We start from the raw sequence: 134,202 nt of genomic DNA on the forward strand, positions 1-134,202 counted from the left end.
CCCATTATTTAAAATGAAAACCTCTATATCTCTATTTATCCCCTCTATTTTACTTTATTCTCTCCATTTAACACACAAAATAAAATTGCATAAAATCTCGTGCCGCCCAAGAAATGGGTCATCTTCCTTGGGACGGAGGGAGTACTATACAGTCTATACTCTATACTACTACTATTAATTTTTAGAAGTTATTCTCATCTAGTAATTTCAATTACGGTTAAATATATACTCCCTTCATTCACAAAAAATAGAGAACATTTACCATTTTTGACCGTCCACAAAAAATAGTGCACATTCATTTATGGAAAATTTTCAACAAATAATAACCTTACACATCATTCCACTAACACTACTTCTTACTTACTTTTTCTCATTCTCTCTTACTTTTTTTCCTTTTCTCTTACTTTACCAATTCTACATTAAAACCCAGGCCATACACCAATTGCTCTATTTTTTTTAGACGGAGGAAGTAATATTTTTACATATGAATAAAACTACCTTATTTAAATAAACAGATACTTCCTCTATACCATAATAGTTGAGTCACTTCATTTTTTACACTCGTTTTGAAAAAATCGTAATAAATAGTTAGAATGGATAAATAGTAAAATAAAATTTAGAATAACGTAGATAGGAGTCTTCTCTACATTATTTTCAAATTTACTTTATCATTTATCCACTTTAACTATTTATTACGATTTTTTGAAAATGAGTGCACATAATGAAATGACTCAACTTTTATAGGACAGAGGGAGTACTACTCTAATAAATACAGCATAAAGTAAGTACAGAGTATTTCCTAAATTCTTATAGTTTTAATTTTATAATTTAAATTTTCAACCTTATTATACATATTCAAATAATTATCAAATTTTCAAAATTTGGGATGTTACGTTATAGACCGCCCTCCTTCTCCATTGGTACCAGTGGTGCGACACTAGCCTAAGCTGCCTCCGTCAATTATCCAGATCTATCAAATACTCCATTCGTTCCATAATAGATGTCACACTTTTCTTTTTAATTTGTTTCTATTTTTGAAAAAGCTATCTCTCACATCCATACAATATATAAAAAGGGAGTTTTGGGGGTATTTAGGGAAATAAGGGGAATTTCGAGAGTATTTAAGTAAATAATTTATAATTCAATTGTAATATTTTTAAATAATTCATCATAAAGCATTATTCAAGACGAAAGTAATGAACATGTAATCTAAAATAAGATATATTAATAGTTCAACCAATATTTATAAATTACTATGAATATATTAATCTGAAAGACTTTTGAAGATAACAAGTAAAGTATTTTTATTAGACTAAGCGGAATTCATCGGCTTATTACTTACATCAGTGAAAACACAAAAATATAATTTACGTAAATTAATTTACGCAACTTCTATTTTAGTGGGAGTAGTGTCTTTTAATTAGTGGGAGTAGTGGCTCTTAATTAGTTGGCGTCCCACATTTATTTAGTTTTATTCAATCCAAAGTCATTTTTTTCAAAACTCAATTGAAAGTTTGCTACCATCTGCACAGTCGAAGACAGGCTTTGGCTATGACGAACTAGCAATGTCGATATTGTTGTGATCCGGGAGAATACAGAGGGAGAGTATGCTGGCCTCGAGCACGAGGTTGTTCCTGGGGTCGCTGAGAGCTTGAAGGTGTTTTTTTATTGAATTTTTTGCTATGTTCATTTCTTTTGTTGATGCAATTTACTGAATTTAGGAAATAGCTTTGAAATGTTTAATTTTACTTGGTAGAAGACGGATCGGATTGGATTTTATGAAAATATGAATAATTTGGTAATATATGTTCCCTTAAGTGAATGTAGAAATTGAAATTTTCCTGAGTTCTGCAATTGCTCACATAGTGTTAGAATCAATCTTGTGCTACTTTGTACTTGCACAAGTAACACTTATTTTCTAGATAAAAAGATTTTAAGTAATTAAACTAAAATTATTTCTCTTTCATTTCATCATTGCACACCTATAAATGTAGCGTGTTCATTATGCTTAAACTATGAAAGCTTACACATATCCTTTTTCTATATAGTGTATCACATTTATCGTATTGTTCAATACTATCACTGTTTGAATGAGTAATTGTCATGAGACATTGTTTGACCATATATACATTTTTAGATGAAGATCTTGGGGATAAATATTTCACATGCTTTATTTTAAAAAAAAAAACTCAAGAATTTATGTTACCTATTAAGAATCACATTATTTTTTCTACGTATGGCAATGCTGATGTAGAATTTGAACTAGACATTTGTGATAGATTTAGAGTACTATGATTATTAAATTAATATTGAACGATAACAAATGGAATACCTTTTTTCATTAGAAACTAAATTTTTTAAAACTTTGATAGCTATGATTATTGTTTAAGTATTTTATCTAATTTATTGATTTTATATATTGCAAATTAATTTTGTTACTTTTTAAAGTTATAGTATGACATATTTATTTTATTATAGTTTTAGGTGAGACGAATGACTTTAAACAAGATAAATGAGTTATTTTACTTTTGAGTTTTGTTTGGAGAGTGACAAGTTGTGTAGAAAAGTGAAGGTTTTTAGTTTATAATGATGATGTTAATGTTTTTTTTTTAATTTTAAAATTAATATAGTGTATAAATAATTTTTTTTTAATAATTATGAGTAATCACAAAAATTTGTTACTCATTTTTGTTCATTGTTAGTAGTACATTTTTGTTTACAACTTTAATATAATAGATTAATATTAATTGTAATTTTATTTAATTAAATTATAGTAATGGGAAATTAATGTGTTGAAATATTATAGTCTGTGCATAGCACATGTGTGATACTAGTAAATATAAAAATCAAATTTTTCCTTTTGATTTAATACAAAAAATAAAACCTTCTAAAATCTTGTGTCGTCCTATAAGTGTGACATCTTTTATGGAACAAAGGGAATAATAGTATATAATTTTTACTATTGCAAAGACCTAAAAGATGCAAATCTTATTTTTCTGAGATTAATTATTGAGTTTACTATTGATTTATTCTTATTTCTTATGTTTCAAAAAAATATCATGCTTGTAGACTTGTAGTTGTGGATTGACATTAGATTTTTGGAAGTTTTGTTGACGCAAAACTAGTGACGCAGTCATTTGCGTTGCAAAATTTTAAAAATAAACAAAATTAAGGACGCTAAATAAAAGCGTAGTTAAGTTAGAGACGATTAAACTATTGCGTCTTTAAATTAGGGATACTTTCGTAAATGCGTCGTTAAATGCATTCACATTTTTATCCCTACTTTCATCTTTAGCATCACTGTATTGTTCTCCGGCGAAAGTTCGCCGCCTCAACCGCGGTTTTTCCTCCTTCCCTAACATCTAATTCTCACCCTTAACTTCTAATTCTCACCCTTAACTTCTAATTCAATAGCTTAGTCATTAACTCAACCCTCCCCCAATTCTACTCTCATTTTTCCTTCATTCATCTTCCTCCAAACCGATCAATTCCTCCTGAAATTCGGCGAATCCACAACTGGAATCCACAATCTCTCGCTTGAAATCTCTCTCCGATTCTACAGCGGAGTGTCTTCCCCACTTTCATCACATTCGGCCGAACGCCAGCGAAATTGCAGTGTCTTCCTCCACCGCCTGCATCTTAGGTTTATTCCTTTTTTCTTCCTAATCGGACGAGGTATAAACTTTTCCTTGATGATTTTGATTTCCTTTATTAATTTATTTGGTGGTATATATAAGTGATTGATTTTCCTTTTTTCCTTCTCATTTTTTCGTTGCCTAGAGAAATTGGAGAGTAGATCGATGATGAGTTCGTTCTCCAAATCAAAAGGTTCAGGAATTTAAATATAAGCTTCAGAAGGTGAGTCCAAATTTTTATGATTATTTTCTCAAAAATTGAAGAAACTTTGAGCTTAATTCTCATATAATTCTTCTTATGAGTCAGCTTTTTTTCCTTGTGAGTGAGTATGATAAAAGAAAAATTGAGTAGAACAATTTTAAGTTTATGAGTATGAGTATGAGTTTGATCATTGGTCAAGCTGGAATGTATTAAATCGTATAGAATTTAGGTATTTTGTGTATCTATACTCTGTTCATACATGTCCTCATCTTCGGCTTGTGAATGTAGCAATTCTTAAAACTGTTTTGTGAAATAAAAAATGACTTTACAAATATGTCATCCTTCTTTGCTGGGTATATTGGTTTTGTAATTTGATTATTTATCACATTTGCATATAGTTTCTGCAATGTGATAGTTTTATAATTGATTAATTGATTTTATAATATTGAGCATAATGAATAATTGAATTTATAATATTGAGCATAATTAAATTGCAGTTTTAAGGCTGCTTTCACCAATAGTTACTAAACGTACGAAGAATGTTATGATGAGACCATTATTTAAAACATTTATCTTGTTTTAGGTGGATTTTTGATATGGTATTGTTTAAACAACACACTTATGAGATAAAACAGATTGAATGGACTTATGTCTTGTTATATCCATCACCAGAGCTTTTATGCAAGAGCATTACTCTCGCTTTCACTAACGCCTATCTGTTATGCCGGTTGACCTCTTGCCAGAAAACAAATGTTTTGGTTCGAGAGTAAGTATGACTTTTTCGCTTCTCCTCTATGAGCTTCTTTGTTCTTGTTTTATTTGCACTTTAGCAATCTTAATAGCCTTCTTTTTATTAGGAGAATCTTTGAAGCCCTCTCCAGTGATAACTTCTTTGGTGGTCTTGACATCGACCTTGATGGATCAAGTCCAAGAGATGATAGTTGTCTCCCTTTCTATCAGATGTAAACTTTTTATCATTATCGAATTTTCTTTGTATAGTTGGTCAGCTCTCAGCCGTGCTCTTCTTAATTCTATGTTGTTGGTTGGCTCCAGCCGGTGGATTTTTAGTCTTCTACATTTTCTTTACTGACAATGTTTTTTTTCTTTCTCACCATTACCAAGGAGCAGCACAAGGAATTTTGGGATCAGATCGCTGATCAGAGTTTCGACCGTCCACTTAAAACTTACTTTGACATGTAATTACTCTTATAACTATGGATTTATCTTTAATTCTCATTTCCAATCACATATACACATATTAAATGAATTCTTGAATGCAAGGTTGATATGTAGATGGAAGAATTACAGAAGATGAAGTCAGTGAGGTACTCTTTTTTGGTTAATGTTATAGTGTTGATAAAGATGCAAATAGAACAATCACATATATTGTTATAGTGTTTTAACAGGCTCGGTCATGTTTTTTATTCTTGGTTAATTCATTGACCTCATTGGTCGTTGTATTGGATATGAGCCCTGCATTACTTCTAGGAAATGATTGAGAAACAATAGAGTGATTTCTACTCCAGGAGAAGAAAAGTCAAGATTCAGCTCCAATGAGGTATATTGCTGCTGGTTAACTGAATTCAGTGCACTGTAAGTGAACTCTATTAAGCAGTCAGTATATCAACTGTGATCTAGACTAAATAAACTTAAAATCACTTGAAAACTATTCTCGTATCAACCTTTTATCTGCTCATTCAAGCTAGTAGGTCTTAAGATTTAACAACTTGTAGTACATGACATGAGCCCTCACTTTGGATAAGATAAATGCTGCAACTGGTGACATGGTAGACTATGCCGAAGTAAATGGACAAACTATAAAAAAAATTATTGTCTTTAGCTGTTTTTTTGATGATATAATACTCCTAGTAATTACTTTGCTTACTGTTATGTATTATTTGAACATCGATATTTCAATAGTATTGTCTAAGTGTTGGTATTTATAAACCTCAAGATCCTGCCTTTTCTTTGTAGTTCTTATGTTTTACTCATCATAGTCTTATGTTTCAGGTGAATTCTTATCATCATACATGGGTTAAATGAACACAGGTACAACAGTACTTGGCCTCATCCTTTTTTTTTTTTTGCATGTGCCTTAGGCAAAAGAGAACTATTGATGCTAGCTATGATTATTAGATACCAACCATAATAGAAGTAATATTCTCCTTGTAGTGGTTGCTACAAACAACTAGTCTCCTGCTTTGGTGTATATGCAGTGGACTCGATAGCTAAGTGCTAGAGTATTTTCTACCACCTCCTAGATCTAGAATTATATATGCATGTGGTGTTGGTGAATAACAAATGTATGTCTGAACTTAGATTTTTTTGTTTTCTCTTGAATTCCTTGCTGGTAATAATTTGTCTACTTGAATATGATATCTGACTCTGTTTATTTGTCAACTATTGCTTCAACGAAGGTTTTAGCCAACTAATAGAAGTTACACAAGTCGTGCTATATGAGCTAGGTAGTTTCTCCTATTTGAGTAATAGTAACAGTACTAAATTGAAAATTGTGGAGTATTGTGGCTTCATAAAGATAGAGCTTCAACAAATCAATCATATAGTATGTCTTACATTCAAGTTAAGTGATAAATAAATCTATAAATAATGATTGTTGTCATGTAACTTAGTAGGAGTTGTTTTGATGTTTGTATATTTAATTTTCAGATCATTAAGCTTTAGCAAATCAATCATATTTGTCTTACATTCAATCTATGTGATAAATTGATGTTTAGATAAAGGTTGTTGTAGTTAACAAAGTAGGAGTTGTTTTGATATTTGGATATCTGATTTTTCAGATCTATGCACAAGCTTTGCTTAATGATAATTGGAAGCATTGAAGAGAGAATGTAGAGAGTTATCAATCAAAGAAGCAGCTTAGTGTCCTTCAAATCTCAAATCTCGATTACTGTTTATGAAGCTGTAATATACTTATTGTGGAGGTGGAGTGTTTCACTTAATCAAATATTGTCTCAATAAATGTTTTCTTAATCTTTGATCAATAAATTTACAAATTTGAAAATAAAATTTGAGGTTTCTTTTTTTTTTAAACTGGATTGATATTAGTGACGGATTTTTTCCGTCAGGAACAATGAGTTAAGTAACAAGCTTTTTACAACGACGCTAATCCGTCAGGAATAATTTACTGACGGATATATGGAAATTATTCCTGACGGATATATGGAATTTACTGACGGATATTTCCGTCACTAATGGTCGCTTTTTTTTTTGTGTGTGCACTATTTAAAAGCGTCACAGGAGATGCTTTTAAAAGCGTCCCAAAAATTAATTCACCGATGCTAGTTAAAAGCGTCCTTAATTAGATTTGGCACGCTTACAATAAGGACACTTTTTAAAGCGTCGGTGATTTATTTAGAAACACAAAAAAATGTCCTTAATTAACCAAAAAAGCGTCCTTAGACTTCTTTTTTGTTGTAGTGGTGTTAAGTGATATTAATGTGAGAGATAATTTACTTGGTCCATACTATATTAGGCAGAGTATCAAACAATAATATTATTCCACGTATTAGCGCTGTCGTAATTCCGTCTATGTTTGATAAGTGTAGTAGAAAAATAAGAGCAAAACATGTGTAGCGTTGACGAGTAGGTCGTCGGCAGTAGTCAACTTTAATTTGGGAATTGGGATAGCTTTTGGCATGTATAAAATGAATTAATTAATGATTGAGATCACAAACATAAACTCAATTTCAATGCCGATTGGTGTATTTGCAAATGGTTTATTGGTCGGTTGGTGCCTCTCTTTGGCTCTGTTTATGCTTTTGCGATGGTTTAGGCCGCATTCCATCATCACCCACTTGTTCAAAATCAACACTAAACCCATCCCCCAATTGCTTCCTCTACAAGATCCTATGGTAATACTCCATTTAATTGTCTGGATTCATTGCTTTTGTGCTGAAACTATGTATCTCCATATACAGATCTCAAGGCTGGAGAAGCTGACAACTAGAATGAGTCTCCTCGAAGTGAGACAAGCAACCGGAAACTTGAGCCAAAGCAATGTGATCGCAACGGCAGAGATGGGAATCACCTACAAAGCGGCTCTCACAAACGGCTGGCCCCTCGCGGTGAAGAGGTTCGGAAGCACCCTTGAAGCCGAGCACGAATTCCTGACCGAAATCACCACCATAGGCAGGCTTAGGCACCACAACTTAGTCCCACTCATGGGCTTCTGCCAGGAATCCAAAGACAGATTCCTCATCTACAACCTAATGCCTAACGGGAGGCTCCACGACCGCCTCTTCTCCACGTCCAAGGCCAGGGAGGAATGGTCCGTGGCTAAGGTCGCAGTTGGAATAGCAAGGGGCATAGCGTGGCTCCACGCTCATGGGGTCGTGCATCGTGGGATCACCTCTAAATGCATCATGTTGGATGAAGATTTCAATCCAAGGATCTCGGACTTTGGCAAGGCTACACTTCTCAACCCGACTAGTAGTAGTTGGGAGGTTTCTATATCCAGTTGTAGAGATCGTTCCGTTGGGTTGGGTTGTTATCAGGAGGACGTTCATGGCTTCGGGAAGGTGCTTCTCGAGTTGATGACGCGGAGGAGGTATGACGAGATTGTTAAGTTGTTTGACATGGATGGTGATATGTTAGACCAAATATCGGTACTAATCAATGGAGATGGAGTGATAAGTGATGAGATGTGTTGTTTGATGAGAGTTGCAGCCAAATGTTTGGAATGTGATCCATCTAGCTGGCCATCCATGGAAGAAGTCTGCACCATGCTAACTACCAAATTACACACTCAGATTGCAATAGAATCTTATTAGTTTCAAAAATATCACTACAAAGATTTTTTATTGCATTAGGGTCAGTCAATTTTTGTTGTTAAATGTATCACCAATGATTCTTGGTGTGCCAGATTAAAATTAGGATGCAAAGAAGAAGTATCGGTGAATAATCTTCTTATTGGTCAATGCTACAAAACCTTATGATCGAAGATGATGCTTTATTCTATTGTATTTCATTATAGTATTCATCCTGTTATAGGAATCAGGAGGTGAATATACTAATACAAGGAAAGAATAAATTTCTATCTATTTACACGCTCATTGATTTATTCTATACCTAATTACACGATCATACTCATGATTTATTGTTGATTTTCGTGTGTAATTTATTCGCTAACACTTTGTTGGTTGTTGACGTAACACAGCTTAGATTATTAGAAAATGGATAATTCTGAAAGTTATTGAGTGAAATCACGTTTCATTTTATAAATATCGGATGATCAATTTGACTTGCTAGTTAATCTGTAAATCTATTTTCAACTATACAATATGTATATTCCTAAATTGAGGTAGAATTGGATCAATTGAAGTAATCAACTGAATCAGGAACAAGTGACCACCGATCCTAGCTGAAAGTTTAACTGGAGAAGTTGTGATTAATTACTTTCTTTAAAGAATTTGCCGTCATTGCTTCGATCATCATTTGTGTTTCGCCACAAGATTTAAAAGAAAACTAAAGAAATAATGTGGTAAAAAAAAATAGAATTATGACTTAATCAGTTCTACATAGGGTAGTCATTTTTATAATCGTGTCTTCCACATAATATATGATTGTCAAAATGAATGCATTGCAGTAAACACCTAATTATAATCTTTTATCCATATTCCTCCAGAAAGGATTTTAGTGAACACTTAACTAATTATAGTAGTACCACTACATTCTTGGTTTAGTGTAGTACAGCCTCATAAAAGTCAACACATGTACTGCTCAAAAAATACAGAACACACTATAAATTAATTGAACATAAACCGAAATATCCGACAGCGGTAATTTAATTCCAACTAAATTGAATGGCCAGTTTGAAGTCAACATTGTTGATCACGCTACTCTTTCTCCTCCTCCAATTCTCCGAGATCAGAGGCCATGGCGGCGCTGACCACGACGAGGAGGAGGAATCGGAGAAGGGGAATCTGCACGGAAAAGGGCTGATCCTGGTGAAGGTATGGTGCCTCATAATCATGTTCGTGAGCACCTTCGCCGGCGGCGTGTCGCCGTATTTCTACCGATGGAACGAGAGCTTTCTTCTGCTGGGGACTCAGTTCGCCGGCGGCGTGTTCCTGGGAACTGCCCTGATGCATTTCTTGAGCGACTCCACCTCCACTTTTGTGGAGCTTACGACCAAGGAGTATCCGTTTTCGTTCATGCTGGCCTCGGCTGGCTATCTTGTCACTATGCTGGCTGACTGTGCCATCTCGCACCTCGTCAACAGCAGCCCCAAGGAGACTCAAGTCGACGTCGAAGCCAAGGAGGAAGGGGAGCTTCACCTTCACCCGGTTTTGGTCAAGACTAGTTCTGTTGGTGATACTCTTCTTCTCATACTTGCATTGTGTTTTCACTCTATTTTTGAGGGCATTGCTGTTGGTGTTGCAGGTATTCTTCTTATCTTATATTCTTCTTACTATTAGTTTCTCTGTTTAGTAGAGTAAAAGAGTAAGTATCCGATCTCAATAGCTATTTGGTACCACAATATGGTTACTAATCATTACTATTACCAATTTATATGTATTAGGAATTCATGTTATTATCTAATTATACGCTGTGGAAATTGCGGACATGAATATAGATCTAGATTCATAATTAGTACTTACGTGTTGCATAGTTTGTTTTCTACGATTGATTGAATCCTGCCATTGCTTTGAAATATCCGAATATACATGCATATTATATTTGTCCGACGTTACGAACCACCATAAATCCTAGTCCATATATATCTTTCAACATAATCAATTATTTATGGTGCTGCTCAGATACGAAAGCAGACGCATGGAGAAATCTGTGGACGATTTCACTCCACAAGATCTTTGCTGCAGTTGCAATGGGGATTGCACTACTGAGGATGATCCCAAAGAGGCCATTCCTAGCAACTGTGGCATACTCCTTTGCCTTCGCCATCTCAAGCCCCGTGGGGGTTGGAATAGGCATCGCCCTTGATGCCACCAGCCAAGGCCGCGGTGCTGACTGGACCTACGCCATCTCAATGGGTATCGCCTGTGGAGTTTTCGTTTATGTAGCCATCAACCACTTGATAGCCAAGGGCTTCAAACCTCAGAATAAGTGCTACTTTGATACTCCCTTCTTCAAGTTTTTTGCTGTGCTACTTGGAGTCGCTGTAATATCAGTTGTAATGATATGGGACTAGTCGTTTCTTCATGTGTATTCAAATCTCTGTATTTCTTTTTAATTGTCAATATATAATGTCTCAAGATAGTTACTCCAAAAATGTGTAATATGACTGGATAGCGAGGAGAACATGTTTGTATATAGCTTCACTTGTTACAGGTGACAACAAACAAATCTAAGCAGAGCTTGGAAATTCTGACAATTGGAAATAATTATGAATAACACACTAGTAAAATAGAATGAAAATGAAATGGCTCAGTCCATTATGCTATACTTGGTATGATGAAATGGAATAAGGAGGGAATGGAGTATAGATGAGAATTGAATGAAGATTGGAATAAAATTACGATTTCATTCAATTTTTGTGCTTGGTAAGTGCAAGGAATACAAAGGGAGTGAGATTGTTATTCCTTCATTGATTTTATTCATTTGCTTAGTAACTATAAATAATATAGGAACGAAATGAGAAAATTGTGTTTACACATAATTACACACGTTGCACACAATAACTAAATACACACATTGCGCGCGTGCACATAACACACACTCACTTAATATACACACAAACACACACATACATACATAACTAATTATGCACACATACACTGCAACATGCACAAGACACTGTGTAACGTATGCATTGCCAGTGTGTGTGCAGTGTGGGCAATGTGTGTATCGTGAGTGGAATGTGAGGTCTATTATCAAAAATAGTAAAAAACACAAATGAAGCATTTATTGGAGGACAGACAAAAAATGACAAAATAAAATAATTATCAATAGACGGAGGAGTACATAATAATGATAAATTTTATACTGGTTAAAACAAAATTAAATCCAAGTATCTTATTCTGATAAATTTTTATTATATCTACAACTGTGATCAATACCAAACCACTCTTAAACCTTAAACGCCGAACAACACCCGGAGTTCATTATAATGAACTATAACAAACTTATACTGAAACATACGTGGCATATACATACAACTAGGGATGTCAATGTAGCCCGCAACCCGTGGGCTGACCCAAATAGCCCGCCAAATTTATAGGGTTAGGGTTGAACTTTTATAACCCGAAAGAAATCACAACCCGACTAGCCCGCACCTGATTAACCAGCAATCTGTTAGGGCTAGACCCGAAAACCCGATGGGCTGGCCCTAAAACCCGATAAAATTTTTATAATTCCAATTTTTACTCCTAATTCGACACTTCATTGATTGATTTTATAATTACAGATAACTAAAAAAAGTAACTTTCAATTTTATATTAAATATATAAATTATATATTGAAGTTTTATTAATATAATAATTGATATATAAACTAAAAACTTAAATTCACTAAAAATTATTTAAATTTCTAAAATATACATTAAAATTTTACGAAATATCTCAAATATTAGTATTTGATTATGTTTATGATTGAGGTTAAGCATATATCTCAAATTTATCATTATTAAATATTTTACATTTTTAATGAATATAACTAATTTTCATCATTATTTATGGGATTGATCGCATGTTAATCCTATCGGTAGCAACCCGATTAACCCGCTGGGCTAGCCCGAAACTCGAGCTTTTAGGGTTAGGGTTGACCTTTTGTAACCCGAAAGAAATCACAACCCGACTAGCCCGCACCCGATTAACCCGCAACCCGATAGGATTGGCCCAAAACCCGATGAGCCGACCGGATTGACATCCCTACATGCAACCATAGTTTACGTTATTTGATTTTATGAAACAGACAGTAGTAATATTGTTTTAGAAACGGCGGTAGTAGAATATGAGCATATTATTCAAAATTTGTAGTAGTAACAATAGAACAGAGCATTATTGAATTTGATTGCAGAAATGTCAACAGCCAAACATCATGTTCTGATGCTCCTCTCCGGAATGGTGAAAGTTCCGCCGCAGAAAGCTCTTTCCCTCCTCACTTCCTCACCTCACCACACTCACCAATCCATTTCAATAATCATCCATCACCTTTTCTCTCTCAACAAGCTGTCGCAGGCCGAATCCTTCATCGTTCGACTCCTATCCGCTAAAATGCCACCCCCCTTCTTCACAATCGCTTCCCTTGTACCTTATTTGACCGCTCCCCGCGTTTATGAGACAATCATCAGCGCTCACATCAAAGCGCAGCAGCCGGTGGAGCGCGCTCTCCCGTTGCTTGATGAAATGATCGATAGAGGGTTTGCGCCGTCGCCGATTCTTTTCAATTCTGTGCTGAAATATTTCCTGAAAGAGTGCAATTTCGAGAAGGCTTGGTTGGTTTTTGAGAAATATAAGGGGAGAGTTGGATTGGATGTTTATACCTTTGGGATTTTGGTGAAAGGCTGCTGCGAGAGTGATAATTTGGAGAGGGGTTTTGAGGTTTTGGGGGAAATGTGTGATTTGGGTTTTAGCCCTAATGTTGTTGTGTACACTACGTTGATCCATGGGTGTTGTAAGAAGGGCGAGGTCGAGAAGGCGAAGAGATTGTTTTTCGAGATGGAGGCCATCGGATTGGTCGCCAATCAATACACTTACACGGTGTTGATAAATGGGGTGTTCAAGAGAGGTTTGAGGAAAGATGGGTTTGAGCTTTTTGAGAGGATGAAGCGTGAAGGTGCATTGCCTGATTTGCATACCTACAACTCCGTGCTGAATGCGTATTGCAGCAATGGTGAAATGCGGAAAGCATTCCAACTGTTTGATGAAATGCGCCACAGAGGGGTGACATGCAATGTCGTGACTTACAATATATTGATTGAGGGGCTGTGTAAGCAGGGGAATATGGGTGAGGCGATGAGATTGTTTGGTCAGATGCCGAGCGGTGGTTTGAGCCCAAGTGTAATCACTTACAACATGTTAATGGATGGGTATTGCCGCGTTGGGATGCTTGAGAAAGCTCTGTATTTGCACAAGGAGCTCAAGTCTTCCGGTTTATCTCCAACCGTGATCACCTACAATGTCCTGATTGCAGGATGTGCAAGAAGTGAGGACTCTTCTCGGGTTTTGAACTTCGTAGGTGAGATGGAAGAGAGGGGGATTTCTCCATCGAAGGTTACATACACTATCTTGATTGATTTCTTTGCGCGGTCTAACAACATGGAGAAAGCACTCGAACTCCTTGCCTACATGAAGAGGACTAGTTTGGATGCAGATGTTTACACTTACAGCGTCTTGATAAAAGGGTGGTGCCATGAAGGAAACATGAGGGAAGCATCAAAATTGTTGCAGACAATGCTTGAGATGGAAGTCGAACCTAATGATGTAATATACAATACGATGATCCATGGATATTGCATACAAGGTAGCTCCTATAAAGCATTGAAGCTGCTCAAAGAAATGTGTGAAAAGGGGATGGTGCCAAATGTAGCCAGTTACAACATGACAATGCAAGTCCTCGAAGGAGATGGGAAACAAGACTCAGCTCAAAATCTTCTCGCTGGCATGTTGAAATCCGGCCTAAAGCCGTCTTTTAACTTGAAACATCAAACGGAGAAGATGGAATCAGATCACTTCTGAGACTTTGGTACTATACTCTTTGGTAAGCTTACATGATCTTCATCTTAGTAATTTGGAAAGTACTTATATGGTGGCAATGATTGGAAAAGCGCTCTTCTTGAAGTGATTTATTATTTGTTAATTCAAAATAGAGACTTATATAATTATGAAGGTGCATTTTAGGGGTAGTTTGTAGAAATAGTACCATACCAATTTGGTGTAAATTCTGCAAAATGGCAATAAACTACCACTCCAACCACAGCAGCAAAGCTGCAGTAAAATGCCAGAAGAATACTGTTCAAAGCAGCACATCACTTGTCATGGCTGAAAAACACTATCCACACGAGCCAAATTTATTCCTTTTACTATTTTATGTATGTTCTTTTCAGACAGTCTTTTGTATAGCTTTATATTATGATATAATTTCCTAGACTATAGTTTTCATTGTTGCAATGTGACTGATTAAATCACTATGAAATAAAGGAATATCATTTCACTTGTGTGATACAAACAATGATGATTACTAAAATACATCAATGAAACATTATGCTATGAAATTAGCACAGAATGCTTTCAAGAACAAAGCTATAGAAGCTAGACGTGCTAACGGGGAGTTAAATACCATTTTTCATGGCTGAATAGTGATTGCGTTCAGAATTTGGAGGAAATTTACACCATGTAGACAATTGGAATTGGCCTCAAGAAATTATGTTATAGAAGCGATATGATAAACTTGATGACTGTTGAAAGCTAGGTTAGAGATTTGAATTAAAATTTTTAAACTATAGTAGTGAATAAAAGAGGTGGTTGTGACATGACATTGTACTTTATAAAAGTGGGTGCAGTATGGAGAGGACGGGACTATTTTACACTTATTGGATTCCAACATTTTCTGGTAAGCTTATATCTTGTTCCGAGGGTGCACATGGTTTAATATTGATCAACAAATTAGAGGACAGAAAGATGAAAATAAAATACTATTTTTGCAAATACATGATGTGATCAATCTGCTAAAATTGATACCAGATACAAAATGAGTGATTGTAATTTCAACAAAGGGATGGCCTCTCCGGATATTTTAACACATGCTAAATTTTCAGTACTGTTGAAAGGTTGATATCTCTATTGCTATTGGTAAACCTTTTGCAGACAGTTAAAGAGGTGATTGTGATAATATTATACTACTATGCAAATGAACTTGAGTAAGTGGTTGATAATTTCATGTTCCCATTTGCACAGTTATGGGTGAAGATAGAACTTCAAAACTAAGATGCTATATTTGTGGAGGATCAGAAGAGACCTGACAGAGCTTCGAGGTAAGTAGATTTGTTTTATCTATTGAAGATTTTCTGCATTTTCCGTTAGGTAGAATTCTCTGTAGAAGACATCCATGACTATTACGGGAGAAACAGACGAAATGATAACAATATATTATATTATATGATTTACTGAAGATGGAAGTTGTCATATACATGATGAACTCACCTTTATGTTTAGTGACACGAGGTAAAAAATTTGATACCTGGACAGTAACTTTTTAGAAAACCTGTGTTAGAAGCAGGTACAGTTTTTTTTCTATTAATAATACAACATCGTTTTTGGTACTTGTGAAGATTCCCATTGTTTTTGTGAGAGTTAGCAGTATTGTATATAGCACTTGAATTCTATTGCTGCTAGGAATCTTTCTATCATCAAACTAGATGCTTTGAGAAAACAAGAAATAGAGTACTAGCAGAAGACTAGCTGGGATAAAGAGATAGGGCTATTTATTCTACTGTATACAGATCTATTATAACAATTTGATGCACATAAATGTAGAAAGGAAAGAAGATTTAAGATTTGTGTCTGCAATGAATTTTAAAAATTATCTTACATCTCACAACATGGCACTCTAGTAGTTACATTGAGGATCTGAGAATTTTTTTGGCTTCTCTCTCTCTCTCTCTTTCTCGGATGGCAGGAAAACTTGTCCGGGTCCAGAAACGAGCCCAAGATCCATCTCGTGCATAGAGAGATGCGTGGATCAAAACAAGAATCACATTTTTATTTCTGAATCCAGCAATTGTGATCAGGAATCCCCATTCTTTTTCCAGCTGACGAGCATGGAGATGCAGCGCTTGACAATGTAGAATTTGGCCTTCTGCTCCTTTGCCATGTTGGTGCACTTGCGCGTGAAGCCGGAACACCTCTGGGACGAGCTCCTGGGGAGGGAGGATTTAGAGGATGTAGTCCTGGAGAGGGCAGAGGGGTTCTTGGTGGAGAAGCTTTTCTGGAGAGAGGACTTGCATGGTTTGGATGAGGAATGTGGCCTATCTTCTTTGGATAACTTCCATTTCTCATCCATGTAATAGTCCATAGATCCACCCCTTGCTTAGAAAGGCACCTAGTATTAGAGAGAGAGAAAGAGAGAGTTGTGAGATGAAGTGGTGGTGGGACAATATATACTAGTGTGAAGACAATGGTGGGTGGTATTGAGGACTGTTGTGTAGCAGCATCACATGTGGATGCTTGAGTAAAATCGTCAGGCTTTGCACCTTACTTTTTAATTTGCAGCCAAATTCTATGCTGGATCTCGTTTATTATAGGCCCCAACCCCTTCTGTTCCTGTTTCTCTGCCCTTCCATTATTTCTCCTAATTCCTTTCCTAATAATTTTCATTTTTTATTTTTAAATTGTACCCAGGAATTACCGTTTCAATTCTAGTGATCAAATAGTTAGATCAGTCTCACAAATGTGACTTTGTATTTACGTGGACTTAACACCATTTATAGTATAAATGAAATATTGGAGGGAGTATTTTATATGGAGATGTGAGCGTTCTTCTTTTAGATTTGAACCATTTCTTGATTTGTGCGTGTCATCCTTTCGTAGGGCCGGCATGAGAGAGGAGTGGGGTCATTATATTTGGGGAGATGTGAGAGTGAAAACTGAATAAGATTGAAACTTTTTTGTGAAATTCAGTTTGATTTGGGCAAAAGGTCGGTGCTAACTGCTCATTAATCTATTGTACAATCACTTGTCTTGCTTTCATCTAATTTGTTGAAATTCAATGTAATTTTTTTGTTGCTTTCGTATCAACTTCCTCATTATTTCTGCTTTAGATGATGCCTGTTGATGTTACATCTTTCAGCATCAAGTTAGGTCAAATTTACTTTGTGCGGCCTTCCTTAGTCCTCATACATACAATGAGTGATATCAAAGAACAAGCATTGGCTTCTTTTTGGGAATTCAAAGTTTCAAACTATAATAACTACGACATAAAATTCATAATTTATTTTGGATATCCATAATTGCATAATTTATTTTTTTGAGTTAGAGTTTGGATAATAATTTCACCCTTTATGGAAGATGTGCACACTTGGAGGGGTAATTACAATCTACCTACAAAATGTTTCACCAATATTTCAATTGAGTACAAAATGTTTTAAGTTAACAAATATCACACTAAAAGTTTGATTAGTGTTATGAATTAGTACATTCCATCTAAAAATCACTAACACTATTATTTTTTCTTATTTTTCTCTAAAATTCTGCCCTAAAAAACATGATATTATTTCTCTAAATAATACCTTATGCCATTGCCATATGAGCATTTTATTAAACAATGAATTTACATTTAACTTTCGGCTAATATTTGTAGCTAATTTTAGAGTCGAAAGGATGAAAAATAAGAAAAAGTAAGATGTTAGTGATTTTTAGACGGAATGTACTAATTTGCGATACTAATCAAACTTTTTATATGATAGTTGTTAACATAAAACATTTTGTAGTTAAATAAAAGATTGGTGAAACATTTTGTATGTAAAGTGTAATTGACGTCCTGGATAGAACTATCACCCTTAACTCCATAACTCCACGGAGGACTTTCGCCACACCATAACTCCCTGCCACGTAATCATTCTGCCTTTTTTTTTCTGCATCAAGTCACACAACTCCCACAATGGATTCCCTCTCTCCACGTCTCACATAAATTTGTACTATATATTATTTAAGTTGTAATGTTAAAATATGAGTAATGACCGCAATTTCAATTTAGAAGTGTATAGTTGAGTAAGATTTATTGGATCTAAGAGTGTTATACTTGTTTCAGTGTTTGTCTTTGGTTGTAGGAGTTCAAGCGTTCTAAAGAAATTTCTTGTCTCAATGATCACGTTTGATTTACTTGTTTATGCAAATTGGTGTACAATGGAGACTTGCATAAACAAATAAATCATACATAAGATCTATTTGACTGATTATGAGACTAATAAATTCACGTGTTAAATAAATAATTGAATGCTAGAACACAAATAATTCATGTTTAAAAAATATAAATCCTAAAATATGAATTTTATGGTGTAGGTTACCGAATTGATTCTTCAGAGAATCAACGATTGCTTGCACTTTCTCTGCGTGATGATTTTCAAAACTCGACCACGAATCTTCTGATTGTATCCCATAATTGTGATCTTAGGGTGTACTAATCTTTTCAAAATTGTCTAGGTCTTGAATAGAGAAGAATAAAATTCCTACAAAAGTAGGAGAGAAAAGAAAATCGTCTCTCTCAGAGAGAGAGAGAAGGAACGAAAAAATGTAGAGAATTAATTCTCCATCTCTCATCTATTCACATATTTACTAGTTTTGGAAAATTCAAACAACATACTACCCCCTACACATCATTTTATTTACAACTTATACCATTATCGTTAACAACTTATATCATTACAATAGTGTGGACCCCACACTCCATTAACATTATTTCCACTACCCTTTCTCTCACTCTCTCTTACTTTTCCTCTTATTTCTTAAAACTCGTGCCAAACCCATTGTTCATACTCTTTGGGGACGGAGGAAGTACCTTTTTTCTCTACTTACTTCACCTAACAACTCTTCCAAAAATCTCGTGCCACTCAAGAATGTGGACATTTTGAGTGGGACGGAAGAAGTATTATAATCAGCCACTATAGTAATACATTATTCACTATCTTTCCAATCCCAAATTATGAGTATTCTGGATTTTTCTCTTTAATACTTCCTTCATCCCAGATAAGATGACACACTCTCCGTGTTTGCTAACATGAGATATTGTGTTATAAGTGCATTTAGTGAATAAGTTTGTAAAGCATCAAACCCTTTGTAAATGTACTCAAACGTTAATAAGATAAATGTTTTATTCGAAATTTCTATCTATAGATATATTAAAAAAGAGTATCACAAAAAATAATAAAAATATTATTTTAAATTATATAAAGTCATGTACTCCTCTCGTTCCATATTAATAGAGTCGTATTTCTTTTTGAGACGTTCTAACCTAATAGAGTCATTCTATATGGTAAAAAGCAATTGATAAGGATCTTCTCCTTTTCGGCTTCCAATGATCGAGGACTCCCTCATTCATCTCGTGATCTGCCCGTCGAACAAGAAGAAAGAATGGTGATTAAGGAATGTTTCTGTAACTAACGAAGAACAAAGGAAATAAGGATTCTTATTATGACTTCATGAATTAAGATAACAAGATTCCTATTTATATTAACTAAGGCTCTAGGGTTGGTTCGACTCTCTTTTGCATATCGAGAAAGAATCAGTAAAGAAAACTCGACATGGAGCTTATATAAACACTCGACTCTATATTCCTATTACGTCAAATAAGTGAACGAAACAAAACAACAATTACGAAGGACTCACGTAGTCCTATAAACGAGTTGGGGTTCTTCTTATGCGACGAGGTTTGGTTGTGTCTCGAACATTCTGATTCTCTATGTCTTGCACTCGTGGGCTGGTGTTGCATGGTCCATATCAGCAATACACACCCTTTTTTATTAATCTCTGTGCTGAAAAGATATATCTCTATTAACATCAAACGTAAAGAAAATGAGCCACTATTACAATTTTATTTGAAAGACTCAATATGACAATATGTAGTTACTGTTATGATTGTGTATTTGTTCATATGTATATGAAAGAAATGGAATTTATATCATTATTATTATGAATTAAATTCATATTACTCTTAATTTTTGTTCTTTTGGAATATTACATTTAAATCTTTACCACTTTATGCATTGTTATGATAATTATGTTATTCGTCTTTTTTGTTTGTGTTCTTAGAGCATCCACTATAGGAGAGCGCGGCTCGTGGCTCGTGGCTCCCTATAGTGACTTGGATGGGCGGACGTGGCAGGGGGCGGCCACGAGAGTGCCACTCGCGTGGCCAAACCGTGGCGGTCCTATTGCAGCGGCCACGGGCCGCGACTGAGCCGTGGCTCCCCTAATTTCTGAAATGTTTTTTTTTCGAAAATATTTCTATATATACCTAAAATTCAACTCTTATTTTTACTTTACTCTCACACACAATTTACCCTATTCCCTTCAATTTTAATTTTTGTGAAATGCAAGGCGGAGACGATCCCGGCTATCACACCTCAACCCTTATGACGTATGCACTTACTATAAATAAATTCAAAATTTCAAATAAATAATCCACGTGTCAACTACATAAAATCCACATATTATATCAGGTACATATTTCAAAACATTCTGAAAAGCAGTGGGACCATCTCACCGCTCTATATACTATACATTTATCTACATGCAAAAATGATGAGGAAGAGAAGTTGCCAAAATGCGTCAGCCACCGACCCTTATAATAACTGTAACTCACATCAACATATGCATCATTGATATCTTATTCCTGAAAAATATTAGTGGTTTATATGAGCCACACCTCAGTATATATAAACCTTAACTTTAATTCCACAGCTCAAAAATCAAACACATTCTTTCACCAACATATATCACCAGAAATAATAAATATCATAAACAATTTAATATTCATATGCATATGCCTCTCCGTTATTTTTATTGTTCTGTGACAAATCAAGCCTGGTATCTGCCCGGGATTTCCATTGTATACGACCTGTAGGTCCTTTATATTTATTTGACCTTTCCACGAAGGCCCCTCTTTGTATTGACCTTTCCACGAAGGCCCCTCTTTGCATTTTAACCTTTCCATGAAGGCCCCTCTTTGTATTGACCTTCCATGAAGGCCCCTCTTTTAGGTCTATTATCATTGTATATGACCCGTAGGTCTATTTTCATTACCATTGATATCAGACCCAGGGCAAGATTGTCCCATATCCTCTTTAATTCCATGATTCAAGTAATTCTAATGCCTTATATATAAACATATCAAAAGCACCACTCACATATCTCTTGCAACAATCACATATCCATATTATATTCCACCATCAATATCAAATAACACATTACCATTTTAATCTCACATCATATAATTCAAATATTCACTTCAATTTAACACATAGTAATCAATCACACAAAATATATAAAATTAAAAGTGTGATTTATACACAGATCATTGTAAGTATTATAACCGAACCCTTTACTCCTCTTCCTATTCGACCTTGATCCTATATGATATACTAAAATTAAAAATACTAAATATCATAATATCTTCTATACTATAACATGCCTATAAAGAGATCATTTAAGAAAAATAACTATTCCTACTATCTTTCTTCCTTCGGACTTTTTTTTTCTTCCTCTCGACTCCAACTTCTCGTTTCTTATTATTTTTTTAATAAACAAAACACTCAAGGCCTATATATAGAGATTTATAGTCGGTTACAAAATAATATTTACACCTATTCATTTTCTTTAGCTTATGCTAACTCCAAAATTCCTACACGTATCAACTAAAACATTATAATATAAGCTAGTATTAAAGTAAATATAATATAAAATTGCAATTTAGTTGATTGAAACTACACGTCTTTACGTATACATAAATAGACATGTGCATGTGACTTGAATAAATATTATGTGTATAGCTTAGTAATTAGAAAAGCACTCCTAGTCTAACACGTACATGTACATATACGCATAATACATAATTCAATTATTTATAGTTTTAAACTCAATTACATGTAATTATGTGATAAATAATTGCTAATATCATGAATGAAAGCATATTTCTAATCACCATATTATATAGCAACCCACTCAATCTCTATAATTCTAACCCACTCAATCTTTATAATTCTAATAGAAATGTATATCATGTAAATTATAATAAAATCTGTAATGATGCAATATGATATATGATTTGGGTCACGGATGTTACACCGGCTATGGAGATTCGGGACAGGGGAGCTTTCCACCTCCCCAACACTGGAGATCGAGTCCCACCCCTCCTCCATCCCAGATGTGGAGTCCGCCATCGTCGGCGCCGTGGCAACAAACACCCCAAAACCGGGGTCAGTCCCCGGCTTATCAGCAGAGATATGCTGGTCGTACCCAACCGGGGACGGGCGACTACCGACCCAACATGGACGCGATAAACTTCCCGTCCCAATTCCAATCCTCCCCATTCCAGAGCAGTCAATCTCCGCTTGATGAATCTGATAGATTCACATGGGAACAATTGAAGGGGTCGCCTGAGACCCCGATGCCCGGTCGTTTAGAGACGGGGAGAAGAGGCGGTGGAAGAAGCGGCGGCGGCGGAGAGGCGAAGGATCCGCGCGAGGTGGCGGCGGCGGCGGCGGAGGACAGCAAGGCCGCCGCGGTGGTCGCGGAGAAGGCGATGGCGGCGGTGGTCGACGAGGGTTTCTGTACACAGACAATGAGTTCGTTGCTATTGCTAGGTCATGGGACGCAGTGACGACAGATGCCGTAGTTATGCTTCTGACCGACTTATGCTTCTGGCGGAAAGTCCTTGTGGTGTACAATCAATTCAAACCGCCGGGGAGCGTCGACCGTACACCCGATCAGATCCGAAAGAAGTTCGGCAGGATCACTACAGCTCTCCGGAAGTTCATTGGTATATACGAGAACCAATTGCGCACTGCTGAGAGTGGCTGCAGCGAAGCCGACGTAAAACCTGTGTCGATGCAGTTGTTCAATGTGCAAGAGGGCAAGAAGTTTACCTACTGGGCAGAATTCCTCGTCCTGCGGGACTCCCCAAAATTCTGAGCCATCTGCGAGAACGCATCTGATTCTGGGCCAAGGCGTACAAGACGAGGCAGGGCCGGTAACAACAGTAGTAGTAACGGCGGTTGAATGACCTTCGACCTCAACGACGAGGTTATGGAGGAGCCCCCCTCGTCACTATCCCGGCGTCCACGGCCCTTGGGTCAATAGTCCGCAATCCGAGCCGCTAGATCCGCCTCCGCCACTGCCTCCCAACACTCTGTTGCGGGCCCGTCTGCATCCGCCCCCGGATCGGCCCGAGCGGCTTTGAACAACACCCTGGAGGTGCAGATGATGAAGGAACTCAAGGACACTATGGCCTTGTATGAGAAGTCGACCGACTCGCCTACCAAGATGATGTACTACGACCTTATAGTGAGGCTGAGGACGTTGTTGGGGTGGGGGGACACGGCGGCGGCGGCGAGGGGACCTCGGAGCGGTGGCGGTGGTGGTGACGGTGATGGCGTTGGCTGTGACGATGCAACGGGTAAAGAAGAAGCGGCGGATTCTGATGATGACACCAAGCAGTCGGCGATGGCGGTGATTTTTTTAGTTTTTGTTTGAGTGTTTTAAAACAATTTTCGTTGTATAATTTTACCCCGTTCTATAACACAACGAAGATTTGATTTTCTATTTAGTTTTCATTAAATTATGCATTTTATTTAATTATTATAGTCTAACAATTTTTATTGTAGTAAAATTAAAATATAAACAAAATGGAAAAAATAAATGATTGTATGGCTTGGGCATGTCCACTATAGTGGAAAACATAGGCATTGATGGCCCGACCACGATTTTGTGGCCAGGCCTGGCCACAGTTTGTGGCTTGGCTCGGCCAACTATAGTGGAAACTCTTAGAGCATCCACTATAGGTGGACAAGTTTTGGTGGACAACTTTTTTTTTTTTGTCCATAGCCCCATTTTATTTGTCCACAGCCCCAAAAAAAAGTGTCCGCAGCAATAGTGGACACTTTTTGGTGGACAACTTTCACTTTATTTTTCTTGTTGTATTTTTTAATTCAATTTTACAATTAAAATTATCGGACTAAAAATAATTAAAGAACAAGACAATAAATAATAAAATTAAAAAGTGCGATGAGACCAAATATTCGTTGTATTCATGGATACCGGAAAATTACACAACGAATATTTAAAAAAAAAACATACAAAAACAAATAAAAACACCGCCACCATCTACTCGGTGGCGGAGTCGGAAACATCGGCCTCATCTTCGTCGCCCACTCCCCCCGGCGCCGCCGCCCCTGCCCCCGTCGCCCCCGGTGTCGCCCCTGGACCAGTCAGCCCCAGCTCCTCTCTGATCCTACACATCAGCTCATAGTATATCGACTTGGTGATCGGGTCGGTGGCCGACTCGTAGAAACGGCAGTTATCTTGCAGTTGTTTCATCAACTGCACATTCAGGTTCCTGTTCAAGACCACATGGGCCCCATGGTCCACGGACTGAGCTCCAGAAGGCGTCTGCGCACCCCGCGATCCAGACGCGGCCGCCGAGTAGCGGGAGGAACCTGCAGACATCCGGGCGCTGCGGATACTGGCCTTCTGCCCCGGAGGGCGTGAGCGCCTGGTGTGTGTATCAGAGGGCTCCTCCGCTTGGGCGTCGTAGAGGTCGATTGAGTGTCCGCCGCTGCTGCTGCTGTAGTTCCCGGCTCTGTTGCATCTGTTGCGCTTCGCCGCGTGACCCTCGGTCTCCTCTGCACAGATGGCCTTGAATTTCGGGCAGTTCTCGAGAACGCGGAACTCCTCCCACTGGGTGAACTTAGGCTTGTATAGCGCGTTGTATTGGGACACGGAGAGAGCCTTCACGTCGGCTTCGTTGCGGCCACTCTCAGCGTTGATAAGGTTGTTGCCGTAGATGCCCGCGAACTTCCTGGTGGGTGTCAGAATCCTCCCAAACTTTTTCCGGATCTGTTCCGCGTCACGCGGTTTGGCGCCTCTCGGCTTGAACTCATTGTAGGTCAACAAAACGTGCTTTCAAAAGCCAATCTCGGTCTGATCGGTGCCAACACAGGGGTCGGATGTGACGGCATCCCCTGCCCTCGCTACAGCAATCGACTCGTCTTTGGTGTAGTGCACGGCCCGACTTGTTACCGGCGAATCGCTACCGCCGCTGCCATCCCCATCGCCGTCGCCGCCGGCCCGCCCCCCACCGCCGTCGCCACCGCCCCTCCCCCCACCGCCGTCGCCGCCGCCGTCTCTCCCCCCACCGCCGTTGCCGCCGCCCCTCCCACCACCACCGTTGTCGCCGCCCCTCCCACCACCACCGTTGCCGCCGCCTCTCCCACCACCGCCGTCGCCGCCAGATCTCGTCGGCGGGGTCTCCGGAAGGCCCGGACTCATCATCCCCATCATCTGCTCTAGTGTGAACCTATCGAAATCAGACAAAGGAGTCTGGGTGCGCTGGAAAGAGTGAGAAGGGGTATCCGGCCACGGATGGTTGGGCGAGTCCATAGTGGGTCGATAATCCCCAAACGCCGAACGACCCAAATTCCTCTGATGAGAAGATTGAGCCCGATATTGGCTTTGTTGCCATGGCGGGGATGTCGGTGACCACGCCTGGAATGGAGGGGGACTGGGACTCGATCCCCGGGGGGTGGGACTCGATCCCCACAGCTGAGATGGCTGGGAAGAAGGATAGTATCCATATCCCGATTCTTCCGTGCCGGGTGAATCTTCGTCTCTCCCGTGCATCTCGGTAAAATCTAGGGTTTAGGGTTGTGAAATTGGGGGTGGAGTGAAAATGGGTGTGGAGTGGAAGACAAATTGGTGGGTATTTAATTTAAATGGGTGTGGAGTGGAATAAATTAAATAAAAAATCGAAATTTAAAAAAAAAAAAAAAAAAGGCGGAACCGGCGGTCCGCCGCGGCAGTGTCGCCGCGCAATAGGTAGGCGCGGCGACCGCCGCTTTTCTCTCTCCAGCGGCTCGTCCTCGCCGCAAAGCCGGCGCTACCCCTTCCGCCCCAACAAATTCGTCCGCCCCCGGGGCGGACGCGTCCGCCACTATACGCCGCCGCGGTGTAGCCGGGAAGGGGGCGGCCGGCGCGCCGCCCCTATAGTGGATGCCGTTACCACCACAGAAGAAGGTTGACACTATGGAACCGTTTATCTTGCTTAATGATCTGCAGCCTTTGATAATTTCAGCAATTGTCAAAGTTTGTTGTGTTTGTCCGTTTGAATTTACTATTTATGGTACTTTTTATTTTTATTTTTTATGGTACTTGGAAGCAAAACAAATGGTATTAGCTTGTAACGTATTTTCCATGACTGTTTTCCATGAATATATGAAATATGAATCTTATAAGATTTTTAAATTTATTTACTAGAAAGTATTGTTATGGTTGATTATTGGCTTTGTGAATTGTGATAGCGTATATTATTCCTCCGTCCATCAATACACTTTCCATTTCGTCATTTTTGTCTTCCATTAATAAATTTTTCATTTGTTTTTACTATTTTTGGTAACAATTCACATTCCACTAACTTAATCTCACTCGCATTTTATTATAAAACTAATACTCGTTCCGTCTTATTTAAAATGTCCACCTTTCCTTTTTAGTTTGTTTCCTTCAAGATGTCCACTATCTATTTTTAGAAATAAATCCCTTCCTCCCCTCTCCCCATTAAAATATTCAATCACTTTTTTTACTTATCTCAAACAACTACTCCATCTAAAACTCCGTATCACTAAAAAATGCAGACATCTTGAATGGGACGAAGAGAGTATATAAAAATAGGACCTACTTTTCTCTAATTTTTTTAATCAATTTTCTACTACATTTCCTAAAACTTATACCGTATCTAAACTTCTATTATATTAGCGGACCGTGAGAGTAATATTTAAGCTAATTTTAGTGATGCTTTCGCGAATGTATTATACTCCATATTAGCATGTACGATATTTCTTGATCAACTAGAGTGCAAAAGTTACTAGAGTACATAGGTGTGGGGACTAAAACGATGTGGATGAGAGAAATTTAAAACTTCAAATGGGGAATCACAAATTGGGCCAATATTCATGAATTTTGATTATCTAAAATAAGATAAATACATAATACCATACTCATGATAATTATAGTGTTGAAGATTTATAATTATAATAAATTTATTATATTTATAAACTCTTTATGAAAGATTTATAATTATAATAGATTTACTGTATTTGTAGAATATTTTAAATTTAAGTAAAAGTTTATATTTATATGCAAATATATTTATTATATTTATTGATTATAATTTTATGTCTTTTACATGTAATTGAATTTAATATACCAAGTTTAATGTGCATATTTTTAGGTTAAAAATTTGTTATTAATGTTTTATTATTAATTTGCATGTGTATGATGTCATATTGGTAATAATCTAATGTAAAAATTATAAAATATATATAATATTAAATTAATAATATCAGTGTGCTAACAAATAATTAGTGAAATAATAAATCAAACTATATATATTATTTTTCATTCTTTCATTAAATATAAATTATTATATTGATAAATTCTCTTCGTGAATATTGTTTATAGTACTGAATAATTTATTTTTAATTTTTTTGCAATTGATATATACTTTAATTTAATTTTCAATTTATTGTCACCAAAAATATTAGTGTACTATTATTTGTGAATTTATTAACTTTGTGTAAGGCTGAATTATACATATTTATTTAATTTATATTTATGCTGTATATATATTGCTTAATTTTTTAAAATTACAGACTAATACTATAAAAATAAATTAATGGTCCATACATCACAAGGATAATACAGTAAAATAAGATTAAGGAGGAGAAATGTGATTAATAATAATAATTATTATAATAATAATAATAATAATAATAATAATAAAACAACAACTAAGATTTTCATAACATATCTAAGAAACATCGCAATCTTTTCATTTCTCTAGAAGGTAATTTAATATATTCTGATATGAGTATATTTTTAATTGTTTTGCTTCGTACTTTCGAGATCTTATAAATCGTTTAATTAAATATTAAACAGTTTTATGAGTTTACTATCAATTTCAGTACTATTATCTAACATGATTAAGATGAATCCTCGAATATTATCGAATCTAAACCATACGCTTAATTTTAATTTTGTGGCTAAATAACCTGTGAACATAGACTACATGCAGTGATTAATTGTTAATTAATTAGTAATTATAAATTAAGACTAAATCTTAGCTATTAAATTAGAAGAATTAGAAGATTTAGCAGTAGAAATAATATCATATGAATTATATTTTGAATTAAAATTAATAAATAAAATTAGAGGGTATTAATGTCAATTCCCTCTCATTAAAATCATCTTAAAACTTTAAATTTATGTAACTCTCTCGATTTAAATTATTTTTTCACAAAAAATATATCAAATTAAAAATAATTTTATAAAGATTCCAACGAGATCTCAATTGCATATGTTCCGACGACGTTCGGATGATGAAATTTAATATTTTTTATTTTAGTTTTCGTGAATGTTGATAACTAGATTTTTATCAACAAATACATCAAAAAATCTCAATAAAACCATGTAAAAATCTCAATAAATATGTGTTGATATTTTCTTGTACTAGTGTTGATATTCTTATGTTATATTGTTGATATTTGTAATACACTATATTGATATAAAAAAATATTCACGAAAATTATCATATGATAACATAATGACGATATTACCCTTTTGTTGATATTTTGTCTACTATTTATTGAGATTCGTAAGATTTAATCTCATCCACTCATTTTAAAATTTAAGGATGAAAATTTGATCTTGACTTTTGATTAGGGTGCTATAAATATTAGAATATGACACTACTAGTATTTAATATGAGTAGTGATTTAGAGACATAATGTCTCCAAGCCATAAGGGTATTATGTCACTTTTCCATAATCCAAATTATAATATAGACTAATATACCCTTATTTTGAATTAAATAATAATTGAATAAATGAATATATATCAATTAATCATAAAAGGAAAGATAATTCATATCAAATTAATATCTTTTATCATATCAAATTAATATCAAAAGTCAAACTCATATCAAAAGTCAAACTCATATCAAATTACAATCTTTTACCTTAAATGTATGCAATCAAAAATAAAGATATTAACACGGCAGAAATATCTTCATTCCTCCCTCCGTCGACCAGCCTCCACCGTCCGGCCCTCCGCGTCGCAGGTTGCGGCATCTTCAGCCTTGTTCATCCAAATCATTGCTGCCATAATATAAAAAAACATCAAAGATACCACTCTTTTCTCTTATTTATATGTGTTTTAGGCCTCCTATACATGTTCAATTAAATATATATGGGGGGTTTGTGAGATTTTTGGGATGTTGTACATTTTTCACATATAACTAGATTATCACATCGCAAGATTTTTGCATTTTGGGACTACATAGATATTAAGCAAATTATATTGCAAGTGGAGAAGAATGCCCATTTTGTTAGGTATAGTGTGTTGAAAGTGTCATGCATAATAAATTTGTAAATATCTGAAAACTTTTTTATTAGCTATGGTGTGTGGAAACTTAAAAATGGTGGACGATGATGATGACGAGAGGTTAATAAAGTGACGATGACGAGAGGTTAATGTGGAGGAGGGAGAAATCACTATCCATATAGTATTTGCTTAAATCAAGCCTTCCATAAATATACATACAATTTTCCTAAGTAATTAATTCTTAAATACAAATAAATGTTTTATATGCATAAGGGTAGTATGGTACATGTATAAAACATAAATTTTAAAAAATATATAAAACAATCTAAAATGATTATTTTAACCTCATTATGGCATTATGGCTTGAAGACATCATGTCTCTAAAACATTTTCCATTTATATATAATGATTTATTTTCTGAGTGGCGACATCCATATGGAATGCGAATCGATAATGTTTTTGTTTATAGGATGCTAAAGTAACTAATTTGGTAGTTTGATTGAGAATCATTTGACTGTTGATATTATTTGAAAATTCAAAATTTGACCAGTCAACTGTTGGATGAAATTTTAATATGAATATAAACAGACCAGAATCGCTGCTAATGATTGTACTATCATCAAATAAAACTCATGTGACCATTGTCTATTGGTCACTCATTTTCAAACTTTGTTTTGTTTTCACATTACCGCTACTATCATATCTTCCATTGTGTGGTGAAGGTTATTTCACATTTTTATTAAGACTAAAGTCTAAAATTTGTTATTTACAATTATCTTTTAAAAAAAATGGTCCCTTATATTAACTTTATTACTTTTTGATTTCAATAATATATTTTAGTCCAAAGTTAACACCTCAGTTAACAGTCAAATATGATTTGACCATAATTATAAATTTAATTATAGACCAAAACATATCGTCTACAATTAATCACTGAACCCCTATATATAATTACTCACTCTATACTATTTCATTTTACTAGTTTACACAAGCTAGCTAGTATAAAACAATCACCACTCGCATGATATTTTCATTGTAATTCAAGATATATGATGGGAAAAATTCGAGTTGAAAATGAGAATGAGGAAAATAAATAAGTGTTCAATTTTGCATATTTCATAACTAAAAAAAGTTCAAGAGGAGTGAGAAAACTACCAACATATTAGATTGACAAGTCATGTAATCATAAATGTCATTGCTTTTACGTGTTGAGATTTACTAGGTGACTCGAATTTTCAATTTACTGATTCCAAGAAAATGTGCCTACGTCGTAATTTTCATCGTTTATTTCAGAAAAAATGAGTGAATAAAAGATACTCCCTCCGTCCCCTATTAGGAGTCACTCTTTGACCGGGCACGGGTTTTAAGAAATGTAAAGAAAAGTTGGTTGAAAAAGTTAGTGGAATGTGGGGCCCATTTTTTTATATTGGTTTTATAATAAAATGTGAGTGAATTGAGTTAGTGGAATGTGGGACCTACTTACTATTTATGGTAAAAATGAAGTGTGACTCTTAATTGGGAACGGATCGAAATGGAAAAGTGTGACTATTAATGGGGACGGAGGGAGTAGTAACCATTAATTACGTATTTATACTAAATAATGCAACTCCATATCCTATAAAAGAGTAATTATGCTTCAAATCCCACAATTTTCTTACCTCTAAGGTAAAAACAATAAAAATCCATTTTCTGGAAATCAAGTGTGACTGATGCGTGTTAAGAAATCACTTAGAATTTAATGTAAGATACTCGATAGATTAGGAGTGGGCAGTTACAGTACACTGCATACCGACTATACCAAAAATTGCAAAATGATAAAATGTCATAATTATATCTTACCGAATTTTTTGATATATCGCAATTCGGTATACCAAAAATTCGGTGTGATAATATTTTTATACCTCGATATAGTTTCCGTTAGGTACATTACTTCGGTGTGATATATCACACCGAATTACCTCGATAATATTTTTGATATATCGAGATTACCATCTTTAAGAATTACCATACTGTTATTGCAGTATACCGTTATACTCCCTCCGTCCCAGATTTGTAGTAACATTTTGCCATAAAAGTTCGTCCCACATTTGGAGTAACATTTAGAATTTACCATATTTGCACATAAAATTTTACCCCATTATTCACTAAAATTACACTCAAATGTCATTATCTACATTAAAAAAAATCAAAACAAAAATAACAAACCAAAAAGTCAAAAAGGGACTCACAACTCACTTAATTTATTACACACTGCATCATCTCACTTCATTTATTACACACTTCATCATCTCACCCCACCAACTCACTTCATTTATTACACATTCCACCTCTCACTTCATTAATTATACACTCCAATTCCTTAAAACCCGTGCCATAACTAAATGTTATTATAAATGTGGGACGGATGGAGTAATGTACACGTAGTTCAGCTCGCAAATTCACACTGTGAAACTACACTTACGACAGAGATAAACTAATTGAAATAATAAAAGAGTTCATGTACTCGCACATGTATCAATCATATTATTACAAGAAGTATTTGAGATGTTACACAAAATTTTCCAACATTTGATTTCTCTCTCAAATTATATTCTAATCCTTCCCGGGGAACAGAACAGCTAACAATTGAAGAGAGAATTTACACACGTGAAGATGAACCTTGTGGTGGCGCGGCGGGGCTGAGGCCGGCGGAGTCACGGGGTTGGGGCGGCGAGACTTATTTGTGAAAGTAAGGTTAGGGGTTTTAACTTTTTAATTCTATTTTGTACTCCATATAATATATTAAATACAAGTGTATATATATGTTATACGTATATTTTTAATATTTCGGTATATACATGTTTTCGCCATATACCGTATATGCGGTATACCACGATATAGTATATACCGTATTTGCGGTATACCGTGTTTGGAAAATGGTGTCATACCGTACGTACCGAAAATTGTGGTATATTGAAAATTTGGTATTTTCATTACAGTAAGTGCAGTATTTTAGATATTTTTTCCACCTACATTTTAGTTTTCTTTACTGTAGTTGATCCTCTCGATCGACATTCCTGACTTCAACAATCATAAACATCTTCTGGCAATCCCTACCTCATAAGTTAAGGAATATTATTGTGACCTTAATAGCACATCTTTGTATATGGTTTAGATTTACCTGTCTATAGATATATATACTAATATTAAACAAATTTTTTTAATCAAATCCTTTTTTTTTTAGCCAAACAATACACAAAATTCTGATATTTTAGAATTTAATTAATGCAAATTTATTAGTCTTATTTGGTAGACAGTAAATTTATTAAGTGAAATTTTGTATATGTGTTAATAAACTATGTGCCAATAGAAATGAAAACGAAGGTGATATTCTTCTTATATCATTGCTAGAATTGGATCGGTACAATATATCTTATCAAAACTTTCATATTATATATTTACTAAAAATATCGGTATGAGTAGATATCATACTCTTCTATTAAAATTATTTTTCGGTAAGTGTGGCTCATTTCAATATCAATACTGTACAAGTGATTTGGTATGTCATAGTTACTATATCGAAATTTTCAAGTATTGTATCTTTACGAAACTTTCTAGTATGATATATACCATACCATACAGAAAATAATTGTATTCCAAAATTTTAACATTCATATTATTTTTGGTATAATAAAGTGGTATATTGATATTTTGGTATATTTTTCCACCTCTTCATTTCGGTTGCAAATGTTCTTCCTTTATTTTTAAAATTCAATATAGAAATTACCTTTTTCTTACTTTGCATGTTACCATTCTTGTTCCAAATGACATGAAAATTTCTAGCTCATAACAAAACGACCGTAATAAATTTTGGTAATATATTAACATAATTGATTTCGACTGAACTTTTAATTCACATTAAATTTTAAAAAATTGAAAGTTTGTGTATATTTACCAGAAAAATAGTAGTTCTGATTAAAAACTAAAATTTGTAGGTAATTAAACCTTATATCAATTGATGTAAGGTTCTGAGTAAGTTGAATTTTTTTTTTTTTTTTTGAGAGGGGAATCACAAGGGAAATTCTATGTCTTGTGATCATACATGTAGAGCGAGAACTAGACTCAACTAAATTATGCGCGACTCAACTCGATAACTCTATTAGTCGAATGGTACACTTAAAAATAAATAGATAAAATAAAATAAAAACAGGTGGGTATATATTAGAAATTCCGGTCGACATCGGTTGTGACCTTTTGTTGATTGGCTCGCGTTTATTTTAGGTTACTCATGAGCTATATTAGTAACATTATTCACATAATCTAGTGAATCAGTATATAAATGATATGTTTGATGCGATCCACACCATATGACCTACTTAGCAATGGAACAATCTTATGACTAGAATCTTGAGATATAACATTCTGGATTTAACTAACACTTTTTAATCAAATATTTGGCATTGCATCCATAAACAATGGCATCAACTATCCCCAAAGTAATATATAAAATTTAAAGTTTGTTCGGTATAATAGAGATCCGATTTGAGACAGGACACTCATTAGGTATTATCTTTCCTATAAGGTATACTTATATTTCTATGAGGCAAAATCTGAATAGTCAAAATTAATAGTTAATCAACTTAGTTTTTATAAAATATAACCAGTATTTGTTTTTTTTAAAGAAACGCTCAGCGCTTGATATGAAAAGAGATTCTTTAATTGATAATGCAAGAATAATTTATGACAAATGTTCTGTTTGCCATGGAAAAGTCATTTCTCAACTTCATGAAGTTGTCTGTCTAGATCATGAGAAGTTGAATGACTATCTACTTCATGGTCTTGCACCAAGTCACCTTGAATACAAACTTAGTCTAAGTTAAGCAGCCTTGTTCTTGTAAGGATGGATTAGTGATTTTTGTGAGTGAAACTTGCCTTAATGACGAAGCTTTAATTGGAACCAACAAAGGTTTTAGCTATCATTAGATCACGTTACTGTAAAGGCCACACGATTGTGCATACCGACACAAGGGGCACGACCTTTGCTCCGAACTCTGCTAACAGTTGCTTTGTCGAGAGTCAAATATGATATATTTAGGTAATTATAATATGTGTAGGGCTGAGGAAAAATACCGAAAAAATGATAAATCGCTAGTATCGTATTGAAAAATATCGAAAAATTATCGAATTTTTGATACGATACGATATCGTATCGTAAGTTTTCGATACAATAACGAAATGAATTTCCTTATATTGCGATATATCATTTTATATCGAAAATACGATATATATCGAAAATTTTCGATATATCGATATTTTCGATATATCGATATTTTCGATATATATCGATATATATCGATATTTAACGATATATCGAATTTCGGTACGATATATCGAAATATCGATACGATAACGATATGAAATTTTTTTATATCGAAAATTCGATATATTGAAACTTTCGATACGATAACGATATGAAATTCTTTCATATCGATATTTTCGATACGATACACGATACAACGTTTTCGATACGATATATCGTATCGACCCACCCCTAATTTATGTGGATTAACCCATTTTCGTGTTAATACATAGATTTATTGAAAAACACATCTATTTCATACAAAAGCAAATTAACTGTGGTACAATTCTCCAAAGAATCGATATGGCTTGCACCTTCTCCACGTGTCGTGCCTGTACTGGACATTGAATCTTCTAACTTATTCTCAAATTTCATTCTAATATATCGTGTGGGCGAATTTGATTACTCCCTCCGTCCCAAGGTATTAGACCAACTTTCCTTTTTGAGATGTCCCAACATATTAGACTCATTTCCTTTTTTAGCAAAAAGCATCTATCTTATTTTATTCTCCACCTACTTTTTTCTCTCTTCTCTCCCTTATTTTTTCCCTCTCTCATACTTTACTCTCTCCATTTTAACTATTTAAATATCAATTCCTTAAATCATGTGCCCAAAAGAAGTGAGTCTAATATTCCGGGATGGAGGAAGTATAATTTATAGAGGATCTGACAGATCTGAAGACATAAATCTTAGAGAAAACGAAGACAAAGGAAAAATTCGTCTCTCATATGAATTAGGAGATAATCGATTCTCTTTCTCCACCACAAAGAGGCGCCGCCTATTCTTCTCTTTACTTTTTAGGGTTGGGGTTTTCGGTCTTGTCATTTTCCCCTATTTATAGAGTTTATAGTTGGGTTAAATTAGGAATCCATTGAGGTATACGTTGAACTTGGGCAAACCCATTGGACAAGTGCTTATTAAATTAACAACTCATAATTTAATATCAACCCAATAGAGTATTTATCTTGTGTCACTATTTAAAACAATATTGATTGTTTGTCCAATCTCAAAATTACGAGTGATTTGTATTGCCATTTTGATTTATAACATTTCATATGATTAAGATGCTAATATCCGTTAATTAAATTGTAGTCTACCATGAAACTTGTGAATTAAATTAATATCTTTTCCAAAGAATTTTCTAGCTCGAAACCTTATTTTTTATTCATGGCATAAATTCCAACTTGTCAGTTTCAGTGAATAATATATTCTTTTTACAGAGACCTCATAGGGAAATTATCAAATCACGCAAGCACATTACTTAGTGTAATAACAAAACTAGCATCTTATAGTAAAAAAAATAAGAAAACTCGCTTCTCATTAATAAGTCAAAGTAGTTTATGATTAATTGACATATGCCCAATGTCATATACATAAATTAAACTTGTGAGATAATATCTTTCAATAGATAGCAACAATGATTCATCTCAATTTGTGCCATACCAGTTATGTTAGTTATCTTAGGTAAGAAAAACTTTCAGACTAACATTGCAACCTTTTACAACACGTGATCAAAACCTATCTAGGCGATGCACTATTTTGTAGCACTACAACTACTTGCAAGTGTACAAGATAGATACAGTATAGCTAAGGGTAAGCACATGATATCGAACACATGGAACATTATCACAGACTGACTATCTAAGACTATGCTTCTTTCACTATTTGGAGACACGGTTTTGGGTTGTTTGAATGCTGAAAAATAGTAAATTAAGCATTTAAATAGAAAGCAATAAGCAATTGCAGATAAAACAAAGAGATAAAACAGATGAGACAAGGGAATTACAGGGATGTGTTTTCCAGTTATGGTTTATATAAGTTCCAACTACAATACCCCAGCACAGTTCATGTTTTACTAGAACGAGTCACATATATTTTGTCCATGCGACACAAAGTATACACACTAAGGTCGTCAATCTCAGATTAGCAACTCCAAAAACACTATAAGACTCTCAAGTTGTTCTCATTCTTAATTTAAAGCACCGTTTTAAGGGAAATTAATTGCATTGTTAGCTTAGTTCTTCTAACGTTCTATCGATTACTTTGTAAGTCAAGAAATCATCATAGAACGTGTCACTCAAACATGAAGCATTATCTACTACTTAGGATAAAGCAAGCAATAAACAAAACAGATATAAATAAATAGGAATATAAACCAAAGGTTACTAACACATCCCTAGAATTCTATAAATTTAGCTACTCATAAATAAATAAACCAAACTCATACTCCCTCCGTCCCAAGATAAGTGACTTGTATTCCTTTTTGGGGTGTCCCATTATAAGTGACCTATTTCCTATTTTAGCAAAAAGTCATCTCTCTTACTTTATTCTCCATTTACTTTATTCTCTCTTCTCTCCTCTACTTTTCCCTCTCTCATACTTTACTCTCTCCACTTTAACTTATTTAAATACCATTCCTTAAATCTCGTGTCCAAAAGAAGTAAGTCACTTATCTTAGGACGGAGGGAGTAGTTTTTAGGGAAAACATAAGAACTAAGATAACAAAACCCAAATGGTGAATCTCTCAGTCTTGATCTTCTCATTATTCCAAGCTTCAAACACCAAGTGTGGTAGAAAGATGATGAACAATGGAAGGAACTCTCAAATATAATTCTCTATTCTCTGGTGTAATATGCAGCAAAAAGTTTATTTGATAAAGCTTGAAGGGGTATTTATAGCCTCTAAGTCTTGTATGATGAAATGGTAAATCTTCTCTCCTAGTTAGGTAAGTCTTGGAGAAAAATTCTCTCCTAGTTATGGTAAAAATTAGATAAAATTCGATAAAATAATGTCCAGTGGTCGCTAGGAATTCTTAGAGAACTCTCTAGACTACTTTGAGCGGTCGATGTGCACAGTTCAGCGGTAGCTGGATGTGTTCCTCTTTTAGGCACGATTTCTGAGATGGACCACTGCAGAACAGTGGTCGATGGGCGCCAGCGGCACGCTGAGTAAGGTCCTGCGGACGGCTAGCTGACTCAAATGCTACAGACTTCAAACTTCGACTTTTAGCTATCTTTATAGACTCTATTTTGCACATTTCTCACAAAACACGTCAAAATACCAAAATAGATAAAATATGAAAATAATGGACATGTAATGCAACTTAGACGCTCAAAACAAACCACATAATGGCCTTAAAACAATGCAAAATTCGAGCGTACCACTAAGTTGTTAAAACGTTTTTCTTCTGCAAGGGGCTAATCGAGTCACCTACTATGATAACATGTTCCACTACTCGTCCTACAATGAAGAAGGCTTAGACTCAGAGGCGAACTGTAACATCCCACTTTTTCGAACCCTAATTTTGAGGCGTGAAATTTTTTGCATTAAATGCTTTTAATGCTATGAAATATGTGAATGAAATTATGAGTAATTTATTGCGTGATTTCTTGTGACCTAATTGCGATTTGGAGTTGAGATGGAGTTGAATAGTCAAACTTGTTGAATATATGACGTGGCTATTGAATTGTGAATATTGTGGAAAATATGACGTGGCCGTGGAATGGTCAAAGTCGTTGAAAATGTGACGTGGCGGTGAAAGTTGAATGGTGGATTTTGTGATGCGAATATGTGAATATTTTGATGCGGGGTGAAATAATATTGTGGTGAATTATTTCCCTAAGGGATGAGTGGGAATTTAATAGGAGCATTATTTATTTAATTGGAATTTTCGACCCTCCTAATTGTTGGAAAGAAATTCTATTTTTCTTGGATTTAATTATTGCTTGGGATAATTATCCAAATTAAATCCAAATTCCGATCATTCCTTATTTTATCCATGAAAATTTCGATCCCTATGTGTATCTAAGGAGATTTTCGAAAATCTCTTATTATGGGAGAATGGATTATTTTATTATATTATTTTATCCCTTGTTTATTCTGTTCCATAAATAAATTCAAATATCCTAGCATATCTTGCCATATCTAAGGAGATCTTGCCATATCATATTTTAATTAATATTTGAAATTGATTCCTTGTAGAGAATCAATAAAAACGCCTATTCCTAATTATTTGGGGAGGTTTATTATTTTTATTCTGCTCCGTGATATTTTATTCTACTCCGTCAAATAGCACTCATGCGCGCGTGTGTGTGCGCGCGTGTGTTGTTTGAAAAACACTCATGCATGACACGATTTGATGATAAATCTGGAGTTGTTGTGCGAATAAAAGCGATATGATAATCGTACTTTGATTTTGAATGGTGATATTAAAACTAATCGATGGGAAAAAGGGAAACGTGGGAACATGCATGATTTTGATCAATGATTGAGACTTACTTATAATACATAAATTGGTGATAACTCGCGCTCACAGATTAATAGCAAGAAGAAGAACATACTTGTGATCTAGGAATCGAGGTGGGCTTTATTCTTAAACTCTCTTATGTCGCAAATCTATGAAAGTGAAGAAATAAGGGTGGATTAAACTCTTATGCCATGCCTGTGATTGTTTTGGATATTGTGTGTGCCTGATGCCTAGTTTGCGAGTGCGCTCCATTAGGCTATAGGGCTATATAAACGAATTCGGGTCTGAGTAGGGCCGCAAGCCCTATCAGGCTAGTGTACACGGGAGATCGGGAGCCATCCTTGCTAGTCGGCCGGTCTCGTGGGCGAATAGTGTGGCCACACTTTCGTCGCACCATGAAATTGTTGATTGATGAGAAAATGGGAGGTATTGGTTGACTGGCCAGTCCATGAAATTATTTTGTGATGCTCGATGATATTCTTTAAATAAATGTAAAAACTCGAGTTCACTATGGTAAGGGTGGCATAACTATTAAAACGTTTTGGCATGAGTCCACTGAGTATGTTTAAAATACTCAGCCCTGCATGTGTTTTCCTATGTGCAGGTTGAGCAGTGACGAGCGGGTGGCGGTGTTGAGCTAATAAATTGAATAATGATATGATCGTTTGAAACATCAAGTGGAGTTGTGTCTTCATACATGTTCTTCACTTTTCTCTTGGTTGCTTCCGCTAAACATGAAACTTAGTATCATCGTTTTTGAACTATTTCATTATTGCTTAGAATATCGAGACATAATGCGTTTTTGTTGGATTTACATTAAAACCCTTGACCTTTGAGCATAGTTATGATATCCATTCATCTTTTGATTTTCTTGCTTAAGCCGTTGTCTTATTTCTTAAATAGTTCGTTGATTACTCTGGTCAATACATTTAAATGAAACCCTAGCCTACGCTCTTGTTGCATTTAAGTCCGCCTAAGTAGCAGTCACCGTATTTATTATACCCTAAAATGTCGGGGTGTTACACGAACCTACCTATATGGAGGTGTGGGGGTTCCTTGGAAACCCCACCCATTTAACTATTTACTATAGTATGTATAATTATACATCATTTCCCAAGCACTCAATTAGCTTAGTTGGTTTGTGAGCTGGTCAATTAACCAGATTGTGGTGGCTTCGACTGTAATTGCTTTTATTTTTTGATACATAATTTCGGTCCTTTTTATTGTGAGCAATGCTTACAAAAGATAATATCATATTATTTCTTTTTACCTTCTTTTTCACTCGGATATCAAAACATTTAATATGGGCTGGAACAAAAGAAGTAAAAGCATAATAGAAATTAAACAAAATATTAAATACTCCCTCCGTCCCAATAAAGTTGAGTCGTATTCCTTTTTAGTTCGTTCCAACAAAGTTGAGTCATTTCTTTTTTTAATAAAAGACAAAACATCTAATCACTCTTACTTTATTCCATCATTTACTTTACTCTTTCTTATCTTTCCTACTTTTTCATCTCCTCTATTTATTTAATATAAATTCTTAATCTCCGTGCCCAAAAGTTTTGTAGTATCAACTTTCTTGGGACGGAGGGAGTACAAATGTATTAGAGAAGAAAAAATGTACTCTGTACATATTATAACTTACTAGGGCACCCATGATAATTGATAGATACGAACAAGCACATAAGAGGAGAAAAATGCAACTCAAATTACTTGTATCTCTCGTTCATCTTTCTCGCAGCTCCGTAATGTGTTGGGTTGTTTCTAGAATCGTCGACACTTCGTAATGGTAATTTGGAAACCCCCCCCCCCCCCCAGTATAAAAATTATGCATTTGCCACTGCTTAGACTTGTTTGTTACACTCCTTCCGTCCCACTACAAGTGATGGATTTCTTTTGGACACGGAAATTAAGAAAATGATATATATTGAGTTAAAGTGGAGAGAGTAAAGTATGAGAAAAGAAAAAGTAAGAGAGATGAAGAGATAATAAAGTAAGAAAGAAGGAATAAAGTAAGAGATGGTTGAAGTTTTATTTTTAGCTAAAAAAGGAAATTGATCACTTGTGGTCGGACAACTCAAAATGGAATGTTGATCACTTGTGGTGGGACGGATGGAGTATATATGTTCTCACATATTGCAATTATAAAACAAACCATCATGATAATGTCATTTTATCTCCTTTGGATGAGAAGTGGATCTGGGGTACCCGTATACACTCATTTGAGTACCTGTGCAAGCACCATGCACACTCGAAATATTCTTTAGTATACTATCCCCACCAACTCACACATAGCTTGTGCCCCTAGACCTATCGACCGCATGCGCAGCCATGAAAGTTCAACAGTTTCCCTTTGTTCAAAGAAGAGGAACAATCCGTGCGCCTTAACCTTCCGAGCGCATGACATGTGCGCCATGGAGGATTTCGCATTTATGGGTTAGAAATTTTGATTTTTAAAGCTAAGTTTTCTCAATTACCTCCCCACTATATATATGTCCATGGAGCTCTAAGTTAGGTCATTAATTATTATCATCAATAATTATATTTCATCTTCCCTTTTTTCGGCTAAGATTGACACATTTTTTAGTCGGCGTAAGATTTTAGAACTTGTTGGTTAATGTGTTTAACTAGAGAAGGCGTAAGTATTAAATGAAAAAAAAAATTGAGTTGAATATTTTAATTAGGGAGAAAAAAGTGGTTGATGTATTAATTTGAGAGTTACTTATTTTATTATTTTTAAAAAGATATGTCATCTTATTTTAAGACATACTAAAAAAAGGATATTATGTCAATCTTAGCTGGAGACGTCCGCACCGTGCGGACATCCAATGGAATTTTTATGTTAAATTATTGCATGTACAAATATTAATCACCTATTGAATTCATGAAGATTTAGTCAATAAGTCTTTATACTGCATATCAGGTGTAATACTGACGAGAGTGTACTATTTAGTCAGTGAGTTGTATGTATCCATGTCTTTTATTGTTCATACTTGAGACATTAGTGGAAAATTTATGAATCAATTTGTATGTTGTGCACGACCGTCACTTTCGATGTCTCTTCCTTTCTCGAAACTAGAGTGTTGTATACTTTTCAATCACCATTATTAACAATTTATAGGCATTAAAGTTGAAATTGAATATATATGTCTCTATTATGAGAATTAATAACTTTTTTATTTTGTTTAGTATAAATTTGACGGCTATCTACTGAAAACAAAAAAAATAAGTATTAGTAATTTTTGAAAACGAGAATTTGTGTATATGTATCGTTGAAAGATTCCTGTCACACAACAACATGAAGCCCAACCTACATACGATATTGTAATGGGCCTCCTACAAAAGCAATAATAATAATATAAAGCCCAACTTACATCTCATAAATGGGCAACTAAATGGGCTACAAGAATCTTACTCCCTCCGTCACAGAAAACTTGGCACTTATTTTTTCTGTCATCCGCCTATAAAAATTTATCACATTCACTTTTACCATTTTTGGCAGTGGACTTTATATTCCACTAACTCATTCTAACTCACATTTTATTTTAAAACTAATATTTAAAAAGTAATACTTTTTCAACCCATTTTTATTTTTAGTTACAATTTTTTAAAACATGTCAAATGGTATCAAATCAGGGAGAGATGGTAGTAGGAGGTAAAGCCGAAGGTGAGTAGGGAATATTTTTGGGAAAAAAGACAGTGTTTCAACTTTTTTTATTTTTAAAAAAATTTGTTAATGAAAATGGGCCAAAATATGTGGACCTATTATTAAAGTTAATGGGCTTCTTGACTTAAATTGGTTTATATAGTTAAATATATAAGGTTAGTAGTAGAGTAGTAGATTATTAAAAGATAATTATATTTATAATTTCGATTTCATTAACGTTGAATTCTATTCTATTTAATTTATTAATTTTTAAAATATCATGGATAAATTATGAAATTATTATTTATAAAAGTATTTAAATATTACATTTTAAAAAAAAAATCTATTTAAATCAGAAGATAAAGTTACTCAAATAATACTACCTAGCTCTGTCCGACAATATTAGGGGTCTCTTTTGCCATTGCATTTGTTGTCAATAGGAGTTTCGGCTTACCTTTTCTGTAAGTGGTAAATAAATATCACATTTTATTATTTTTCATTCTATTCACATTCCACTAATAAGCTAGAATACAAAACTTTTACATGTGTTTTACCAATTCAGAAATTTTCACATTTCTTAAAAGTCATAATGAAAAATCGGGTAATATTCGACGGCGAATGGAGTAATATTTTTTCAGAAAATATTTAAAAAAAATTTTTACTAAATATTCAATGCCATAAATTTTAATTTCTGGATTCATTATTTGACTGTCGGTGTTAATCAAATCAAGATATAGTAATAGCAACATACTATAATAAAAACAGAAACCAACCAACCTCCAAAACCAGATCATCCAGGCCCGACCCAAAGTCATCTGGGCTCTGATACCACTTGTTAGGATCGTCGACTGCGATATTAGTTTGATATTGTCCGCTTTGGGTTAAGTTCGCACGGATTTATTTTTGGGTCACTACCAAAAGGCCTCAAACTAATTGGGATTGGAAAGGAATTATACGCTCGGATTTTGCACTTTTTTAAGGCATTTATTTGGTCAATTTTGAGTGTCAAAGTTGCATTACATGTCCATTATTTGCATATTTTATCAATTTGACATTTTTGACGTGTTTTGTGAGAATTGTGCAAAATAGAGCTGAAAAATGGCATAAAAAGGTACAAATCTGGAAGATGGAGCAAAAGCGCAACCCAGTGGGCCGCTGGCACACGCCAACGGTCGCTGAAAACCAGTCCAGAGAGCTAAGAAGCTGTCCAGTTGCGCGCTGGGCTTGTTCGCGCGCAACAATCCCAGTTCAAACCCATTTTGCCGGCGATTCTGAAGTCCGATCAGAGCGTTCTACATACCATTCTCTTTGTCTTCGAAAGAGTTCGCGATGGTACTTAGAAAATCTCAATCGGGGTTCTTTGGATAAAGTTCTGGACATTCTACGAACGTCGCGCAATGCTGTCAAGTGCTAAATTTAGGCGTAAATTCAAGGAAGGAAATAAACTATTACCTTGTGAAGCCAAATCTTTTCCTTAACCTATGGAGCACGAAATTTCCATCACTCTTACTACTTGGAGGACACTTGTTACCAAGTTTAAACCTTTTTCAAGCCTATATACCCTATAACCTAATTCATAATATACAAACATTCATAGCCCCCAAAATTGGTGAGCCCTCAAGGCTCCTCCTCCACTCTTCAACCCTAATTCCTCCATCCAGCATTCCATCCACCGTTCTTGAAGATTGGAGCAAGGCAAGAGAAGACTAAAGATTGCACAACAATTCATCCTTAGATTTTGTTTGCTTTTTTTTTTTTTTTTTTTTTTATGTTTTGTACTTTAATTTGTAGTTTTTGCTATTTGTCTAAGAGTAGCTAAACTATAAGAATTCTTGGGATGTGTTAGTAACTTTTATTGGTTATATAATTCCAGTTTTTTAGTATTCATTTTGTTCATTGCATGCTTCTATTCTAAGTGTTATATAATTGTTTTATGTTTGAATGACACATTTTATGATGATTTATTGACTTGCAACATAATTGACATAGGAGGTTTGCGAGTTAGAAGAGCTTAGTTGACACTACAATTAATTCCCCTTAAAACGGTTGTGTTAATTGAGAGTGATGATATCTAGAGGGTCTAATTGAGCTTTTGGGAGTTGTTAATCTAAGATTGACGACCTTAGTGTGTAACCTACTTTGTGTCGCATGAGCAATACTTACGTGACTCGTTCTAATATTGCATGAGCTGTGTTGGGGTACCATAATTGTGTTTTGTGTAAATCATAATTGTGAAAGGTCTATCATTGGAATTCCACTCCTTGTCTGATTACTTTGGTTATTTGAATGTTTTATTTTATTTTCTTTATTTATTTCTTCTAGTTAATACTCCCGTACATATAAATTTGCGGAAACAATTGTTTTATTAGTGAAATTAATACTTCACTTACATATTAATTAGTTAAATAAATACCAGACGTACATTAATATTATTCAAACTAAATATGCATCAAATATAACAAATACTTCCTCCGTTATTAGGAGTGTCATTTAGTTATGGCACGGGTTTTAAAAATTGGTGGAGTATATAATTTATGAAGTGAGATGATGGAGTGTGTAATAAATGAAGTGAAATAGTGGAGTGAGATGGTGGAGTGTGTAATAATTGAAGTGAGATGATGGAGTGTGTAATAAATGAAGTGAGTTGGTTGAAGATGAGTCCATTTTTGACTTTTTGGTTTTTTTATTTTTGTTTTGGTTTATTTTAATGTAGATAATGACATTTTGATGTAATTTTGATTAAAAATGGGGTAAAATTGTATGACTAAATATGGAAAATTCTAAATGTGACTTTTAAACTATGACGGACTTTTATGGCAAAATGTGACTCTTAAACTGGGACGGGGGAGTAATAGTTAAAAATTACTACCTCCGTCTACAAAAATTTGTCCCATTTTTCCATTTCCGTCCGTCCCCCAAAATTTGTCCCATTTCAATTTTACCATTTTTGGTAGTGGATCTCATATTCCACTAACTCATTCTTACTCACATTTTATTATAAAACTAATATATAAAAATAGGACCCACAATCCACTAACTTTTTCAACTCACTTTCCATTACATTTCTTAAAACTCGTGCCGGGTCAAAGTGAGACAAATTTTGATGGACGGAGGTAGTAATAATTAAAACGATACATAATATAGAAATTCTAAAATACGGAAGCGTACGCCAAATACATAAAATAAAAATAAAAGACTAATAATTAAAATTAAAACAACTAACAAAAATTTAATCTAATAATAATCCGGTAAATCAAGAATCAAATCCTCTAATTATCCTTTAAGTTGTAGTTGATTATGATTTTTGGATATGACATGTATATTTTGGATTATCCGACAGCAACAACGATATCAATGTGTTAGAATCATCCCATCTTTTCTATAATCTCACTCAAGGTATCGCTCCTACAACTCATTATGTTATTCAAGGAAAAGAATACAATATAGGTTATTATTTAGCTGACAGTATATACCCAAAATCGTCTACTATTGCGCAAACAATTCAAGAGCCTCGTACTCCGAAGACAAAATATTTTGCAATGAAACAAAGAGGCACGTAGAAAAAGATGTAGAACATGCATTTGGTGTTCTTCAAGCATGTTTCGCAATCGTAGCATTATCAGTGCGTTTTTGGCAGAAAAAAGTGTTGCGTGACCTAATTATTACACGCATAATTTTACATTACATGATTATTGAAGATGAGCGTGGCCTTAGTTCTCCAATTGAAGTTGCTAGAGAGGTGCCACAACCAGAAGTTGAGATGACAACAAATGAAGATGTTCGAATTAAAGTATTTAACTCGATATGACGCAATAAGAAATAAAAGTGCTCATCTTGAACTACGAAATGCAATAATTGACTATTTGTGGAAACAATATGCAAATTTTGAATATTGAGTTTTAGTTATTTTATGTGTAAGTAGTAATATTTTTTATAGTATTTAAATTTTCTAAATTATGTAATTTATTATTTAATAAATAATAGATTTCATATTTAGTTATATTAATTAGTAAATTTTATTATATTAATTATTTAATTTAATTTAAGTTATTGACTAAGTATTACATGGTTAGTGTGTAATTTAGATAAAATATATAGGTATGATTAAAAAGTATAAAAAGTAAGTGGATGAAAAATATTTTTTTTGGGTTTGAGTTCAAGATAAATGGTTTGAATAAAATTAATATTTAGGAGGACGATTACACTAAAAAGTAAATTTTTGTGTTTGAATTTAGTGTAACCGTGGGAGATGGTCTTAGTGAAGATATTATTTGGAAGTGAAATTTTAGTTAACTTTAAGCAATATATGGATTTGGGATATTAAGGTATTTATTGGTATTGGGTGAAATCAAAATCGGTGAGCATAATTTGGTTTTCTAATTTGGTAAACCCTTGTAAATTGTGAACTCGCACACTGACGGAGGCGGGAGATTAATCGGAGAAACTACCATGGCGAAGCGAGAGCTATCCAATACTCTGAAGAACTAAAAGGTTTTGTGATATGGAATCTTATACTATCCGTGTTTAATTTTGATTAGTCTGTTTGAATGATACTGATTCTTTATCTTATTAATTAGTGTTGTTCAGTTCATGCACAGAAAGAGGAGAAAACCAAGAAAGAAGAAGCCTGCACCGCTGTTAAAAGATGGTATCTTTCTTATATATTTTCTTCAACTTAATCATTTTCTATACTTTTTTTGTTGTACTTTGCTTGTAGAATTTGTTTTTCCTGAGTATATTAGTTGCTACCCTAAATTAGGGAGAAAGAGAGGAAGATGTTAGTCTCAATTATTTAGTGAATAGTTTCCTGGAACACAAACTTTATTCCCATCTCTTTCAGAATGTTGTGTCGTCAATTGTTTAAGTAACGCATCTTTATTTAACCTGCTTCAATCTCTGTTTGCTCTCTCCTCAATGCTTAGTATGCAACACAAAAGAAAAGTGATAGCAAAAAACAGCATGAGTATTAAGTTCACTCTGCATTTTTTTGGATATTTTTGCTACTTGAATTCAGTATAAATCTGTTTTCGCAGGAACCTGCAGTATGTGCATTTGTTGGTTATTATTTTTACAATTTACATTGTGCGAATGCATTTAGAATACTTATTTGATGAATGCTATATTATACTTTGGTATATGTTTATAGTGGATGTAGATGAGTGGGAAATAATGAGCTAATCTCTTGAGGGGTGTTTACTTTGGGCAATAGCTTGATTATTTAAGGCATGTTTGGTCTAAGAATCTCAGTTGCTATATCATAAGACTTTTCACATGTCTGGCAATGCTCATAGTATGTCACAAGATGTTTTCGGATGGAATGATTTATTGAATTGACAAATTTTAATTATTTCATTCCATATCTAGAAAACAATTGAAAAGGAGAGCTAACGAACTTATGCAACAGTTGCTATAATAAGACTTTTCACATGTCTGGCAATGCTCATAGTATGTCACAAGATGTTTTCGGATGGAATGGTTTATCGAATTGACAAATTTTAAATTATTTCATTCCATATCTAGAAAACAATTGAAAAGGAGAGCTAACGAACTTATGCAAACAAGTTATAGCATTGATCGATTTTTATTACAGATTTGAAACCCTTAACAATGGTAACATGAATAGTTGACCTTTTGATTTAGTAGAATGCCCAGGTTGCCTCATAAGTCAGTATGTCCAAAATGTACTGTAATGTACATCATTCTTATATGAGTGATGTAATATCTATTTAGCGTTTCTCTAGAAACGATATGTGAACATTATGATGGATTTCTGTCAATATAATAGAGACTCTATCTATATATTATTCCATTAATGTGCAGTGTCGTTATAGTAGAAGGTGATCTGCATCCAGGGGCAACACGTGGACGCATGTCATTTCTATGTTTCAATCCTTCTATTGATGTGAGTTGTGGAGATGTAAACTGTTGTAGTTTCTACATTTATTATATTATTATTTTATTATTTTTAAATCTTACATCAAGGTCTTTGTTTCTGTAGAAACTCAATGAAGAAACATCGACCCCTAGTGAAACCGAATCAGCTGCTACAAGTTCTGGTAGGCAAAATGAATCTTTGAGGTCAGTGCCTTTCTAACATTGAATTTCTCTTGGGGTCTGTTGGATAGCTATGTTTCGCTAGGATAAAGGGATTATTACTAGTTGTTTGGTATGCGAGTTCATTTTCCGTTGGCCTGTGTTAATCCTCTGGCGTGGCCTGATCTGATTTCCATGTTTTAATTGGTTAAATCAACCCATCAAACTGGCGGGTTTATTTAACTGCCTAGAAATATAACCCAGTTAATGAGGCATAATTACGCTTGTACCCTTTTACTTTTCTTCACTTGTAGCAACTCCCATCACCCGAATTTCATGCTACTTCTCCAGTTTGCAGTTCTTCTCTCTCCCACCACCATTATTTGGTCATTTATTTTATTCCCATCTTTTTTTTTTTGACTAAATCCTGAGATCGATATTGCATTTATTTAATCGCACTGAGAAATAATTTTTGATATCAAGTCGAAAACTTAAATGGCATTCTGCTGTGCTGTTTTGATATCAAGTTCCCTGTAATGTTGTTTGCTGCATTTAAATACTATGTGAATGAATGTTTTAAGTAGGATGTTATAGTAAATCTCTTGTATTGTTTGGAGTAAGGATGCAAAATCATCTTTCTTCATCCAAGAGGATTCTCTTTGTTCCTCATTTTTATTATGATTCCCCATTCCAGTTCCTCACTTTTTGTTCTGGTTATTGAATTTATGCTGTGGCATTAGGTAAAAATGATGACAACTTTGGCCAAAGGGAATTTTTAGGTCAAAAAATCATTTCTTGATATGAAATACTACTATCTTGGTAATTACTCCCTCTGTTCCGTAGAAGTGGAGGCGTTTCTTTTCGGCACGCGATTTAAGAAAAATTGTGTTAAGTGAGTTAAGTAAAGGAATAATAAAGTAGTAAATGAAAAAGGTAGACAAAATGACTCCATTACTATGGAACGGAGGGAGTACAATTTAGACCAAAATCCAATCTAATATAAAAGTTAAATATCGACTTTATTTAAATAGCATACCAAGCCCTAACATATGCCAGCTTATCTGCACAAAACTGAATAACTTACCTTGTTTATTAACTAACAGTCTAACATGACAAATCTCAACCCGGCTACCAAACGTGTCTTACCAACTTACAAGTTAATATATGCTATAGAGTTTGGATTGGAAATGGCGGGAGGTGTATGGTCATATTCTTGGTAAAATATTCTTGACACTGCTTTGTTTTGATGTGAAAAAATTTAAAAATAAGCTATTTAGTGCAAGGCTTTGTAAATCATCAACTTCAGTCACCAGAATTACCATGACCCTATTTGTGTTTAATGCTCGTTCATTCTAATTGATTGTCAAGTTGAGGTGATTGCAAGGGTTGGGCGAAATCACTATTACCTAATATTGTGATGTATACGTTGAAGACTGAATTTTCTTTCTTTGTAGAGAAAATGGGTCTCCTCAAGGTAGATCAGAGGACTTGGGATTAGAATCGCGAAGCAGTGATTCCAATGGCAATCATAAGAGGAAGCAACACGATGCTGGCGCAGAAGCTAAGACTCCAAATAAGTCGAGGAAGAGCAATCAAGATAACCAAGATTCAAACTCAGCTAGAAGCCGCAGCTCTCAGAAGCTAAATAAGCGTGAAAAGCTGGATTGGAATGTTCTCCGGTCTCCAAATCATCACAGCAAGAAGAGTAAGTGCTGCGAGAGATATCTGGAGTTGCGTCGGTGATTATTTGTTCTTAGATTATTTTTTGGCACATAATTATTTGTTCTTAGATTATTTTTTGGCACATAAGTTGTCTTCTCAGTCGACTATGTTGTATCGCATTGTTCATTGGTACGTAAAGTTTGTCCTACAGTGGAGGTAAGATTAAGGTTCTATTTTGTTCTCTTCATTTGCAAAAAACAGATGGCAATGGCCTATTTTTCTCATTCAAATTTTGGTACAAAATCATCAAAAAAAAGAAAAATGTGGGTGAAAAAATATGTAAAAGAATCAGTTTTGGGCAGGTTTCCAGCAAGAAAAAGCGTGAAGAACTCGGCCTTTCCATCCCTGCAACATCCATTTCCCATCTTCATCAACCGAGAAGTCTTTATGATACTCTGCCTTGACCTTGTTCTTCACGATACTCACGATCTGCTGATCCAGCGGGAGCTGCCTGAAGCCGGCCCTGACGATCCTGGCCTGCCACTGCTTGTATGTCTCTGGCCTATCAAGCCGCTCCGTCCCCTCGCAGGCTATTATGTTGATGGCGTCCTTTCCGAACACCTCCTCCTCGAACAGAAGCCTGTTGGGGTCCTCCCGCGGCACAGTGGCCTCGTACATGTCAAACAGCGACGAGTACTGGAACAGCACCTCCCTGAACCGGGTGACGAAGAAGGGCGTGTTGTAGGTGCCGTTCACCACCCCTTGGATAAACATGTCCGGGTCGATCCTCTTGATGAGCTTCAGCACTTGATCCCTCGGGCTGTCGACCACCACCGTCTCGTCTGGCACGTTCGGAAGCCGGTGCAGGCAATTCACCACCAGCAGCTCACCCCTCTCGATCTCGAGCTCCTCCAGTTTGATGCTCTCCCATTTCTGCGCGATCGCCTTGTATTCGAACGGGACTCCGAACCGCTGGCAGTACCTGGCGAGACGGTCGCCCGTGTCGGACACGCGCTCGGCTGGGCGGAACCCCGACTGGGGGAAGTCGATCCCGGTGATGCGGAGCTTGGGGGGACCACCAGGCCTCTCGGAGAGCGACTGGATGAGGCAGGGCCACTGGAAACCGTAAAGGATGCCGAAGTCGATTATATGAAGGGCTGCTGCGGAATCGGCGAGTTTCCGGATGGTTTTGTTGGCTAAAACATTGGACATCTTTCTGAAAGGGCAAGCCTTGATGAATGTGTGGTAGCCTCTGACGAAGACGGCGGCCGATATCCGGTTGGAGAAGGCGGTATAGGCGGCCGAGGCCGTGCCCGCGACGCGCGCCTCGAGGGCGTTGGCGAAGTAGTGGGCGAGGCGCTGCGTGCCGTCGCCGTGCGGGGAGGAATGGCGGCGTATTTTAGCAAGCAGATCGGTTACAGTCGCGGTGTCGAAGGTGGCAACGGCCTGCGCGCATTGCATTAACAGAGTATGCAGATCCACCACCACAAGTTGTTTCTTGGCTCCTCCTCCTCCTCTCCTGCCTCCTGGCTTCTTCGTGTTGGCCTTGGGCATTGTGCAATCGGAGTGGGAACAGAGGAGCACCTTGTCGAACATTTCCAAGGCCTCGTCTTCGCCACCGAGGTTGCTGGCCAACTGCTTATTGCTGCGATAATCGTCTTCCCTGTATCTGTTCTTCTTCTGCTTCTGCTTATCCGTAATATTGTCAGATGAGCTATCGAGGTCGTTGTCGCTGTTGTTGTTGAGAAGATCGTAGAGAGATTTCTCGGTAGCTTGGAGAGCCAAGCAGTCGTGCAGCATACACGGTTTGTTTTCCAAATCATCATCATCCTCCTCCATGAGCATGATGCCTATCAACTTGAGAATCGCATCTGAGTGATCGTGATCCATTGCTTTGCTTTATGATAAACAGGATGAGATTACAATTTTGTTGATCAATTCGATTGGACTAAAGTGTTCATCATCGCCTGTAAACAACAAAATAGGATGTATTGATTTGTTGAGTAGCTGAAAGAAGAAGAAGAAGTTAGACTGAATCTGGAAGCGGTTTCAAATGCAGAAAATTGGGGTTTGAATTTATAAGAATGTAAAGGGAGAAAGGAAGATGAGAGGAAAGAGACATGCGTGCTCGCCACTGAATTTGTATTATTATCAATTCCTAGGGTTATTTTGTCGTCACCCAACCTCATTTAATATTTGCCCTTTGTGACCAGATTCCATAATATATTTAGGGCAAAATTGATGAGCAGACGATCAATTTTACTTTTCTAACTTTTAAAATAAGTAAAGATTTAAATACTAAAGTGAGTTCGAGTCAACCATATTGTGACTTTTAAATTTATACGCCTATACACGATTTATTTTTGGCACGGGAGGTAAGAAAATTGTTTTAAGTGTGTTAAGTGAAGAAGGATAAAATAGAAAGGAATAAAAATAGACACATAAGAAAAAATAAAGTAAGAGAAAAATTGTATTGTTTTTTGTTAAAAAAGAATGATTTAGTTATGGTAGGACAACCTATTAAGAAATATGACTCAGGTTCAGAAGGACGGATGAAGTATAAATTATGGATTTTAACATTTTTCTACGATGAAATTTTTTTGATTTTTGATTTTTAATATTAAATCCGATCCTTAAAAGGGGAAATTATTTCTATTTGGTCTATCCCTTAAAAATACAACCTTTCTATTTTAGGAAGTCGACTCCACGGTCCACAAACAATACTTCTACTATTATTTTTTTTTCCTTCTCTCTTACTCTATCCATTTATTTCTTCCTCTATTTTACTCTACCAATTTTTATCTATTACTTTACCAATGGTGCATTAAAACTTGTGTCATTTCAAAAGTTTCTATTTTATAAAGACGGAGGTAGTATGTTAATAATTTGACCCACACATATTTCAAATTGATAATATTGTTGAGTTATTTACTAAGTGTGTTGAGAAAAATAGTAAAACAATTCTGGTAGATACTAAAGTTTTATCAAAATTAGATTACATGTACAAACTGAGTGAAATGTTAAAGTTCATAATTTTTATAATTAATTTTTAAAACTGCGTTCTAGATTTTAACCACGATATATGATTTTTATAAAAATTTGCCCATCGGGATATATTTATAAGTTAATTTAAACTCATATTTTTAATTATACGACAAATTAATGCTAAATTTGTAGTAAACTATATCATTCAATTTCTTATCCTATATCATTACTTTACTCTCGGCTCCGTTTCCGAAAAAAATCATTCAACGTGTCAAGAACAGACAAGAATATATTTTGAAATAAATTCATGTCATTGAATAAAATCACATCATAATAGTAGAGGAAGATCTCATCTTCTAAAGATTCCGATATGGATTTAACTAGACAAAAAGGAAGGCGGTGGGGCCATCCATGGGCAATTAATATAGTCCCACAACTTTGACTCTGTGGATCCATACATCAGTCTAAAAAAATAATTAGTATTCCTCCATATGAAGATATCAGAGTCCTTTCTTTTGGGCACAGAAATTTATGAGATATTGTTTAGTAACGTAAGTGGAGTTAATAGTAAAGTAAATATTTATACTCAAATATATGGGACATCTCTAAACGGAATAAGAGTCTAATATCTTGAGACGGAGAGAGTAATATTAGTTTTAATATAAAATTAATAAGATAAGTAAGAAATAAAGATTAAAAGAATATTGAAATGTTATTAGTAAATTATTACAGACAAACTTAGAATGATATAGACTAATTTTGATGAACACTCCCAAATAAAATTAAATAAAATTCTTTTTGTTTGACCAATGAGGTACTTTATTTTTTATGGTCTTTGACTTTTTCAATGATATATATGAATTTGGTTCAGATTAGGTAATGTATCTGACCCAAATGCGCTGATTTCTTCATCTTCGCTTAAATGGGGTGTCAATGTGTTATTCTCTCTCTAGACTTTGTAAAAGTAGTTAATCATTCCATTCATGTTTATTTTCAATGATGTTGCATTGATGCCACAATCCACACATAAATTAAAAATAATAATACTTTCTCGCCTAAGATCCAAAACTTTTACATGAGTCACGACATTAATCATGATATAAGAAAGATTTGTGAGTTTTATATTCTATGCTTATGTTATAAAAGTAGAGAGGAAAAAAATCTAAAAATTAAAACAAATGGAAAAATGACAAAAGAAAAAGGGGGAAATAATATAAGACGATCTTCTATAAATATGGAAAGATTCTCATAGATTACAAATGTTCTAAACGTTGGAACATCAGCTAACTTTTAACCTTTTAGTTGGTCGTAACCGCCGCCATCATCTATTAAAATGTACTTGTTGCGAACAAGTATCAAGGTTGGGAAGAAGAAATGTTTGAGAGAAAAATCTGGAGTGTTTATTGATTCTATCTCAAGTTTGAAATTGGAAATTCTTTTTTACACCGAGTCCTATTTCAGCTATAAGAGGGAACTCAACTCATCAACACAAATGTTGATCCCACGGCTAACATTCAATCTATCAACTAAAGAATCAACGGCTAAGATTTAAACATTCATTTAAAGTCATAAGCCATGTATCACTAAAAGGCTTAAGCTATTTGAGCATATATCTACAAATCTCCACCTTGCTCAAGTAGTTCCATCAATTTGCTGCAGTAGAGTCAGCCTTCTACACAGCTCGAGTTTTTCCCTTGGAAGAGCCTTCGTCAACATGTCAGCTAGATTGACTGCAGTAGCTATCTTGAACACCTCCACTTCACCTTCTTCTATCTTTTCTCTGATGAAATGTAGACGCACATCAATGTGCTTGCTTCGCTCATGGAAGACTTGATGCTTAGCAAGATACAAAGCACTGCTTCTATCACACCCAATTGACACTGATTTCTGCACCAATCCAAACTCTGCAGCTAATCCCTTCAACCAGACGCTCTCTTTGACTGCCTCTGTTAAAGCAAGATACTCAGCCTCTGTCGTTGACAATGCTACAACATGTTGAAGACCTGATTTCCAGCTCACTGCAGAACCAAACATTGTGCACATAACTGGATTGTGACCTCCTGTTGTCTATGTTACCAGCAAAGTCAGAGTCACAAAATCCCATCAATGCATCACCTAACCAGGAACTTCCTCCACCATACCAGATACCCAATGCTGCAGCTCCCTTCAGATACTTAGTAGCCACTTTAAAGCTAGCCAATGTTCCCTGTCATGATCTGACATAAATCTGCTTGTCAAGCTAACAGCCTGAGCAATATCTGGTCTTTTGCATATCATGACATACATCACACTTCCTATGATGTTAGCATATGGTATGCATTTCATTTCTTGTCTTTCCTTTCACTCTTTGGCCTCTGCTCCATTGACAGCTTGAAGTGTTGTGCCATTGGAGTACCAACATCCTTCAAACTGTCAATTCTGAACTTCCTCAAGAATCTCTGAATGTAATCAGATTGTCCAAGTCATATGCTTCCATTCTTCCTATCTCTGATTATATTCATGCCAATGATCTTTCTTGCAGGCCCAAGATCCTTCATGTCAAATTTTGATCTGAGATCCTCCTTAACCTGTTGAACCTCCTTCATAATAGAAACAACAATTAGCATGTCATCTACATACAACAACAAGTATGCTATAGCTGCTCCACCTCTCTTCTTAAGATACACACATGAGTCATACTTAGATCTGATGAAGCCACAACTCATCATGTGGTTTTTGAACTTCTTGTGTCATTGCCTACTAGCCTGCTTCAGCCCATAGAGACTTATATTGAGCTTGCATACTTTCATTTCTTGTCCTGGGCTAACAAATCCCTCAGGTTGTACCATGTATATGGCTTCCTCTAAGTCACCATTCAAGAAATCAGTTTTTACATCCAGCTGCTCTAACTCCCAGTTCTCCTTTGTCACAATGGACATCAGCATTCTAATAGAGTTGTGCTTCACTACTGGGGAAAAGACTCCATTATAGTGTATTCCATATTCCTGGCTAAAACCCCTTGCAACCAGCCTGGCCTTATATCTTATTGAGCCATCAGCCTCTAATTTCTTCTTAAAGATCCATTTACAAGTAACCAGCTTCCTGCCCTCCACCTTATCCACCAAAACCCACGTTTTTTTTTCCAGCAAGGACTCCATCTCCTCATTCATAGCTTGCAGCCACTTATCCTTTTCATTACTCTGCACAGCTTCTGTGTAAGTCAATGGTTCCTCAAGCTCCACCTCCTCTGCTGCCATAAGTGCATAGAAGACCATCTCATAATCAGAAAATTTGGAGGAAGGCTTTGGTACTCTTCTGACCCTGTCTCTGGCCAACTTATAATTTTGCAGATCCTCAAGCTCAGTGTGTGGCTGATTAGTCCCATCATGAGACCCGCTGGAGCTGTCATTTACTGCCTCAGCATCATTATTTATCTCATGTGTGTGTTGAGCTCGGCCTTGATCTCTCACCTCACCTGGCTCCACCTCAAAGTCATTATCACCATCAGAAACAACTCTGACTCCATCAGAACCAGCAACCTTATTCAAATAAGGCATATCATGCTCCAGAAATATCACATCCCTGCTGATCAGAACCATTTGTTGCCCAGGTTCTATACACCACAACCTATACCCTTTGACTCCCTTTTGATACCCAAACATCACACACATTAATGCCATGGGGTCTAGTTTCCCTTGTTTCACATGTGCAAACACTTTGCAACCAAAAGGTTTCAAATATTCATAGCTTGAATGTTTTCCATACCATCTAAAGTCTGGAGTGTCCCCATCTATGCTTGATGATGGACACTTATTCAGCAAATACATTGTTGTGGAAACAGCCTCTCCCTGAACCGTTTTTCCATTCCAGAGGAGAACAACATACATCTAACCCTCTCAACAATGGTCCTATTGGCTCTCTCTGCCACACCATTCTGTTGAGGGTTCATGAGGACTGTCCTGTGCCTTTTAATTCTCCTTTCCTTACAAAAATTATCAAACTCTCTAGACACATATTCAAGTCCATTGTCTGTCCTAAGACACTTCACCTTGCATCCCTTTTCTAACTCCACCTCAGTACACCAATTCTTAAAAGTGTTAAAAGCTTCTGACTTCTCTTTTAGAATATAAATCCAAATTTTCTTAGAATAATCATCAATTAATGACATGTAATATCTGCCACCTCCAATAGTACTAACAAATGCAGGGCCCCATAGGTCTCTATGAATGTAATCTAAAGGAGAAGCAGATGTGCGTTTACCAGTGGGATACGACTGCTTTTTAGCTTTTTCTATGACGCAGTCTTGACAAGGATCAGGCTCTTGTGTGTCATCTGCTGAAATAATATTCTTTCTTAGAAGTTCCTTGATGCTCCCAATGGCTGGGTGTCCCAACCTATTGTGCCACAGCTTCAGGCTTGTAGGCTTAATGGAATTCACTTCATTCCTTTGAACTTTAACAACTGAAGCATAGAGGTAATACAGTCCAGGGGCGGAGCCAGGAATTCAACTCAGAAGGGGCAAAAATATTATAAATAAATTTTAAGAATTTGTGGTGGGACATTTATAGAGAAAATTGAAAAAATTGGAAAAATTATAAAACAAAATGATAAAAAAAAGTATGTTGAGGAGGGGCAAATGCCCCTTATCCCCTTAATGTAGCTACGCCCCTGATACAGGCTGCCTCTTCTATCTGCTGTCATAACCACATTCTTTCCCTTCTTTACCAGCATCTTGCCACCAGAGGAGAAGAAAGAACACCCATTTGCCTCCAGTGACCCCAGAGATACCAAGTTTCTTTTTACTTTTGGAATGTACCCCACATCTATGAGAAGTCTAACTGACTGATCCTGCATCCTGAGCCTAATTGACCCAATGCCCTTCACATTACAGACTTGGTTATTACCTAATGTCACAGTACCAAATGCCTCACTTAACTACTCATACCAGCTCAAGTTTGGGCATATATGGAAGCTACAACCACTATTCATTATCCAAGAAGCCCCATCAATGGTTTCCATGACATTCAGTGCCTCATCTTCTTGATTAATTTCCATACAATCAGAAGAACCAGAACCTTGATTCCAGAACCCGCTTGTTTCTTTTTCCACCCAAAACAGTCCTTCTTTAGGTGACCGGGTTTCTTGCACCAGAAACATACCTGCTTTCTTTCTGATCAGGCACAGGAGGTGGTTTAGGGGCATCAAACTTCTTCTTGAAACTTTTATTTCCCTTGAATCCCCTGATATTCAGACTTTCTAAAGAGACATCCACAATTTTGGCAATTGCAGATTGTAATTCCTTGGCCCTTAAAGCCGATTGAACTTCCAAGAGGGTGATCGTACCTTCCTTTCCATACATGATTGCATCGTGGAGTTGATCGTACGCCTTCGATAGAGCATTGAGGAAGAGTATTGCTTTATCTTCATCTACGATGGTGACATCAATATTCTCAAGATCGTCGATGGCCTTATCGAAATCCTCCAATTGCTCCATCACGCCTTTATCTTCCATAAACTTGTACAAATAGAGCCGCTGCTTCATAAGCAGTCGGTTGGCAAGCGATTTTGTCATGTACAGATTCTCAAGCGTCGCAAGAATCCCAACTACTGTAGTTTCTTTGGCAACTTCCCTCAGCGCTTTATCGCCGAGACACAGAACCATGACGCTATGAGCCTTCGCCATGATTTCAGCTCGTTTTGCAACGGCCTTCTCATCAGAATCAACCGGAGCCTTTTCCTTTTCCTTCTCCTTCTCTCCTTCAAGCGCCGCCGATAGCCCTTGTTGAATGAGCATCGCGCGCATCTTCATCTCCCATAGACCGAAGTCATTCTTTCCGGTGAACTTTTCCGCCTCGAATCTTGAAGCCATCTCCTTCCGTGGATCCGTTTCCGATCAAGAACATAACCTTCAATTGCGTGCAGCGATTCCCGCAGACGGCGCCAATTTGTTGTGAACAAGTATCATTGGGAAGAAGAAATGTTTGAGAGCGAAATCTAGAGGGTTTATTGATTCTAGCTCAAGTTTGAAATTGAGAATTCTTTTTTACACCGAGCCCTATTTCAGCTATAAGAGGGAACTCAACTCATCAACACAAATGTTGATCCCACGGCTAACATTCAATCTATCAACTAAAGAATCAATGGCTAATATTTAAACATTATTTAAAGTCATAAGCCATGTATCACAAAAAGGCTTAAGCTATTTGAGCATATATCTACAGTACTACTATGATGGAAAGGTCTTCCCAAGCCCCCACTTAAGTCTATACATATGTATGAGGTTGAGAGTTGGAGATATCTGATGTGAACATCAAGGTTCGACATCTCACACACATCTATAAGAGAGGATTCTGTGGATGTATTGGAGGTCGAAGACGAGCAAGGATAATGAAAAGAAAGAAATAAGGACATCGACCGTGTGCAGTCTTGCCACGACAAGGTATTGGGCCATGCCATGGAGAACATAGCCTTGTACACGGCGTATATGCTATAATGCTAAGAACACGACACATGTGGACTGTAAGAGAAGGGAATAGAACCTTGCACACGGGTTATGTTGATTGTGCGAGATGAGAACAATACATCATCCCACAGAGACCATTTGGTTACTCAACCTTACCATATGGGTCGTGTGGCTTTGCAAGTGTCCTCGATGATTCTTTGATGAATGTTATCTTTTTTTGTACTCCCTTCGTCCCATTAAATATGCAACATTTGGGATTTGACACAGGTTTTTATGTAGTTTGTTTTGTGAGTTAATGAAGAGAGAGTAAAGTAAGAGAGATGAAAAAGTAGAGATAGAGATGTTTCTATTTTAAGAAATGTTTCATTTTTAATGGGACAGACTAAAAAGGAAAACGTTTCATTTCTAATGGGACAAATGGAGTATTATTTTCCTTGCATTTTGTGATAAAAATCTTACAATGTTAGCAGTAGCGTTACAGGAAATATTAGTGGAATTGTTAGCACCGGTGTGAAACCGACAAAAACTATTCAAAAAGGTAATTCACTCATATTAGTAGAACTCTAGAGCACTGGTGTGAAACCAACAAAAACTATTCAAAAGGTAATTCGCTCGTATTAGTAGAACACTAGAGCACTGGTGTGAAACCAACTATATATTTCCTCTTAGTACTATTGACCTATTTCAAAAGTAATGGGCCGTTTATTCCTCCACCATACATTTAAAAACATGCATAATGGTGCTTTATTTCAGAGTATGATACTCACTTCTTTCTTACACGAGTTTTAAAAAAAATTAGTTGTATAAAGTCAGTGGTACATAGATTTCACTCGTAATACTCCATCAGTCCCAAGGCATTCATTTTTAGTTTATCCCAAGGTAGTTGAGTCATTTCCGTTTATGGTAAAAACTTTATTTCCTCTCTTACTTTACTATGTTTTCCATCTCTCTTACTTTATTCCCTCAATTACTTACTCTCTCCACTTTAACATTTTTAACAAATCAATTTCTTAAATCTCGTGCTAAAAAGAAATGCTCCAACAACCTTGGGACGGTGAGAGTATTAGTCTTAAAGAAGATGTGAGCGAAATGAGTGAGTGAAATGTATGGGCTATTACTATTCATAGTAAAATGAACCATGACTTCTATTGGCGGCGGACCGAAATGAAAAAATAGAACTCATATCGGCGGACAGGGGAATAAAATGTCTAGTCATGGTGTTGGTATGGTATTGTTTAATTGTGATTGGTTTGATTATATCCGTATGCAAGTAAATTAAAAAGATTTTATACATCGCCTTCCAAATTTAATTAACACTTAAAAGCGGAAAATGGTTGACTGTTACTATAAATTTATTTATCGGTAGTAGCCTTGACTGTCAACTGAATCGGAGCCGCCTTAACTCAGTAAACAAAGTATCAGTTGCTTCACTTTATCTACTAGGTGGTTAAGACTTAAGAGTGAATGTATCTTATAAAACTATCATTATATTAAAAACTAAGTCCCATTGGGTTAAATCGAATGCAGATTTTCAGTGGAAACAAACAACAGTTACTAGTTACTACAGTTACAAATAAAACTAACAAAAATCTAATTTACAACTGATAATTCACACCAAAAGCAATTTTCTGCTGCGTCAAACTCCATCCTCCCGAGCACATATCGCAACTCTGTCTCCAGATTTTGCATAGGCGGAGTGAAAGAGCAATCTTCAGAGGATGTGTTGGCTGCCCTTTTAGGCGATACTGCGGAAAGATGGCAATACAGCGACGAGCGATCTCCATAACCAATAGCTTCTGAAAACAAGTTCAGATATTACCATATTAGTCTACCAGCAGTCCAGCACTAAGCAGTTATTATATCAAATGACCAGGATAGCAAGTTGGTGAAGGGGACAACTATTGTCTACATCTTATAAAATACACTACCGCAATCCAATATCTACTGCGAATTTACTAATTACAAACAACATGGACTGAGTATCGCATCATATAAACATTTTACAATAGAAAAAAAACTAAAAAGAGATCCAATATCAAGTCCAGTCCAAACTTGCCCTGAAGACAATAAAATTGAGCCAATAGCAGTCATGTAGGAAGTCACTGATGTATGTACTCATGATTTGCTATTCTACAACATGATGAGCTAAATCTGAGGTGTAATTCAACCAGAGAGAGATCCAAGTACCTTGTAGTATGACAAGTTCCCTTTTGACTGATACAATGCTACTTCAAGTGCTGATATCATCTCAAGAGGCAAATGCAGAAATTGGTGTTTTCAGTATTGGGGCACCAAACTCACTCTTCAAATTCATGATGTATATAAAATGCAGAGGGTGGAGAGCCGAATAGGGGGTATATGATGCTTGTCTTACACACTTGCCTTAGAGGTCTAGAGTTAAGATGATGAAAGAAAATCAACTCAGATTTTTCCCTGAACACCCGATTGAACATATATCAGACATTAAGCTGGGACCCAACACGAGCTTGCATAAAGAATCCTGCCTTTCCAGCCCTGCAACATCCAACAGCCATCTTCATCAAAAAGAAAATCTTTGTGATATCCAGAACGCTTGTGTCTTATTTTTTTCAAGATCCCTTGATCCAAGGGCAGTGGTTTGAACCCAGCCCGTACATGGCGAACATGCCACTGCTTGTATGTCTCGGGTCTCTCAACCCTCTCTGCTCCCTCACATGCAACAACATTGATTACCTCACGGCCATAGAAATCTTGTTCAAAATCAATCCTCTGTGGATTATCACGAGGCAAGGTAGCATCAAACATATCAAACAAAGCAGAATAATGATACAGGGCCTCCCTGAAGCGAGTGACGAAGAAGGGAGCATTAAAAGATCCATTTGCTACAGCATTTACAAAGATATGTGGCTTTATTTTCCTGATTAGGTTCAGAACAGCATCCCTTGGGCTGTCGACCATAACTGTCTCATCCAGCAATCTGCCAAACCGGAAAAGAGTGTTCACAGCAATCACCTCACCACTTGTAATCTTAAGGTCCTCAATCTTAATTGCCTCCCAGTTTTGTGTTGCGATGGCTTGGTATTCGAACGGTACTCCAAAACGTTCACAATATTTTGCTAAGCGGATGCCTGTCTCCTCTAGACGTTCGGCTGGTCTAAAACCTGGTTGAGGATGCTCAATACCAGTAATGCGCAGTTTGAAATTCCCACTGGCTCTGTCAGCAAGATGCTGAATGAGGATAGGCCACTGGAAGCCGTAAAGGATACCGAAATCAATAATATGGAGTGTAGTTGCTTGTGAAGCCAACGAACAAATCATCTTATTTGCATAAGCCAACGACATCTTCTTGAATGGAGAGGCTGAAAGATACACCTGGTAGGCTTTTAACTTCTCTGCAGCCGTTATTTTTCTGCGAGTAAGGGATGCATAAAGCTCAGTTCCAGTACCACCCAGCCGTGCCTGAAGACCACTAGCAAACACATGGGCCAACCTCTGATACACATCACCAGTTGGAGAAGAATGCTGCATGATCTGCCTTAATTGTTCGTATGCTGTTCTACGATCATCAGCAGAAACGGATTGAGCACAACTTATCAAAAGGGATCTAAGGTCCATGGAATCCTCCTGCTTCTCATTTTTCTTTGTGCGAGCTTTTCTGCCATTAGACCCATTAGGAAGCACTGCTGGCAGCAGAGCCGGGCTTTCCAGTTCAGCATCATCATTCCCACACTCCTTCTTGACATCAGTGCATAGAAGAACTCTATCAAACATTTCAGATAATTCAACCTCTTCAATGTTTGTTGCAAATTGCTTGCTGCTTCTTTCCACGTCTTCCGAATTCCCATCATCTGGATATTGATGCTTCCTTCCCTTGAGGCTACTATTAGAAGAATCACGAGGCTCTTCTTTTTCTGTTTTGATTGCAACAGCTGTACTTATATCTTCTGATTTTTGAGGCAGTTCATATTTGTCCAGATCAATAATCAATGGATTACTGGTAGGAAGGAATTTACTAGCTTCTTCCATCCCTCTCTTGAACTGCAAGACAGATTCACTATCACCAAAAAAACTCTGAAGGAGGCTTGCATCGCCAAAGGAGTCCATCTGTGCATTCCCATTACCATAGGTGTTGTTTACAGCATGTGGTAATGGTTGTGAATTGATCGGCATGACTGATTCCAACAAAAGATCCTGCTGATGACCATGTTCACCCGGATCAATAGAAGTACTACCGGCATTACTGCTGCTCGTGTACTCACTGGAGTTCCCAAAAAAGCTATCGGGACTGTCCAACTTGTTATCGCCAGAAGTTGCTGGATAGGACGGGGAAGGCGGGTATGTCTGTCCAATGACTTCATACAAGGATTTCTCAGCAGCGCGTAGGGCAAGGGGGTCGTGAAACATGCTAGGCTTCTCTTCCATATCCTCTTCAACCAGAATCTGATTGAGAAACTTTAGCACTGGATCAGAGTCTACATCGTCAGGAGAGTCGGTTTCGTAGCTCAGATTTAAAGATGGAGCAAAATTATCAGGGCCTGGGCTAAGAGGAAGGAAAGGGATATCCAGGACATCAAGGTTTTGAGACTGATCATAAATGGGGAGAAAGCCTCCATCATCAAAACTAAATTCATTAGCTGTATCGGAATCACTGAACCAAGGATCCATGAGAAAGGATGACTCCAATAAAAACCCTAATCAAACAGAATGTTAATTGTCAATAATTACTCCGATTTACTAAAAAAGGAGCCAAGAATCAAACTGATTAAGAAATTAAAACCCACAAGGCTATATATAACAATCCAATCCAAACAAATCAACAGTGATAAATATTGTTTCTAAATTCAGCGAACAAGAAATTGGTAACAACAGTAACACGAGTCCTTACTACTTAGATAACCATGTTCATCATACGCTGAAAAAGCAACATAAATTATGGAAAAGATTGCATCTGAAATCCACAAAAAAAAAAAAAAAAAAAAAAAAAAAAAACTGAACAGAAAACTGCTTAGATTAACAGAAAATAAAATAGTGAAGCAAGTATTGGAGATTGAAAGGTGAAGTGAGTAGAAAAGGAGAATCTGCGTGTGTACCTCAAAAATTCGTAAAGTGAAAAAAGCGGAGGAGTAAAGATTGTGGATTGAGTTAACTGGGATCGAGTATATCGTTAATTATGGATAGGCATTAGCATTATTCTGTCTCTATTGTTTATTACAACAATTTTTACTAAATAACCCTTCATTTCTGCTTCGCTATAACCAATTTCATAGTTATATGCCACGTGGCATTACTATAGTAGTACTACTTCTATTTTCTTTAAATGGTTAGAGCACTCCCAATGGAGGTGGCGAATTCTCGGCGATAAATCGCCGATTATCGCCGAATTATCGCCGGCCATTGTGGCGAAGTCGGCGATAATTCGGCGATAATGTTACCGTTGCTTCGCCGAGTGGCGATTTATCGCCGGATTATCGCCGAGCGATCGCCGGCCACTGTGGGCGACGCTCGGCGATAATCGGCGATTTTTAAAATTTTTTTTTTTTTTTTTGGCCGAACGGCTATTTTATCCCACCCCTATAAATATTTCATCCTCTTCCTCCATTCATCACCCACAAACTTCATTCACACAAATTTTCAATCTTTTTTCTCTCCATCTTTATTAAATGAGTTCTGATTCATCGTCTCGTGCTCAGTCCGACCATCATTCTTGAAGCCGTTGCCGACCAACGGCTTTGGATTTGGCATGCTTATTTTGGTATAGCCGGGTCGAACAACGACCTAAATGTTCTCAATTCCTCGCCCCTTTTCAACGAGCGGATCAACGGATTAGGCCCCTCCATCGAATTCACGGCCAATGGCAATGTGCATAACATGGGGTACTACCTGGCTGACGGCATCTATCCGCAATGGCCCGTGTTTCTGAAGACGATCAGATGCCCACTCGGAGATAGAAGAAGGTATTTTGCCCGAGCGCAAGAGTCTGCGCGCAAGGATGTGGAGAGGGCATTTGGGGTGCTCCAATCGCGATTTGCACTGGTAAAGGGTCCGACGCGCTTTTTCTACCAGGGGGATATTGCCGATATCATGTATGCGTGCATCATCATGCATAACATGATCATCGAAGATGAACACGAAGGCGTCCTCGACGTCACCAACGACCCAAGTGTTGCATCATCGAGTCACGGTGTCTCAACCGAGTCCGCCCGCCAGGGTGTACCGCACAACGAACATGAACGGTTCCAGGCGTTCATGGACATACACCAGAAGGAGGCCCATCAAGCACTACAACACGATATCATCGAAGAATTGTGGGCAAATAGAAACCGCGCCCACCGCCCTTGAATTTTTTTTTCTTTGAATTTTTTTTTTGATTTTTTATTTCCATTCGTGTACTTTTTTTTTTTTTAATTTTCTTCGTTGTAATGTGTACCCGTGTTTAATACAACGAACTTTATTACTATTTATTTGATTTATCTTTATAAATTAAATAAGCTAGCTTTATTATATATAAAAATAAAACAATTAAATTAGTGATGATGTAAAAATGAAATGTTGAGTTAGGGAGAAATAAGGGAGAAATAAGGGAGAAACCATTGTAGGGGTTGGCTAAAAACTGGGGATAAAATGTGATGCTGATGTGGCGCTGATGTGGCAGGAGTTAGGGAGAAATAAGGGAGAAATAAGGGAACTCCATTGGGAGTGCTCTTACAGAGTCATGTTAGTAGTATTGTAGTAGTATATGTTTGATTACGATAATATGTAGTAGTATATGTTTGATTACGATAATATGTAGTAGTATATGTTTGATTACGATAATATGTAGTAGTATTATTAAAGTTCCCAACTAATTTTGCTTATCAAAAATATTTTGAATTATAAAAAAAAATTAATTAAATTTCAAACTGTAAATTTTGTACAACTTACGTATTAAAAAAATAGAAACATTTGAAACGACACGAGTTTTAATGCACAATTGATAAAGTAAGTAAGAAGAATTGGTAAAGTAAGAAAAATGAGTAAACAAGGGAGAGGAAGAGAAAAAGTAGTGAAAACAGAGTTAGTGGATTATGAGGTCCATGTCCTAAAATTGAAAGATTATAAGTTTCTAATTTTAAGGAACAGTTCAAAATGGAAATAGTTGCTATTTTTTAAAAAAGAAGGGAGTATAAAAAATATAGTACTCCCTCCGTCCCCGAAAGTTTGTCCAATTAATCTATTTCCGTCCGTCCCACAAAATTTGTCTCATTTCACTTTATACCATTCTTGGTAGTGGATCCATATTCCACTAACTCATTCCTAATCACATTTTATTATAAAACTAATATATAAAAGTAGGACTTACATTCAACTAACTTTTTCAACTCACTTTTTATTAAATTTCTTAAAACTCGTGTCTGGTCAAAGTGTGACAATATTTAGGGAACGGAGGGACTACTAGAATTTATATTTTAGTTATTGAAACATACATTAAATGTCTCATATTTACTTATTTGGATGGTTCCTAATAAATATCTCATTTCATTTCATTAAATGTCTAAATTTCACTAACTAATTCTCACTCTCATTGTATTATAAAACTAAATATATAAAAATAAGACTCACATTCCACTAACTTTTTAAATATAATTTTACTAACAAAGTCAAATAATTTCTTAAAATCCGCACTGATCTAATATGAGACATTTACTGTGGACCAGAGGAAGTATTGTTCACCACATGGATTGTTACCGATTCTCCTCCCCATTTAAAGAGGATTTATAGAGTTTGGCTAGGGATCTAACGAATTTTGAATTGAACTCATCCATTAATCACAAATCAATCCCCATTTAATTGAAGTCTTCAAGAAATACTTTTTCCTTTGCACCGCAGCTGATCAGCTTTTCATTTTGGATGCCCTATCGCAAGTGGTTGATTTCTTTTTTCGGCAAAAACTACTATATTTTCTTTTATACTTCATTCTCTCATTATCTCTCATACTTTATTTACTGTTATGCACTATTCTCCCTACTTAACTCAATAAATATTATTTTCTTAAATCTCATATCGAAAAGAGTTAATCGCTTGCGACGGGACAAATGAAGTGTTAATAAGTTTTACTATCGTGGTTAATATCGAAGCACCGAATCCGAATTACATAATCTGGTCTCCTTTTTAATTGAATTCATTTTCCACGTGTCAAGATATTTTATATCCATTCATTATTTGAGCTTGCTATCTAGCATAAGTTAGAGTTTCATGCAGTAGATCATCTTGCAATCATGCGTATTGATACACAATTTATTAGCATCACTAGATCATCTTGCAATCATGCGTATTAATTGATGCGCAATTTATTAGCATCATTATTACAATTTACAATTACTAGCAAGTATACAATTTATTAGCATCACTGAGCATCACTACAATTTCAAAATTCGGGTTCGGGTCTATTTGACTCGAACAGTTGTGGGTCTACTCCACCCAATCTAATTACACAAGTTGATTGGATATTTAAAAATCTGATGGGCTAAGAGATTTACTCAATAAAGTTTCTAATATGTCCAAGTCCAGAGAAACATTGACCGAAGCTAGTTTCAAAATTAAGCAGTCAAAGCTTGAATCATTCTTTATTAATCTATTTGGCCTACATTTTGGTCTTGTTCCTGCAATGATTAGTGCTAGTTTTTCATCAATTAGCATTTTAAGTAACACTTTTGACTAGATGATAAAACCTATAACAATTTCGTTTTTGCTACTTAAGACGATAAAATATTAAAGTTGAATGAAATTATGTTGTTACTTTCTGAGACAACATGTATTATTAAGTAGGTACTATTATCCATGCATAACTAGAAGTATTTAGGTGAAGCATATTTGTCATAAACTTATTTGGCTTTGGTGAGCCCAAACAAAACAATCCATTTTATTAGCTCAGTTTAGTTGATTAAATATTTCTTTCTCCGTATATTGACCGAGAACTGAGTCACCTAAAAATTTAGTGGATGTATGTGAATAATAAAGAAATATGTTCTCATTTAAAAATGGACAAATTAACCCACTTATCAATTAAATACTTGGAAGCTGGAACCTTTGTGTGCAAGTTTTTGCTTTGACTAGACAAATAATTAATCATATTTTGACTGAGCTTCATTTAGTTATTTGTTGGTTTGAAGAGGAGAAATATAACTTGGAGGCTTCTGACAGATATTAGAATTATCCCAGGGTAGCATAAAAGTCTTTGTGTAATTTTCTAAAGTAACTCCTAGTGTTTTGTATTTTGACACATTAATAATTTATTTTTTGACACATTAATAATTTATTTTTTACAAAATAAAATCGAAACTATAAAACACCTAAATAAAATAATATTGAAAGCAGAAAATATACTAGCTACATGGTGTAAATAAATCACCCATTTAAAAAAGAATATACACTTAAGATGAAAAAATTGTGTAAATTAATAATACTCCCTAGATCCGTTATTTATAGTCTCATTTTGATTCGACATATGTTTTATTAGACTTGTGATGGACTCCATTTTTATATATTAATTTTATAATAGAACGTGAGTGAAATGAGTTAGGTGAATGGTGAATTCCATTTACTTAGAATGAAAAATGTACTGAAACATTAAATCGCGTATATTCAAAAAATGGCAAAATATGATATCATTTAACGGATTGAGGGAGTATTATTATTTAATGTTCTTCTTTAATAAACTAGTGTGCAGATGCGACCTTGTCTTCAAAATCCCGACATATGATGTAAAACGTTAAGGCCAATATAATAACCAAAAATTAATTCAAGACTTGAAGAAGAAATGTATACAAGTTCTCTTTTTCTTTCTCTTTACAACTTGTTTTGCTTCTAGAAGTCTCTCCATTTCCAATAATGGTCTACTTAGTTAAAACAGTCAAAGTGTATAACATTATATCTTCAAAAAGTGGATAGAAAGATTTTAAGAGTGAAAGTTAAAATTATTCACTTTTCTTACAATTCACCCATAAATTCGTTTCAAGATATTGCAATTGAAGGCATGGATGATATACAATGGGAAAATCTCATACAAATGTTTATAACAAAAACCCTCTTGTTAAAATACTCCCTCCGTCCCAACTCAGTTGAGTCGTATTTTTTTTTGGAACGTCCGAGCAAAGTTAAGTTATTTTCTTTTTTGACACAAAACAAAACATCAAATGATTCTTACTTTATTTCATCATCTACTTTACTCTCTTTATCTCTCCTGCTTTTTTCTCTTTCCTATTTTATTTTACTTTCATTTAATATATTTAACACAGTTTTTTAATCTCCATACCTAAAAATTTTGTATCAACTTAGTTGGGACAGAAGTAATGCCTTTATACTGGGCAAAATCAATGGTTCTACATCAACAAGACGCGATTATATTACAATTGAGAGAAACTTCACACTAAAAAAGATTGCAAGTTTCCCAGTATAGCATAATGAATTCTGCCTCTTATTCCTTAACCAATTTACAACTGCTACAACCCAAATATTAGTACATAAATAGACTAATTTTCTCCTTTTATTTTGACACACTTGTTATACATACTACTATTAGTATTGAATTAATCACAGGAAAACAAAATGAAGATATCACACACCTAAACTGACGTGTCGTGTCATGTCGTGTCCTGTCTCGTCGACAAAAGGAGCCCAACTTCTATAGAAACAGGCAAGTGTCTGGCTGTGCTGTTTTGGTTGATGCCGTGACCAGTAAGCATGAGCCGTCAAGACCCTGTCCAGGAGTTCCTGTGGCCCGGGCTCACCCCGCCTTTGTGAGGTGTGGACCAAAACGGACAACTAACTAGTACTTCATTATACGCCATTTTACCAACGCAAAACATCTTATACGTTGTAGACATAACGGTTACTCATTTTACCTTCAAATCGACATAAGTCCTATGTTTTGCATTATCAAAAGCTCTCAGTTTGACACTGCGCCATCTGCACGAATAATTAGCCTATGACTTAAACACGCAGCTTTAAGCGAATCCGAAACCATCATAATCACATGCTTAGAAGGTTTCAACAATACCTTCCAGTTCCGAGTTTCCCAACAACCTGAACTAGAGCTTCCACTTCAACAACGGTGAAGGGTCGCTTAGATTTCCTCACTGACACCACAGCTAACACGTCTTGTTTCGCTGGGACCAGTGCCTTGGACTCTGAAGTGGTTCTCTGCGACGACATACCAGGAGGAGAAGGAGCTGAATCGTGATCGCTTTCTATGAAATTGTTCCCCAGCTGGCAGCCACTTTGAGTCGTACATACAAATAAATTACTCCCTTCGTCCCCAAACAATAGTCTGCTTTTGCGAATCGAAGAATACCTGGCAGGGCTCGCCTCAAGAGTGAATCCCAGGGTATCCATCTTGTTATCATGAGAAATTCCGGTCTGCAACAAAGTCTTGTTATCATCTCTCGAATCTTCTTACCCTCAAGTACTACCCCGACACATAAACCACCACCAAGCACTATATTTACTGCTTCCATAACCATATGCTGTATAACAGTATATATTAACCATTAACCAATAATGTGAAATGTTTCTAAACCAATGCAGCAACGGTTGATCTTCGATACCTTGAGAGAACCAACGGTTGCAGTAACTCTGGAACCTTAAAAGACTTGATCCTAAGCTTGACTGAGCCAAACAGAAAATATTTCAATATGAGAACCTCTTTGAGTGACTTGAGCCTATCAGAGTTAGAGGCGGAACTACATTCAAATAGCTTCCTCTTTCTGAACTCTGGCGCTTATTAGAAGAGTTAGAGGCGGAACTCTCGCGCCCCTCTCTGGGAACTTTAAAACCATTCTTCCTGTTGAGATAATTGCAAACGGATGAAACTAATTTTAGACTACAAAACCACCGTATATAGTTGACAGCCAAAGCAAGCATAAATTAAAATTCCAGAGAAAGAATTAGAATTACTCTATTAGTGTAAAAGTCCAGAGAAAGCACACTAGTAGATCCTTGGCTACAAATCATAATTAACAGAAAGGAAACTCAATCGGAGATTGCTTATATCAAAATCCAAGCGCAAAAGGTTGAGCTTTTGATGAAAGAATCCAAAACAAAATTATTGCGGTTGCATTAAAAATGATATACTACCTTTTTATGATGGAATAGTTTATAAGTGATGGAATTCATTTTAAAAACAAACACAGAAATTAAGAGGCTGGACGAAAAGAGAGGAGAAGAGCAGAAACCATTAAGTAAAAGGAATTTCAGCAGTATTTTATGATATTATATCATGAATAATAGTAACAAGATACAAATTTTGAAAATTCTTTGCATGGTAAAATCAAACTTCCAAATGATAAGGAAAATAATTACGTAAGCTCTTAGATTTTCCCCTTTGAAGAAAAATCTGAAGTATTAGCAAAACCACAAACAGAAATGTGATCATCAGAATCTCTTCCAAGCCACCATGAATTATCTTCAACCATGCCAACAAACAACGCAAGATCAAAACTTTTTCCAACCCTTCTTGAATCTTGAACAACCAGATCATCTAATCCATTTTAAACGATAAAAAGAACTAATCTTTTAAATTTTATGCTATGCTTTTTATCTAAATTGTTGTTTTCTTTGAAAAGATAAGCAAAAACCCTGTGAAAACCACCCCTTCCATACCATACCATTGAAGACCTGTTCTCTTGTGGGCCATGGATGATGCCTCGTGGAAGTGGGATGTGAATCCAGTGGCTCCTACTACGCTACCCATCTATAAAACGTTAGGTTTACCAGGGAGGGAATTTTCTTTAAATATTTTTGTACCCCTGAAATTATTTTTGATTTTTTAATTTACCAATAATAATAATAATAATAATAGTACTTTCTTTAAAAAAATTGATGTTTAAAACTTAGATGAAGAGAATAGATTAGAAAACCGAGTAAAGTATAAAAGTAAATACAGTTTTTTTATAAGAAAAAATGATTCAATAAGTAGTGATTGAGAGGAGTGAGCTGGAGTTAATCAGTATTCTCTCTCGTTCACTTGCCTCCTCATCCCACTTTATATTGGTGCAGATGCAATCAAATTTCATTAGTTATAGTATCATCTGGTTCTGTCCATTGTCCAACCACAATGAGCCTAATGCTTCTTCACACCAACAGCACCTCCTGCAACATCTTGCCCGGTTCTTATAAACTCAACCAGGAGCCCTATCATCGACCCCGAATTCAACTGCCAAATCCCAGCTTCAATGGACCGGAGTTTCTGACAAGGATGAGGGGAAAGACCCTCATGTTTGTGGGGAGGAACAAGTGGCAATCGCTGATTTGCATTTGCATGATTGCCAAGACATTCTTGTGACAATTTAGATTACATATGTTTATAAACTTCAAAACTATTCAACTGGTTCAAAGATACAGTTGGCAAATATGGATAATCCGCTCCGGTAAAGCAAAGGATAGTTCCATTTGGCCAGAATATACTGAATAGTTATCAAAATACAATGGCTCGAGGTCCATTTTGATTCAAAGTTATATCACAATGGATGACAAAGAAACCAAAAGTCTGGCATTAAAGACAACAAAAGGTTAGCCTTACCTTCTGGTTAAGAACAACATCAATTAGAATTACCGACAACTTTTGGCGTCAAGTAGAAGCATTATCCGATATGCATAGGATAGACACAAAACCAAGAACTTCAATTTTCCTGCAACAGCAATATACAAAGGACTAAATTAAGAAACAGAACATGTAAGGAAATCAATAATCCTGCTATAAGTTGCAGCTGACAAACCTTTAATTCCTTCGGCGTTTTGGTTTGTGGAGCTTCCATTGTTTCATTAACTGTGCAATTCCCTCTTTGAGCATAGCCCTCCTCTGTTCACTGGTATTCCACAACTCTGGTACTGGATACCTACCGCTTGGATTGTACTCGTTCAATTCATTCAGAGCCTTCGTCACTACATCGTAAACTTCTTCCCCAAGTTCATTTTTTAGCTCTTTCAGCTTGTCGTCATTTTCATCAAGTACCTCCTAACAATCGAGCAAAAATTGAGTCATAGAATGATATGGAAAAGACAGCTTTCTTGAAGAACAAAAAAATATAAACAATTTGTACGTTGAGATCGTTATATTGGATACATAATTTTACTTTAGTTGAGCATTGGGGTAGTATCACACCTCAGTTGGAGTTCACAATAATGTTCTATTCTAACAATTCCGAAGAGAGAACAGAATATTAAAATACTGCTAAGATGTGTGTGTGCGCATATAGTGAGATTTGTTTCATAATCAATCAAATCAATTACATATGATACTATACTAAAAAAGATTTTGAGATCTGTACAATATACGTTTAGTTCAAACTTCTCTACGACCCAGATGTAAAGCTTGTCCACTTAAGTTCAGGCTTGATATCATGAGAGATCTCATCAAGCAGTAAAAAAAGGAGAGCACAAATTAGTGATGCAACATTGCTTAAAAAAGCATACCTTGGGCTTTCCTCCTTCCACTTTTACTTTATATGGATGCCAATATGAATCTCTAAGGTGATCTTCCCATAAGGAAACAAGTTCCAGTGCTTTTTCTGCATCTGCATTGCCATATTTCACCTTCACGAGATTTATAAATGGTTTCTCATCCAGATCCCCCATCCTCTTCACACATATGTTGGCACGGCCACCTTTTATACCCTATACATGATTAAGTTAAACATCAAATGCCAGTTAGATTCAAGATATATACTTCACCCCAACCACTATAATTGAAGCAACAAAAGCTTGTTTATTTTGCATTTGTCATGATGCTGCAACAATTTAACATCAATGTTTACTGATTCAAGTATAAGAAATTTTTTGCAACCTTGGAGTTAGACATGTGCATGGTCCACAAGAAATATCATTACAAGAGAATATCTATTGACTTTTTCCCATGGTAATAATTCTTCCCCCATGTTCCAAAACATTTTTATGTACTTGAAAGTAAGAAAAAGGAAGAACTATCAAGAAAGGACTGCCCAAATGGCCAGGAACTATATCGCTAAGAGACTCAATACTCAATCACCAAAGTGTTTTACTGATAATCCAAATTTGAACTTTAAATCTAGCTCCTTAATTGATAGTATCCAATTACAGCGGCCAAAAGAATGAAGTCTGGTATTAGGAATACGTTGTCTTACACAACAACAAAAAGAATGCTACCTCCTTCCATAAAAAATAATCTTGGTAGTGGACGACATGGGTTTTAATGCAAATTTGGTAAAGTAAAAGAGATCAAAAGAAAAAGTGGTTGAAGAATTGTTAGTGGAAAATGAGACTCACATCATTAGAAAAAGAAACTTGTCATAGATAGAGAATAATTTTGGTGGACATACCAAAATGGAAAAATGTGACTATTTTTCGCATATGGAGGTAGTACAATTTTCATAGCAAATTAAAAGTGCATGCTAGAAGAGAAAAAGGAAAGGAATCTGAGTTGCCTAATTCTTTTATGACTACATTTCATACTCTGGGTAATATTTAATATACGCACGTTTGATAACTCTGACAATACAATAATAAATTTGCTGATTATTAGTGAACACTAAAGCCAAGTTTAGTCACTTAGAAGGATACTGCTATCCATTTGAAGTCTATATTACAGAATCTATGTGACAGGATAAAATATCCTGATACGATGCACTGCGGAGAGCAATTAGTGGTTAATCAGCTTAACGAAAATTACACGCAGAGAGTGGGTAACTGGTACTATAATCAAACAGAACCAAAAACTTACAGCAATCAGCTCCTTGCGAGCTTCTTGAACCTCTTCATTAGTCCTTCTCTCCTTGATTATAAGATTTGAATTTAGAGATTCCACACCATCAAGTTCTTCTTCTTTATCCCTAAGCTCCTCTTCAATTGACTCCAGCTTCTTCTTAGCTTCCATATCTCCTTCTTCAGCCATAAGTTTCATAACCCCAATAGCTCCCTTTATGTGCTCAATCTGCAACTCTAATGCTTGCTTCTGATCAAGTTTTGCCTCAAGTTCTAAGATCTTTTTGTGAAGGAGTTCTTTCTCTCTCTGGTAATAAGTGATCAAAATTTACAAACTGCATTAAACGTCAGAAGAGATTGCATGTGTTACGGAAGAATAGAACAAGTAACGGACCTTCTGTTCTTCAGCAAGTTTCAGTATATTCTCGTCAGCCTTCTGGTGTTGCAAGATAGCCATATCATTCTGCAGAAAATCACCTGTCATTTTTAATTCCAAATACTCCCTCGTCCCAAGGAAGATGACCCCTTCCTTGGACGGCACGGGATTTTATGCAACTTTATATTGTGTGTTAAGTGGAGAGAGGAAAGTAAGAGAGACGGAATAAAGTAGAGATAAAATGTGTTTCCATTTTTAGTAATGAGTCATCTTGATTGGGACAAACCAAAAAGGAAAGTGGGTCATCTTTAATGGGACGGAGTACTTCATTTTTTCATTCTTTTTTGGGGGAGCGGGGATCAAGATCAGGAACATAAATAACTGATTCCCAAACATGACGTGATATAGTTCTTTTTTGGGGGATCAAGATCAGGAACATAAATAACTGATTCCCAATCATATATAAAATAATGTAGCACCTCTTTATTTTGGTCATCCAGCTTTCTCTTCTCACTCTCATTCATAGCCTGACGTTGATATAGTTCTTTCTCCCTTAGCTTGAGCTCTTTTTTCCGATCGTCCAGTTCTTCTTTACTTCTCTTCTGCTCCTTATAAATTTTCCTGAGTTCATGCGATGCAGCATCCTGCATTTTCTTCATTTCTTGAAAACAATGATAGAAATAAATTGTTAGAATATGTACATATATTGATTGTAGATGTGGGAATCTTTCGCAGCTAGAAGAATATGAAATGAAGCGCTTGACTGAAGAGAGAACTCAGTAACATATACTACCTTCGTTGTAGTTATGGGCCATATTTTCCTTTTGCACCACAATATTATTCATAAGTAAATCAGTCTTGCTAATAATCTTCTTTATCTCTTCACATTTCTTACTCTTTGACTTCAATTGATTAGTCAATGTACACATCAAGGAAGCGTCTTTCCTATGATGTTCTTTTTGGATATCGGATATGGTCTTGAGATCTGCATGATTCTGAAGATGTTTACCAATAAGTCCCCCTCCCAGATACTCCCTTTCACGGGCAAGCCAGCCGTACAACTTATCTCCCTTCTGTCTTTTGGAATACCAATCTCTCTTTCCATGGCTATCCACTTCAAATGCCTTCTCAAAAGCCATAGCATTTTTGAACCCTTCCCAATCTTTGCTGAACTCAACAATCGCAAATCCCGAGTGGCCCTGGAAACCCCACAAAGGGTGAACCTTCACAGGATTGTATCCTTGGATAACCCACTCATCCTTGAGCTTTCTGCCACTTTCACCCACATATCTTCCATCTTTTTTCTCAATTGGAAGGTTTGCAACAACAGCCATCCAAGGCCAAACGATAGGCTCGTCATCACCTCTGTCAGCAGACTGCCTTATAGCAGTACGAGATCGGGACAGCAAGTTCTCTTCAGATTTTAATGATCTATATTTGGCAATGCCGCCTACATCTGCTGATTCAGTATTTCTTTCTCCAGCCTCAGTGACTAGTTCATCTACTTCACCAACTAAATTTCCTCTCGGTGCTACTATTTCTCCCACTTCTGTCACCATTTCCCCAGGGTCAATATTGCCAGTGGCAGTATGAGTTAACATGTCACTATCAGCAGGTTTATCTACATTCGGAATAGTTCTCTCTACAGAGCATAAACTGTCATTTGGGGCTCCCTGTGGTAACCTAGATTTTCCAGTATATTTCCCATATTTTCTGTTATCATCATGACGACTCTTTGAAATATGAGGACTTCTCTTCATAGATTGTGATTTACTTCCTACCTCATCTCCATAACGATCCAAGTACTTAAGCAATCCTAAGTGTCGAGCTTTGTCCCCGAAGGTCGCACTTTTTGATTCTTTTGCAATTCTAGATGCATGTTGTTCAAGCTCTAACAGATTATACTCACTTCTCCTATAATTCTCACAAAAAGGGCATCGAAGATACTTCCCAGAGCCAGCGATTTTGAGTTTTCCATCCCTCAAATCTTTATAGTACTTATACTTTAAATCTTCCAGCTCTGAGCACCTACTTTCACTCTTTTTTCTTCTGTCAGACATCGTCAACCTGCAATCCTTGATGAACAAGATAAGGAAAGAAAAAGAATGATGAAGCTGATACTTAAATATGAAAAATATTTTATCTAATATTTTCTAGGCATAGATGTAAGTATTGGATAATAAAGTGCAAAAGCTCTTGCTTTAAGTAAGTAAAAAGTCCTTATACTAATTAAGCCAAGTGCTTACAAACAAAAAACAAGTTATGCATCCTAATTCACTACAACTAACCAAAGCACACTTGGTAGAATAATGTCATGATTACCATTGTTTTTATTTTTCAGGGATATTTTAATAAATGCTGCCTGTGCGATTGACAATTCACAGATGCTAGCACATCAGACACAACTTATTCAGGAAAGACTGGCTACAACCTCGATGGCGATTTACCCTTTTGAAAATAGAAGCAGTCAAAGTAATACGAGCTAAACCACAGGTGCAACAGAAAAGAGTAGAAGACATTACACAAATAATAGATTAATTATTATATCAATTCATATAATGGCAACATAACATCTCATTTACTACCCAGAATTCCAGAAATCGCCATAAGAATATGAGCATATACATCAAAACTTTATAAGATAAGAGGATATAAACTAATTTTTCATGCTCGGTTAATAGGAAAATTTGTTTGAAAAACATAGCACTAAATGTGTTTCTCCTCACATAAAGGTTGATGAAAACAGATGAATAGCTAGTTAAGTTTGGACCAATTTTCATTTCCCGTCAACTTCCGCAGTTTAGCTCTGTTTGCGTTGCTAATGCGCACAAAATAAACAACGCAGAGTTGCAGATGGTTACAAACATAAATAAATTAATGAAACAACAAACAGTAGAATAAATAAATCACTGCAATAAACAAACCATGCATTGATTCAACACATATCCATCTTAATCTTAATCACGCGGAACCTTGAACAAGTATAAAGAGGAGAGATCAGTGATCTAGGGTTTAAATGTCGAGAAGATGACGAAAAGTAGTCTAGGGTTTTTAACAAAACAAAATCGGAAGAGTTGCTTAAATCAATATATGCGTGATATTAGCGGGAGCATACGACACAATATTATGCAAAAACTTCTCCACAGCTGATTGATACCTTTGGAAAAGAGTAAATGCTTATGGAAAAGTGCAAGTCTGCAAGCTATGAATATCGGTGGAATGATTTTGCAGAAAATGAAACTGCGAAGTTGGATGAAAATAAAGCACAAGTTTTGTTTTTCGTACTAGTTCTGGAAGCGTGAGGCAGTAATTTTGCAGAAGGGTAATTACTATTTGCATTTTGCACCCCTTCAACTATACCTAATTTCTACATCCTACCCCTTAAAATTTGGCACCATTTGATTCAGCACGGGTTTTAAAAAATATAATACTCCCTCCGTCCCGGCTAAGATGACACATTGCTTAGCCGGCACGAGGTTTCAGGAGTTATTGGTTAAAGTGTTGAATTGGAGAGGGAAAATGTGAGTGTAAGTATTAAAGTAGAGAGATAAAGAAAGATGGATATTTTAATAAGAGAGAAAAAGTGGTTGAATGTATTAATTGGAGAGAGAAAGTTTCCAAAAAAGGAAATGTGTCATCTTAGTTAGGACAAACTAAAAAGAAAAATGTGTCATCTTAAATGAGACGGAGGGAGTATAAAGTGGGTTGAAAAAGTTAGTGTCATATGGATCCTACTTTTATATATTAGTTTTAAAATAAAATGTGAGTGAGAATGAGTTAGTGGAATGTGGGGTCTATTATCAAAAATGATAAAAGTGAAAGGTGACAAATTTTTAGGGACGGATAAAAAAAGAAATAAGTGATAAATTTTCAGAGACGGATAGAGTATTTTGTTCTGGTGGACTAAAATTTATTCATATTTACACCCAAAGGCGGTAGACGGGAATTAAGTTTTAATATGCATTTTTATTTGGACATGAGTTTTAAATTATAATTAGTAAATAAAGAGAGATTTAGAAAGAAAAAGTAATTAAAGTATTGTTAATGGAGAAATGATCCCACTTCATTATAGAGAAAATAGTTTCTACAATTAGAAAAGTACATATTATTATGGGATGGACTAAATAGGAAATAGTGCATATTCTTATGAAATGGAGAGAGTACTATTTCTTGTTACTCTCCCTTCAAATCTTTTTAATTTATGTATTGATTACAAGTAAAACCATTGCCCATGCGAATGAGGGTGCACTAAGATCTTGGGGATACGGACGAACTCTGTTAATTGCAATGTCACTTCAGAACCTATGACAACGCCTCCACATAAGAGAAATCCACAAATGAAGAATGGTCAAAAGAAGTAAAAGAGAGGAGAAGAGAATCAAAATGAAGAAGGAACTTGATCAAAGGAGAGCTTGAAGGATTCTGGAAAATAGAGAGTCGGAGTCTTGAAGACGAAGGCGCGACTCAAAAATTTTCATAGTACTATTAATTTCAAATAATATACCCTCCATTCCAAGAAAATATTCACTAGTCCTTCCATACCACATGGCACTATGAGTTGGTGTGTCCAACTAATCATTTCTTGACAAATGGAAAATCACCTCCAATTAGACAAGCACTTTTTATGGAAAATTGCATAATAGTAGTAGTGTAACATCCCACTTTTTCGAACCCTAATTTTTGAGACGTGAAAATTTTTGCATTACATGCTTTTAATGCTATGAAATATGTGGATTTAATTATGAGTAATTTATTGCATGATTTCTTGTGACCTAGTTGCGATATGGAGTTGAGTTTGAGTTGAATAGTCAAACTTGTTGAATATATGACGTGACTATTGAATAGTCAATATTGTGGAAATATGACGTGGCCGTAGAATGGTCAAAGTCGTTGAAAATGTGACGTGGCGGTGAAATTTGAATGGTGGATTTTGTGATGCGAATATATGAATACTTTGATACGGGGTGAAATAATATTGTGGTGAATTATTTTCCTAAGGGATGAGTGAGAATTAAATAGGAGCGTTATTTATTCACATGGAATTTTCGACCCTCCTATTTATTGGAAAGAAATCCTATTTTTCTTGGATTTAATTATTGCTTGGGATAATTATTTAAATTAAATCCAAAGTCCGATTATTCCTTATTTATTCCATGAAATTTTCGGCCCCTATGATTATTTCAAGGAGATTTTCGAAAATCTCCTATTTATGGGAGAATGGATTATTTTATTATATTATTTGATCCCTTGTTTATTCTCTTCCATAAATAAATTCAAATATCCTAGCATATCCTACCATATCTAAGGAGATCTTGCCATATCTTATTTTAAATAATATTTGAAATTGATTCTTTGTGGATGAATCAATAAATCACGCCACATTCATATTATTTGGAGAGGATTATTATTTTTATTCTGCTCCGTGATATTTTATTATACTCCGTGAAATATCTAAATTAAATCATAGGCTAATTAAATAGCCTAAAATTCGAAACCCCCTTATTTCTCACCCATATTAACGCCAATCTCTCTCATATCTCTTCCAAATCTTTTATTTATTTAATTATGGGATTATAACTTGCACTCTATAAATAAGAGGCAAAACCTAACCCTAGATCACAAAAAAATCGCCCCCCACTCTCCAAAATCACGCCACTCCTCTCTCCCCACTCTCTCAAAGTTTTCTTATACTTTTCTCCATTATTTCTTCATCTTTTGGAGAAGAATTGAAGTTGAAATTCAAGAATATTTGAAGAATCAAGGCTATTACTTTGTTTCTACCGTTCGTTCTATCGAAAAAGGTATTTTCTATATTAACCTTTCTTCATCTACCGATTAATCGGTGTTCTTGTGTCCTCATGCATTTAGAATGAGTGAAAGGGGAAACAATTGATGAATTGGGATGCATATGTGTGTGTGTGTGTGTGTGTGTGAAACCGTGTGTGTGTAGGCATGCCTCGGTGTGCGTGCACGTGTGTTGTGTATGTGCATGTGACGTGTGTTGTGAAACACTCATGTGTGACACGATTTGATGATAGATCTGGAGTTGTTGTGACGCGAATAGAAAGTGATATGGTAATCATACTTTGATTGTTGAGTGATAATATGAAACTAATCGATGGAAAAAAGGAAACAATAGGAACATGCATGAATTTGAGCAAATAGTTGAGGCTTACTTGTGATACATATAAATTAAAGGTGTTAACTCGCGCTCACGGAGTGATAGCAAGAAGAAGAACATACTTGTGATCTAAGGAATCGAGGTGGGCTTTATTCTTAAACTCTTTTATGTTGCAAATTTATGAAAGTGGAGAAATAAGGGTGGATTAAACTGTTATGCCATGCCTGTGATTGTTTTGGATATTGTGTGTGCCTGATGCCTAGTTTGCGAGTGCGCTCCATTAGGCTATAGGGCTATATAAACGAATTCGGGTTTGAGTAGGGCCGCAAACCTATCAGGCTAGTGTACACGGGAGATCGGGAGCCGTCCTTGCTAGTCGGCCGGTCTCGTGGGCGAAGTGTGGCCACACTTTCGTCGCACCATGAAATTGTTGATTGATGAGAAAATGGGAGGTATTGTTTGACTGGCCAGTCCATGAAATTATTTTGTGATACTCGATGATATTCTTTAAATAAATGCAAAAACTCGAGTTCACTATGGTAAGGGTGACATAACTATTAAAACGTTTTGGCATGAGTTCACTGAGTATGTTTAAAATACTCAGCCCTGCATGTGTTTTCCCTATGTGCAGGTTGAGCGGTGACGGGCGGTTGGTGGTGTTGAGAAAATTTAATTGGATAAAATGGATGTGTTGAAACTTCGAGTGTAGTTGTGTCTTCATACATGGCTTCACTTTCTCTTGGTTGCTTCCACTGGATTATGGAACTTATTATCTTTTGGTTGATTTGAACTTATTCCTTTGGTTTAGGATTTTGAGACATTGTGTTTTGTTGGATTTATGTCAAACCCTTGACTTTTGATTATAATTTATGATATCTATTCTTCATTGATTTTCTTGATTAAACCGTTGACTTATTGATTTGATAGTTCGTTTAATACCTTGGTCAAATCTCTTTAAATGAAACCCTAGCCTATGTCCTTATTGCTTTTAAGTCCACCTTAGTAGCAGTCGTCGTATTTATTATACGCTAGAAATCCGGGCTGTTACAGTTGGTATCAGAGCCAGGTTCTTTCCACTCTGGACCCAAGAGTCTTGTTGTATTAAAATTTGAAATTGTGTAAATTGATTAAGTAATAATCGTCGAAGGCTCAACACCACGACTCGTCTCCGCTAAACCACGAAGAATGAGGTAACCCGTATCTTTGAATATTGATTTGAATTATGAAATGTTGGAAATTGAAGCGAATGGAAGTTGTTGTGTCATTTTGAGGTTGTGTTGGAGTATGAAATGACGATTATGCATGCATGTGAAATTGCTAATTGCGACTATGCACAAAAAATGATGAATGTTGTTATGCAAGTGATTTTGCGACTAAGATCTCTACGAATCGAATAAATGAAATTCTATATGATTTGTGATTGCTTGATTGAATGATGAACGACATTTACGAGATTGAACATGAGCATGCTATATTTAGTTGTAAATCGTGATGTGAATGAAAATTTTATGACGATATCGAACTTGGAGGCATAAAACGCCAAATGTGAGGCGAGCGACTTACGAGAACGAAATTGTGAATTATTGAAATGCGAAAACATACGAACCATTTGCCTCGGAAATGAAATTCCGTTCATTCTTGACATGATACTACCTTCACACCTCCATCATTCGACACATACATACCCATCGTACTCTCAGCATCATTTGAAACCCTCATACACTATTGACTTTTTTTTCGAACCTTGTGCTGATGCTGAGATTTCTTTTTGTAGATGCTTAACCGGTATTACGCACCGATGCGAGACCGTTACGCGAAGAACAAGGTTTTCCCCGTAGAAACCTACCAAGATTTTGAATGGGATGGAAAGTCTTTTCTCCTGACCTACATCACCGAATTCTACGATCCCTGGATGGATGCATACGCGTATGGAGGAGCTACCCATCACGTGGGGATCTCGAGATTGATCCACAGCCTGCCGAGTCCTTGGAGCGAATGGACTGCCCAAGCTGCGTTACCATATACGTGGTTCAGTCCGCCCGAGTATACGCCTCGAGGTGATATGATCGGCTTGATAGGAGTGCTACTCCCAGCCATGGCAGCTGCAAGGGATGGACCGTGAAAGGTTGTGGTGCTGCGTGTGTTCAAAAAGGAAATAACAGGTTCCCTAGATCCAGCAAATCCACTAGATCACGCGGTCTAGGAATTTGTTAGTTGCAAGGAATCCCGGTCGTCCGACTCACAGAGCACTTTTTCAAAAAAAACCCTCAACCACTTTACTAAACCTAGTATAGGGAAGTAGGGATCGATCCCACAGAGAAGGATGCGTAATACTCATGTTCAAGGATTTGGGAGTGTTTTTGGTGTTGGCTGCTGCCACGCATTTTCTTGGGTTGAGGAAAACAAATTTAACTTGACTTTGGAAACTTTAAAACTCTTAAGCTAACAGCTAGACCTAGGCGAAAATCATGAAAGAGCGTAGTAAAGAAAATTAACTGTTCAACACTTGATCTAAGAAAAACTACTTCACTACTAGACCTAGGAAATAAACCTACTGTGGGGACCATGACCGAAAAAAAAAGCAAAGCACGAACGAAAAGTTGGCAGAATAACTAACTCTCGTACTAACTGACAGCGACATCGTCTTCTACAACCAAATTGCGTAAAAACTCATAAGAAATTCAACACGAACGAAAGCAAACAGAGCAAACTAATTTTAAATCAATTAATGCATAAACCACGAAGAACTAAACAGATCTGCAGACACTAGACGAAGCAAAACAGAAAACAAGAAGAAAACAGAATCCATCTGACAACTATCTTTCCATACGTCAAATCCAACTTCAAATGCTAAATCTACTCCGGATCCAAGCGTCCAACACGAACTCCAACCAACAGAAACTCTTCATCACTTCAGATTCGAACAAAAAAAACTCCAAACAGTCATTAAACCACGGATCTATCACCAAATTCCCATATCAACCACCTCAACATCAAAATAAAAAACAGAGATCGACATAATATTTGTAGAAATAAACTAAAAGCAGAGAGATCTATGCAAATCGACTTGAAATTTAACTGCTAAACGCAGATCAACAAACAGAAAGACAATAAGTATCGTCAACAACCAGGTCGACTCCCAAGAGTGAAGTTCGACAGTAAAAACGAGCAAACAACTGAAATTAAAGGGAATTGTTTCTTCGTCCACACTCGGACGGTGTTGCCAACCATGAAATTTCTAAAGAACGTAACCTTCCGAACCCGACTACCCCAGATTTCTCATTTCCAAGTGTGTGCAATGTGTGTGAGCTAAGAAGAGTGGAAAAAAAGGTATATCCATTGCGTTGCATGCTCTTCTATATATAGGCGTTGGAGTGTGGCCAGCGAGGTATAGATAAGACTTTGTTGCCCTCAGCTTTTGACTCCTCTGTCACGCCATCTTTTCTTTTAAATCTTGCTCACTTCGTTCCTTTCCTTCGCTAGACCTTCTCCTTCTGTACTTCCTCGATCTAGCGATTATCTTCACACACCTGGCTTAGGAAACGTGTTAGTCCCAGTAAATTATAACATTTTTCGCACATTACCGATGCATGAAATTAGCCTTATCAAACTGCTCACACTTAAACCATACTTGTCCTTAAGTATAAAGACAAGAAAAGAAAGAGAATAAGGCGAATTTCAAGCACGGTTATCTCTTGACCGACTCCTAGACCTAGACACAAAAAAACTAAGAAAATATATAAGAAAATCATACAAACACGTAAACACATATACATGAGCTAGTTTCAATTTTTAGGCATCTGTCCCCACAAGATTAAGGTCAATTCAATAGTTTGCACTCCTCCAAATAGGCCTCTTTCCCTTCCTTTACCTAGCCAATCTGTCAGCTTGTCAAGATAGCTTTCTACTTACCCGATTGTTGGATACACTCGATCACTCATTCCTCACCAGGGATGTTAGGATCGATTCTCTCTTAAGTTAATGCTACACCACTGAAGCGTCGGGTTATTAGAGTTCCTCCATCCTGGGTCAGGCTATTATCATTCCTGCTTCCTAAACCATTTCCCCCTGGACTTCGTCCAGCTTATTCCTCCTCTTTTATATTTATTTTTTTCTCTTTTTTTTCTTCTCTTTTTTTTCTTCTTCTCCTTTTTTTTCCTTCTTCTTCTTCTTCTTTTTTTTTTCTTTCCTGGACTTCGTCCAGCTTATTCCTCCATTTCTCTTTCCTTCTGGACTTCGTCCAGCTTATACCTTCATAACCCAACTCCCAATTTTTCTCCTTCACAGCTCTTCTCCCTAAGCATTCAGTGGTGGCCCTTAAATATGTGTTAGCTCGAAGTTATTTAAGGCTTATAACTCACTATATAGTAGGGTTTCACAACTAAGTAAGTAGAGGCATCCTCCATCGTTCTCGCTTCACTCAGATTAACTAGGCTTATTTAAGGAAAAAAGCTTCTAAGTTGAAATTCCTCCTATCTTCAATTACTTTCACTAAGGGAATCATGTCGTATTATATCCACTGGCTCATGCGACAACACTTAAGACTTACAGACTCTTATCATGCAAACAATGTAATGCATTGACTCCTCAAGCTTGTCCCCAAGCCATCGTCGTGAAGGGGGGAACAGAGAGATCAATGCGAAATAACAAAACAGATTATATAAACACAAACTTCTCACACTTAGACCAAGCAATGGGCTAAGTGGGAGAAGAAACACAATAAACAGAAAACATAAAAAAAAACACAACAAAACAGAAAATACAAACTTCTCACACTTAGACCACGCAGTGGGCTAAGTGGGAGAAGACACAACAAACAGAAAACATAAAAAAACACAACAAAACAGAAAATACAAACTACTCACACTTAGACCACGCAGTGGGAGAAGACACAACAATCAGAAAACATAAAAAAACACAACAAAACAGAAAATACAAACTTCTCACACTTAGACCACGCAGTGGGCTAAGTGGGAGAAGACACAACAATTATAAACATGTATATAACAGAAAGAAAAAATAAAATAATAAAAAAACTAAAAGACCGAAAAAAAAATAAAAGTTACTTGGTCAAGAGATGATTGGTCACTTCTGGGACTGGCTCCCTCGAGAGCCAGACTGGGGAGGGATTCCGGGTCGGGTCACTTTGATTTTCTTCTTTGCTGGCTGCTCCAGCTCTTCTTCCTCCTGTGTTGCTTGTTCAGGTACTGGCTTTCTCACGATAGACTTTGGTTTTGGTGGGGCTGGAACTTGCATGGGAACGGTCGGGGAGATCAACTGCTTGAGCGATTGCTGCGACTGCCTGACGGAGGGACTGCTCTGAGTGGGCTGCCTGACTTCACTGCTGGACCAGGAGTTGTCCTCGACTGGGTCAAGAGGAGCGTCTGCTGCAACCACTTTAACATCTTCAATGAAATCTCCACCGCTTCCGTCATTCGCTCATTCTGTTTGGCACACTTCACCGCCAAATCAGCAATATTGCCCCTCAGGGTCTGTACTTCCTCCCGATTCCCCATCAATTCCTTCCTTATCCCACCGAGCTCCTTGATCATTTCTCTCCTCTTCAACTGCATTTCTCTCTTCACCGTAGCTCTTCAAACTCTTCACTCGGCATGGCTTACTCGGCTTCCTCCGGCTCTGCCTTCACCTTGTCTCCCAACGAATAGAAGAGAGTCTTGGTGCCTTGAGTCTGCAGCAACCCCTTGTTGAAGAAATAATCAACACTAAACACTTCTGGGGGTTCGCACATGACTACCAGCGGAGCGGTCTTGGCAATTCTCATTTCTATGTTTCTCTGGAGGTAAGCGCCGATGAGGTGGTAAGTGTACATATGACGCCCCGGGTTGCTCGTCATTTGGTGGCACGCCTGCGCCAGCCAATATCTGAGGTGCACCTTAACACCTTTTGCCATGCACCATGTGAAGTAGAGGTCGGTAGTGGTGAGAGGTGAATTCGCACTGCCCATCAAATTATAGCTGACAAACGTTTGAGCGAAGCGGAGAACCCGGTCTTCGATGTGGGAGGCTTTGGAGTAGCTGGACTTAAACGCCCCTGACTTAGGGTGCGTGACCAGTTCCCATGCTGTCTGTACTTTGAAACCAGGCGTGTTCTTTGGCATCCCAACCATCCTGTCATTCCACGCCCCATCTTCATCTTCTGCCTGGGTAAACAACCCCATCCGCAGAGACCACTCCCTAATGCTCAACTCATATTCCTGATTGAAAAGCCTGAACGTGATAGAATCCGCGTCGAGATCAGTGGTATTTTTTAAATGAAAAGTGGAGAAAAACTCCCTTGCTAAATCCACTGGTACCCTCTCTTGGCTGTGCTGCAACAGCCACTCAAACCCTATCGCTCGGATACAGGCGCGGAATTCTTTGTCACATGCGATCATCTTGAGCTCCCTTGAGCTGTACTGTTTTCCTGACTTGGCCATCTTCCCAGCGCTACACCTCTCCTTGTACACCGTGATCCTCTTTTGATCGTCGAACTGCCTCATCTCCTCTAGCAATCCTTTAGTTAGCCAGATTACCGGTCGTCCTGGAATCGGCTCTTCTTCAGCTTCCTCAGAGTTATAGCTGGGTTCAGGGATGGGCTCGTCTTGTTCCTCGACAGAGGGTTCCTCGGTTACAGGGGAAAGGGTCTCCTCGACCTCCTGGACGGAGGGAGCTTTCCTGAACCGGGTGGATGAGGTCGCCGCCGCCTTTCCTTTTCTTGCCTTTTCCTTGGCCAAGCGGCGCTCCTCTGCCTCTGTTGCGTCAGGCACTAAGTCATCGACTTCATCGAGGAGGCTCCTCCTAGTGCGCCTCCTTTCTGCCCTCTCATCAACCTTGGGCACACTTTCTTCCTGGTCATCAACCAGGTCCACGATCAGTTTCAACCCTTCCTCGGGCTCCGGTACTTCAATTGTATGTAGATCTGACTCCTCCAAAAGCTTTTATGGGGTTTCCCCCTCACCAACCAACATTGGGGTTGCCCCCTCGATATAAATGGGGTTCTCCCCCCTGACATCTCCTGGGGTTGCCCCCTCTTCCACGAACTCAGGGGTCCCACCCCTGAAATCAACCGGGGTCCCATCCCCCGTCTCCATAGGGGTTTCCCCCTCTGCATCTTTCTCCAAAATAGGGGTTTCCCCCTCAGCAACCTTTTCAAACACAGGGGTTTCCCCCTCAGCCACATTATCCACAATAGGGGTTACCCCCTCCACAACTTCATCTAACACAGGGGTTTCCCCCTTACGAACTTCATCAGAAATAGGGGTTTCCCCCTCACACACTTCTCTACCCTCAAGATTAGGGTTCTCAGTTTCTTGCCCTTCTGTCTCCACCATGGTCCCGTCATGAGTCGGTTCACCACCTTCCGACCGTTCGTGTGGTGCCCCTTCTTCCTCCGCTTTTTGTGAAGCGGTTTCTGCATGCAGAGATGTAGAATCTCGCGGTCCTTCTTCAGGAAGATTCGCCGGTTTCGCTGCCGAATCTGCCGGAATCGTCAGTAGTGGTGCGACCGGCGCAGACGGCATTAGACTGGCGGCGAATAGGGCATACACCTCCTTTGCTTTCTCTACACTCCCTACCCTCTGCGTCAACTCTGCCAACAAGGTTGGGTCATACACAGTGCTTTGGGTAGAATCCATCGGTGTAGATCTGAAAAATGAAAGGAAATTGGGCGAATTTGGTTAGGGTTTAGTTTTTTTTAGAGAGAGAAAATGAAACTAGAGAGAAGGGAGAGCGAATCAATTTTTCGTCAAATTAGGGATAACTGGAGAGAGAAGGACGACGGTTGCTTTTCTGGTGAAAAGATTGTGCGGTTGCAGGCGTGATGTAAGCAACCGTACATCTCCCATAATTATCGGCCAGAATTTGAAATTCAAAATATCTTTTTCCCTCCTCGACTCCTTCCTCCAGACTTTCCTTGATTCCTTCCCTCAGGTTCTCCTCTAGCTAATTCCCTCGACCATGTCCTACAAAACAAAGAAAATGAAGGTTCCAGACTCCTAGGTTAAGGTTAGAGCATAAAATATTGGTTCCCCTTGGAGTCTGGTGCTTCGAAAATGTTTTTTGGATTTTCTAAAAAAAAACAATTAAACTATTTACATCTTTATTGTATTTCCGAGATTCCATGGTTCAGTTTGAATTTTCAAAATTGTTAACTTACTCCTTGACCCAGGAATTCATCGGAAATTTCCCCCGTCCGTTTAGGCGATAATAGGGAGTGTATGTAGTGGAACTTCGTCCACAACACACAACTTGGAATTATCCCTATAGACTTTCACTCTATGACCGTTTACAAGGAAATGAATAGAGTTTGGAGCACTTCCCTGGATCTCCACTGCTCCATTTGCTCGGATGCCAACGATGGTGTATGGGCCGATCCACTTAGACTTCAGTTTCCCTGGCATTTGCTTGAGCCGAGACTGAAAAAGGAGCACCTTCTGTCCCACATGAAGTTCCTTGACCCGGAGATTTTTATCATGCCATAACTTCGTTCTTTCTTTGTACCACATGGCAGACTCAAACGACTCCAGCCGAAGTTCCTCCAACTCTTGTAATTGTAACTTCCTCTCTTCTTCGCAAGCTATCGGCTTCATGTTCATTTCTTTCACTGCCCAATACGCCTTGTGCTCAATACCAACAGATAAGTGACACATCTTGCCAAACACAAGTCTGTAAGGCGACATTCCAATAGGCGTTTTAAAAGCAGTTCTGTAAGCCCACAATGCGTCCCCGAGTCTCTTGCTCCAGTCCTTCCTTGACGGATTAACTGTTTTCTCCAATATCGCCTTGATCTCGCGATTAGAGATCTCTGCCTGGCCATTAGACTAAAGATGGTAAGGAGTCGACACTCTATGGTGAACCCCATATTTCTTCATCAAAGCCTCGATGGTGCGATTGCAGAAATGAGTTCCTTGATCCGAGACAATGGCCTGAGGAACTCCATATCGGTTGAAAATATTGGCCTTCAAAAATTTCGCCACCTCCTTCGATTCACATGTTATGGTGGCCTTAGCTTCTATCCACTTAGACACATATTCCCACAAGACAATGGGAACGGTCCCATAAAGTCCAATCCCCACACATCAAAAATTTTGCACACTATCACTGGGACCTGAGGCATCTCGTCTCTTCTTGAAATCCCCCCCTGTCTGCTGGCATCTCTCGCAACATTGGCAAAATTCAAAAACATCCCTCTTTAGCGTCGGCCAATAAAAACCGCTGTCTAAGACTTTTCTCGCTGTCTTCCTTGGTCCAAAGTGGCCTCCACATACCAACGTGTGACAATGGATTGACACATCTCTTTGCTCCCATTCGGTAATGCAGCGTCTAATCACTTGATCTGAGCACATCTTCCATAAGTAAGGATCGTCACAAAAGTAATATTTAGCTTCACTTCTAATCCTCATCCTCTGGGCTCGGGAAATCTCGTCTGAACTTGGCATCTCTCCCGTGACCAAGTAGTTGGCTAAGTCAGCAAACCATGGTTCTGCATTCAGTGTGCGCTTCCCCTTATCCGATTCCCCTAGACCGGTCAAAGCCAAAACTGCTTCCCAGTTAAGTGGTCTAGGAAATTTCTCCAGAAGGTATAAGTGCTCCTCGGGGAAGGCATCGGGTATGGCCTCTTCTGTTTCCCCTTGATGTATTCTGCTCAAGTGATCAGCCACTCTGTTTTCCGTTCCCTTCTTGTCTCTCACTTCCCAATCAAACTCCTGCAAGAGTAACACCCAACGGATTAACCTCGGCTTAGACTCTTTCTTAGCCAGCAAGTACTTAATCGCCGCGTGATCCGTGAAGACTATAACCCTCGACCCAAGGAGATAGGGTCGGAATTTTTCAAACGCGTATACGACAGCCAACATTTCCTTCTCTGTGGTGTCATAATTTTTCTGAGCTTGATTCATCGTCTTGGAAGCATAGAAGATCACATAACTTTTTCCATCAATCTTCTGTCCTAGGACAGCTCCCACAGCGAAATCGCTCGCATCACACATTATCTCGAAAGGATGGCTCCAGTCTGGTGCTCTGATAATTGGTGCTGATATTAACCTATCCTTAAGCAACTGGAACGCCCTTTCGCACCCTTCATCAAAGACAAACTCCACATCATTATGTAACAACCGAGTGAGTGGTTGCGCGATTTTTGCAAAATCCTTGATGAACCTCCTATAGAACCCTGCATGGCCTACAAAACCTCTCACCTCTTTTTGATTCGTAGGATATGGTAACTTTGATATCACATCCACCTTTGCTTTGTCTACCTGAATACCCCTCTCAGAAACCACGTGACCCAGGACAATGCCTTCAGTCACCATGAAATGGCACTTCTCGAAGTTCAACACTAAATGCTTCTCCTGGCATCTCTGCAACACTAGATCAAGGCTGACTAAACAAGTATCAAATGAGTTCCCATATACAGTGAAATCGTCCATGAATATCTCAATGCATACTTCCAACATATCCGAGAAAATGCTCATCATACACCGTTGGAAAGTCCCCGGTGCATTACATAATCCAAATTGCATTCTTCGGTATGCATATGTACCAAAAGGGCACGTGAATGTGGTTTTTCCTTGATCCTCTGGATTAACGTAGATTTGGAAGTAACCGCTGTATCCATCAAGGAAACAAAAATACTGTTTGCCTGCCAATCTCTCCAGCATCTGATCAATGAAAGGTAAAGGAAAATGATCCTTCTTTGTGGCTTCGTTCAACTTCCTGTAGTCGATGCACATCCTCCATCCTGTCACTAATCTGGTGGGTACCAATTCATTCTTTTCATTCTTAACAACCTGTATCCCAGACTTCTTCGGCACCATATGGACAGGGCTGACCCAATCGCTGTCAGGAATGGAGTAAATGATCCCTAGAGCAAGCAATTTCAATACCTCCTTAAGGACCTCCTCTCGCATGTTCAGGTTCAGCTTCCGTTGTGCATCTCGATGAGCCTTCGCACTTTCTTCTAAACGAATGTGGTGCATACAAAGATCCGGACTTATTCCCACTAAATCTGAGAGAGTCCATCCTATTGCTTTCTTGTTTCTTTTGATGACTTCCAACAACTCCTTCTCTTGCTCCTTGGTCAAGTTGTTGTTGACTATTATCGGAAACGTCTCCCCCTCCTCCAAATAAGCGTACTTGAGGCCCGGTGGAAGTGTCTTCAGCTCTTTTTTTGTTCCATTCGTCTCCTGGGGCAAGGGATTTTTGTCTGCAATTTCTGGTAAAGTCTCTTTCCCAGACCCAAGAGATTTTTTCAGACTAGCCACATAAGCTGATCCCTTAGATCTAGCTGATTCAGGGCTTATGCAGAATTCCACAATGGCCTCTGTGAGCTCTTCATCTGTTAATTCTGCTGTGTTCATTGCTGCACACCATCGCACAACTTCTTTGTCAATCGAATGGCTCAATTCCGAGTTGTCGATTTGTTCCTGTATCAATTCTGTCTCAAGATATTCTTGGACCAAGAGGTTAATAACATCAATAGCATAGAGATTCTCAACATCAAAAGGCCTTTTCATCCCCTCATCTATGCTAAAGGTATACTTTTCCCCGTTATAGTCCAAGCAAATTGTTCCATCAAAAACATCGATAATGGTCTTAGCAGTACGCAAAAATGGTCTCCCTAAAAGTACCCCACTGGACTCAGCAGACTCATTATCATTCATCTTGATCACATAGAAATCAGCAGGATATAGAAAATCATGCACTTTGACTATAACATTTTCCAACACTCCTTAAGGGCAGATGCAAGTTCTATCTGCTAGCTGGATCAATACCTTGGTAGCAACCATTCTTACCCCAGTTAACTTCTTATAGATCGAAAGTGGTAAAACATTTATTGACGCCCCTAGATCACACATAGCATGCTCAACCTTGATATCCCCTAGGGAGATGGGTAATGTGAACATACCTGGGTCGGTGCATTTTGAGGGCATCCTTCTTTTTTGTATCACAGCAGACACAGTCTTTCCGATCACAATCTTCCCATCTGGCTTGGTCTTTCCTGCAATAAACTCCTTGATGAACTTATTGAAGGCGGGCATTTTCAAGGCTTGCAAGAATGGCAGGTTGATTTCCAACTTGCTGAAAATCTCCATGAGATCCTCTGTATCATCCTTTTTCTTCTTCGTCTCCCCACGATATGGAAATGGTTTTGCCCGCTTTTCTGCATTTGTGGAAGTCCCAGCCTGGGTTTCATCAGCTCCCTTGTTTCCTTCCTTACTCGCTTCCTCAGGTTCGGGGTCTAGGAAGAACGGGTCCCTCGATCGAGGTAGGGATCCCTCTAAATCTCCCTTCTGGAGGTCTCCCTGAATAAGGACCTCCCTTGGTCTAGTGCCTTCCTCTTGCTGTTTCTGACTCTGTTTCCCTTCTTTAGCTTGCATAGGCACTTCCTCATTAGTTTCCAACGTCGGCCCTTCGTAACCCCGCCCAGACCTCAAGGTGATTTGACTAATGTTTTCTCGGTCCGGCGGTTTGACGGTAGCAGGAAGTTTGCCTTCATTCCCTCGCATCTCATTCAAGGAAACTGCGATCTGGGAAAGTTGTTTTGCCATCATGTCCATGGCGGATTTATGTTCAGACTGAGCATCTTGTAACCTGTGCACCATATCATTGTTGGAGTGTAGGTTACCTTGCATGAACTGCTGTGAATTCACCAGATCATGGACCATGTCATCCAAACTCCGCTGTGGTCTGGAGTTGGATTGACCAGAATTTTGTCCTTGACCTTGGTTCTGTCGATAGTTTCCTTGATGATTGTTGTATTGGTTATTCGACCCTTGATTTCCCTGATGGTTATTGTACTGGCTACCAGACCCTTGATTCCCTTGATGATTCGGTTGAGAATTCTGGTAGTTTCCTTGATTGTTTCTCTGATGAGGTGGCACATAGGAGCTTCCTGGTTCTGATTTTTTTTTCCCCAATTAGCTTGGTCCTGATTCCTATACCCCAGCTGCAATTGTCCCTCTTGACCTTTCCCTGACCAGTTGGACTGCCTCTCCGGAGGGTGTGCATAATTCGTGAGCTGAAATGGAGGTGGTTGGCCTTGATCATGGTCCGTCCATCTAAAGTTTGGGTGAGTCCTCCATGGAGCGTCCCTCTGTCTTCCTTGATTCCAACTTCCATCGGGATTCCAACTTCCAATCGAATTTGCTTGAGCTTGACACTCCCCTTCGCAGGGCTGACTGTAGTATGGTTGAAGTTGGCTTTCTTCTTGACCAGGGGATTTCTCAATTTCCATTGGAGCATGCGGATTGTATTTCTCAATTGCATTTAGCAAGGCCTTTTCCAGTTTATCGATCCTATCTTCCACCTTCTTGTCTTCTTGATCCATCACTGCATTAGCTGATCCTCTCCTCAATATGCTTCGTGGGTTATCATAGGCCTTCTTTGCCTCGATCAGCCTCCCCAAGGTTTCCCGAGCTTCACTTGCCTTATTCTTGGTAAAATTTCCCCCGCTCGAGGAGTTCATCAAGTCCTTTGATTCAGGGTTTGCACCTTCATAGAACAGATAGTACGTCTCCGCTTCTATCATCCTGTGGTTTGGACAAGCATCCAGCAGTCCCTTGAAACGGGACCAATAAGAACTCAGAGACTCATCGTATTCTTGTTTGTACTCCTGAATCTCCTTCTTCAAGGCATTCGTCTTGTTGGATGGAAAAAAGTAGTCCAGAAATTCCAGTTTAAAATCCTTCCACGTGTTGATCGAGTCCGGTGGAAGCCTTAGCAGCCAAGTGTTCGCCTCCCCTTTGAGAGCAAACGGAATTGCTCGAAGACGGTAGTCCTCCTCTGTTGCCTCATTGGGTCGCTTTTGAATGCTGCATAGTTTACTGAACTCGTTCAAAAATTCATAGGGGCATTCATTCCCACGCCCAGAGAAAGTAGGTAGAACTCCAAGTACATTTGTCTTGATATCGATCGACCTCCGCCGTTGGTTCGAGACTATGGCATGAGCGGGTTCACCGTCAAGATGTGCGGTGAGCGACCCTATTTCCAGATCAGGATCTAGTAGATGAGCCATATCTGGGTCCTTCTCCTCCTCGGTCTCGGAATGCTCTGGTTCGGTTGATGTCCCTGGATTCTCCTCTGCCGACGAATTCCACTCCTTTTCACTTTCTGACTCGAAGGGGAATGGATCCTCCGTCCTCAATCCTGATCTGGTGGTGATGGTAGATGTAGATTCCTTGACTCGCCACTTGTATTGGCCACTCCCTGATCCAGATGAGCTTGCCCAACTTCCAGATTGGAAGCCTGCTTTCATAAACTGTCAAGGAGAAAGAAAATAACAGAAATCAAAATTTTACTCCAAATCCTTAAATGAAATAACAACAAACGCCCTCCATCCCCGGTTACAGCGCCATTTGAAAGGTTGTGGTGCTGCGTGTGTTCAAAAAGGAAATAACAGGTTCCCTAGATCCAGCAAATCCACTAGATCACGCGGTCTAGGAATTCGTTAGTTGCAAGGAATCCCGGTCGTCGGACACACAGAGCACTTTTTCAAAAAAAACCCTCAACCACTTTACTAAACCTAGTATAGGGAAGTAGGGATTGATCCCACAGAAAAGGATGCGTAATACTCATGTTCAAGGATTTGGGAGTGTTTTTGGTGTTGGCTGCTGCCACGCAGTTTCTTGGGTTGAGGAAAATAAATTTAACTTGACTTTGGAAACTTTAAAACTCTTAAGCTAACAGCTAGACCTAGGCGAAAATCATGAAAGAGCGTAGTAAAGAAAATTAACTGTTCAACACTTGATCTAAGAAAAACTACTTCACTACTAGACCTAGGAAATAAACCTACTGTGGGGACCATGACTGAAAAAGAAAGCAAAGCACGAACGAAAAGTTGGCAGAATAACTAACTCTCGTACTAACTGACAGCGACATCGTCTTCTACAACCAAATTGCGTAAAAACTCATAAGAAATTCAACACGAACGAAAGCAAACAGAGCAAACTAATTTTAAATCAATTAATGCATAAACCACGAAGAACTAAACAGATCTGCAGACACTAGACGAAGCAAAACAGAAAACAAGAAGAAAACAGAATCCATCTAACAACTATCTTTCCATACGTCAAATCCAATTTCAGATGCTAAATCTACTCCGGATCCAAGCGTCCAACACGAACTCCAACCAACAGAAACTCTTCATCACTTCAGATGCGAACAAAAAAAACTCCAAACAGTCATTAAACCACGGATCTATCACCAAATTCTCATGTCAACCACCTCAACATCAAAATAAAAAACAGAGATTGACATAATATTTGTAGAAATAAACTAAAAGCGGAGAGATCTATGCAAATCGACTTGAAATTTAACTGCTAAACGCAGATCAACAAACAGAAAGACAATAAGTATTGTCAAAACCAGGTCGACTCCCAAGAGTGAAGTTCGACAGTAAAAACGAGCAAACAACTGAAATTAAAGGGAATTGTTTCTTCGTCCACACTCGGACGGTGTTGCCAACCACGAAATTTCTAAAGAACGTAACCTTCCGAACCCGACTACCCCAGATTTCTCATTTCCAAGTGTGTGCAATGTGTGTGAGCTAAGAAGAGTGGAAAAAAAGGTATATCCATTGCGTTGCATGCTCTTCTATATATAGGCGTTGGAGTGGGGCCAGCGAGGTATAGATAAGACTTTGTTGCCCTCAGCTTTTGACTCCTCCGTCACGCCATCTTTTCTTTTAAATCTTGCTCACTTCGTTCCTTTCCTTCGCTAGACCTTCTCCTTCTGTACTTCCTTGATCTAGCGATTATCTTCACACACCTGGCTTAGGAAACGTGTTAGTCCCAGCAAATTATAACATTTTTCGCACATTACCGATGCATGAAATTAGCCTTATCAGACCGCCGCTTAGTCCCCCACCACACAAGTATCCGCCGAGTCAGGCCCGTCGATGGAGATATCGTCGTGATAAGGAGCCGCATGTTGATCGTGTTCCTACTAAACCAAGGCTTAGGACTCGTACGTCTAACCCGTTGGTCATACATGGAAATGTGGAGGACATGCGTGCGATAACCCCTCCGCCCCCTCACGTTGGTGGATCAAGCGAGGATGAGGAACCTTACGAGGAAGGACATGATTTGGACATGAGAAATGTTGATGAGGATGAGGACCCCGAGGAGGATATGAACGATATTGACTAGGAGTGATAGTCGTGGAGAACGTTGTTTTGCTTCCCCCATATTTTGATTGTTTTGCTAAACTTTTGCCGTACCTTTCTACTTTTGCTCTTTTAAAATTTCGTTGATACTAAGACCTCATTGAGGCAACGTTTTGATTGATATGCTATGGGGAGAATTTTTTTATTTTATTTCCGTCCTCACTACCTTATGATGCAATGAATTTCCATATTGTTTTTCCCATGCCATTGTGAAAATTATCTATCACTATGTTATCACGCCATCATATTATCGCACCACTATCTTTGAATACCTTATTGCGCCCTATACTTGCCACTTTAATTGTATAATTGCCTCTTGATTACAAATTACCTTGTTGATAAGGACCAATGATCCTTTTTGATACCCTATGGCGCAACCGATTTTTTTTTTTTTTTGTGATAATAATGCTTTGACACTACTTGTGCAATCCATCTATGTGACGAACTTTTGATATCTTGTGCTTGGCCATATACTCCAAAACAATTGTCCCATGAACCTTGTTATACCACGTGACTGTTGCTAGAATTTTGAGAATAATCCGTGTATTGATAAATCAGAATGCCGCCGAGACGCAATAACCGTCAACCGACACCTCAGCCCACGAGCGAGGATAGTGTATCGCAACCAATTCCGCCGCCTCCGCCTCCCCCACCCCCGGCCAATCGGGAAATAGTGAAGCGGTTCTTGGAACAGAAACCACCTATGTTTGACGGAGTCGGAGAACCGGCCAAGGCCGAATCATGGATCCGGGCGATAGAGCGCATTTTCGCAATTTTGGGATGCAATGATAGGGAACGAATGAGTTGTGTTACCCACCAACTAACTGAAACAACCGACTTTTGGTGGGATACCAGAGTGAAGACCCTGCCGCGAAACCAAGTGGAAGGGATGACGTGGGAAGCATTTAAGACAGAGATCTACAACAAGTACGTACCAAAGAGCTACCGAAAGGCAAAGGCATCCGAGTTCTACAATCTGACTCAAGGACGCATGACGGTGACCGAGTACGATCTCGCGCTCAATAGCATGACACGATATGCACCTGACCATGTCGATATCGACGAGAAGCTGTCTGACAAGTTCCGTGAGGGACTAAGGCACGGGATAAGAATGTCGTTGGCAAGTAGAGGGAGACTTCCCTACGCCGAAGCGTTAGCACTCGCTTTGGATATTGAAGCAGCGATGCCTAGAGAGAGGGCCAAGGAGAACACTACGTCGTCTTTACCTCCATCGCATCACTCCCAGGAGAAGAGGAAGTGGGAGGTTTCTAGGACTTCCTACGATGGGAAACGGTACCAAGGAAGTCAACATCGGTCCCAACACGGAGGAGGACAACATACGTCCAGCCCGAGAAGAGACTATCGATCCAGGGCGCCGCAGTGCATTGTGTGCACTAAATACCATTTCGGAGAATGCCGGCAACATAATGTTATCAAATGCTAACTACACGACACTAGGGTATACTTTCGTTCGAGCTCCACCACTAGAGGTATACTCTTTCGAGCTCCGCCCCTAGGGTATACTCTCACTCAAGCTCCGCCACTAGCTACATGGTGCTAGTTGTGAATTTACCAAGTGGCTAACCCCGGGCTAACCACAAAGTAACCATAGCCCGGCCATGGATTTTTCCAAACATTCATCTCACCCAACATGGGGAGGGTCTCTCACAAAGGAGACACTCTTTTTCTAAACTCAACTCTAATCTCTAATCTATTACAAAAGATACATAAGGCCCTATTTATAGATGTGGGAGATTGGGAAATGAAAAGTCACTCAAACTAGGGTTGGAATATGAAAAGTCACTCAAAATAATTCAAAATCCCGCCTTTTTGAAGTCTTCTCGGACATAAAACGCTCGGCCGGGCGTTTTGGGGCCTTGCCCGGGCGTTTTCACTGTCGTCGGGCGTTTTGCTTGTTGGACTGCGCAGTTTTTGTAAAACGACCATAACTTTCTCATCCGAGCTCCGATTGAGGCGTGCAAGGTACTCACGCGAAGCTCTTTCGATGGAGAAGACAATGGTGGTTTTTGAAAAGCATTTGGATATCATATGGATAGGCGAATCCTTTCTCGAATCTGACCCCAGTTGCGGCTTGGCTCTTTGTCACCTCTTCTCTTCACTTTCCTTGGTTTAGCGCTACCCGGATTCGTATCATGTGGGTGGGACAGTAGAAATCTCTCGAACGTGCTCAGACTTAGAAATTGTACTAGGAGAACTTAAGTTAGTGGCTCACGACCTGCAAATTATGGCGATGAGAGATACTGACGTAATCCTAGGAATGGACTGGTTGGCCGTGAATTTCGCGACGATTCGTTGTAAGGAGAGGCAAATATCCCTACAAGCTCCGGGAAAAGAACCCATCGTGTATCATGGAATCTCGATGAACAGACGAACCACGATAATCTCTGCACTGCAAGCTACCGAAATGATGAGAAAGGGGCGACCAACCTATCTCGTCTATCTTCACGGCAATGAGAATGATGAAAGAAAAGTGGAAGACGTCGCTGTTGAGCGGGAATATCCAGACGTTTTTCCCAAAGTGTTACCTGGACCGCCGCCAGATCGACAATTGGAGTTCACCATCGATCTCGAGCCGGGGGCCGCACCCATGTCCAAAGCACCGTATCGAATGGCGCCTAAGGAGTTGGAGGAACTCAAGATACAACTCCAGGAGCTCATGGACCTTGGTTTTGTTAGGCCTAGTGTCTTGCCGTGGGGCGCACTAGTAGTTTTCGTGAAGAAGAAGGATGGGTCGATGAGAATGTGTATCGACTATAGAGAGTTGAACAAATTGACCCTTAAGAACAAGTACCCACTGCCGAGGATAGATGACTTGTTCGATCAACTTCGAGGAGCCGGCGTGTTTTCAAAAATGACTTGAGGTCCGGATATCACCAACTAAGAGTTCGAAGGGAGGACGTACCAAAGACTACATTTCGCACAAGATATGGACACTACGAGTTCGTTGTGATGCCGTTCGGTCTAACGAATGCCCCAGCAGTATTCATGGACTTGATGAACCGGGTTTTCCACCCGTACTTGGATAAATTCGTCTTGGTATTCATCGATGACGTTCTAGTCTACTCGAAGAACGAGAAGGAGCACGATGAGCATCTATGAATCGCTTTAGAGACTTGGAGGACCGAAAAGTTATACGTCAAATTCAGCAAGTGTGAGTTTTGGCTGAAAGAAGTGAATTTTCTTGGACACATTGTATCGGCAGAAAGAATCAGAGTGGACCCCGCCAAAGTTGAAGCCGTGCAACAATGGAAGTCACCATTGACGCCAAGCGAGATTCGGAGTTTCCTAGGCTTGACAGGACACAACCGAAGGTTTATAGAAGAGTTCTCCAAGATAGCGAGACCAATGACCCAACAACTTAAGAAAGGAATCAAGGTGAATTGGACTCCAGAGTGTGAAGCGAGCTTTCAACTCTTAAAGGAGAAATTGACCACCACACCAGTGTTAGCTGTGCCAGAAACTGGAGTAAACTACGTAGTCTACACCGACGCTTCGAAGGTTAGACTAGGATGCGTGTTGATGCAAAACAACAAAGTGATCGCCTACGCGTCACGACAATTGAGACCACACGAGTTGAATTACCCAACCCGCGATTTGGAGTAAGCAGCAGTAGTACATGCCCTAAAGATTTGGAGGCATCATCTCTACGGAGTTCAATGCGAAATCTTTACGGACCACAAGAGCTTGAAATATTTTTTCGAGCAGAAGGACTAGTGAAGATGACTCGAACTAGTGAAGGACTACGATTGTGGCATCAATTACCACCCCGGCAAAGCAAATGTTGTGGCAGATGCCTTGAGCTGTAAAGACCATTCGCAAATAGGTACTTTTCTGACGGAAGAGGAAAGTTTGATACGAGAGTTTAGTAAATTGCGATTGGAAGTAGTAAGGGCACCCAAAACAGTGGAAGGACGAATTGCCACCTTGGTGGTTGAACCAGATCTGAAAACGAGAATCGTCAAAGCACAACGGATGGATGCAAAACTCGAAGAGATTCGAATGGAAGTGAGAACTGGCAAATCGGGAAATTTTAGTGAGGAGTCCGACAATGCCCTCATCTTTGAAGGAAGACTATGCATGCCAAACGACGAGGGACTCAAGAATGAGATCATTAGTGAAGCTCATGAGACTCCATACACTGCTCACCCTGGAAGTACAAAGATGTACCAAGACTTGAAGAAGTCATTTTGGTGGAATGGCATGAAGAGGGATATCGCGGCATTTGTGGAGCGTTGCTTAGCCTGCCAACAAGTGAAGGCCTTACATCAACGATCGTACGGAAAATTACAACCGTTGGAAATACCACAGTGGAAGTGGGAGCACATCACCATGGATTTTGTGAAGGCCTTACCAAAGACCCTCAAAGGAAACACCGCCATTTGGGTGATTGTAGACCGACTTACCAAATGTGCGCACTTCATACCGATTCCTATAACTCATGGATCGGACAGACTAGCTCGTATCTACATAAAAGAAATCGTGCGATTGCATGGAGTCCCAGTGACGATTACGTCTGATCGTGACCCGAAGTTCACTTCAAAATTTTGGATTAGTCTACAGCGCGAGCTTGGAACACGATTGAACTTTAGCACGACGTTTCACCCGCAGTCCGATGGGCAATCCGAGAGGACGATACAAACACTCGAGGATATGTTGAGAGTCGGGGCTCGACCGAGGCGGAAGTTGGGAGACCGCACTACCGCTGATCGAATTCGCTTACAATAACAACTTCCAAGCAACGATCAGCATGGCGCCGTATGAAGCATTATATGGAAGAAAGTGTAGATCACCGCTCTACTGGGATGAAGTTGGCGAGCGAAGGGTACTCGGACCCGATGCAGTCGAGGAGATGATTGAAATTGTCACTTCAGAACCCATGACAGCGCCTCCACAGAAGAGAAATCCACAAGTGAAGAATGGTCGAAAGAAGTAAAAGAGAGGAGAAGAGAATCAAAATGAAGAAGGAACTTGATCAAAGGAGAGCTTGAAGGATTCAGGAAAACAGAGAGTCGGAGTCTTGAAGACGAAGGCGCGACTCAAAAATTTTCATAGTACTATTAATTTCAAATAATATACCCTCTCCATTCCAAGAAAATATTCACTAGTCCTTCCATACCACATGGCACTATGAGTTGGTGTGTCCAACTAATCATTTCTTGACAAATGGAAAATCACCTCCAATTAGACAAGCACTTTTTATGGAAAATTGCATAATAGTAGTAGTGTAACATCCCACTTTTTCGAACCCTAAATTTTGAGATGTGAAACTTTTTGCATTAAATGCTTTTAATGCTATAAAATATGTGGATTTAATTATGAGTAATTTATTGAATGATTTCTTGTGACCTAGTTGCGATATGGAGTTGAGTTTGAGTTGAATAGTCAAACTTGTTGAATATATGACGTGACTATTGAATAGTCAATATTGTGGAAAATATGACGTGGCCGTGGAATGGTCAAAGTCGTTGAAAATGTGACGTGGCGGTGAAATTTGAATGGTGGATTTTGTGATGCGAACATATGAATACTTTGATACGGGGTGAAATAATATTGTGGTGAATTATTTTCCTAAGGGATGAGTGAGAATTAAATAGGAGCGTTATTTATTCACATGGAATTTTCGACCCTCCTATTTATTGGAAAGAAATCCTATTTTTCTTGGATTTAATTATTGCTTGGGATAATTATTTAAATTAAATCCAAAGTCCGATTATTCCTTATTTATTCCATGAAATTTTCGGCCCCTATGATTATTTCAAGGAGATTTTCGAAAATCTCCTATTTATGGGAGAAGGGATTATTTTATTATATTATTTGATCTCTTGTTTATTCTCTTCCATAAATAAATTCAAATATCCTAGCATATCCTACCATATCTAAGGAGATCTTGCCATATCTTATTTTAAATAATATTTGAAATTGATTCTTTGTGGATGAATCAATAAATCACGCCACATTCATATTATTTGGAGAGGATTATTATTTTTATTCTGCTCCGTGAAATATCTTAATTAAATCATAGGCTAATTAAATAGCCTAAAATTCGAAACCCCCTTATTTCTCACCCATATTAACGCCAATCTCTCTCATATCTCTTCCAAATCTTTTATTTATTTAATTATGGGATTATATCTTGCACTCTATAAATAAGAGGCAAAACCTAACCCTAGATCACAAAAAAATCGCCCCCCACTCTCCAAAATCACACCACTCCTCTCTCCCCACTCTCTCAAAGTTTTCTTATACTTTTCTCCATTATTTCTTCATCTTTTGGAGAAGAATTGAAGTTGAAATTCAAGAATCTTTGAAGAATCAAGGCTATTACTTTGTTTCTACCGTTCGTTCTATCGAAAAAGGTATTTTCTATATTAACCTTTCTTCATCTACCGATTAATCGGTGTTCTTGTGTCCTCATGCATTTAGAATGAGTGAAAGGGGAAACAATTGATGATTTGGGATGCATGTGTGTGTGTGTGTGTGAAACCGTGTGTGTGTAGGCATGCCTCGGTGTGCGTGCACGTGTGTTGTGTATGTGCGTGTGACATGTGTTGTGAAACACTCATGCGTGACACGATTTGATGATAGATCTGGAGTTGTTGTGACGCGAATAGAAAGTGATATGGTAATCATACTTTGATTGTTGAGTGATAATATGAAACTAATCGATGGGAAAAGGGAAACGTTAGGAACATGCATGAATTTGAGCAAATGGTTGAGACTTACTTGTGATACATATAAATTAAAGGTGTTAACTCACGCTCACGAAGTGATAGCAAGAAGAAGAACATACTTGTGATCTAAGGAATCGAGGTGGGCTTTATTCTTAAACTCTTTTATGTTGCAAATTTATGAAAGTGGAGAAATAAGGGTGGATTAAACTGTTATGCCATGCCTGTGATTGTTTTGGATATTGTGTGTGCCTGATGCCTAGTTTGCGAGTGCGCTCCATTAGGCTATAGGGCTATATAAACGAATTCGGGTTTGAGTAGGGCCGCAAACCCTATCAGGCTAGTGTATACGGGAGATCGGGAGCCGTCCTTGCTAGTCGGCCGGTCTCGTGGGCGAAGTGTGGCCACACTTTCGTCGCACCATGAAATTGTTGATTGATGAGAAAATGGGAGGTATTGTTTGACTGGCCAGTCCATGAAATTATTTTGTGATACTCGATGATATTCTTTAAATAAATGCAAAAACTCGAGTTCACTATGGTAAGGGTGGCATAACTATTAAAACGGTTTGGCATGAGTTCACTGAGTATGTTTAAAATACTCAGCCCTGCATGTGTTTTCCCTATGTGCAGGTTGAGCGGCGACGGGCGGTTGGTGGTGTTGAGAAAATTTAATTGGATAAAAGGATGTGTTGAAACTTCGAATGTAGTTGTGTCTTCATACATGGCTTCACTTTCTCTTGGTTGCTTCCGCTGGATTATGGAACTTATTATCTTTTGGTTGATTTGAACTTATTCCTTTGGTTTAGGATTTTGAGACATATTGTGTTTTATTGGATTTATGTCAAACCCTTGACTTTTGATTATAATTTATGATATCTATTCTTCATTGATTTTATTGATTAAACCATTGACTTATTGCTTTGATAGTTTGTTTAATACCTTAGTCAAATCTCTTTAAATGAAACCCTAGCCTATGTCCTTATTGCTTTTAAGTCCGCTTTAATAGGAGTCGCCGTATTTATTATACCCTAGAAATCCAGGCGGTTACAAGTAGTATTTATATATGGAAATTATCACATGTTTTTTTTCACCTCCCATATAATATATATGCATAATATAACAATAATAATTTTATGTCTACTCTTCATTTTTGGCGTAAAAAAAATATAGTTATACAGTGTGCACTTTGTTATTATTATTTGAAATTTTATGGTTATAGTTTTCTTTTTTATTTAATTATGTATATAACTATAAATTAAACTGAAAATCTACACAAATAAAATGCATGATCATAATTTAAAGTTTTATTAGCATATTAATTAATTTATTTTCCCTGGTAGCATGTCAAAAATCAAGAAATTTTTAAACTAAGAAGATTAAAATCAAAGATTATTCATTTTATATTGTTTTAAACATAAAAGTTAGTAGATTAGTTGATTTTAAATTTAATGAAAGATTATCAACTTATTAATCCATACATTTAAATTGACATTTGGATATTATTTATCTATTTATATGAAAATTAACATTCACATAAGATAATCTTAATATATGCAATCATCTAAGTGAACTTAGCTACCACACACACTTTTAATATTCTATTTTTTTTCCACATACATGATAATGGAAATATGCATTATTAGTCGAAATACAGTTAGATAATTTCCATATATAAATACCTCTATTAAGCTATTTTTCCTAAATAGTGATGGTCTAATTGGATATAGGTTTGTTGGACACACCAACTCATAATGCCATGTGGTGTGGAAGGACTAGTGAATATTTTCTCATTCATTCTATTATAAGTGATCAATTTTCTATTTTGAATTTGATTTTTTTTTTTTTTTGAAAAAAACAATATCTAGATCTTTCTTTCTTTATTATCTCTTCCTTACCTTATTTTCGCTCACTTAATATCTATTCCTTTAGCACAAACAAAAAGAATCCGTATTGAATTCTTGATAATTATTTCCACCTGCCTACACCCATTTAAAAAAAGGAATGCAAAAGATATTAAATAGCCCAAATATATATGGAGTACTTATAAGTTCATCCTCTTCCTCATTCCCAAGGACGGAACTAAAAATATATGTGGAGTACTTATAAGTTCATCTTTTGAGTGTGCCTTCGTTAATGAAATTCATTTATTTATTTAACTTCTAATACATTCATCCCAAAGTAAAGAAAACACTCCTCGTAATTTCACTTACAATTTACAAATATCAATAAATTAAAGTGAGAAGGAGAAAATCAAAGTAATAGACAAATAGTAGCAACTAATTACAGTAAAGAGAAAGTCAAATAATACTACTTATTTAGAAAATTTGTTAATTATTGTTTTGATTCATTGGTTTAATTTTATTTTTCTTTATAATTAAAATGTAACTAATAAAATGATAATCGTAGATTAACAAATAAAATTATTTAATATACTAAAAAGGTTTATAAAAATAGTCGAAATATTTATAATAACAAAAAAAAGCCACATATTATTACAAATCTATACATATATAAAAGACGAGTTTTAGCCTTATTTTGAAATATTTATAAATTTTGTCCTTATTTTAAAATTTGTGTAAGTTGTGGAATGAATTTGTGATACAATTATACAATAAAACATGATGTAACCGATTTTTCTCAATAATTATTGAAACCGTTATCCATTAATTAGAATAAGTGAAATTATTATAATATGAATGTATATCTATGTTTATAATAAAAAAACATTTTTTTTTATTTTCTCCATCAAGTGATCAAATATATATAGAGACTTGATGAAAAGGACGTTACAAAACATTTTTAATAATACCTATCAAAATATATAAAATACAAGTTTTGGCCTTATTTTAAATATTTAAGAATTTTGGAATAAATTTAAATATTTATAAATAATTATTATGAATATTTATTTATATTACAATCAATAATTGGCTATCACAAATATTAAATAAGATAATGAGAATTAAACAAATTTTGTAACCTCTATTGTGTTAATTTTATAATTTATGATTTTTAATTTCATGGTCTCTCATGTCCCAATTTTGTGCCTATAAAAGGCTAAGGCATAGAGTTGTGGATGAATTACTTACCAACAAAAGCACTCTTCATTCACTCTCAAGCTCTCAACATTTTATTGTACATTTTAGTAATATTGTATTGCATGATTTTGGAGCCCCATCAAGTTCATCGGTGTCTATCGGGTTTGAGATCGATGTTATATACGTTAGGGGGAAGTTGTTTCATCTCTAGGAATAATACGTCAATCCATGAGCATTAACCATGATGTAATTTGTCTTGCGGAAAGAGGATTTTTCCCCACAAGACTTATAGTTCGGTTTATTTTATAATTTTCATTTTTTTTTCCTTTGATTGCAATAGTTAGAGTACCGCGTGTTATGGTTCGAGAATTTTATTCCAATATTTCTAACAATTCTTAGAGAAGGAAAAATTGTAATAACATCCTTAACTCGAAACACGCAGTTCCTGATTCTCGAATATAATTATTTTGTTAAAAGTGTGATTCATTATTTTTAGTAGAGAGATATGAAGGATTGTTTTAAACATATTTTTCAAAAGCGTATAAGGGAAAAAATATTCCGCCGTGCATCGCACGTGGGTTAACCACTAGTAAAACATAAAATCCTACTTGACACGATTAAATCAATATAGGTTTCAACGTGTCTTTTTATCTTACTTGCGTTGAACTTTAAAAGTGTTTTAAAATATTACTCCTAAAACATATTATGGTTGCCACGTAGAATAAGTTTTTGCCAAAAATATCTCGTTCAGGTCGTGTTGGAATATACTACTCATGTTTTGCTATTTCTGTTCGTCCCTTAATAAGAGTCTTATTTTACCTTTACCATTAATGGTAAGTACGGTCAACATTCGACCAACTTATTCCACTCACATTGTATTATAAAATTAATATATATAAGTGTGACTCATATTTCACAAATTTATTCAACTCACTGTGCTCAATTCAAATAGGACTCCTACTATGAGACGGAGATAGTAACAAAGAAATGTGTTGAAAGATTTTTGCAGTTGTTTGGGGATGAAAGTTAGTATAACAAAGACTACTCCTTTCTTCTCCGAAAAGGTTTCAAGTGCAACCAAAAGAAGTTTGAAAGACCTGCATGGAATGCGAGAAGTTCATAATTCAGGCCACTATTTGGGACTTCCTATCTTGCATAAGCGAGCGAACAAGGTTACCTATGCTTATGTTCTAGAGAATATGAAAGGGAAGATTGCAAATTGGAGTGCCACTCATATGTCAACGCAGTCAGTATTAAGTACTATGCCTCTTTATGCAAAGCAGGCAACAAAGTTGTCGATGGGAATGTGTAATGACATGGAGAAGGTGAAGGAAGATCATAATCGAATGAGCAAAGTTGCTTGGGACAAGGTTATTCAACCAAAAGTGGGCTACCCAAGTTACACTTAGTGAATAAAGCTTTTGGTACGAAGCTTTGTTGGGGGCTCTATCACAACAATGATGCTTTATGGTGAAAAATTCTTTGTTCTAAATACAAAATCTATCATCGGTTGGGATTTGATTCAATAGCTTCCAATGTTTGAACTCCAATTTGGCGGCTTGTGAGTAGCACTTGGCCAGACATGTGGAAAAATGTGAGGTGGGCACTCGGAACAGGCACCAAAGTTCAGTTTTGGATTCACAGATGGGTGCCTAATCTACAAGTAAAATTAGCCGAGGTTGTGTTGAGGCCAATTCCAGATTATTTGTTATATAAGCATGTGTTTTTTTCGTGGAAGATTCAAGATGGGCATGGGACGAGGAGCACCTGAGCGGCTTTGGCACTGTCGGCACCATCAAGCAGTTGAATCGCAATGGATCCCTGCAGGCACGCCCTTTAACTGCTTAAACCTTCATTTTATATAGTAGTATTACTATTGCTTTATTAGTTTCTACTCAAACGATCAAGCTGTCCTTGAAATGCTGTATTGTATCACAACATGTCCAAGCCTTTTAGATTATTTGATTTAAATATTTGCTTACGGTGTTTCGCATACTACTACTACTAGTACTACTTATCAGGAATGGATAAATGAGGTCAATTTTCCAAATGTTGTGGTATGGTTTGTAGTTTCTAAGGTGTAGCAAGAGTGTAGAGCTCTGCATTTGAAAGAAATCAATTTTCCAAATGTTGTGGTATGGTTTGTAGTTTCTAAGGTGTAGCAAGAGTGTAGAGCTCTGCATTTGAAAGAAATCAATTTTCCAAATGTTGTGGTATGGTTTGTAGTTTCTAAGGTGTAGCAAGAGTGTAGAGCTCTGCATTTGAAAGAAATCAATTTTCCAAATGTTGTGGTATGGTTTGTAGTTTCTAAGGTGTAGCAAGAGTGTAGAGCTCTGCATTTGAAAGAAATCAATTTTCCAAATGTTGTGGTATGGTTTGTAGTTTCTAAGGTGTAGCAAGAGTGTAGAGCTCTGCATTTGAAAGAAATCAATTTTCCAAATGTTGTGGTATGGTTTGTAGTTTCTAAGGTGTAGCAATAGTGTAGAGCTCTGCATTTGAAAGAAAAGATGGGAGAGAAATATGAAAAAACAGTGATGTGAGGAAGATGTGTGTATTACAATAAAATTGTTAAACACTACTACTACAATTTTTGTCATATTTTAATGATATTTTTCTTTTGTAAAAATGTGAGACTAAGATATTGCGTACTTTCAATATGTGGACCGAATATGATACAGTCGAATGCGCCGTAGCCTTACATACTAGAGAATCAAATAAAAAGAGAATGATTGAATGAAGATAAGACACTTGTGGAGAGCTTGTGGCTGAAACAAGACAAGTAGTTATTCTTGCATACTCATATATTCACATCATTTTAGCAAAGCAAAGCAAAACTCACTCCCTAAAAAGCAAAGAAAGAATCATGGCTTGTTTGAACATGTTCGTTTCTCCCACAGTATTATTAGTCAGACCTCAAAGAAGAGTAAGAAGTGCAGCAACAGCAGCAAAATCCTCAGGTGGAGGCAGTGAAGAGAAGGGCATTTTAGACTTTATCCTCGGCAGCTTGACGAAGGAGGATCAGTTCTATGAGACTGATCCAATCTTGAAGAAGGTGGAGGACGGGAAGAGCAGCGGCACCACCACCAGCAGCGGCCGCAAGAACTCGGTGGTTGTGCCGCCCGCCAAGAAGAAGGATGGTGGGTTTGGCGGCCTTGGAGGACTCTTTGCTAAGAAGGATTGATAAGCATAATGGAATTACTTAAGTTACATTTCTTTCATACAAAATTTATGTTTTCAATTTTTGCCATGATGTTCTCTGTTGTAATAAGATGCTTAATTCAATCACATATATTCATTCTATCGTCTCAAGCTTTCAAACCAGACACCCTTTTTTTATATTATTATTATTATTATATGTGGCAATGGCAACGACATGTTAACTTCCACACACATTAATATAACGAAGACATTCAAATCCATACATTAGAAAAGCTCCCCAATGAAAAGAGTTATTTATTCCTTTTTCAAAAAACAAGATAATTAATGTATGGTTTGACGAATTGGAGTTAAACCGAGTCATATCCTAGCTAGTATTTTTCACCCATATGAAAATAAGATATCGAGCTGTGAAATTTGGAAGTAATTGGCGAGAAAGGGTTAATTTAGAGATTAACAGATTAAGAGAAACTGCAATTGAAGCCTAATCAATCATAACAAAAAACCATTTTTGGTGTAAAAATCTTCCTTAATCATGCATCAAACCCAAACATATTTTTGGTGTTTTCTATGGAACACCACCAATTTTGGGTATCTACTTCAAAAATTTTGAAATAGTGCAAACTTGTCCTTTATTTTACAATTGATGTGAATATGCATGACTATAATACGAAAAAGATGTTTCCTTCTCACGATGTGCAACAAGGACTCCCTCCGTCCCAGATAATTCGATCCAGTATTCCATTTTGGGCCGTCCCACATAATTTGTCTTATTTCACTTACCATTTTTGATAGTGGACCTCATATTCCACTATTTCATTCTTACTCACATTTTATTATAAAACTAATACTTTAAAAGTAGGACCCACATTCCACCAACTTTTTCAACCCACTTTCCATTAGATTTCTTAAAACTCGTGTCAGGTCAAAGTGTCCCAAATTATATGGGACGGAGGGAGTACTTGTTAAATTCTTCATTGGAATATTTCTTTGGGTTGGTAGTAATGGAATGCTTCCATATATGTTTAACTCTCTGAGTCTTGAATTGTACTATTTTATACTCTTTCCGTCTCATAAAAATATGTTCGTTTGATATAATATGAGAATTAGTGCATAATTGGTAAAGTAGGATAAATGATGAAAATGGTAGTTAAAGTAGTCTTATTGAATAGTGTGACCCACATTATTATTGGTATTTTAATAGTGGTATCAGTTGTAAATAACTTGATGTATAGGGGTAATAAATTGAGATCCTTTCCATAAATGGAAATGCCCATATTTTTGTAGTAAGGACGAAAATGAAAAGGACACATATTTTTATGGGACGACGGGAGTACATAAATATATTAATAATAATTTTATAGATAATGAGTAATTTATATAATTATGTAGGTATAATTAAACGAGTATAAAAAGTAGGTGAATATATAGAATATTGGTTTGTGTTTGAGTTGAAGTAAATGGTTGGAGTAAAATTACTTTTTGGTGTGACGCATACTAAAAAATAGGTTTGAGTTTGGTACAAATGGTCGGAGATGACCAACGAAAAACAAACCGTCGCACATAGTCATGCAAGTATTGAACTCCAACTTTCCAATCCCTTTAATTAGGATCTCTAAAGCTTAATAAGGCCTTCAATCCAAGAGTACGCTGCACAATCGAACTTATATACTTTCAGAAACACAATCCAACAATGTTCCGATAACACAAAAAATCATGAGAAAGAAACTCAAGAGATGAGAAAACTCCAAGAAACAAAGATATGACACCTAATTTAATTTGGTGAAGAGCCCATGAATCGAGAAAACAAAGAGACAAACAGATTTTAATCGGCGACAACATAGCGATTATAATATTAGATTTTGAGGAGAATGCAGATTGAAGAAGAGACTGTAACAAATGAGAAAAGAGATTGAATGTGTCCAAGTTCGTGATTCTTGAATTGCACGCGATGTAATTGAGAGAAGTTATCGCAGACTGATCAAGAGAGGTCGACCAATTGAGCCAGCATACTCGCTTCAACATGACATTCAAGTGGCAGAAGTCTAACTGATCCAGACGACTCCTACAAGTCTATCTACGTGTCGTCTGGTGTGCGAACCGAGAACGAGGAACCTTCAAAGCCTTAACCCACAATACTATTAACGAGTAAAGGGAAGTAAAGGTCAAATCTCATAGAGATGAGGTGTTTCAACATTTGTTGTTGACATTTTAAGGATGGTTGTTGTCACGCTTTACGAGTGGGTTAAGTTTTATCCTACTTGACTGACTAAGAACTTATCTAAATGATCAACTAGATTAACGAACTGAAACTACACTACTAGCACTCTTGACTGATCAACTTTGTTAAACTGAGAGAGAACCCCCTACTGGAACTTTCTTGAAATAGCCAGACAAAAGGTAAAAGCGAAATCGGGACCAAAACTCTCAACTAACAATTTCTGTAGAAACCGCTGAAAAGTATAAAGTTGGGTAACAACTTCATCTTCTTCATGTGACGGACTCGAAACAGAGCATAGACAGAAACTTAAACATTATCGTAACAAAGCACATTTCGGAAAACATTTAAACATGAAAATTAAAGCTTTAAACTACAGATCTAATCTAACTGACCAAGCAGGAACTTCATAAATACAGATTCAACCCATAACCATGTAGATTTAAGACAAAAGACTCCAGATTTAATCAATGTAACGTGGATTTACCAAAATCAAACACAATCGAACTCAAATCTACATAATGGAACGTAGACAAACTAGATCTCGGCTTCCTAAACTACCAATTGCGAAAAGCATCCAACAAGATGTAAATAGCTCCATAAAGCGAAACACAAACGAAAGCATTCGTGATTTAAAATATCCAAAGGAAAATGTTTACAGTTCACAAGAAGACACTACGAAATATCCAAAATGTTAACAGATGTTCCAAAACACGAAATTAAACTAGGCAGGAAATTAGGATTGTTTCTTCGCCCTCGTAGGATGGTGGGGCATAGGTAAAACGATTGAAATAACACCACCATAGCTAGAGAACCACCCCTTTGCAGAAACTAACTAAGAAATTGGAGAAAATGTGAGCTCGGGAGACTTCAGCTGAAAATAGAGCTCTCTCACTTCTTCACTTCCCATCCCTTCATATAGGAAGGCGTGAGGCTCTGATCCCTAGGGTAACCCATCTTGCAAATGTCAGTTGTGCCCTTGCAAAAGGATCCTTAGAATGTGATCCTTTGTCTCCTACTGCTCCTTTCTTGATTCTCCTTGATCAGTTTGCCAACATTTGCAATTCACTCCATTTCTTCTTGATTTTGCGTCTGCCTGGTCACTGCATATAGTACTCTGGACCTGGCAGGTTTCCTGTACACCTGAACTCAAAATCATACATTAGTTCCCAGAAAGTATAGAGATTCACAGCAGAACCGACGCCTGAAACGAGCCTTATCAAGCTGCTCACACTTAAGTCATGCTTGTCCTCAAGTATGAAAGAACAAGAAAATGAAATAGGTCAAGTTTCAGTGCAAGGTTCCTATTTGACCGACACTAAAAGACAAAAATACTAAACCTAAACTGACTCAACTTGACTCAAACAAAAACAAGAATAAAAACTCATAAATGACAGAAAACACATTACCACATATATGTATAAAACCGGTTTAACTTTTTGGCCACCGTTCTCACAAGCTTAAGATCAATTCAATCGTTTACAGTCTCATATTTCTCCCCCTCCCTTTTTTCTATCTAATCAGTTTGTCCGTTTGTCAAGATAGCTTTTATTCTTACCACTTGTTAGATTCACTCGGTCACTCAATCCTCACCAGAATTGTTAGGACCATTCTCCCATTCTTTTGGCATACCACTAATGCTTTGAGTTCTACTGACACAAACTAGTTCCTTTAGGTCTTTCCTTTGGTTGTAATGGGGTTAGGGGGTTATATTATGTATAGGTAAGAATCCTAGGGGTCCTAAGTTCAAAAAGTTTAGGCAAACAAATAAAGGACATGTGAACTTAGGGACAAAATTGGAACAACCTCCCTATTTACAATTCAAAATTCCCCAAAACTTGGAGATGTCACCTGGCCATTTTAGCCTTATTTCTCGGGGTCAGGTTACAATTTACTCCAGACTTATCTCTCTTTTTTTCTAACAAATTTTTTCTCTTTTCTTTTCTTTTTTTTTTTTTACTTTTTTTTTCTGGCTAAGAATGTACATATTTTTTTCTTGCTTGTTTAGCTATTTTTTTTATTCTATCCCATCTATGGGTGGGTCGATACGATATATCGTATCGAAAACGTTGTATCGTGTATCGTATCGAAAATATCGATATGAAAGAATTTCGTATCGTTATCGTATCAAAAGTTTCGATATAAAAAAATTTCATATCGTTATCGTATCGATATTTCGATATATCGTACCGAAATTCGATATATCGTTAAATATCGATATATATCGAAAATTTCGATATATATCGATATATATCGAAAATAAAATATCGATATATCGAAAAAAATTTATATATATCGTATTTTCGATATAAAACGATATATCGCGATATAAGAAAATTCATATCGTTATCGTATCGAAAACTTACGATACGATATCGTATCGTATCGAAAATTACGATATATCGAAAATTCGATAATTTTTTGATATTTTTCAATACGATACGAGCGATATATCATTTTTTCGGTATTTTTCCCCAGCCCTAATCCCATCTACCTCAGTTGGTGAGTTGCTCCATTATGTCCTCTTACTCACATGGCATGAAGCATGGTTCCAAAAAAGGGTTAATTTCAGTGTAGGCTCAAGTTGGGCTACTAGGGGGTGTGCCCTTACAATGAGGCAGGTTAAATAGATTCGAAAGAATTAAGCTCAAGTGGTTATTCCTATTGTCTTTAGTCCTCACTATTATATGTCACTTTCCTCTTAGCATCAAGTGTTAGCCTCTCCGTTCTTTTTTTTCTTAGTGTAGTAGAAAGTGTTCTACTCTATGCTTTTAACTCACATTTTAGAGGCTTCACAAACTGGCTTGAATTAAGACTTTTCCATCGTGCTTACTTCTTCCAAATTGATTTCAATTTACTAAAGGAGGGGTTCTCATAACTCAACATGTATCCTTTCTTCAATCACTATTACTAAGGCAATCATGCCTTCTATTTTACCAGTTTATACCAAAAACACAAAAATCCTAAAAAAACTAGCAACAGACACTTAATTGACTCAACAAATTAACATGCATTAACACTAACTACACCACCCCCTTCCCTGCTTCATTTTAGCTTGCCCTCAAGCTCACTTGATGAAGTGGGAAACAGGGTAGTTAGTGCCCAACAGATAAACATAAACTTCTCACACTTAGACTAAGCATTGAGCTAAGTGGAAGAAGACAAAAATCATTACATACATCTCAAAACAGGTACCAACAGACATATGTGCAAACAAACAACTCACACTTAGAACAAGCATTGACCTAAGTGAGATAATATCCAACAAAAAGACAGCAATAAAAACACACGCTATACATAAAAACTTCTTACACTTAGACTACGCAGTGGGCTAAGTGGGAGATATCATACATAACAAAGATATAAAACAAACACGCATGCATATAAAAAAACTATCTAACACAAGACTTATGAATAAATAAAACAGCGAATTAAAATTTACTCGGTCAATTGGGTTTTAATTCTGCTTCCGGCTCCCTTGGGAGCTAGACATCTGGGCCAGGTTTTTGGTGCGCTCAACCTTGACCTTCTTAAGAGCCGATGGGGTTGACTCCTCTTCATCTTCCCTGGCTATTTTACTGGTGGTGGTGGTGGCGGTAACTTCCTTTCTCTTCCTTGACGGGGTCCTTGCTGGTTCACTGGTTGCTGGCATAACAAGGGTTCTCAGTCACAGGCCCTAAACCCGGAGGTTGCATACTGTAGGGCTAGCTGGAAATTCTTCTTGGCCAATACAATCGTCCTCTCCATGAAGGTGATGGCCTTTGTCATTTTCTCTATTTGGAGCTCCAGCAGTCCTCTCTGCACCACAGTGGCTTCCCCCAGCTTGCGGAGCATCACCTCCATCATCTTCTTCCGTGGCTCCTCTGCAGCAGTCGGCGTCACCTTAGCCTCCTTTCAGCCTTAACCGATACCCCTCTGACTGATTTAAAATAATCTCATTTGGACAATATGTGCTTTAATGAAAAATTAGTAAAATAATAGAGTTGAAAAAACCCCAGATAAAATAGGAAAAATATAGAGAAAAAGTAAGAGAGAATGAGTAAAATTGATAAAATATAGACAAAAGTTTCCATTTTTGAAATGAAACTATTGTTCACGGACACCCAAAATAGCAAATTGAGATTATTTTTTGTAGAGATAGATTATGTACTACCTCAGTCCCACAATAAGAGTCACATTTCTCTTTTACCATAAATGGTTAATAGGTCTCATATTCAACTAACTCTCTTCACTATAGTACTCCATCCGTCCCACATTTGGAGTCACATTTAGTTATGGCACGGGTTTTAAAGAATTGGTGGAGTGTGTAATTAATGAAGTGAGATGGTGGAGTGTATAATAAATGAAGTGGGTTGGTTGAAGGTGGGTCCATTTTTTACTTTTTGGTTTTTTATTTTTGTTTTGGTTTATTTTAATGTAGATAATGACATTTTGATGTAATTTTGATGAACAATGGGGTAAAATTGTATGACCAAATATCAAAAATTCTAAATGTGACTCTAAAACTCGGACGAACTTTTATGGAAAAATGTGACTCCAAAACTGGAACGAATGGAGTATATTAAGAGCATCCACATTCGTACTCGTCTCCAATAGCACATTGGAATTTGGCCCCTGACCCACTTTTATTCATGCTCTTCTACAAGAGCATCACACCCGTATCTGTGGTCTTCCGCAAGTCATGCTCTAACACTATTCATGGGTCACACAATTCTATAATTCAATTTAAATATTTCAATTACTAAAAATATTTCCATAATATTAAAATGCAATAATAAAACCCAAAATACTATTACAAGTAACTAAAAAAAAAAAAAGTACACAATTAAATTCCTAAAAATTAAATATTACATCCGTAGAAATTTAAATTGCATGATTTAAATTTGAAATATTAAAAAAAGTACACATTTCAAGTTTTGAAAAAGACTAGTTCGACGGCGGTTGTTCGTTGGGGTTAGGGATCATATCCAATTGCACTTGGAGGGTATGTACCAATCCACCGGAGCCCGGAGGGGTATTCGTTGGACATGTTTGCAAGAGAGAGAGAGAGTGAGAATTTGAGAGAAAATGAGTTTGAGAGAAAGAGTTGTTGGGTGTATTGTGATTTTTTTTTTTTTGGATGAAATGAGATGTATTTATAGATGAAAATGTGAATTTTTGATAAAAAATGAAAAAATAAATTAATAGTAGAGAAAAAATTGATATATTTTATGAGGAAGTAGGAAAATATCTTTTAAATTTAAATTTGATTTTTAAGATTTTTCGAATAAAAAAAAATTACAATGACTAGTGGGTGATGCCCAGCCACAAGCCGCCACGTGCCCGTTCGTCCCCAAGGACGTAGCTCTCGGCGTCGAGCTCATCCGTGCCGAAGGGAGAGCGCAATGGCGAGCATGTCGCTCTAGCCATGCCGACGGCACAGCTACGCTGTCCGGAAGAGCATCTCAATGCGGATGCTCTTAAACCAATATAAAAAAAATGGACATCACACTAAAGGTTAGTTCTATTGCACTAAAGGTTAGTTCTATTGTGGACCGGATGAAGTATTTATTGGAATAGTAAAAAAATGATGAAAACAAACAAGGAGTATCAAGTAATGAGAGTTGCGTAGTGAAGCATGAGAGTCATCGCCTTTGTTCTTCACCAGCAGAGCACCTTTCGTCGAAGAATTAACGTCCCCTATCTTTACCCCAACATTCTCAGTTTCTGCACCCAAGGACCACCGGCCGGAACTCAAAGCGAACCCAAAGATGGCGAAGCCAAGAGTTTAAGTTGGAGAATCGAGAAATTGTCCAAAGGAGATTCGGTCACCTCCGCCTTCTGCCGCTGGATGGGCGATGGCTTACCCATCCACAGAGGCGATATTTTCCATATGATCAACCGTCTGCGGAGGCTTAAATCCAATAAACGCGCTCTAGAGGTCAGTGTTCTGTGATTTTGTGCGGGCCAACTGTTTGATAAAATTCCTAACTGAACATTTTTAGCATCTTATTTTTTCCTTCAATTTGTTCATCCTCTTCTCGTGATCCTTTATTCATATTAAAAACTGTATATTTATGATCTTTTATGGTTACTACTCCGTTCCACTCTAAGTGGAGCATTTCTATTCCGGCACGAGATTTTTTGTAGTGACTGTTTTGTGAGTTAAATGGTGAGAATAAAGTAAGATAGGGGAAAATGTAGAGAGAGCAGTGTTTCTAATTTTAGAAATGTGTCATTTAGAGTGGGACATCCGAGTATTAGTTAACAAAGTAGTTGCATTTATGGGAATTATAATTTATATCAGGTGATGGAGTGGGTGATAAGGGAGAGGCCTTACAAGCCAAAAGAGCTAGACTACTCCTACTTGCTAGAATTCACCATTAAGTTTCATGGGGTGGCACAAGGTGAGGCCCTCTTCACTCGAATCCCATCCGAGTTTCAAAACGAGCTGCTTTACAACAATCTTGTGCTCGGATGCCTGGAAAAAGGGTTGATACGTCTCTCGTTGGCATACATGAAGAAGATGAGGGAGTTAGGCCATCCCATATCGTACTTAGCTTTCAACCGCCTGATAATACTGCATTCCTCCCCCAGCCGGAGAAAAGCAATTCGGAAGATCATGATTCAGATGAAAGCTGATAAAGTGGTCCGCCACGTCTCAACTTACAATATCTTGATGAAGATTGAAGCCAGTGACCACAACATTGAAGGCCTGGTGAGAGTCTTTGGCGACATGAAGCAGATGATGGTGGAACCAAACGAGATATCTTACTGCATTTTGGCTGTCTCTCATGCTGTAGCCAGGCTGTATACCGCTTGTGAGGCTTATGTGGAGATCATCAAGAAGTCTATGATCGGGGATAACTGGTCTACACTCGACATTCTTTTGATACTGTATGGATATTTGGGGAATGAGAAGGAGGTTGAACAAATGTGGTCGAAGGTTCAAGCCCTTCCTTACGTCCGGGGCAAGAGCTTCTTGTTGGCAATTGAAGCCTTTGGTAGGATTGGAAATCTTGGGCGTGCAGAGGAGCTGTGGCATGAGATGGTCACTGAGAAAGGCTTGAAGTCGAGTGAGCAGTTCAACTCGATGATCGGTGTGTATTGCAGAAACGGATTGATCACAAAAGCCACGGGGCTGTACAAAGACATGGAGAGGAGTGGGTGCAAGGCAAATGCAATAACGTTTCGGCATCTTGCACTTGGTTGCTCGAGAGCAGGGCTGCTGAAGGAAGCTATAAGAACTCTTGAATTAGGTGCAGAGTTTGTGGCAAGCGCTAGGATCAGGAGATCGAGTCCGTGGCTGGAAACTACACATTCGATAATGGGGGTTTTTGCAGAAGATGGGGATGTGGAGAATGTGGAGAAGCTGTTTGAAGAGTTGAAGAGTGTGAACTACAGTAGGTATAGCTTCGTGTATAATACGTTGATTAAGGCGTATGTGAAGGCGAAGGTATACGAGCCTAATCTTCTTAGAAGGATGATTTTGGGAGGATGTAGGCCAGATGCTGAGACGTATAGCCTCATGAGGCTCATAGAGCAGTTCCGGCTGTGATTACAGATGCTGAAATGATTTTTCCTCTTCTATTTCATGGTTCTGACTCAGCGAATGTGTACAAGGACTATTTTATCTAAAGAGTGAATTTGTCACTCCATTTCCTGAAAGAAATCAGCAAACGGAAAACAGAATGTGTAGACTGTATCCTAACTCCTAAGGGTGATATATAATTTTGGTGGGGAAGTTACTAAGCGTCTTGTTCCACAAGACTGTAGGTTCCTAAAGGAAAAGATTTTATTGATCGATACTCAGACTGTAATACACCATTTTTCAGCTGTAGAGCAGAAATTTTGTTGATCAATACTCAAACTGGCTATGGTTAACACGAGTACAAAAATAAAATGAAAAGCCTGTATAATGTTGTGTAAGAAGTGGGAGAGAGGACCTGTCATTGCATATACTACTCTATATTCATTTCACTACTTCACTAAACTAATATAGTACTCTATTTTAATTTTATAACGAGTACAAGAGGTGGAAGATGATGGTTAGTTTTACTCTAAAATCTAAGTGTTAATGGTGTTTACGTTAACGGTCACCAGCGGCAGCTAGGCTCGCCGGTGTAATGCTGATCCGGTGGCTGTTTCAGCTCTGCGGACGGTGGGTACTCAACTTTGGCTTAGTGTTGTTGGAGCGTGGGGCACACCAGAACAATGAGATAATATTATGGGGCAATGGAGCATGGAGCACTATAGGCAGACACACATGAAGAGCTCTAGGGGCTAAAGCTCCTAATAACCTTTTTTATTATTATTATTTTTCATTTGTAAAATTTTTAATTTAATATCAATTTTATGTAGGCTATTATACAAAAGCCTCTATTAATGAACTAATTTACACATTATTATATTTTAAATAAAATTTAGAAGAAATAGCTCCTACTAATGATTATTTAGGTGTTCGCCCTGTGGGACATATCAGGGCAATGAGATAATATCCACTTATGTTATTATCGATAATAATTGCAGTGTAAATCCGAAAATTTTCTTACCTAAGAAAACTAATAACACTAGTGCGGTATAATATTGAATCGATCTAATAATTAGATAAATTTTTCTTGCTATTATTGAAAGATGAGGTCTGAATCAGTAGCGGACTTAAAGAGGGTCAGGGGACCCATGGGACCCCCAACTATTTTACAAATGAGTATATATAATCTATATTAACTATTGTGCTAAATGACTCTGTAGCGTAGTTGGCTTCCAACCATGACATTTTATTGGCGAGGGATCGATTCGCAGCAAGACAACTCCTTGATTATAAAGGTTTAGCCCTTTTTTACTGATTCTTCTTGCATCTTTACTTTCCCTTATTTTTCTTATTTACTTTCCCTTATGTTTCTCACTGTAAGAGCAATTACAAAAAATTTTATTATATTTTACATTGATTTCTCTATTTTCTATTTTACGTGTTCTTATTTATAGTATCACTGTTTTATTTTAAATTTTAACATTGCTACAATGTAGAATTCAATTCAAGTCTCCTTTTCTTTCAATAATTTATATTTTATTTTATTTATTTTTTAAAACTCTCTTTTTCAACAAGTTTGTTTTTTTACGTTGGCGTTATTGCATCTATGCACAATTACCTTACACATATTTCTATCTTTTGTAATTGATTCTCTAATTCGTCAACACAAAAAAATGTCGTAGTACTAGGAACACTGGCTTGGATCCCCACCATTAAAATCATGCGCCACTGGTCCCAATGATAATTACTCCCTTCGTCCCATTAAATATGAAACTTTTACTTTTTGGCATGGGATCTTATGTACTGCTGTTTTGTGAGTTAATGAACAGAGAATAAAATAAGAGAGAGAAAAGTAGAGATGATTGTATTACCATTTTAGTAAACGTTTCATTTTTAATAGGATAATCCGAAAAAGAAAAAATATTTCATTTTTAATAAGCTAGATGGAGTATTTCTTAATATTTGATTTATCATTAGGCATATGACATTAACTATGCACCGATTTGCTTTATCAAAGGGTAGAGAATTTTCATGACCTAAAAATCTTGGTTATCTTTGGTAGTTGTGATTAATGTCTAGTGGTGTTAGGGTTGTTATGGCACTAAATCGTGTCCCGAGAGAATCCAATTTGATTATATCCACATGAGGTTTATAAAAAATATACTCCATCCGTCCCACAAGAATATGCAATATTTCCTTTTTCCACAAGAATATGCACTTTCTAATTTTGGAAACTATTTTCTCTCTAATGAGGTGAGAGTCATTCTCCATTAACAATACTTTAATTACTTTTTCTCTCTACCCCTCTTACTTTACTAATTTTGTATTAAAACCCGTGTCGAACCCAAAGTTCATATTCTTTTGGGACAGAGAGAATATTCTTTAAATAAACTCGGGCATTTGAAATTTATTCCATAAATATAAATAATTTTCTTGAACTAGACCACTATTGGATAAAAGAGTAATTACTTATAGTTAAATACTCCCCGGTTTCATAGTAATGGAGTCATTTTGTCAGTTTGGTACGTTTCATAGTGGTGGAGTGATTTCCCTTTTTGTAAAAGTAAACACATTTCTTCTCAATTACTTTACTCTCTCTTATTTTATTCTCTATTAATCTTTCATTTTTTTCATTTCCTATTTTTTTCTTCATTTACTTAACTCACGTAATACATTTTTTCTTAAATCGTGTGTAGAAAAGAAATGCATCCGCTACCGTAGAGCGGAGGGAGTAGCATACTTATCACCTAGAAGCAAAAATGTGCAAGGCAAAGCGATGGCAATGAAGGATATGGTAGAGTGAAGAAGAGATATAAGACAGATGAGAGAGATAAATTAAAGAAGAGTGAGAAAATAAAGAAAGATAAATTTAAGAAGAAAGAGAAAATAATGGAGAGATAACATAAAGAAAAAAAATAAAATGCAAGAATTTAAAAAAAATTGTCCTTAAGGGTTCAAAGATCCACCAATACTGTAGAGTTAAAAGACGTGTGACGATATTTTAGAAGAAATGAGTTGCTCTCATTTTATAAAAAAACATCTTCATTCTAATCTTTTTTTATCTTTAGGGTGTGTTTGATATTTTTACCATGTATATATTCTCAAGAAAATATTTAAGATTATAATCAACTCCTCCTGAGCTTGACCAAGAAACAATCTTTTCCTGGTTTCATTCACATATGTTTGATAGAGCACCGTCTAATACAAGACATTGTACTACTGACTTGTTACTTTACATATATAACCCCAATATAATTTGCTTCTACCTTATTTCCTCTCATATTGACCTAAAATATAGATTGGGTTTTCTCCTCATTTGCATTGCCGCTTTTTTTTTACTCTAGTTCCCGCTCAAGCCTGCTTCTTGGAAGATCTTGCTGAACGTGGTTGAGGTCGGAGAGACGGTAAGTTTCACGAAATCCCAGTTGACATTTCCAACATACCATATGTATGAAGGCAACACGTAATGCGCAATTGATGTAGGCGAATAATATCAAAGATTATCACAACAAGAGCTTCACTTGACAGTCCATCGGCATGCTCCATCACTATGGGTATATCAGAATCTACTATTCAAATTATTTCTGCATTAATAGAATAGAATTTAAGTGAGTAATCACAAGCATTTTCCACCAAGAAAAATCTACGTCAGTTAAACCATAAACCAACCTAACACGAAAAAAAAAAACAAATAAACTGCAATTGCACAAACCACGCCTCACTCTTCTTCAAGTAACCCAACACATGCATATGCAGGGATGGAATCTAGTTCAATTAAACCAACCAAATACCAATAAATTGGTAAACTAGTTCAATTCAACCAACCGAAAAACTCAAAAATCTAAAACTAAATCAATTAAACCAATCTGGATACAATCTGCATCATTTAGCAAATAATTCAAATTTAAAACGTGCATAGTGGTTTTAACTAATTCAATTAAATCAAACATATCCCAAAGGATTATAATCCTATCTTTGTTAAATGACCAAATAAACACTCTGCGATGATGAACAAATTTGCAAAAATTTAAAAATAAACCACATATTAATTTAGGGAAAAATTCATCAACACAAATCAAATGACCGTAATAGACACATGGCAGAGGGGAAGATATGGTTAACTCATCGTATGTGTCAAGGATTCTAGCAAGCATAATCGAAGAGTTCTATGCGGGGGAAGATAATTCAAACTTGAAAATTTCACGAATCGAGTGAAATCTGCAATTAGTTCAGCCCTAAAAACAACATCGGCGAGATTGTTGAACGAGGATAGAAAAAAATTGAACGAGATACTAACCTGTTTTCATTCACTGCGCACAAGCTGTGTGTTTGAGGAAGAAAGATAAATTATGATAGGGCAAATCAGCTTGGGAAGAATGAAATTGAGGGCAATGAAGTCAATTATTCATATAATCTTGACATGATAATTGATGCAGATTTAAATACCTGGCCTGAATGCTGATAATATAATTGTGATATTCATGATAAAAGTGTTGGGCTTTTTTGGGAAGCGTGTATTTACACGGGCCGCGAGAAACACATTTTTTGTATTAAACATCTGTGTTTGACCAGAGACTAGTGTGAATTAGTAGTAAAAGGTCGTATCAAACAACCCCTTAGGGTTTACTCCCTTGAGATAGGCCCACTAGACCCAGAGATGAACGACACAAGATTTAGAGAAATTGGTAGAGTAAGAAAGAGAAGGAGAAAAAATAGGAATAAAGTATATGAGAGAAACGTTCTATTTTTGGAATGAAACTATATTTAGTGATAACCAAATGAAGCAATGGGACTATTTTTCGTGGGCGGGGGGAATATTATTTTTCTATTTCACGTTCAATCCCACAAAAACTATCCAACTCTAATTGTACAAGGCGTAAGATTCATCCCTAGGTGTAGTTGGGACAATACTCTTTTAGTGAAATCACCATACTGGATACTTTATCGAAAATTCAGTATAAGAAAAAAACCATGTCTTGTCCTCACCAAAATTTTCGTTGTATCACATTTTTCGGTATGGTGAATTTCACTATTGACACCATAGTACTTTTTTGGTATGTCGTACTGAAATTCAACATATCATACTTGAGGTATACCTAGGGTGGGGTAGGTACGGTATACCTTACTGCAACCACCATACCGTATATCTTACCGTAAATTTGGTATGCGAAAAAATCATACTATAGCCTTACTAAAATATTTCGCTATACCTTATTTTCAGTATGGCGAAATTCCATACCAATAGTGTACCTCATATTCAGTATACTAACCGAAGTTTCGTATATCGTACTTCTACAGTACACTTGACTTTCAACATCAATGAAAATAGATAATTTGAGTTTTTAGAATATTATTTATATTTTATAATTTAAATATATATTAAATATATTTTATTCATAATTTTATTTATTCAAAACATATTTTATAATAAAAATTTATAAAATATATTTTATATATAATTATGTTTATATTTTACGGTATACTATCTTAATTTACAGTATATACCGAATTTCAGTATTTTTCGATGTTGAAACGGTTTTTCTTTATCCATGGCAATGAGTTTTGATGATGTATTGGGCGTTTCTGCATTTATAGAAGCTTCAATTTTTCGTGCTTATCTTAATTGTCAGTTTAGTTTATGCATAGCGAAATGGGGCATTGGAATGGTCTTAGCTCCTTGCTATTCAGATAAATAAAAAGAGAAGGGAAAAATGAGAAAAGTGCAGCGGTATATGAACATTCATACCATAAATCGGTAAGGTATAACACCGTACCGAAAATCAAGGTATACCAAAACTTCGGTATTTCAGTATTTTTCCTTAGCCCTAGTTATACTGAACTTTTACAACATATTGGTTTACGATATGGCATAGCAAAATCCCATTATATAAAAATGATATTAAATAAAAAAAATTGAAGATAATGTTTGAGAACATCATAATAAATAAATTAATGTTTTGTTACTCCGTCCAATTCACTCTAAGTGAAATATTACTCATTCGGCATGAAAGTTATGCTGGGTTGTGTGTTAAATAGATAGAAATTAAAGTAATAAAGAAAATATCGTAGATAGATTGGCATTTCTAATTTAAGAAAAGTGTCATTTAAAGTAATAGAACGAAATTTTTAATTGAAAAATAGATCACTTATAATGAGAGGAATTGTGTATATAACTATATTTATATTTTCCAATATATACTACTCACATATTTTTAATATGACACGGTATAGCATTATATGAAAATTCATGTTTTTAACTTACTAAATCTTTCGATTAAATACCATATCACGCCAAAAATCTCTATATTCCATAAAATTGGATATTCTTAATAATTTTTCAATTAATTAAAGTCAATATTTAGCTATTTTTAGTAATTTTTTCCACACCCAATAATACTAACACACACCACCTTTTTCTTTCCTTTCTTCCAATTTCATCTTTTTTTCATTGTTCCTTTTTACCTTTTTTTTTTTTTTCTTTCCATCTAAATTCATCTTTTGATCAAATGCTAAATGTTCAATTTAAATGTTTACTTTTATCACACATTCGAGATTTTTAAAATAAATTATAAATATAAAGATACATAAATAATACTCCCTCCATCTCAAAATAAGAATCGCATTTTTCTATTTAAATTTGTCCCACAATAAGAGCCACATTTCACTTTTACCATGAATAGTAAATAGATCATATATTATGATATTCCACTAACTCACTTCACTCATATTCTATTGTAAAATCAATATAAAAAGCGAACCCCATATTTTAATAACTTTTCAACTCACTATCTTTTACATCTCGAAAACTCGTCCACACCAAATATAACTCATCTTACGGGACGAAAGGTGCATATGTTGGGGTCGGTTGAATAATTTGAAGTGTCGCAATAGTTGATTTTGAGAAAATAGTAAGCGACAAGTTGCTAATTTGACATGCATGATAGTGGATGTTTTAACAAACAACATAATAAATATTCCCTCCGTTCCATAGTAATGGAGGCAAAACTTTTCAGCATGAAGATTAAGAAAAATTGTGTTAGGTGAATTAAGTAAAGAGAGAATAAAGTGGAAAATAAAAAAGGTAGAGCGATGAAGATAGAAAAAAATAAGAGCAACTCCAAGGGGAGAAGGTAAATGAAAAGGGTATATCATGTTTATACTTTCTCAAAAAGTGCAATATACCTTTTTAAAAATCAATCAACTCCAATGATAAAAGGTATACAGAAAGGTATCATTTAAAAAAAATAAAATAATATACAAAAGCATTAAAAAACATAAAGTGTAATACCTTCTCAAATACATTTCCCCTTGGAGAATGATTTTTAATGAAAAGAAGGTAAATATGGTAGTTATATGATTTTACCTCTCCATCAATGGAGAGGTAAAGATACCTCTTCAAAATGGAAAAATGTATAATGCCTTCTCAAATACATCTCCCCTTGGAGAATGATTTTTCACGAAAAAAAGATAAATATGATAGTTATATTAGTTTACCTCTCCCTTTGGAGATGCTCTAAGAGAGAGTAAAGTAGATGTGGAAAAATGTGTTGACTTTTACTAAAAAGGAAAATGACTCTATTACTATGGAACAGACAAAAATGGAAAAACGCCCCTATTACTATGAAACGGAGGGAGTACAAAATAAATTGTACTCCCACCGAATCCCATTAAATGACTCATATTTGATTAGTGTAGATTTTAAGAAATTATTTAACAAACCATTAAATGACTCATATTTGATCAGTGCAAATTTTAAGAAATTATTTAACTTTGTTAGTAATAGCAAGTGGAAAAAGTTAAGTGGAATGATAATCCTACTTTTATATACTCCAGTTTTATAATAAATTGTAAGTGAAAATGAATTAATGAAATGTTAGATCCATTACCAAAAAATAGTAAAAGTGAAATGAGACATTTATTGGAATTTGGACCATCCAAATAGGAAAATATGAGACATTTAATGAGAACAGGAGGGAGAAGGAGTAATGTAGATTTGTAATGGCCCAAGCATTTCAAAAATACCAGTATCAAAATAAAACATACCACAGGCGAGCTTCAGTATTAATCAATATGATTCGTGGTAGTAATAAATTGTATATTTGCATGATTTCGTACTTCAAGATCCCTTTGTTCCAAACCTTTTAACTCCAGAAACAAAAAAATATATAAAACGTTATAAACTACTAGTAAGATACACTTTACCAAAAGCTCATCAAAAACACACGGAAAATTATGGTTTAGACTACACAATATATTAACTTCGGAACATACTTAACAAAAAGATTGAAACCATAACATATTTCTTAATAAACTCAGATATCTGTAAAGAGTTATAATTTCAGCAGTCATTACAAATGACAATGTATGGAAAACTAATTAAATAGCAAATTAAAATTAGCAGCAAGATTCCCAGGTCTCCTGCAATGAAGAATAGTAAAGCAACAAATATGCATTTGCAATGCAAATACAAGGTCATGAGATATCGTAATACCTGTAGCTAGAATGAGCATTTAACATACTAAGTCAATAGATTAATCCCTGAAAAATTGATAAGGTTGCTACCCAAACTACTAGGTTTGTATTTCATAGCTTTCTCTACCAACACTCAACTAAAATCAATGTAATTGAAACATTAAAGAGATTCTACCTGAACTAGAAGCTATAACACATCCAGCCAGAACTTCCAAAGAACACACAAGAAAGCTTGGACACAAATCACAGATCCAAAAACAGCTTGAGGTGCTATGTCTGGTGAGGCATCATCTCACAGATCACTTGAGCATGTACACTAAATTCTAGATAAACATTAAATTCTAGCAGGTAGAACCTAAAAAAGCAGAAGGCGATTCTAACTAAAAATAGAACAAAATACATTTCATACAGGATAAGATGTCTAGCTTAGAAAGCTTAACAGCGTCTGAATGAGATTCTTAAAACTTAGAATTCAGTGAATAAGAAACAACAAAATACTAAGGTTCTCCAGTCTTCTACAGATCATCTCCTTGCTAGTACTTTGAAAATCTAGTCAACTCCAAGTGGCGAGAAGCAATAGCCAAGAGAAATGTGAGAACTCCTACAAGATGCTTAAAGGACATCTATCTTGAATAAGGATGATATCGACTACTGCCACTATAACCTGCTCTACCTCCATAAATTCCCCCTCCTGCTCCACCATAACTAGCACCAGGGGCTGAGTCATATCCACCACTTGCCCCAGCTCCACCATAACCTCCATAACCCCCTCCACGACCATAGGCACCCAGCCCACTGCTATACCCCCCACCAAAGCCTCCACCATAAGAACCAAATCGGCCAGAATAGCTAAGTGGCGCTTCTCGATAACCAAATTCACTACTAGGGTAATCTCCATAACGGCTGCCAAACTCACTCCCACTACCATATCCACCATAATCACCAAATCTACTACCAAATCCCGATCCCATTGACCTATAAGAGGCAGGGCCAAAACCACCACTGCCAAAACTGCTATATGAGCTGCTGAAACCACCATAACTATCACCATAGCCACGTCCCCTAGAATCACTACCATATGCAGGAGCAGGAGGAGGGTTTGAGGGTTTCTTTGGTTCAGCTTTCTTGATCTCAACCTACAACAAAGAAGCATGTTAACCTAGAAGTTCCTCCTGCAAACAGTGCCAGATAAGACTAAAAATTACAATTTTGCATCAGGACACCCATATCCTGATTCTATAATGGGAGTAGAATTTACCCAATGGTTGCTAGACTAGCTAAAATTATATAATGGGCAGGTAAAATAGTGCTAGGGTCTGATGGCTATAGCAATTGAAGGGAGTTATCCCATACAGGTTCAACAAAGTTTCATACTTGCAAAACTAAAGAGATGAGAAACTCACCTGGGTGCCTGACATATCAATCATATTTCCATCAGTTAAAATATTGTCAACCACTTGTTCATGGTCAAACACAATAAATCCAAAGCCACGAGACCTCTTTGTCACATGATCTCGAATAATCTCATGCTCAACCACCTTTCCATATTTTGAGAAGAAACTCTTGAAGTCATCTGTATACAACAATTTGAAGTGGAGGATAAATTCAAAGGACAATTTGAAAGAGCATTACAAATATGAGAGTGTTGGAAACGCAGCTAATGCAAGAAAAACTTCACCTTCAATGACAGAAGTGGGGATCCCACCAACAAATATCTTTTTTGTTTTAAAATCCTTAGAATCGCCAGATCCTTTTGGAATAGTTCTCTTTATCTCAACCTGGCCAAAAATATTAGTGAGTTGAGAAACAATGAAAAGTGGAGGGTTGTAGCAACTAGCAAGCATGCATCATTCACATAATACATCAACAGCATTTATCCTCAATTTTATCAACCAATGGAGTTTTTTGTTTTTTACTATGTAAAAAATAAAGGATATCCATCTAACACCAACAGTCATACTAATGCCATCTAAACAAAATAGCTTTAAAAAACAATTCCTCACTTGTTTGTCATTGATGATATGGGTTTCAGCGATAACAGTGTCCACAACGGAAGGATCGGCGTAGGTTATGAAACCAAAACCCCTTGGCCGCCCTGTGTGCCGGTCTTTCATAATCACTGAGTCAGTTATCTCTCCATATTTCCCGAAATAATTTACAAAGGTATCTGAGAATTGAATACAAATCAATTAAATAAAATAATAAGATTTGAATATATGCATTATCAACAGGAATACCAACCTAGAGTAGTATCTTTAGCCAATCCCCCGATGAAAATCTTTCTGTCGAAACAAAAACGGAAAAGCATTTAGCTACAGGGACGCGTATATAGAGAGAATAGATAAAGAGAGAGAAATACGAACCCAGGGCTCGCACCATCCCCGAAATCGGAGCGCTTGGAACCCATGAAATTTACAGATCTGAGAGCGGAGAGGAGCTAGGGTTTGGGTTTGGGGGGTTTTCGACGTTCAAGGGAAAATGAAATTTGGTAAAATGATGAGATTCAAACTCATACACAGGCGGCGTATAAAAACAAATACTAAGAAGTTTCTGGACTAGAAGGTAAATATTTACCCCTCTTTACTATCATCAAATATTTTTAATTCTCTTATATTTACTCATTAAGAATTTATTAAGTAGCGCAATTTTTTTTAGCATATATAGTACTTCATCCGTTTTTTAAAATTAGAAACATTTGAAACGACACGGATAATTTGATAAAGTAAGAGAGGGAGAGAGAAAAAGTAATGAAATTTATGTTAGTGATTCATGAAGTTCACTTTAAGTTGTTAATTATAGTGGTATAAGTGATAAATAAATTGATGTATAGAGGCGTAAAGGTTTCCTAAAATAGAAAATTTGAAAGTTTGTTATTTTTAAAGAACGGACTAAAATAGAAAAAGTTGCTATTTTTAAAAAACGGATGGAATATCATTTTTAGGAGAAATTGATTCTAGGAGGAAATTATATATTAATAGTAATGTAAGTTAGAAAAAATATTGTCGACAAGATAAGAAGAAGATTATTAGAGTTGGTTCACATACATTGTGAATTTTACATCAAGAATCCTCAATTGACGAAAGGAATTTGGATTAAGGCATTCACAAATTTACAGTGTAGCCCTTTTTCGGGGCGTAAGGAAATTGGATTAAGGTATTCACAAATTCACAATACAGCCCCCTCTCGGGGTGGACTGGGCTGCATTGCATCTCCTCTTCCGTAAACGTTCGTTGGGCTTTACGCCCAAGAATCCTCAATTGATGAAAGGAATTTGGATTAAGGCATTCACAATGCAGCCCCCTCTTGGGGTGGACTGGGCTGCATTGCATCTCCTCTTCTGTAAACGTTCGTTGGGCTTTACGACATAGGCTGATTCGCCAGCGACTACATAGCGCTCGTGGCAGCGCTATTTTAACTTTAATTTTTGTGTGTTTTTTTAATTATATACTATTATTTATCTCTAAATACGTACATCACCTTCTCATTTTCACACCTCTCACTCTCTCTTTTTACACTTCTAATTTTTTCTATCTATCTTAATATTTGGCGGAAATGGATCCAAGTTCTCAAGCAACGTTCGTGGCATGTGCATACGCATAAGGTTGGGATCCAAACGATGTGGGTACTTGGAATATAGATTTTCTTCCAAATTTTTGCGGACACAGATTTTGCCGACTCAGGCCTGATGTTCGTCCTACGGACCAGAAAGCTACGAAGCGGAAGGACAAGGTCGCCACCACACCTTTTCCACTCACAAAATCAAGCCGAGTTGGACCTAAGCATGAAATTTGTTGGGCGAGCATTATTGTGGCAGACGTACCAGTCGGCCATGTCCATGGACACTTCCCGAATGGACGGGGATGAATGCGTCCTCCAGAATAAGATTATCGCTTAGCTCGGGAAAAGAATTGGGATTTCAGTTGTTTATTAATTATGTTTTTTTTAGTTTTTAAATGTAGTTCTTTTAAATGAAATTGAGTTGTGGCTAAAAATGGAGCTAAAATTAAGGCCAACTGCATCGCAAGTGTTGTGGGCTAAAATGAATAAAACTAAGCTGACAGCCGAAAAATGAGATTATATTGAAGCTGATTTTATGGGAACACATTGTAAATGCTCCTATAATAATTTGTTCTTTTCAGATAGTACTAACAATCTTGTCAATTGAGATACTAGATGCTTTAATTCATAACAATTCCCCTTCTTCGAGTCTGACCACAAATCATTACCATAATTGCAACTTCTTCTATAAAGTTTACTCCATGTATAGTGTGTTATATTTACAAATGAATTTTGTCCTTAATAAGGGAACATTATAGTTTCATAATGAAATATTATTAATTTTTTTAATTTTTTTATTTTTGATGTAATAATTAAGTATAAGAATAGTAAATATGAGACATTTATGTTAGGTCATCCACGAGGGTACCACTTAGGGCCTTAGGGGTGCTTAAACGGTTCTCCGGTTCTCGGTTAACCGGAATCGGAATCGGCCGGTTAATTGAGGAACAGGAACCGGAAAA

At 36.9% G+C, this 134,202-nt stretch overlaps 10 protein-coding genes and 3 pseudogenes across 25 annotated transcripts; 7 read left to right on the plus strand and 6 right to left on the minus strand.

Moving 5' to 3' along the window:
* The first annotated feature begins 3,246 nt into the window (after nt 1-3,246).
* On the plus strand, nt 3,247-8,898 carry LOC125185483 (probably inactive leucine-rich repeat receptor-like protein kinase At5g48380). Of its 9 annotated transcripts, none has more exons than XR_016134612.1 (10): nt 3,247-3,675; nt 3,781-3,858; nt 4,421-4,603; nt 4,695-4,799; nt 4,960-5,033; nt 5,131-5,162; nt 5,326-5,430; nt 5,835-5,886; nt 6,636-7,709; nt 7,776-8,898. XR_016134612.1 is itself a non-coding variant. In XM_048127525.2 (2 exons), the coding sequence occupies exons 1-2, from the start codon at nt 7,515-7,517 to the stop codon at nt 8,625-8,627; spliced, it is 1,047 nt and encodes a 348-aa protein (XP_047983482.1). In that variant the 5' UTR covers nt 7,241-7,514; the 3' UTR covers nt 8,628-8,898. The 9 variants fall into 9 exon arrangements, 1 of the variants encoding a protein (XP_047983482.1); XR_016134610.1 differs by having other exon boundaries at nt 5,848-5,886; XR_016134611.1 differs by having other exon boundaries at nt 5,326-5,395.
* Nucleotides 8,899-9,618: 720 nt separating this feature from the next.
* LOC125219187 (zinc transporter 2-like) lies at nt 9,619-11,132 on the plus strand. The gene is made up of 2 exons (XM_048121094.2): nt 9,619-10,239; nt 10,617-11,132. The coding sequence occupies exons 1-2, from the start codon at nt 9,660-9,662 to the stop codon at nt 11,006-11,008; spliced, it is 972 nt and encodes a 323-aa protein (XP_047977051.1). The 5' UTR covers nt 9,619-9,659; the 3' UTR covers nt 11,009-11,132.
* Nucleotides 11,133-12,761: 1,629 nt separating this feature from the next.
* Nucleotides 12,762-17,040, plus strand: LOC125219219 (Pentatricopeptide repeat (PPR-like) superfamily protein). Of its 2 annotated transcripts, XM_048121133.2 has the most exons (4): nt 12,762-14,517; nt 15,311-15,369; nt 15,714-15,790; nt 16,435-17,040. In XM_048121133.2, the coding sequence occupies exon 1, from the start codon at nt 12,837-12,839 to the stop codon at nt 14,493-14,495; it is 1,659 nt and encodes a 552-aa protein (XP_047977090.2). In that variant the 5' UTR covers nt 12,762-12,836; the 3' UTR covers nt 14,496-14,517; nt 15,311-15,369; nt 15,714-15,790; nt 16,435-17,040. The 2 variants fall into 2 exon arrangements, with proteins under 2 accessions (XP_047977090.2, XP_047977089.2); XM_048121132.2 differs by lacking the exon at nt 15,311-15,369.
* Nucleotides 16,301-17,010, minus strand: LOC148933381 (small polypeptide DEVIL 11 pseudogene; annotated as a pseudogene).
* A 29,413-nt stretch (nt 17,041-46,453) lies between the features above and the next one.
* On the plus strand, nt 46,454-47,026 carry LOC148933382 (uncharacterized; annotated as a pseudogene).
* A 386-nt stretch (nt 47,027-47,412) lies between these two features.
* Nucleotides 47,413-53,143, plus strand: LOC125221096 (uncharacterized). 3 transcript variants are annotated; one of them, XM_048123225.2, is made up of 6 exons: nt 47,414-47,621; nt 47,708-47,778; nt 48,951-49,032; nt 49,129-49,208; nt 50,618-50,868; nt 51,188-53,143. In XM_048123225.2, the coding sequence occupies exons 3-6, from the start codon at nt 49,000-49,002 to the stop codon at nt 51,208-51,210; spliced, it is 387 nt and encodes a 128-aa protein (XP_047979182.2). In that variant the 5' UTR covers nt 47,414-47,621; nt 47,708-47,778; nt 48,951-48,999; the 3' UTR covers nt 51,211-53,143. The 3 variants fall into 3 exon arrangements, with proteins under 3 accessions (XP_088918814.1, XP_088918815.1, XP_047979182.2); XM_089062688.1 differs by lacking the exon at nt 51,188-53,143 and having other exon boundaries at nt 47,413-47,621; nt 50,618-51,066; XM_089062689.1 differs by lacking the exon at nt 51,188-53,143 and having other exon boundaries at nt 47,413-47,621; nt 47,718-47,778; nt 50,618-51,066.
* LOC125197975 (scarecrow-like protein 30) lies at nt 51,043-52,715 on the minus strand. The gene has a single exon (XM_089062687.1). It carries the CDS (start codon nt 52,713-52,715, stop codon nt 51,174-51,176), a length of 1,542 nt encoding a protein of 513 aa, XP_088918813.1. The 3' UTR covers nt 51,043-51,173.
* An 8,576-nt stretch (nt 53,144-61,719) lies between the features above and the next one.
* On the minus strand, nt 61,720-65,441 carry LOC125222002 (scarecrow-like protein 14 pseudogene; annotated as a pseudogene). 2 transcript variants are annotated; one of them, XR_016134554.1, is made up of 3 exons: nt 65,322-65,441; nt 62,440-64,922; nt 61,720-62,048 (listed from the first exon to the last, which is right to left on the minus strand). The product of XR_016134554.1 is annotated as a scarecrow-like protein 14 pseudogene, transcript variant X1 (transcript). The 2 variants fall into 2 exon arrangements; XR_016134555.1 differs by lacking the exon at nt 65,322-65,441 and adding an exon at nt 65,117-65,207.
* A 5,189-nt stretch (nt 65,442-70,630) lies between these two features.
* On the minus strand, nt 70,631-73,021 carry LOC125197977 (telomere repeat-binding protein 5-like). Of its 2 annotated transcripts, none has more exons than XR_016134737.1 (4): nt 71,953-73,021; nt 71,814-71,874; nt 71,267-71,625; nt 70,631-71,175 (listed from the first exon to the last, which is right to left on the minus strand). XR_016134737.1 is itself a non-coding variant. In XM_089063338.1 (4 exons), the coding sequence occupies exons 2-4, from the start codon at nt 71,599-71,601 to the stop codon at nt 71,103-71,105; spliced, it is 333 nt and encodes a 110-aa protein (XP_088919464.1). In that variant the 5' UTR covers nt 71,602-71,625; nt 71,814-73,021; the 3' UTR covers nt 70,631-71,102. The 2 variants fall into 2 exon arrangements, 1 of the variants encoding a protein (XP_088919464.1); XM_089063338.1 differs by having other exon boundaries at nt 71,267-71,485; nt 71,561-71,625; nt 71,814-73,021.
* Nucleotides 73,022-73,540: 519 nt separating this feature from the next.
* On the minus strand, nt 73,541-79,583 carry LOC125219591 (protein INVOLVED IN DE NOVO 2-like). 2 transcript variants are annotated; one of them, XM_048121610.2, is made up of 8 exons: nt 79,476-79,583; nt 77,112-78,393; nt 76,798-76,979; nt 76,337-76,405; nt 75,962-76,249; nt 74,680-74,880; nt 73,983-74,221; nt 73,541-73,895 (listed from the first exon to the last, which is right to left on the minus strand). In XM_048121610.2, the coding sequence occupies exons 2-7, from the start codon at nt 78,376-78,378 to the stop codon at nt 73,985-73,987; spliced, it is 2,244 nt and encodes a 747-aa protein (XP_047977567.1). In that variant the 5' UTR covers nt 78,379-78,393; nt 79,476-79,583; the 3' UTR covers nt 73,541-73,895; nt 73,983-73,984. The 2 variants fall into 2 exon arrangements, with proteins under 2 accessions (XP_047977567.1, XP_088924545.1); XM_089068419.1 differs by having other exon boundaries at nt 77,112-78,385; nt 79,476-79,576.
* A 31,484-nt stretch (nt 79,584-111,067) lies between these two features.
* LOC125220137 (uncharacterized) lies at nt 111,068-111,629 on the plus strand. The gene has a single exon (XM_048122274.2). It carries the CDS (start codon nt 111,190-111,192, stop codon nt 111,505-111,507), a length of 318 nt encoding a protein of 105 aa, XP_047978231.1. The 5' UTR covers nt 111,068-111,189; the 3' UTR covers nt 111,508-111,629.
* A 7,615-nt stretch (nt 111,630-119,244) lies between these two features.
* On the plus strand, nt 119,245-121,541 carry LOC125219047 (Tetratricopeptide repeat (TPR)-like superfamily protein). Its single transcript, XM_048120902.2, has 2 exons — nt 119,245-119,620; nt 119,987-121,541. Exons 1-2 carry the CDS (start codon nt 119,318-119,320, stop codon nt 121,235-121,237), a joined length of 1,554 nt encoding a protein of 517 aa, XP_047976859.2. The 5' UTR covers nt 119,245-119,317; the 3' UTR covers nt 121,238-121,541.
* Nucleotides 121,542-130,063: 8,522 nt separating this feature from the next.
* LOC125222723 (RNA-binding (RRM/RBD/RNP motifs) family protein) lies at nt 130,064-132,200 on the minus strand. Its single transcript, XM_048125488.2, has 6 exons — nt 132,046-132,200; nt 131,924-131,964; nt 131,686-131,849; nt 131,361-131,460; nt 131,086-131,255; nt 130,064-130,818 (listed from the first exon to the last, which is right to left on the minus strand). The coding sequence occupies exons 1-6, from the start codon at nt 132,087-132,089 to the stop codon at nt 130,306-130,308; spliced, it is 1,032 nt and encodes a 343-aa protein (XP_047981445.1). The 5' UTR covers nt 132,090-132,200; the 3' UTR covers nt 130,064-130,305.
* Nucleotides 132,201-134,202: the final 2,002 nt, after the last annotated feature.

This window comes from Salvia hispanica, chromosome 1 (genome assembly GCF_029641045.1).
Source record: "Salvia hispanica isolate PSC_SH4W2 chromosome 1, Shi_PSC_v1, whole genome shotgun sequence".
In the NCBI taxonomy this organism is placed as follows: domain Eukaryota; kingdom Viridiplantae; phylum Streptophyta; class Magnoliopsida; order Lamiales; family Lamiaceae; genus Salvia; species Salvia hispanica.

Excerpts from the sequence above, each read along its gene's own strand:
- LOC125219219 (XM_048121133.2), top strand. The coding sequence starts at position 12,837 with ATGTCAACAGCCAAACATCATGTTCTGATGCTCCTCTCCGGAATGGTG.
- LOC125219187 (XM_048121094.2), top strand. The coding sequence starts at position 9,660 with ATGGCCAGTTTGAAGTCAACATTGTTGATCACGCTACTCTTTCTCCTC. Across the intron at positions 10,240-10,616 it reads CATTGCTGTTGGTGTTGCAG|ATACGAAAGCAGACGCATGG; the intron begins GTATTCTTCTTA and ends GGTGCTGCTCAG.
- LOC125219047 (XM_048120902.2), top strand. The coding sequence starts at position 119,318 with ATGAGAGTCATCGCCTTTGTTCTTCACCAGCAGAGCACCTTTCGTCGA. Across the intron at positions 119,621-119,986 it reads CCAATAAACGCGCTCTAGAG|GTGATGGAGTGGGTGATAAG; the intron begins GTCAGTGTTCTG and ends AATTTATATCAG.
- LOC125197975 (XM_089062687.1), bottom strand. The coding sequence starts at position 52,715 with ATGGATCACGATCACTCAGATGCGATTCTCAAGTTGATAGGCATCATG.
- LOC125221096 (XM_089062688.1), top strand. The coding sequence starts at position 49,000 with ATGTCATTTCTATGTTTCAATCCTTCTATTGAT. Across the intron at positions 49,033-49,128 it reads GTTTCAATCCTTCTATTGAT|AAACTCAATGAAGAAACATC; the intron begins GTGAGTTGTGGA and ends TTGTTTCTGTAG. Across the intron at positions 49,209-50,617 it reads AGGCAAAATGAATCTTTGAG|AGAAAATGGGTCTCCTCAAG; the intron begins GTCAGTGCCTTT and ends CTTTCTTTGTAG.
- LOC125185483 (XM_048127525.2), top strand. The coding sequence starts at position 7,515 with ATGATTGAGATCACAAACATAAACTCAATTTCAATGCCGATTGGTGTA. Across the intron at positions 7,710-7,775 it reads TTCCTCTACAAGATCCTATG|ATCTCAAGGCTGGAGAAGCT; the intron begins GTAATACTCCAT and ends CTCCATATACAG.
- LOC125220137 (XM_048122274.2), top strand. The coding sequence starts at position 111,190 with ATGGCTTGTTTGAACATGTTCGTTTCTCCCACAGTATTATTAGTCAGA.
- LOC125219591 (XM_048121610.2), bottom strand. The coding sequence starts at position 78,378 with ATGTCTGACAGAAGAAAAAAGAGTGAAAGTAGGTGCTCAGAGCTGGAA. Across the intron at positions 74,881-75,961 it reads CTCGCAAGGAGCTGATTGCT|GGTATAAAAGGTGGCCGTGC; the intron begins GTAAGTTTTTGG and ends AATCATGTATAG. Across the intron at positions 74,222-74,679 it reads TGGAAGGAGGAAAGCCCAAG|GAGGTACTTGATGAAAATGA; the intron begins GTATGCTTTTTT and ends CTCGATTGTTAG.
- LOC125197977 (XM_089063338.1), bottom strand. The coding sequence starts at position 71,601 with ATGGATACCCTGGGATTCACTCTTGAGGCGAGCCCTGCCAG. Across the intron at positions 71,486-71,560 it reads CTTGAGGCGAGCCCTGCCAG|TGGCTGCCAGCTGGGGAACA; the intron begins GTATTCTTCGAT and ends TACGACTCAAAG. Across the intron at positions 71,176-71,266 it reads GGGAAACTCGGAACTGGAAG|ATGGCGCAGTGTCAAACTGA; the intron begins GTATTGTTGAAA and ends TTATTCGTGCAG.
- LOC125222723 (XM_048125488.2), bottom strand. The coding sequence starts at position 132,089 with ATGGGTTCCAAGCGCTCCGATTTCGGGGATGGTGCGAGCCCTGG. Across the intron at positions 131,461-131,685 it reads ATATCATCAATGACAAACAA|GTTGAGATAAAGAGAACTAT; the intron begins GTGAGGAATTGT and ends ATTTTTGGCCAG. Across the intron at positions 130,819-131,085 it reads TTGATATGTCAGGCACCCAG|GTTGAGATCAAGAAAGCTGA; the intron begins GTGAGTTTCTCA and ends TCTTTGTTGTAG.